Source organism: Ixodes scapularis, unplaced genomic scaffold (assembly GCF_016920785.2).
Source record: "Ixodes scapularis isolate PalLabHiFi unplaced genomic scaffold, ASM1692078v2 ptg001909l_1___fragment_2___debris__unscaffolded, whole genome shotgun sequence".
Lineage (NCBI taxonomy): Eukaryota > Metazoa > Arthropoda > Arachnida > Ixodida > Ixodidae > Ixodes > Ixodes scapularis.
Genome location: NW_024610206.1, coordinates 2,299 through 124,999, shown reverse-complemented (window position 1 = coordinate 124,999; position 122,701 = coordinate 2,299). Strand labels below are relative to the sequence as shown.

General features: G+C 45.8%; 3 protein-coding genes across 3 annotated transcripts; 1 reads left to right on the top strand and 2 right to left on the bottom strand.

Moving 5' to 3' along the window:
- Nucleotides 1-1,740: 1,740 nt before the first annotated feature.
- Nucleotides 1,741-30,230, bottom strand: LOC115320332 (the record flags this gene model as incomplete). The annotated part of the gene is made up of 5 exons (XM_042288335.1): nucleotides 30,075-30,230; nucleotides 25,374-25,546; nucleotides 25,190-25,278; nucleotides 2,699-2,785; nucleotides 1,741-1,812 (listed from the first exon to the last, which is right to left on the bottom strand). Coding segments are annotated over exons 1-5 (577 nt in total), but the record flags the coding sequence as incomplete, so codon positions are not given.
- Nucleotides 30,231-50,069: 19,839 nt separating this feature from the next.
- LOC121834623 lies at nucleotides 50,070-50,576 on the top strand. The gene is made up of 2 exons (XM_042288336.1): nucleotides 50,070-50,231; nucleotides 50,322-50,576. The coding sequence occupies exons 1-2, from the start codon at nucleotides 50,070-50,072 to the stop codon at nucleotides 50,574-50,576; spliced, it is 417 nt and encodes a 138-aa protein (XP_042144270.1).
- Nucleotides 50,577-74,040: 23,464 nt separating this feature from the next.
- Nucleotides 74,041-106,382, bottom strand: LOC120846641. Its single transcript, XM_040218474.1, has 6 exons — nucleotides 106,227-106,382; nucleotides 101,526-101,698; nucleotides 101,342-101,430; nucleotides 78,379-78,465; nucleotides 77,425-77,496; nucleotides 74,041-74,243 (listed from the first exon to the last, which is right to left on the bottom strand). The coding sequence occupies exons 1-6, from the start codon at nucleotides 106,380-106,382 to the stop codon at nucleotides 74,041-74,043; spliced, it is 780 nt and encodes a 259-aa protein (XP_040074408.1).
- Nucleotides 106,383-122,701: the final 16,319 nt, after the last annotated feature.

Sequence of the window (122,701 nt, the reverse complement as noted above, 5' to 3'; positions counted from 1 at the left end):
TGGATATAGGCTATAACAGCAGGTCTCAGCCTCCTCCTGGGATCCTGTGCTTCCTATTCTTTCTTTTTAATCTTGGAAACAAGTGTTTCAGCTACCTCTTGAAGAAAACGATCAGGGTGACCCGACGACTTTAGGCGTTCTACCTGGTTGATAAAACTACATTTCATGGCGTGCTGGCACGACTTGTCAATAACCAGCTTAGAGTTTGCTGAATTAAAGGGCAAGACAGTTTTCTTTGAGTGTTGTCTGTACTCCCAGCACATGTGCTCTTCTTGAAAATCTAAACTTAAATCTAGGAACTGAAGCTTTCCTGAAGCCATTGTTTCACGAGTAAATGTTAGTCCACGCGAATTCAAACTGAAACTCCCCAGCACTCTTTAAATGAGGTTGTCATCCAACACAGTGGGCTGCGGTACCAGCACCAGGATGTCATCCACGTATCTTAGTATCTTAACATCCCCCTTTTCTTTTAGACTGGTGAACACTTCCTGGCCAAATCGCGCCAAAAAAATGTCGCACAGTACGGGGGCGACTCGTGACCTAATACAGATCCGATGCTTTTGAACATACAAGTCAATTTCAAAAGACACAATGGTAGAATCCAGGTAACTTGTGAGCAGTTCTATAAATGAGTCCACACTAAGCCCGCTGGAGTTCCTAAACGCGATCTCGTCGTTACGCTCTATGCACTGCCTTAAACACAGGGAACAATTCGTCGTGCCCTATGCAATAGAACAAGTCCTCTGCAGCGATGGAGAACTCGCCCGAATAGAAAACATCTGCAGACAAGCACTGGATGGCCGCCTCTTAATTACGAATCAAAAACGGATCGTTTTGACTGTCCCTGTCTTGCGGCGCATTTTGTCAAAAGAAGTCATGTACGAACTGGCCCATCTGTCACCATTGCTGAACGACGTGTTTGTAGGTCATTTTCTGTATCTACTGCTTCGTGACGCTTCATATAAGTTTGTGATTTTCAAATGATATTAATATTTCAAGGAACGCATAAACGAATGTATTTTAATTCAAACCCTTTAAAAGAAAGCGACGTGTGCGTGGGTTACCGTCTTTGTTATTGGCATGTAAACCAACACACACACGAAAAAAATACATTGCCTTGTGAACTGTTGTACAATTCAAGGCAGACGAATCACAATAACAAATGTGTTTCTCTTGGCATCGGTTTCATAAGTACAACGGATAGATCTATGTTTGCGTCAATTGACTGTGTTAAAAATGGGCATGCATTTCATTCGTTCATGACAAGCTTCCATGGTGGCCAAATTTAACAAACCATTAGGAAATTTCATTTCAAATCATGCAAATAAAAGAACCCATGTGTAAACATTTTCAAAAAGATTAAAAATGTTTATATATATATATATATATATATATATATATATATATATATATATAAACATTTTTAATTTTTATACATATATATATATATATACACTGGACAAATTTTTCACTACCACAAAATTGAAAACTATTTTGTCTTATATTCTGAGTTCCAGTGTTTTTTACATCCGAAGGACCGATGGCGGATTTTTGTTTTTGGGTCAGTGTCACAGGTCACATCTGAGGAGCTTCACAAGGGTCGGATACCCTCTGCACAACACAAAAACTTTTTTGCTTAAACTGCCTTCAATTCACATGTTTTCTCATAGCGTTTTTGTATTGCACAGTGACGTTGAAGGCAAGTTCCATGAATAGATAAATAAGATATCCCCACTTTACCAGTAGTGGCCGTTATTTTCTCAGTTCCATCCTCCTGATTTGGGGTCTCCTCTTTGCACTGGTTTTTGGCAGCTTAAATAAAAAAGTAGAGCAATTTAGTAAAAAAACATTATACTAGAATTTACAAAATCGCTCGCTTCAAAAACAAAAATAAAATATTTTAGCTTGAATGCTCCGCGTTTCCTTCAGATAAGCAATAAAAATCAACATTTTTCCTAAGAAAATAGGTTCAACGCAAATTTAATGTAACGCAAAGAGGAAATCGAAACACCCTTGTTTAAAGGAGGGACAGAGCTTTCATTTACTTCGTGTCTGCTTTTTGTCCTAGATTGTTTTTTTTTTTTTTAATTTACGTTTAAATACGCTCTTTAGATGGTTAATATCACGAAACAGTCTGTTGTACGGTCTTAGTAAACCAACGCCGGAAATTTTGTATGTTCAACAATAAAAATATTTTCTCTGTCTTTCTCGCTCTCTTTCTTTTTTTTTTTTGTTCTAATGACTCGGAATTAACTGAGAGGACAGATTTTCGCTTTTTATAGTGTTAGAGGCAAAAATAAAATTAGTTAGATGTTTAGGCAGCGTTCTGTAGATGATAAAATTTACCAGCGCTGTACGCCTGGGGTCTTAAACGTGCATCACACAGACGTGATGCACGACCGCACGCCAGTGCAATGAGCAATCTTGGTCGATGAGCCCAAGATTGGTCGAGAGATGGCGTCACCTACCCACTAAGAAAATATTTACTGACTCACTGAAGGGTAGGCATATAAAAGTGTGACCGGTGACGACGGCGAGGTAGCTGTGCTCCTGTTTTCGAACAAGCTGCTATAATGTGGGAGTGTTTCTTAATTTTACAACAACAATAAACAGAAAGATGTAATGAATTAAGTAGACTAGATTGAATGATCATTAATTCTTACGAAATATATGCTCGGTTCGGATATCGAGTGCTTACCATGGTTCCAATGATTCATCAACACAACGGCACACTTTGCATTAGTGTATGCAAAAGGATAGCAAGTTGTATTCGTAAAGATCCCACCTGAAAGGATACAAGGCGGCAGTTCGAAATCAGGGTGGAATCTGTTTACCTGTTTGAGAGGTGAACCAGGCTGAGAGCATTCGATAATAAACGCCAAGCTGCAATATGTTAAGAAGTTGAACTACACTCTCAGAAGTTCCTACACGCATACTAAACTGCGATGCATGTAAAACGCCAATCAATAGCTTTGTCTTTTATTCACTGTCAGTGAGGATCCTGAGTAGGACCACAACCCAATAGCATGCACTCATGTCTTTGTCTCGCACCTGAGTATCCCGTCAAACATTTTGCACTTAGATGGGCCTCGGAAATGTAATTTCGAAAGCAATGAGTAATGCTGTTAAGATGATTGCCTTGAAAGAATTCATTACATTTCTAAATTGCCAGCCAATAAAAGTAATTAATTATATTACTAATTACACAAAAAAGTACTTTCGATTCAAGTAATTTCATTTACAGTAAGGCCATTACCCCCCTCTCTGGATCCGTTTATTTTCTTCAGACGTCGATCTAGCTCACTGCTTTCGGCGTGCCTCAAAGCGGCGTCATTTTCGCGCCAAGTCCTTGCCAATTCTTCCTAAATTGAATTGGTGTATCATGCAGCAGTTCTTCCCTAAATTTAGCGGTTTTTGCACTAAATTTAGACAAAAACTGCCCCTACTAATTTCAGCAGGGCAGTGAGTTAGTGTACAGCTATATACAACAGTTCAGGTTTACTTCCTGAATTTAGCGGGGAAATTAAATTGGAGCATGACCCAACAGAAATGAAAGGTTCCCGTTATATTTAGCAGGCGTGAAACGCTTTCGTCAAATTTAGAAGCTGAGCCGTGACAGACGGGCGCGCAGGGCATCACGCTTTGGTTGTCGTAGGTATACAAGTGAAAGAAAAAAGTGAAAGCCGTTTACAACTCCCTGCAACGCCGAATTAGAGCGCAGCTCTTGAGGAGGAGGAGGAGGGAAGGGTACTGGGGGGGTCAAGTGACCTTGGGTGGGGGTCACGTGACCTAGGGGGGTCACGTGACGATGCCGATGCCGATGACGTCATCAGTAACGATGACGATGCGGTTACCGATGACGTCATCAGTGACGTCACTGATGACGTCATCAGTGATGATGACAATGACGATGCGGTGCCGGTGACGTCATCAATGATGATGACGATGACGATGCGGATGCCGGTGACGTCATCAGTGACGTCACTGATGACGTCATCAGCGATGATGACGATGACGATGCGGATGCCTGTGACATCATCAGTGACGATGACGATGACGATGCGGATGCCGGTGACGTCATCAGTGACGTCACTGATGACGTCATCAATGATGATGACAATGACGATGCGGATGCCGGTGACGTCATCAGTGATGATGACGACTACGATGCGGATGCCGGTGACGCCATCAGTGACGTCACTGATGACGTCATCAGTGATGATGACGCTGACGATGCGGATGCCGGTGACGTCATCAGTGACGTCACTGATGACGTCATCGGGGGTCACGTGACCGCGGGGGTCACGTGACTTGGGGAGCCACGTGACTTTGGGTGTCACGTGACCTTGGGGGTCACGTGACCTTTGGGGAGGGGTCACGTGACCTTGGGGTGACCTTGGGCTCACGTGACCTTGGGATGACCTTGGGGGTCAAGGGACTTTGGGATGACCTTGGTTACGCCGACAGCGACGGCGACGCCGCTCAAGCCGGGAACGGGCCCCTAAGAGCTGCGCTCTAAAAATAGTACGATCTTTTAGAGCGCAGCTCTTAGGGGCCCGTTTCCGGCTTGAGCAGCGTCGGCGTCGCCGTCGGCGTCGGCGTCGGCGTAACCGCGCGGTGCATCATGAGAAATGTCCCATAATGCACCGCGCGAGCCCCCCACCGGGGTCACGTGACCTCGTGGGGGGCACGTGACCCCCCCGAGGTCACGTGACCCCGGTGCATCATGGGAAATGTCCCATAATGCACTGCGCGAGCCCCCCACTGGGGTCACGTGACCTCGTGGGGGGCACGTGACCCCCCCGAGGTCACGTGACCCCCCGAAGTCACGTGACTCCCCTGAGGTCACGTGACCCCCGCCGATGTCGTGCGACCCCCCAATGACGTCATCGTCACTGATGACGTCACCGGCATCCACATCGTCATCGTCATCATCACTGATGACGTCATCATCACTGATGACGTCACCGGCATCCACATCGTCATCGTCATCATCACTGATGACGTCACCGGCATCCACATCGTCATCGTCATCATCACTGATGACGTCACCGGCATCCGCATCGTCATCGTCATCATCACTGATGACGTTACCGACATCCGCGTCGTCATCGTCATCATCACTGATGACGTCATCACTGATGTCGTCACCGGCACCACATCGTCATCGTCACTGATGACGTCACCGGCATCCGCATCGTCATCGTCATCATCACTGATGACGTCACCGGCATCCGCATCGTCATCGTCATCATCACTGATGACGTTACCGACATCCGCATCGTCATCGTAATCATCACTGATGACGTCATCAGCGACGTCACTGATGACGCCACCGACATTCGCATCGTCATCGTCATCATCACTGGTGAAGTCATCAGTGACGTCACTAATGACGTCGTCGGTACCCGCATCGTCATCGTCACTGATGACGTCATCAGTGACGTCAGTGATGACATCATCGGCATTGGGGGTCACGTGACCCCCCTGGTTAGTTTAACCCCCCCCCCCCGTGCCCTTCCCTCCTCCTCCTCAAGAGCTGCGCTCTAATTCGGCGTTACAGGGAGTTGTAAGCAGCTTTCACTTTTTTGGATACCTCATTACCATAATTTGTTTCTCAATGAACTTTCAAAATTCCAGTTACTTAGCGCTTTTAGAAAAAAATTCTTGATCGTGGTGTATGAACTGTGATTTCTGAAATTGATTTACGGGCTGTTTAATGTATGATGTGTTGCTTTCTCTCTGAGTTCCACTGTTTCCTTTGTGTGTGTGTGTGTGTGTGTGTATGCATGCACATGTGAGTACATTTTTTTCAAATGTATAGCTACATAGTATTTCCGGTGGTTGTCAGGAACTGCACAAGGATCTCCATGTTCTTTTTCCGGGCTGCACGTTACTTTGCCTTTCTTTCTTTCTGTGCAATAAAAATTTGATATTATAAAAGTTACAGTTATATTGAATTTGTCAAGGGGCAGGATAGTAGCGGCTGCTTCTCGGATCATGCAATCCCACGTTTGTATTTTGAGCCTGATGGCTGTATTTTTACTTATAAACGGTCCCCTCTGGCAAGCGTTTCGAAAACAGCCATGGGAGAGCACGTGACATTCGGCGCAATCGTGACGTAGATTGTCTCGGGATGAGTGAATGTGCGGTGGCACTGACGTCAACAGGATGTCCTACCAGTTCCAGCCAGCCACCGGAGTGGCCGAAGCACGGCAGCGATAGCGCCACCGCAACTGATCTCAAAGCCTGTTTTGTACGAATTTTGACTGACTGGTTAATCCTCTATAACAGAGGTGGCCAAGCTGCGTTTTGCGAGGCGCATGCCGCTCTTCGAGTGTTTAAGTGCGGCTCGCTGCTCCCCCCCCCCCCACACACACACACACACACGCTCACCCGCCTACCCACCGGTCACACGATCACTTCCCCAAGAAGAGAAATGGAACGCGTTTTAAATTGAGAGACAGGTTGCAGCCTGGTAGTCTTCTGCTACTGCGACCTTATACGTACAGTTTGACAGCTTCTGACTCGGATAGATTGAAAGTGATTCGGGTTTTGTTTATTACTCTAAGCAAAAGTCAACACCCCCCCCCCCCCCCCCCCCCCTTTTTCCGTTGCTCTTGTAACCTTCGTGGTTTTGTTTGTGACTCCTAGGCCGGGTCAGCCTGGCCACTTCAGCTCTATAATCTTGTAGACGGACTATAGGACACACAAGAGAGAGTCCCGGCGAAAAGGGGGTTTTTCCGTCACTTCTCTCATGGTGGCCGGAGGCGAGACAGGCATTGTCACTACTTGTAAAGGTTCCTTGACGGGCATTCCAAACGAAACTTTACCGGCATCCACTAGGTGCTCATTGCTAATCGTTCATTCCGTTTTAAAATTCCTTTTTGTGACTTTTTTAACAAGAAATTGGTGTACGTGATGTGATACTGCTTCGTTGAACAGGAATAGGATAAGAAAGAAGCGACGAAATTTTGTTGTAATATCCCTTCAAGGAGCTCGTGCCGCAGAAAATCCGGTGGCGTCATATTTGGCGGAAAATTGATCACCCTGAAGTTGGCGGAATACTTTTCTACTAAAATTAGCGGAAAATTCTTCCGCCAAATTTAGTTGGTCGATTGGGTGATGACGTCAAAGCCACTTTAACGTCCCACGTGGCTGTGGCGTTATGACCGTATCGACCCGCCAAATTGGCGGGAAATATTTCCGCTAGACTTGGCGCAAGAAGTTTCCTCTAAAGTTAGTGGAAATTTGTCCCGCCAATTTTAGCGAAAACGTTTTCCTCCAGATATAGCGGAAACTTTTTCCCGCCAAGTTTAGCGGAAAAATTTGGTGGGAAAATTTAGCGAGTTGATAGGTTCATGATGTAGCACCCACTCGTGACGTCAAGCGTGTGACGTCAGGCCATGTGGCCTTAAGTGGTATTTCTAACCCACAACGCTCACGTGTAACGTCACATGACGTCACGGTGGCGTCACGTGTCTGTGTGACGTTACGTGACACGTGATTCTTCATAGACAAGTGACGCTACCGACTATGCCACGCACACACGCTTGCAAGGCTTGGGAGCGAGCGTGGGATTATATGAGAAGGCTTTGCGAACGGGGCCCGATAACGCTATCGCGTTCCAGGTTAACTGAAAAGAAAAAAAAAGATGTTTTTTTTCAACGGCCTAATTGGGACAAGCATTTCACAAAACCAATCTTCCGCGAAAGAAAAAAAAAATTTAGCAATTGTTATGTTACAGGACTAATTTAGTCGGTGCCTATTTAACCTCCGCTCTTTCGCTTTGCGCGCCCGGAGAAGTACGCCCCGTTCCTCGCTCTTGGATTGACTTGACTGCGGAGTCTAAGGGTTGAACGATGCACGCAGCGTATCGATTCCCGGTGCGGCTTGTGTGCGTACTGCAACCTTTCGTAGCTTTGAGTGGCTTCCTTTTACATCCCCTACGGTGGGTGTACCCCCCCCCCCCCCCCCCACACGATTTGTTTTAGATGCGGAGCATCTCTTGCTCGGGCTATGTCCCGCGGCGTCGTAGTCCGCACTCACACTACGCATGCGCAACTCTCCTCGCTGCGCGTGCATTCTCTCTCTCTCTAACAGCTGCGCGAAGTGCACGCAGCTACCAGCTGCGTCCCTCTCTGCAACAGCTGCGCGTGCGTTCTCTCTCTCTTCAACAGCTGCGCGAAGTTCACGCAGCTACCAGCTGCGTGCACTTCGGGTGCGTTCGCTTCTACTCACACCGCGCGCGCAGGCGCAACTCTCCTCCTCTAGTTTCCTCTCCTTCAAGTTTGAATATAAGCAGCGGTAGCGCGCTGCGCGCGTTCAAGGGGAGGAAGTGGCCGAGTGGACTAACGCGTCTCAGCTCGGAGCGTGGAGCGTGGAGCGAAAGCTTAAGCTGGGAACCTCCTGGGTTCGAGTCCCCGCCACCCCCGCCCGTTTCGATGTGGATGAGTTTCGTACCGGCACGCGTTCGTGTGATGACTACTGCGTGATGCACGTTAAAAACCCCAGGTTAGCGGTTGTACTGCACTGGATAAATTTCTCATCTACAGCTAAGAGACCGATTACCCGTTGAGGCGCATCTCCATCAAGGCTGTATAAAACATAAAGAGCAAACCAATTTCTGCGCGCGTTCAGTTCATTGCTGTTGACTCCACTTCACTCCGTTTTTCCGATGAAGTGTAATGGAACGATGCTCCGCATCGCCCCATGGTTCCCCTCGGGAAGATGGTGTAATTTTTTTCTGAAGGCACTCCCTTAATTCGGAGCGACTCCTCTATTCTTAATGCCCCCCTTCCATCCCCCCCTAAAAATTAGACCCCCCCCCCCTCCTTCTAATTTCAATTCGTGGGGACTCCCCTGGTAGCTTCTGTGTTCTGTGCGAACTGCGCGCAAAATGGACCCTGAATTGAAGCGTCAGCTTCTTGGCCGCTGCGAGCAACTTTGTCTTCGGTCATACGAAGATACGCCGCGGGGGACGGCTGTCATCAATGAAGACGGTGCACCACCTGAGCCTCACGAGCCTCGCACACAACGTCAGTGCTTGGAGGCATTGAAAAATAATATTAGTGTCTTGAGACACTCAAGAAGAGCAACATAATTGTAAGAGATCGGGGGAAACAAGCATGAGCGATAAGTTCATTGCATGCACAGTGCCAAAGGCGCTCATGTTGGCCGAGGAACGCTTTCACGACGATGGTTCTCCATAACGACCTTGGTGCGACTGGTTGTAACGACCCTTTCGAAGCTTCGAAGCTTTCAAAGTCTCCAAAATGGCGATCACCATGACAAGCGGCGTCGATGAGCCAATCACTTTGTTAGTTTTTGTTGTCTCTCTGCTGGTATTTGTTTGAGTCTGGATAGCAGGTGGGAGGGCAATCGTGCTACTTTCCCAGATCCAGTGACTTTGGGTACACTGGGCCAAGAACGCCATCTTGGCGGATGCTTCCGTTGTGTTTACATCACCCCAGGACGTGTTTCGTGGAGTGGTGAGATGGTCGTGGGTGAAATACACCTGCCTTTCTTCATCACCCAACAAGATATTATATTTTTTATGCTCGCAGTAAGGACGGGAGGAGAGACTGAGGGATATTATTAATTATTATAAGTGAGAGTGGATTATTCCCTTGAAAATTTCTTTGTGTGGGTTTCGGTAATGCGCTTGCAGCCACCGTGTATATGAAAGATAAGTGAGTGCTCGTAACTACGCGAGTTGAAAGGCTTGCGGTTGCATCATCCTGCCATTCTAGATATATTCCCGATCAATTGCGAGTTTATATAGCACGCAGTGCACAGTTGTGGGCGATCCGGTGAGGACGGTCCCACCGATTTGATAGTGCTGCGCTTGCAAGTCCTCTCACTGACAAAGTCGCTATTGTAACTTAGAACTTAAGACGGTAGGGCGAGTGAAAGAAAGACTGGGGAGTAAGAAGCAGACGGAACGCTGGAGAGGAAAGGGGAAACCTGCTTCTCTCTCCAGCGTTCTGTCTGCTTCCTCCTCCCCGGCCTTCCTTTTCGTCGCCCTACCTTCTTTGTAACAGACTATATCCGTTTGCAGACAACACTCGAACCAAGCAGGCTTCATGTCTAGAAGCAGTTTTGGAAAGCACTGTGCCTTTCCGTTCGCTTGAATGGCGCTAGTCTGTCTAGACATCTTATGTAAAAGCAAAATTTGACTATTTTGCAATTCTCCTTGGACTCTTTTACAGTTCTGCCAGAGACTCTAACAGTGGCGCACACATAGATTAAGCACCTACTTTAAAACCTGTTGCACGAAATTAATTTTAGTTTATTGTTTAATTAGTCATATTCATAGCTGAATAATTTTCCGACGCCTTCTGTAACGCAGCTGCTAAAAAACCAATCCTCAGAAACCAATCGTTACACGTATTCATACAAAAATGTAATGATAACGTCTCTTTGAATTGTACTTAGAAGTTTGAGCGCAGTCATTATTCAGCTGTATTAATTTTCCAGACACGCACGCGAGGCCCCAGCTTTACTTATCGCCCGCGTTAACTGGTAAAGCCTTCACACAAATAAAGCTGTGTTAAAAAAAAAAGTCGCACACTTTTCAAAAATGACAACAGAAACTCTTTTTCCGGCTCACTTGCAAATCACCGCGTTAAACGCGGAGAATGGGCAATCACCACCTCGTGGCTAATTTGTAGTCTGTACATAACGGCAAGAGAAGACAAATGCAGTTTCTTCACTAATTCGGGACACCAGACCACTCTGCATCTGACTTTACACAACAAAACGCGAACGTAAATGTGATTAGTATTGCGACATTGAAACGTGCGCTGACTGGCTTGAGCGACGCAGTATCCTTCAAGATGGCGTCGGGGGCTGGTTGCTCTTCCGTGCGACAGATGGCGCTCTTTTATCTAAAGGGCCCATACTTCGTTTCACCTTTACGTCCAGACAGCTGACGGTACGAGCTGATGGGACCAATCAATAAAGCGTCAAAAGCACATCATGGTGATCGTCGCGTTTTTGCACTTGTCTATCATCGCTGAACCAATCATGAACAGAAAAGGCCTAGTGACTTGCACTTTTGACGCTGATTGATTGGTCCCATTAGCTCGTAGCATCAGCTGCGCCTGGACTTGGGCAGAAAGAAAGTATAAAAACTACCGCTTATGTGGCATTTATGCCACGTCCGAATGTACTACGATATTAAAATTATTACATTTATATCATGTATAGAGGGTATTTATTTTTGGATTCTCTTATCGTTGTTAAAAGTTCGTCAATTCTAAAGTAATGCAATATAATCACGTAAGTTATACTGCCAAGGGGACATTATATATGGGTTAGTGTCTACAATAAGTTGACTATTTAACCAAATTTTGCTAAGTAGGTTTGATTAGCGAAAATAAACATAATGTTTGAATTAGAAACTTGCTGAGCGTCATTCAAAACCACAAAATCAGCAAATAGCAGAAAGAACGCGAATTATAATTTTGTCCTGCGCGTCCATCAAGCCAAATCCTCATAAATCAAAGCATACTGAGTAGCGTTGTCTCAAAGTGGGGTACGTTGAGCCGTTTATACGAATTCGTTATTCTCTTGGAATCTGGGCACGCGCGCCTCACCAGGGAACTTTTTGAGCACACCCTATAGTTCCTAACAAGAGGTAGAGTACAAAATGTAGAGCCCTCGAGCCCATCCTGGCATTATGGTAAATGCTCAAACATTTACTTTTTCAGACAACCTTCTATAAATGGGGATGGTTCGGTTGTTTTTCGTCCATCTTTTGAAATTTGAGCAAACGCGCTTCGCCTGTGAACTTTTTTAGAACAACGCAGTTTCCAGCTAATGCTGGACTATAAAATGTAGAGACCTCGAGCCCATCCTGGTATTATGAAAAATATTAAAAAGAAATATTACTTTCTGAGACAACCGGTCTCAACATGGGGATGGTTCAGCTTTTTTATACGCTTTTGTTCATATTTACAAATTTGGGCGCGCGCGCCTCGCCTTTTTGAGCACAACGCAGTTTCCAGCTAAAACAGAATACAAAACTTACAGTACTCGAGCCCATCCTGATATGATGGAAAATTCTTTAAAATTAGTCCTTTTCGAGAAAACGGGTCTCACAGTGTTGGTGGTTAGGCTGCTTTTGCGCATTGTTAATTTTTTCGAAAATTGGGCAACCGTGCCCCGCCAGGGAATTTTTTGAGCACAAAGCAGTTAAGAACAAAAAGCGGAATATAAAATGTAAAGCCCTCAAGCCCATCCTGATACTATGGGAAATATTTAAAAATGAGTCTTTTATGTGAAATCCGGTCTCAAAGTGGGGATGAATCGGCCGTTTTTACGTATTCGCTCATCTTTTGATATTCTGGCACCCGCGCGTCATCCAGGAACTTTTTAAGCTCCAACGAGATCGAGAGAAAGCTTAACTCGTTACTCAATACAAAAAAAAAAAAAAAAAAAAAATTAAGGACTCTCGAGTATATGCTGCTGCTACGGAGAATCTTCCAAAATAAGTCATTTTACAGTAAAGCCGTCTATGGCTAGGGTTCCGTGGATTATTCGTGTGTGTGACCATAAACGTGCGTGCAAAATGCCTTTTGTTTTGGGCTTTTGCTTTAGAACAGTTACTGCTGCAGACGCCGGCACATACGGTGCGTAGAACACCGTTCCCTGCATTCTCTTTGATGCTTGGGTAATTTAGCAATAAGTCTATCCAGTAGGTTATCCTACCGAAAAAAACAATACAGCTTTTCGTTATCGGCAAACTGGAGTTCAGGTTTCCAGCAATAAAACCAGTTACATTTCCTGTTCTATCATCCAGTTAGCGTAAATTTACACTGTTCTTTTTTCGGTAGGGTAGTTATGAATAGGCACCATTTTAATTATCCATAGACTCTCAGGTCGATCATAAAGGCTTCCAAAATATTTGCCACTGTGCAAATAGCGTCGGCCATGTCTACGCTCGCACCGCCCTCTCTTTGTCGTCGTTCCAAGCGCTTGCGTAATAGTTTCATTTCCTTCCGCTCTCCCGGGGTGGCGGTTCCGTCGTGCAAGTTTTGTTTCCTTCGGCTCCTCGAGGACGGTCTGTGTCGTGTACCGAACAACTTCGCTGGTCATAAACCTTCACAAAGTGGAATGGCTCATGATGTTTTGGGCAAACTTGTTTCGAAATGGATATGTAAGACTACCTCCAGGCATTCGTTCATGATTTCACAGTCGGGCACACAAGCCTCATCCAGGAACGTTTTGAGGTCGGCAGAGTTCTACACTGGTGATGAAATACAAACCTTATGGCTCTCGACTACAAGCTACTACCATTGTGAATCCTCGAAAGTGAGCCATTTGTGAAAAATATTGTCTCGAAGTGGACACGGTTAAACTGTTTTCAGTCATTCATTCGTAATTTCAAATTTAGGAACCCTCGCCATGTCCGGGACCGTTCTCAGATCGACCGAGTTCTCAACCGTCGCCGAAATATAAAACTTAATGCCGCCGACTACAAGCTGTACTTCAGAATCTTGGGCTTCTACCCTCTGCGAGAAATGGGATATCAAGTCGAATATTTCAATACGCTGTTCTGCTAAATTTTTCATCCTTTTGCTGCTTGTGTGCAGGAAAATTGGATTAATAAATTTGATGTAAACGTTAAGAACGTGATTCAACATTACTTTTGACCAGTGTTTTAACTGACGCGTTACAAGTAACGACGTTACTGGTAACGCGTTAGTTTTTTACTGACGTACTAAAGTACTTTTTAGAGTCCCAAGTAATTAACGAGCAAAGTAATGCCTTTGTTATTTTACAGTATCTCCTATCAAATTACGTCACCCGTTTCTCGTTAGTTCTGATTAAAAATGACCGCATGATTGTTTGAAAGCAATATATTTTTATTCTGTACATCAAGATGCAAAGAAACCCCAATAGAGCTATGTATAGAGGGCGTCATTTTAAACTCCTTCGGAATACACTTTTAGCGTTTCCACGACCGGGTTTAAAAAGCGCGAGATTATCGCTGCGCGGAACCCCTAAGCGTCCTTAGTGCAGTTTTTGTGGAGAAGCTGCTAAAATCACCATCGCCGTACCCTGAATGAGCAGCAGTCTCGCTGGAATGAGACATCCGTTCAAAAGACAACAGCCTGGCGCCGCTCGAAGGATTTGGCCTCAGCGTCCCTATAGGCCTTTTCATTTTAGTAGTTGCCTCACTGGCGGATAGAGAGCGCTGACGCGCTCGGCGCCATTAGGTTGCTTCAATTTGGTTGGTTCCGGTTTCAACGTGAACGCGCCTATGTTGCTGTTTTACGTTGTTTTTGCTCAATTTTGTAATTAGGTTATTTTCCTTGTATCACACAACGAATGAAACAGTTGTTTTGAGCCACTTTGAGGACTGCGAGGTGTTTTTGAGACTAAATTGCGGGCTTTTTTTACCAACTTTTTAGATGTATCTGACTATGGTTGGTTACGAAACGCCTGACTCATGTACAGGGAAGATTACTATCGTCTACGGCCGTACCCGATGACACCAGTTTCCAGAAAAACAAACTAATGAAAAGACTAGCACGCGAATGGTAAGAAGCACATCGACAGCTTGATTAGCAATGCGCTGGATCGGCCAGAACAGATAAGCTCGCGAGTTTACTACTCACTGTTTGGTTTTCGTGGGCACCCAACCTTTAGTGAAATTCGCAGACTAATGACGCAGATAATTGATATTAATAAGTAATATTGTCTCAGACTCTTTTTCTTTTTTTTTTCCAGGAACTACTTGAGAATGTTTTGACAGGCTGAGTAGGACATTTCTGAAATTAGCAACCCTACTAAAGTAAGTACTGATATGCAGCATTTCGCGATATTGGACCTAGGAAACAAATTATTTTTATATCAACATTTTCTTTTTCAAGATGTGATATTGTCACGGGTGGTGACCAATAAACAATAAATGAAGAGGAAGAAATAAACGTTTAATGTGGCGAACTTGTGCCAAAATAAAAGGGTACAAAAGATAATAACAGAGCGTCGCGGGCGTCGAAGTCGGCGTAGCAGCAGAGTCGAACGCTGGGGCGAAACTGACTCCGGCTTGTCACGCGGAGCCGCTTTTGTACACGCGTTGGCTTCTGGAGCATTCGGCGTAGAAGGTTCGACGCGTAGAACCTCCTAAACTCGAATCAGCTAGATGGTTCTCGAATTCACCAAAACATCACATTACAGTGTCAACAAAATGCGTAGCCGCGGCCAGGAATCAAACCCTGGCCCTTTGCGTGGGTGGCAAGTGCGATAACCGTTAGGCTGCGGCCGCGCTGCCTACTTGGCGCGCGGCAATATAAGTGACATGCCCGCTGAATTATATTTGGCATTTGTCTTTCGTAAAATTGGCCAAATAAAATTAAAGGGCACACGAGGAGAAATACCTCGGAAAGTCTGGCTGAATTCTAGCGCTAGGCACCACTTCACGTATCTATATGAACACATATTTATTTGTTTGAACATATTTGCTTTGTAAATTTTGGCGTCGCCAACCACCAAAAGTAGGCTTCTATTCCCCATCGACAACCCTGGACTCAAATGATTGTTATGCAGACGACTCTTCTTTTTTTCGGCGTCAAATATTGTGGAAACCGGATACTAACAAAAATTAAAACAACGTACGCAGAAAACGAAAAGAATACCGTTACTATTACGCATGCGTCGAATTTAAGCTGCGTTTTGGATGTGCAAATAGAAAGGTCGTTATTTCTTTGTGCACACTATTCTAAAACTTGCTACTGTCAAGTGTCTGTGGCAGTTTCTTACGCAGGAAGTCTCAACCTTTGTGTTAAAATAAATTAAGTAGAGGGCACTGGTTATCTAAATATAATCAATAAATCACTTAAATGACTGTCGAAATGGGAGCGAGCACGGTATGCAATTTCGCAAAGTTCATAAGTAAACCGACCAACTGAATGTTTATGTCGCAAAAAAATATTGGGAACCTCGAACACATGTAGGTGTGATGTTATGAACAAACAAACCTCCTGATGTTGACGTGCTATTACTTCTAGCCTCAGATAAAATACAAGCTAAACGTTCGTTGTCTATTTCCTCCGCGAGTTTCCTCACATAATCTAAAGAAACTGTTTTCGATATATTATGAATATAAATAACGATACTTTCAGGAAATACAGATAGTCTCCTTGCGCTGACTATTTTTACGCCTTCCGATCCTAAATGCGCGATATAAATATACGCGCTTCTTACTGAGAATTTTCCGCCACTATTAGTAAACAAACCTCAGTTGCCATAAGGACCTTTGAACCCTCATAATGTCTTAGTTGTCGAGAAGGCGTGTCGGACTGCAGTTTCCGAAGTAACGCAAGAGAGCGCGGTGAAACGCGACGAAAGAGGCGAATACAACGCATCCGCCAAGGCGCGGAGGGGAGAGCGGAGCAGCAAGTTGAAGTAACCTAATGGCTGACGCGTCACGTGATTCCAAGATGGCAGCGCCCATGCCAAGGAGGACACATCCTTCTGTTCAAAACAAATAAATTCTCGTTCTGTCAGCAACAGAAAGGAGAAACTCTTTTGGAAGCATTGGCGTTCCCACGCTTTGAACCAAAACAAGTGGCAAGGTTATCGCAGCACTGAACGGCGACTGTCACCAGAAAGACGAATCCCTTCCGCCGTGCTTGCTACGTAGGTGCGGCCTCTCGCTGGAGTACGACTCCTGATCAGAAGGTCGCCTCCCTAGCAGCACGATTCCCCGGCTCATACTTGGCCAGTTCGGTGCAAGCTTGGGACAAGCCGGAGCCAAGTTGGCTCTAGCTCGTGCCAGTCTGGTCCAAGCCCGGGCCGAGCAATTCTGATACTTGGGATCCCACCAAATCCTCTGGGCATCCTTTCTCCCACAGCGCGTCAAAGATTAGACGAAAGGATGCGTCACCACCACAGACGGCACCTTCTTTGTATCGCTGTTACCACTCATTCACACTGGAAGCGGATCCGCGTTCGCAAAACGGTTGCAAACGCGGTTATTTAAAGATTCAGTGCAATTTCACGCGCCCTCGATGAGATCAAGTGCGCAATAGGTACATTTAGATTGATGCAAGACACAATAAAAGGAAAGTCATAATACCCGTGCAAGCACTTGAGCAAAAATATGAGATCACATTATCAACATTTCAAGCGCAAATGCACGAGTTTATATCTGAAAGTTATCGTACAATGTTGCGCACAACAAAATAAGATTAACCGAGAACTCTCCTGCTGTCGCACGCTGTTCAAATAAGAAAGTGGAAACAGTTCTGAATACGGTATGATCCGTCATTCGTTTCCGACGAAATGCAAGTGCGATTGCAGTAACTTTTTGCTAGATAGAGTTCGTACCTATGGGTTATGGCATCGGTGACTTCCACTCATGGTTGCCTTTAGCAAACTATGAGTGGATGTCTCGACACAAAAAAGAAAAAAAAAAATGGAAAGAAACAAGTACTGCGTAAATGGTATTTTAATGACACACGAATTCCCACAAAACTTGTCGCCTGCAGCATTGAATATGAAGACCTTAGAGAGCTTATCGCAGATGTTAGTAGTGTTTACTTCCAACCAAAATCAATTTTTTTATGTTACTGAGAGGTGGTACTTGAGAAGCGACTAATTGACTTTAATCCGCCGCCGAAAACCTAAGGACGCTTATGGGCAGTCGCCGTTTTTTGAGCAAAAGTTGTTAATTGTTATTCATAAAAATAGTGTACTATAAACATATTTCCTAAAAATTGATGTACTTGTAACCAAAAAACCTTTTTTATGTTGAAGGTTAGGTAGTGCATGAGAAGCGACTAGTGGTCACGCAATTCACTTCAATGCGCTGCCAATTATTTAACCACGCCTCGGTGCAAGCACCGTATTTTGTGCGAAAGTAGTTTGCTGTCATTCATAAAAACAAGAAAGTGAAGCAGCTAACTTTGACGTGACGGTGATTTGTGAATAAACCACATATCATATATGAGTGGGCGCACGTAAGGAAAACCGCTATGTGACTTGTTTCTAACTTCCAAGTTAAAAAAAAAAAATTGTAACTTGGAGCGGCGTTTCACTAAAAACAAAGATTGTCGCAATAGTTGCAAATGTTGAAGGTAGTATCGGCTGATGCCACTGTCATGGAAGTAACCGACCGATGCTACTCTAGCTGAACATTTACTGAAATGAAATAATAGAGCATGATGAAATGATCCTAGAACAGCCATTAATGTCTTTAAAAACGTAAACCGCTTCTCAGCGGCAGATGCAAGCGAGCGTTACAAGTTCAGCACAGTAAATTTACAGTATTGCACTAACGTTGTTTTTTTTTTCTTTTTAGGACAGTATTTCCCAATCGTTAAAAACTGCAGACAACTGATACGCAGCCCATCGCTGGGCTGCGTATCAGTTGTCTGCAGAAGTATATAAAAAGGCGATTGCAGATGCGAAATCAATTTTTTTTTCAAATACTCTCCCAAATATGTTAATAAATGACCCCAAAAGGTTTTGGAACACTGTCAGCAAGAAAGACACTTTTTCAATTTTACTCAAAACGTCAAGTAGTGATAGTGCCTCTAGTGATGACTGCGCTAATATACTAAATAATGTGTTTATTGAATCATTTTCCAATATTAGTAACATAAGCTACCCTTCAATTGTGTGTGCCGGTTATTTACCAATGGATGCTATTCTTGTTGACCCTATTGGTATAGTTAAGATTATAGATGGGCTGAAATTGTCTTCTTCTTCAGGAGTGGACGGCATTAATTCAAAATTTCTTAAAAGCACCAAGTTATATTCTTCAATTATTCTTGCTAAATTATTCGAACAGTCACTCCAAGAGGGTGACCTACCCTCGGACTGGAAGGTGGGGAAGGTGGTCCCTATTCCAAAAGCTGGTGACAAACATTCTCCTCATAACTATCGTCCCATTTCGTTAACCAGCATCCCATGTAAACTTCTCGAGCACATCATATTTTCCCATCTTGTAAACTTCCTAGAAATGAATAATTTTTTCACCACAGCTCAGCACGGATTTCGTAAATCATTGTCATGTGAAACTCAGCTTCTATCTTTCACTCACGACATTCATTCTCTCATTGACCAAGGCTCCCAGGTGGACTGCATCTTCTTGGATTTTGCAAAAGCTTTTGATAAAGTGTGTCATAAACTATTACTATTGAAACTTGCTAAACTTAACATTGACCCTAACGTTCTTGCATGGATTCATTCTTTTCTTACTAATCGTTCGCAATTTGTAACAGTCAATAATGAAAACTCTCCACTTGCGTCAGTAAACTCTGGTGTTCCCCAGGGGTCTGTTCTAGGTCCCTTACTATTCTTAATTTATATTAACGACCTACCAGTTAATATGTCATCATCCGTCTGTCTCTATGCCGATGATTGCGTAATATACCGTGAAATCCGAAGTAACCAAGACACGCTCACACTTCAGTCTGATATTAACTCTGTGTCTCGTTGGTGTGAGTTGTGGCTAATGAAACTAAACACTAGTAAATGTAAACACATGAGAGTAACCCGTCAGTTTAGTGAGAGTCCTTCTTACTACCTTGATGGCAACTCCTTGGAACAAGTGTCGTCATACAAGTATCTTGGTGTTAACTTAACTTCTAACCTTTCATGGAAACCCCATATAGAATATGTCACTAATCGTACTAACTGCATGCTGGGTTATTTAAAACGGAATTTTTCTTTAGCACCTGTTTCACTTAAATTGGTCCTCTATAAAACATTAATAAGACCTAAGCTTGAGTATGCAGCATCCATCTGGGATCCCGATCATATTACCCTCATCACTGCTTTAGAATCCATTCAAAATAGATCAGCTCGTTTCATTCTATCGAACTATCACCGCACCGCCAGTGTCTCGTCAATGAAGAATAATTTATCTTTACCATCTCTTTCACTTCGCCGTAAAATTTCACGCTTATGCCTTTTTCATAAAATTTATTTTCATAATCCCCTATTACGCGACCATTTCATAACTCCCCCCTATTACATCTCGCCTCGTGTAGATCACCAGCACAAAGTTGGAGTCCCAAGCTCATTAACCAACACATTTCATTCATCTTTTCTACCACGCACAGCTCAAGAATGGAACCACCTTCCCGGTTTAATTGCTGCCATAACAGACTCTAATCTTTTTCGAAGTGCCATAAATAACCATTTTTGCGCTGATTTCTGACCTGTTTGTTCACTTTTTATTTGTTTTAGTATTGCTGAATTGTTATATTTTCCCTGCCTACGCTCTCCCCCTCTGTAATGCCTTCGGGCCCTGAGGGTACAATAAATAAATAAATAAATAAACTGTCAGGTTATCGTTTCCTATCGGGATCGGGTGCGTGCCTCTTTTAAAACCTTGTCGAATCTGTTTAAGTGCCCGGGTGTATCAAGACGGCGCTGCCTTCGAGCAAACTATACACCGTCCTGAGAGCATTTAGCGGAAGGGTCTTATGTTTGGAGATCCGTGCACATAACCCAGCACCCTCGCGCGGCTGGGGGCCATCACATCCATTACGCCATTACATCCATCGAGCAATTACGTTCAAATTCGTGCCATTACATCAGACATGTACAAATTACTCAAAAAAGGCAGTTAAGTTAGTGAGTATCGCCGCCAAAAGTAATTGGAGTAGAGTAGAAATTACGCATTTGAGATAGTAGTTGAGTAAACTACTAACTGCTGTAAAGAAGTAGCGAGTTACTTCGAAGTTACTTTCGAAGTTACTTTTTTCTATTTTTGTGGTAGCAAAATGAACAGCAGTTTCGACCCGTGAAAAACCCTGCGAGCCTAAAATAAATGCAGTCGTTTTATGGCTTGCGTTTTCACCAAACTAGTTTATTTACTCGCAGAAGCAATTCACTTTCAACGTTCTTATCGGAGAGTTTTCTCCTCTTTCTCCTAAAGACGTCCCCAGCCAAACTAGAAAGACGTTCCACCGACGCGCTAGATGGAACGACAGCGTTGAATTTGAGAAACAGGATGTGCATGGTCGGGTAAGCGAGTATCGGCATCTTAGGTGTCCATGACGAAACATGTGTGAGGTTTGCCTCGGCTAGAGAGTGGTTTATAACACTCTTCTGCTTTGTTTATTTTTTTTTCGGCAAGCTGAGAATGTTGTGACTGGTCCCATTTTACTCCCACGATGTTCGGAGAGTACGCGGAGCGAGTGCACCTGACCGTCAAGGGTTCAAGTCTCGCTCCAGGACGATGAGATCATCCAGACGACTGCGCGTCTCGTTGCAGTGCTAGTGCTGAGCTACTAAAAAAAAGTTATGGTTTAACAGAAGATGAAACGAAGTATACTTCGCGGCTGACGCCGGGTCCAAAAAAAGGAGCACTCGAGGGTGACTCGCAATCCCCGCCGCCGACTACGGTATCCTGACGCGCCTGACACGCCTGAAAATTAAAACGTTTTTAACAGAGAGGAGGTCTCCCTGGCGTGGAAGGTCGAAAGGACACGAAGAAGTACGTGAACCGGTATCGGCACTCGTACAGTTTCAGCTGGAAGCGGGAACTTGCTCCCATGAACGGATTATCTGTGCGTGCGTTTGTACGCGGGGGAGTCCGGCTTTGGCAAGGGAGTATGCGCTGACGACGAAGCGACCATGGGAACACGTGCCCAGCTGCGAGGTCATTCCACTGACGCCTCCCGTGGAACCTACCGCTTGAGCCGGAACTAACTAAAGGCAGGCAACATGAAAACAACAACAATCCTGGGAGTGTCCCCGCCTTCCACGGTTGCAGCTGGAGGCGCGGCGCCTGCGTGCATTACCGGCTTAGGTCAATACCCGTCCAAGGCTTGTTAAAGGGCAACTCGGCTCAATTCCGAGAAATTTAGGCTTACATGTTATTCAAATTCACAAAGCCCCCCGCTACTAAACAACTCTACGTCTTCGGATTCGCGGAATGTGGAATATTATTTTTGTAATCATAATTTAAACATCATCTGATACCAAAACCAAAACTTCGGTTGCGTCAGGCACCATTGGTCTCGGGTCGTCAGAGTCATGGTCACGTCACGTCGAACCACGTGGTCTTGTGACGTTCGGGAGGGAGCGAGGGACAGGACACGCGACGCGGGCAGGTCGCTTCGCATGACGTGGACGGTGATGGCCCGGGGGAATGGGAGCGGAGAAACAGACCGATAAACGCCAGGACAGCGCAAACTAGCGCATCCGCGTTATTCCGCGTTACGGTGATCACGTGAACGCCCGGTCAGCCAACACCGGGAGGAGAAACTCATGACATCATCGTTCAATTTCGCTCTGAGAAGTAAAAACAAACAAAACGTGAGAATGACGTAGTCATGCCTCTGACGTAGTGGATCAACGTTTGCCGCTCAAACTCCGTCGCATTGACTGCGCTGACGATTGCGCCTCACGCCGCACGCTCGAGTTGGCATGATTTCGGCAACTTTGATCGTTTGAAGGTTTGCTGGCCAGTTTATTAAATATATAAACGGAATTAGATCGTAATATTTGACATGGCGTCTTCCTACACGATACTGAAGAGGGCTACATAGTTTTCTAAATATCAAAAATGAAGCGGAGTTGCCCTTTAAGCGTCTCTTCCTGCGTTCGTGCGCGCCGGTGTTATGTTTTGGCTGCTCGTCGCTACCTCGGCCCAAGGACGCCTAAGATGCAGTTTCTACGGCTGCCGTGTATAATGATGGGGCACTTTGTACGGGAATGCCACTTCATCTGCCGGCGTCTTATTCATTTCTGCGCTCAATCTTTCGTGATGAGCAATGTTAGCCCTAGATTTTGAAAGTAGTTAGTAATTTGAGTAGAAGTTACCTGAAAAACGTAGTTTAAGTAAACTACTAATTACCCAAATAAAATTGTAATTGGAAGTTACCAAGTTACTCGGAAAAGTAGTTAAGCTACAGTAGTTTGAGTAGAGTAGTTGAACTATACGTCCAAGTCTGCATTACATTTATCGTGCCCGTATATCCATATTGCCAGCACATCCATCGTGCCATTGCATCCATTTTTGCCCAGTTCATCCAGCGTGCCATTACGTCCGTTATGCCGTTACATCCATTGTGACATTACATCCACCGCGCCATCACATCCATTGAGCAACTTCGTCCAAAAGCGTGTCATTACATCCATCGTGCCGTTACATCCATCGTGTCACCACATCCATCGTGTCACCACATCCATAGCGCCATCACATCCGTCGAGCAGCTTTGTCCCAAAAACGTGAGATCATATTCATCAATCATTCAGGTTTTTTTCTTCCATTAACTATGCTGTATAACAGTTCACGTTATTTTAAGGAGTTAAGCGCTAAATTGAATATACAAAAGCGAGTAAAAGGACCCTTTGTGCGTTATGCACTTTCTGCGGCCCTCGGCGTCTCCGAAGTGGGACACGCTACGTCGGCTCTTTGTTTGTTGTTTCCACAGTGATCAAACTTTAGTTACGGTTTTTCATCCTCGAAATTAACTGAATATAAACTTTATTTTAAAATTAGGACGGTAAACAAAATCACACCTTTTATTTCGCTTTGAGAAAATAGTCTGAATGTCCTTTAGAATCTAATTATGATATACTAACGTTCTGGGGCTTACCGTTTGTTCCCTGTGGCTCCCTAACCATTGCGGAGAGCAATTCGTCTGCTTCTTGCGCAGGGGTGGCGGCGACGTCAGAAGCACGCCGAGCTTTGATTGGTTTCAAGTGAAGGACAGTGGGCAGACTTCAAAGCAAGCTGCCTTGAGGTCTACCCACTGTGGTTCATTCAGAATTTGTCGGAGCTCGGCGTTCTGACGTCACCGGAACCCTAGCAAAAGAGGCAGATGAACTTGTTCTTCGCATAAGAATGTAAATAACGCAAAAATCCGATTGGCAGCCATCTTGGCTTCTGTCGATGCGCTAGCACGATGGATGTAATGGCGCGCTAGGCATCGAAACAGGAAGGATGAGCAATTACATCCATTGAGCAACTACGTCCATCGAGCGACTACATACAAAGAGCAACTACATTCATCGAGCAGCTACATCCATACACATCTCAACACATCCAACGAACTGGTATATCCACCGTGTACTAGCTCGATGGATGTGTTATCACGTAATCCTCTCGAGCTTGGTTCCACGCCTCATGAACCCCCTGAGTCAATCGCACCAAGGCCATCTTTTCTTCCCCATCAGATACGTGCAGAGATAAGTAAAGGCTCTCACACCGAACGCGATCTTTGTCGTCTAGGTCAAAAAGCCTGTCCGCTCCGCACAAGCGCGCTCAAGCCCCGTCCTGATTCCCTTTGCCGCCAATCCGCTTCGCTGCGCTCTTGTGAGGCGCGGAAATGCTCTTTATCGTTGACGGCTAAAATCGCCTTCAGTGAGGCGATCGAACAAAGTTGTAGCCAACAAGCGGTCAATGTTTCTTAAGTCCTTTCGTAACTTGAAAGATATCATTGTATTCATTTCCTGTTTGGTCGAACGTGCTTAGTTGGGGCTTTTCCAGCAAATAACGATGCGCGCTAACAACGATTAGGCCATAAAAAACGTGATTTTCACAGGTACAATCAACATTTGATACACCAGGATCATTCTGTTCAAGCAGATTGTGTGTTGGAATGCAATTGCTTTTCGCGATCCCGTCATTCGTGTTGACCTGCCTCTAAATGCTACAAGCGTTGACCTGCCTCTCAATGCTATCATTCGCGTTGATCTGCGAGGCTCGCGCGCAGCAATTTTTGGAATGCATTAAGCACACCTGGAATTGTTTACTTTTTAATCGTGCGTTCTAAAGGCCCGTTCACACTCTTGCGACCTCTTAAACCTGGGTTCCTTAAAACTTCTTAAACCAGAAAACACACTGGCGCCATCTATTGGGAAGCAGTGTAAACTCGGCGGTCCGCCATTTTTTTTTTATTTCTCGCGCATTATCCTTTCTTTCTTGGCTCGAAAAACTTTTTTCAATGTTATAAACGAGCCTTTCTATGGGTATTATGCACATTTGACCTATGAAATCCCGCAAAACCTTCGCTCTTGTGAAATGCAGTTCCAGGGTCACCGCATAGATGGCGCCACAATGCCCAGTGTGTTCCCTCATTCTAAAAACATTTAACAAGTTTTAAGAGATCTCGTCTCTCTCAGTCGTACTCGGTCGCAAGAGTGTGAACGGGCCTTAAGACAGTGTCACGACGAGCTATCAGCATTCTCGTAAAGGGTGTTTGATGCTTACCAACTTTATGTCGTGCAGCCAACACGTTTTTTGTTCTACCTTTACTTCCATCCAACATTACGACTTTGTAGAACGATTGCATCGCGTACCTGAAAACAAGTTTGTTAGTTGTGCGCTAATAAGCTTCATGTTTGTTTTTAACTGAGAGCTTGGTATAGTAGGAATGAAATCTATATTTGCTTACGATACACATGTTGTTTCATTGTACCACTTTGTGTAGTTAGCAAATCTTGTCTCCGCTGTATCGTCATAGGGAACTTTCTGTACCATGACACACTTATTTGTTCCTTTGTTTTGACGGTCACTGTGAAAATTTCTGTACAGCACGTACATGAAGTTTCCGGGTGCAGCGATAAACTATGCAGACAGAGAAAAAACTTTAGATGTGCATATATGTCTCCTAGTGATTATTGCTTATGAAGTGTCAGTGTCTAGGAACAACGTTGCATGTGATTCCCTCTACGACGTTTTGCGTGAGTCGCGAGTCCGCCCTGATAAGAATGTATCTGCAAAGATTTCCAAACGTACCCAACACTAACGTAAAAAAAAGAAAAACATTATTTTTTTTGGTAACGAGTGGTTAGCCACGGTTGTTTCATGCGATAACGCGAACGAATGAAATGGATGACAAGAATATCATCCGTGTTTCGCATCGCCGGCCTTGTGCCTGCTGCACGAGCGGTAACTTTTAGCTCGCCCTCGAGCTTCCTCAGTGCTTCAAGACGTCATAAAATTGAGCTATCCAGGTTTTTTTATTACGCTGAGAATGTTTTTAATTGGAATCATATGTGTATTTTCCTTAATTAAAAAAAGTTAATCAGTGTGTCTTATGTTCATATTTTGCTTAATAATATGTTTTATTGGAATCTCTGCGATCTGCATTTGGTGGTAGTTTGTTCCCGAGAATACTTTTTTATTTTCTCAAGCACCCTATAGGGAGTATTCACTGGCGGCCATAGCTGTGTGCGCGACTGCTGAGCGCGTGCTGACGGCCAGTTTCCACAGTTCTTTTGCAACGTGCATTCAGCACCATCAAGATTGCTGGTCTTAGCAGCCTATTAATGTGAGCTCATTGTGAGCATGCGCCCTAAACATCGCCCTCAAATATGGGGCCCAGTGAATACTTTCTACACTTTCTATAGGCGCAACCGATTGGTTTCAAGCACGAGCACCGGGCTTTTAGCGTCCCTGCCTAACACGAGCGCTCGTATAATAAAAGCACTGTTTAGGGCGAGATGATCGCACTTGTAGCATCGGTTGCCCCTCGACTTAAGCTGAAACAAAGTATACGGTTCGAGGACATTTTTAAAGTCTTCGCAGAACCAACCGGTTTCAAAAATTACTCACGGTACTAACTAGAAATTTCGCATACCTCCAACGGTCAGAATTCGAAAGATTTAAAAAACGTCGAGCTTTCTTACGGTTCAAATCCAAAATTTTGCAATTTACGAAGCCTACTTATGTTCTAAATCGAAAAGGTCGAAAATTTAGAGGTTCCTGAGAATTCGAGTTCGAAAATTTCAGATTTCAGGACGGACGAAGTTCGAAAAGCTTCAAAATTGGTGAATTTATTCATGCAACAGATTCGAAGCTTCCCAATCAATGAAATATTTTTTTTTGCGTAATTCAACTTTAAAGATTTAAAAGTCCTCAAAATATTTAATGTAGTAAGTTCGATAGTACCAAACATTTCTAAACTTTCAATCCCCTTGGTTAGATTTCTGAACTTCAGGTAAAAAAATAAATAAAATACGTTTACAAATCTCTGCAATGGGAAACGAGAACGCAGCTCTTGAGGGGGAGGAGGGGAGGGTTACGGAGGGGAAGGTGCGTCCCTCCTCCTCCTCCTTTTTCCTCCTCCTCCTTTCCTCCTGCCGCTGAATTTGTTCATAGGTGACGTGACACGAATTCCTGACGTCATTTTCTTTCCTAAATTTAGCAGGGAAAGTGAATTGGTGTTGAGGTCACGTGACGTGAATTTCCCCGCAGAATTTACCAGGGAAAATTTCCAACTAATCTTAGCGGGAAAAGCTTTCCACTAAATTTAGCGGGAAACGTTCTGGCTGTATTTAGCGGAAGAATTTCCCCCGCTAAACTTGGCGGGAAAATATTTCCGCTAACTTTAGCGGGGAAACGTCCCATAATGCAACGCGCGTGGTCACGCCGACGACGAGGCCGACTGCGACGCCTTGTCAAGCCGGTTATCCGTCATCCGGTCTAAGCCGTCATCCGGTTAAAATATGACGCACTGGGGCCCTAAGCTCGTCAAACACAAAGTTGGAGAGCAAAGTTCGCGGAGCGCGTCGATTGGACGCTGGCGAAAAAAGCGCGAATTCATCGTCGTGATCGTCCAATCGGCTCGCTCCGTGAACGTCGGCCCCAACTTTGTGTTTGACGAGTTCAGAGCCCCTAGATATTTAGTTACTCTCTCCGCGCCCGCTGGCTTGCCCGAACCTCAGGAGATGTGGAAACCGCAAGAAAAGGTAGACGCTTAAATATTTTTGCAGGGCCTTTTAAAGCGCTCGCCAAAACTCGTAATTAAAAGCGAAAAATATATCAATGTGGCTCACAATACGAGCGTGCAATTATTACTGACACGTATTATTGATCCCATTCGGCGTATGTCCGAACTTTCTGCGTATATTTGTAGTTTCGATCCAGCACCCCTTTAAACCACCCGAGACTGGGCCACACCGCGGACTGGGCGGAGAACGTGAAGAATCCTAAGTGGAAGGGAAAGGAACAGAATGGCAGATATGGCAGCGCTCATTAATTTTGACTCTTTTTCTGTTTTACTTCAGAGTATCCTTCTTCTCCTCGCAGTCTCGTTCGGTGTAAGACGATGGGAAAAAACAAACAAATAACTAAGGTAGATTAAAACAAAAAAGGGGACGCAAGCACACTCGCGTCAAGTATAACCTGTAGAGTCAACGCAGGAGTAGGGGCTCGGACAACACCATACGATGACCCTCCAGGTGGGTCGCAGAAGCGCCCAGTGTATACCTTTTCCGAGAACAATTCTGCGGATGGGTGGGATTACCTGAAGCTTCGGCGAAAGCTCAAAATATGGCCGGTGAACGAGCAGTGTTGGATGTGTTCGCTCAGCATTCTGGGGGGCTAAGGTTTACCCATGAACTACAGGATGGGACACACCTCCAATTTTTAGACCTTAGACTAGATTTTGAAGAAAGTCACGTGTGTTGGCTTTACCAACCACGCTCTAAGAAGGGACTTCTCCCTTATGATTCCGCCCAGTCTAAACTAGTAAAAAGGAGCATTGCGTCCTCTTGCCTCCAGACTGCCTGGGAAAAGTCGTGCTACCATTCAATGTCAGAAAGTTTTAAGATGCAGGTACAGCGGCTGACGGATGTCGGCTTCCCAGAGTCAGTTATACTGGCAGTGGCGCAGACGTTACTAAAAAATATTAAGGGAGGGTCAAGTCAGAAAAAAGAGAGACCCGCAACCAGACCCCAGGTACTCCGCTACATGCACAAACTCTCGCACAATTTGAAAAAGGTAGCCGAGCGCTTTGACGTTCCTAGCTGTTGTTTTTTCGGCGCCACGAAAGTTGGCGCAACTCTGCCCTAGAATTGCGGATAAGGCTAGGGGCAGGAGCCAATGTGCCGTAAGGCACAGGAACAAGTATGTTGATTGTGTGGTGGGGGTGGTTTACAAGATACCACTAAGCTGCGGAAGAGTGTACATCGGCCAAACTGGCCGATGCATTAATGACAGGGCACGTGAGCATGACTGGACACTCCGGTCGACCGCTGGGGGTCACTTGCCTCTGCAATGTGCTGCCTGTAAATGCCAGCCCCAATTCAATAACATCACCATCATCGGGAGGGGCGCAGATAAAACTACCAGGGAATTATTGGAAGCGTATGCAATAACGAAAGAGGGGCAACGTGCATGCGTTAGCCAAACATCGGTTTTTCTTCACAAAAAAGAAATTTCCTATCTTGACACGTGCTGAAGCGATAGTGCGGTTTATTTCGTTGGTGTTTTTTCAATAAATGTTTAGTTGTGAGTTCAGCGCTTGTGTCGTTCACACCTTCCTTTCGTCCTGTGTATTTTTTGCGCGCTGTTTATTTCCGTTACCATGAACCAACTCGCCTACATCACGACACTAATCCACTCTACCTCGCCTGTATTCTCAGCGTCTCACGTATTACCCCCCCCCCCTTTTTTTTTTCCTTCCTCGATTATGTGTTATGCGGTTATGCTCTACGCAGTCTTCTCGTCAAGGAACCCTCGTCTCGCCGTACTCTGTGCGTGATTGTTCAAGCCAGTGATAAAGCAAACTCACACCAAAAAAAAAAAAAAAAGGAAAAAAAAGTGCCATGATTTTGCAATTTTGGTTCCGCTTGATTGGCTCTATCGGGTTCTAATGCTGCCTACGATCGGACTTCAAGTGAAATGGGATGTGCAAAAAAATGTTTAGAAACACCGTTATAATCTGTTAAAGATCCGGTATCAGGGCCGAAAGACTTGTCGACACCCCGTTCTCGCTTGCGACGCTTCGATCTCTAAATTGCCATTCTGCCCAAAAAGATATTGTGAAAAGGCTGAAAAACAAGATCCAATTAAAAAAAAAATAAGGTGCATTTTCTTGCAATTAATTTAGTTTTTTTTTTATCTACATACACAAATTAGGAAGAAAAACAGCGCAATTTGTTTCTCCCAAACATTTCGCATATTTAAAAAGTGAGATGTAATTTATTAACATATGTAATTCAGCGAGATAGAAAACATATCCTTATACTGAATATTGGCAGATCAATAGCGCTCTATAAGATTCTAGAAATCATGCAATCAGTTGAACTCAACTCATGAGATCGCTGATAATTGTAAAGTAATACGATATTTTCGCCATACAACTTACACTCCAGGCGTCCTGCTCTGACGATGGGATGTCTTTGAAACCATCAGGTACTGACTCGTTTTGGCATACGCTTGTCTCGTCGGAGCTTGGGTCGGTTGATGCAGCGTTTACGATTAGCACTAAGCCTGTAAGCAAAGATCCTACGTTTTGCAGCATATTCCGACCAAGGGTCCGATGTTGTCTTGAAATCCGCCCTTTGCGTTGAAGCAATCTAGCTGTTAATCTGTCCACAAGAAGTCAAACGAGAGGTCGCAAAGTCACTTTGAAGAGTGGATAAATTGCAGTAATGGCACTTAACACCTGTTTATATACCTAAATTCAAAAACCTTCAACAAAAAAAAAAAAAGTTATATTTGTCGTGGTTGGAAATTTCGACTAAATGTGGAGTACAGCTGGTTTGAGGAAAACAAGTTAAACTATCCACCGCTGTGGAGTTCGCAACCTTTCCGAAAGATCACTGACGTTCTGATCCGTTCCAAGTTCATTATTGTTCTCTTTACGAAGCAAAGCACGAGAGAAGATTGGCTGCATGCGCAGGGAACGTTGAACCGAACTCAATCTGGCCTATACATTCTTGAAAACCTGGCGAGAAAAACACGGCTCTGCTTCACACTGCGTACGAGTGAGCCCGTGACAAACCGTATGAGTGCGCATGGCATCGTAATAAAATCATTCTAATCTAAAAACAACAACAACAACGATGAAGACCACGGGCTGTGAAGGACGGGGATGACCTACTTAAGTTCGAGTGATTAAAAGGATTCTTCGTACGTCGTTGTAGGCAATTTTTGTTTTATTTTTGTAATGGCAGACCGTGCGTCTTTTCTGCCTCGTTACTTGCGAAGTTTCCTTGAAGTTGATCCTCGTTCCTCTGTAAAGTGTTTCCACGTAAATGTACAGTCTGCCCCAAATAAGGTCTCTGATCTTAAAAGATTTTTTTATCAATGTAATTTGTTTTTACTTCATCGTGCTCACAAAATCACGGTGCACCGACGATAGTAAAGGTTTTTGCCTACCTTCGCACGCTACTTATTTTCTTAACCGTACAGCTAAGCGAGAAGGCGACCTTGCAATTTTAGCAGGTAGAAATACTGTTTGTGAATTACTGAGTGACTTATCAACTATCACTGATGACTATAACATGTCGTCATATTTCATATTCACTAATTAAAGCTAACAAATTTGTAAACTTTCGTTATTAACAAATTTAACTTAATTATCCGACTGATAGTTTCCGGTAGCCCCCTACACTATATTTTTCTGTCCGTATAACTCACCTTCACGAACCTCATAAGTGTGACTCCCACGGCTTTCATTAAACAAATTTGTGTAAGTTAAAAAGAAGAAACATCCTATAAGTGGACTTTAGAAAATTATTTGATTACCTCAATCATAATCTACTTTTCCAGAGGCTAAATATGTATGATAATGGAGGACAGGCTCTATACACCTACTCATGTTTACAAACAAACCGGAGCGCCCCTCGCGGACGCCACCGGCGCCGCGCATGCGCGATGGAGTGTGGGCAAGAAGCTCGCCGTCGCCCAGAAATAAAGCATTTAAATGCGATGTTGTCGGCGTCAGTGTGAGTCTCCCTACCCTGTTTCGCGTTCGAATTGTTGATTCTATGTCTTCCTCGACAAAGCCTGACTACTTGAGCTGCCTCAGCGAAATTACCGAGACTCGTTACACCGCAAAACTTCGCGTGAATAATGTGACATGCGGCGATTTATTCCGCGTGGACACCGCAGAATGAACGCTAAGCCTGATTCGCATGATGAGATTTCGCTCGCAATTTTCAGTCGCGACGTCGCTCGAACTGCAAAAGCGTGATTCGTAGGTGAGATGGTCGACGTCGATACTGAAAATCGCAAGCAGAATCGGACCAAGTGAATCCGGCATGACTAGTCGGTGATGGCCACTGGTAACAATGATCAACGTCTCCTTGTTTCTACTGTTTACATCGAGCCTGCTTACCAACCTTCAATCTTAAGCCTTTTAAGGCCTACACTTACTTCTTATCGGAAGTACCGGGCCAACATTTGGTCCACGGGCTGGTGTGGGCTAAAAGAGTATAGACGACAATCAGAAACGTTTCAAAGACCAGACTACAGTTCGAACGATCAGGCGACCGTTTGAACTTGAAGACTCACTGAACGTAGTCTGCAGGTGGTCCGTACTTCTTGATGGTACTCCGGTGTTCATGTTGCATGAACACAAATAAATTTGACAGCCACAAGTAACCGTGAATTCAACCCAAAGTGCTCCCCGCCCAAGCAATCATGGTCCGACGGCGTTTGGTTTTTCCTTTTCACGGCACATATTCACGTTTTCGGACGAAACGAGCACATGAAACTTGGCTTCGAACCTTTCTCGACTCTTTTTGTACAGTCACAGTTGCAGTTTTTGACGAGAAGGCAGGTTTTTGCCTGGTTCTTTTAAAAACAACGCAGGAATGCACGTCTCACATGTGGACTTCTGCCCACAGCCCAGACCGGAAGTGCGCCCGACGCGCCAGCACCGCGCCGTGACGTAACAGAGATGAGTTCGTGTATTGGGCAGGAGATCGAACTATAGGGGGCGCTCTGACCCGTTTGTTTCCCCACATCTCGGTTGTTTACTCAACACAAGGCCTGTGCACATGCCCAGAGTCCTTATGGGCATGTCCATGTCATCTTCTACAATAGAGCGCGGGGCACGGTGTAATGTAAAAAATTATAACAATTGACGAAGTGACGTTAAGTGCCTGATCTATCTCAAAAGCAGGCTCAGTGAATGCAAGCTTGACCCACTTAGGCTCAGTCTTGGGTAAGTTACTTTTAAAAAGTAATTCGTTACAGTTACAGTTACTTCAGAAAAAAAGTAGTGAAGTTACCGTTACAGTTACCGCAACAAAAAAGTAACTCGTTACAGTTACAGTTACTTTTAAAAAGTAACGACGTTACTTTTCAGTTACTTTTTCTATAACAAAAAAAAATTAGGAAAAACTAGAAAACGCTTTTCACCAAGTTTATTTGCATAAAATTAAAAAGTGTGTTTTTTACTTCGTATTGTAAGTTAGCAGCAGTTGCTTCCCGAAATTAGTTTCTGAAAGTTTCCCTTGTTTGATAACGAACACGTCCCTGCCCTTGTTGAACAGGCGCTCATCTAACGCGCTGGTTGGCATTGCTGTGTTGTTTCGCCGGAAAAGGTTTTTGATTGCCGGGTAGGCGGTGAGGCAATAGAGTGCCGTTTTCTGCAGTCAAGGTGTTAGTAGCCTCCTCCACGTCAGCAAAATACTCTCTGTACGCCGGCCATGGTAGTTTTTCTTTGTTCTTATCAACATTTATATCCTTGGTACCACTAGCAAATTGCTGGCTCGTTGACGGTTGCGCTGGGTTCATAAAGTCCCTGGACATATTTCAGTTTGTACCCGGCAAGCCAGAAATAAACCCCGCGCATACAGCAGTAAATTTTGCCTCGACTGTAGACACTACACCTAACTAATGGCGCAAATCAAAATACGAAACATGCACAGTGCGGAGTGGCGGCGCTAATCAAAATACGAAACATTCGCAGTCCCCTCCGCGTGTATTGTTGTTTCACGTTTGATTCACCCGATTAAAAAGCGTTTGCGCAGAAAAAAAGAAAAACCGCGAAAGAGATAGTTCTTCAAGACACTAAGATGCAAGTGTTCAGTCTCAAAGTACAAGCGCCTGCTAAAGATAACTACTTTTTTTTTACACCAAACCTACACGTGGCTATATTCGGGACGTGACTGGCGAGAAAGAACGTATTCACAAGTCTGTGCAAAAAATAACTTGACACTCGAAATGTCGGAAGAGACAATTTGTAAAGCGCAAAAAATGGCTAAATTGTACCCTTGTTCAGTGATATGTTATTCATAAAAAACTGTAAAGTAACGACAAAAGTAACGTCGTTACTTTCATCGTTACCTCAGAAAAAAGTAATAGAACTACAGTTACAAGTTACATTTTTAAAAAGTAACTCGTTACAGTTACAAGTTACCAAAAAAGTAACGAAATTACAGTAACGCGTTACTAGTAACGCGTTACTACTCAAGACTGCTTAGGCTTTTGTGCTGAGCTGAATACCGTGCATGCTGCATTGCACACGCAGGCCGGTGTGCACTCTAAGAAAAAAGGGAGGAGAAAGGTAGCAAAAGCAACTGTTCCTCCTTGTTGCGGACAAGTTGCCCAGAGAAGGGAGGAACGGCAGTTCAGATGAAAGTTGGCGCAGAGGTAGAACATCGCGCTACTGACCAAGTGGTCAACGGTTCGATCCTGAAAAAAGTGTTTTTTTTTTTTTTTGTTTTTGTTTTTTTTTTTTGTTTACCAAAACACACATAAACAAACCCAGACCGATAAAAGGAAAATTAAAGTCCTTATTATTCTCCGAGACGTTTTCCTCCTCCAGGCAGACCGGAGAAAGCTTTCGCCCTCCCGACCCATCTTCTTTCGGTTTCGTTTCTCGAGCACATCGCGCACGTTGTTTATTTAATAAATTAATGTTGAGTTGATTGAGCTTCAGCGGCAGCGAAGGCCGCCTGTAATTCCGTCTTCTAGTCCAAACGTGCAGAACATTTCGGTTGCATTGACGTCTTTACCACTAATTTTATCAAACGAGCAAACGAAGCCGCTAGAAACAGCGAAGTTCCGGAGCAGTGCCAGCAGCGCTACATACACTGGGTAAGACGGCCGTCGCGGCCGTCTCCAATTTGCGGGACACACGCGGAACTACAGCAGCGAAACCACGAGGAACTGTGTCGACGTTTTTGACGTTATGGAAATCGCGGGAACTGCGTCCAAGGAAGGCAGGTTTTCCTGCCGGCTGCCTGGGTGCCATCCGTGCTGAGTTCGGTTCCGTTGTCCCGTGCCGAGTGCCAACCGGCGTTCAACGTGATTCTTCTGCGTGTCAGCAACATCGTCAACGTGGTTCTGTATTTCTTCGTGTCAGCGACATCGTGATGGCAGTGTTGTGGGTTGTGAACAGAAGGCTGGAATTATCGCCGATGTGACCGTGTGTTCGCGTATCAGTGGTGTATCAACAAGATGAGATGACGTAAACTGTCGGGCATTGATGCCGCTAGTCGGGCCGTTATCGGAGGGGCCGGGATGTCGCAGGATGACATTCCGCTTTACATTAAAGAGTTTAAAACCACTTGAGGGATTAGGTGCAGTCGATCGACGTGTGGATAGTCATGTTGGAACGCTGGTCTGAACGGTAAGCTCCTATCGTACAGTGGCCAATGTGACTGTCGGTCCCCGAGAGCGATTGCGCTCTGGGGAAAAGACAACACTACGAAAGTATGACGGAAAGTACGTATATTTATAATGGAAGTTTAGCGTAAAAAAAAAAAAAAGACAGGCAAAATCGAAAAAAAAACGCTATCCTTTATTTTACTGTTTAAATATATTACGGTTCCTGTAGAAACTGCCCTCTAAGTGGCGCGCTGGGATGAGCGCTAGAAGTTTTCGAGCTCGCAACGGCGCAGCTCCGTACACTTAACAGTTGTCGGAAGTCGCGGCTTTGACTGCATTCAAGTTGATCGAAAAGCGATTTCTGTGCCCGTGAAGCATCACTTCCAGCTGAGTGGATATCCGCTCTACAGAGATTAATTCAAGACGGCAATTGCAGCTTTGCGCGAACAGCACAAATAGAAAAACGAACACTACAATATAAATACTGGCTACGAAGGGCCATGCGGGAAAACAAACTCATGGCTTGGAACCACATTGGAGCGGCTCGATTTATTGGCTTTCAAATAATTATGGCATGATCGAGCGTCTTCTTTTTAATAAGAGATTCATCCCCTGAGCCATTAAAAATAGCCTCAGATGTATGACATTGCTGGAAAAAAATGAACATGTTCGGAATATTTTTTTTTGCTTAGGGAGTCACCGAAAAATTCCGTACGTTCAAAATGACCACTATAAAAGACGGAAACGCAGGGTTCGGTAGTAGTGATCGGGGTAGTGTGCTGTTGTATTGATGTTTGTATGTGCGATGCCTGTGTATGCGTTCAATATATGTTGACCTGATGTTTGTAGTGTGCGCAACGTGTCTACATGTGTTAGAGATTCCGAAGAAAAGGAAACGCAATTGTGGCGTAAGAAAATAAAAATATTTCTTTGTAAAACATGAATTGGGCGGTACCTAGCGCCACCTAGCCTAGCTACGTGCGATTACTCTGCTTGACCCTGCCATCTGGTGGCAAGCGATTTAACATCCTTTTACGCTACGCGGCTACGCCATAATTTCGTGTTACCGTGCTGAGATAAGCCAAGAGGTTGCTTCGGATTTGCTTTTTTTTTGAGAGCGGCTTTTGCTTTTGCGGGCGAATGATTTTCACTCCTCCGTGATGTGCGGTTGACGCTACGGTTGACGAAGGAATTTTGGCTCGAGGAATAGCAAAGGTAGGACATAAAGTGCGCGAACTGAGTGCCGGTTGTCTCCGTTGAACATCGCAGTGCTGACGATGAGAAGACTGAGTGACTGCATGCTTTCGAAACGTAAGTTTCTTTACCTGCAGGGGTAAAGAAGCTTCGGAAATAAATACAGTTCGCGGAGAGCTCGTGTTACGTTTTTATTTCCTGCTCCTCTCGCTTCGTGCAATAGACTTGGTGTTCTCGTTAAGCCTTACCGAGCTCGATTTGCTCGATACGTGGCCGCCATAATGAGATGCAGTCGACGGAGGAACTTTTCCTCCCCTGCTTAAGGGACGAAAGTTTCTCCCTTTCTGAAGGAACATATGTGTCAAGAGCGTTCCTCCCTTTAGGGAGGACTATACTGACCCTTTTTTCTAAGAGTGTGGTAGCAAAATAACCCTCATACCCTTCACCGGAGAACACGAACTCCAGCCGAACGCTGACGCCGCGTTCGGTTATGTCGGCCGAGCGCTGAGTCATTGTATTTGTTGTCCCCATCCGTGCAGTTCTAAAGTTAACCGCTTGGGGCGTCATGGTCAGTCCTCCTCCCCAATACTTCCACCTCAGCAGCCAATCGTCAGATGTTAGAGACTTGACTTCGGGCGTGCCCGTGGCAGCATTATAAGCCCAATTATTTTTTTAATATGTACATAAGGTCATAGTAGAATTTAGCGAGAAAAACAATTGTATATTTCCGTCGACTACCGACATTCTGGACTGCGGACCCTGAGTTGTGGTTCACGGAAGTAGAGCAAAGGTTTCCCGCAGAAACATCAGCCGCTCAAAGGACAAAATTTCGCGAAGTCCTCACGTCTTTATCGTCTGCAAAGGACTTAAGTCGCGCTTTTGGAATCTTACGCCGGTTAGGGAGAAGGAAGTGACGAATGTGTGAATGAACGTATCTTAGCAACACCACGCATCGCGGAAACTCACCTTCTGACGCCATCAAGACATCGCAGAGATTCGTCATCAGTGACTCCACCAATCAACATCCAAAGAGCGTTGTTGACGTCACTTCCGTGTCCCCGGTCGCCCCGGGAGTCCAGAAACCGCAACGTAGGGCCCCTGATGCGCAGGAAGTAAGAGACATCGTCATCTCCCCTCCAGACCAAGAGCCCTATGAACACCTCAAGCAAGAGCTAATCCGGAGAATCACTGCGTCAGAGGAGCGACGCCTGCAGCAATTGCTCACGGCTGAGGAGCTCGGAGACCGCGAGCCATCGCAGGTCCTCCTGCGCGTGGAACAGCTTTTGGGGTATTGAGCCTCTTCGCGGGATTCTTCCATTCTACAAGAACTTTATCTGCAGCGTCTGCCTTCGAATGTCCGCAAGATCCTTGCAACGGCCAGAAATATTTTTCTCGACGACCTCGCCGAACTTGCCGACAGGATTGTAGAAACAGACCCGTCCATGTTTCAGGTTACCACGTACCCCACCTTTGGCCAGCCGCTACATGCGACATTTTCACCTCCTTTTGATTTCTGAAGGGTTCACGACGACGTCGCGTATTTGATGACTGAGGTATCTGCGCTTCGACAAAATTGTCCTAACCTGCCTGAACCAAATTAAATGAGACACTCTTCTTTAAGAGGGCGACAAGGGACACCGCAAGTTTGCTGGTTCCACCGGACCTACGGAGTCGTGCGCGCAGGGAAACCCCAGTTGCACTTACTCAAGATGTCAAGTGCTCGCTCCTTCTCTAGGTGACCTTTTCTTTGTCGTGGAACAGAACACAGAAATAAAATTTTTTGTTGATATTGGAGCCCATGTAGGCGTAGTACCACCATCTGCCACAGCGCTTAAATTCAAAAACGTCCCTTCGAGCCGACAGGTGATAAATGGATCCGGCATAGCTACATAAGCAGGGAAGGCTCTCACTCTTATACTGAGATTTTCGTGAATTTCTTCGCTGGATTAACCTTATTGCAGATGTGCGCCATCCCATCTTGGGAGCAGAATGTTTCTCATGCTTGGGCTTCTGCGTCGATTTACGTCATTCATGTCTTCAGACACCACAGCCCGACAAACCGTTACTGAGGCCCATCAATGGAGCCTCTCTCTCACCCTCACTTGCGCTCGAAAGCACCACTTTTATGTTTGACACCTTATTGAGAGACTTTTCGGAACAGAACACACCACATAGTAACAACCGGCCCTCGGGTTTACGCTCGCGCTCGAAGACTAGCTCTGGAGCGGCTTCAGATCGCCCGTCAAGAATTTGACGACATGCTGGAACTCGGCATCATTCGTCCATCTTCGAGCTTGTGGTCGTCTCCGCTCCACATGGTGCCTAAGATGACTCCAGGTGACATGGCGTCCCTGTAGGGATTATCCCGCTTTAAACAACGTAACACAAGCTGAACAAGACGTCTCAATCAAGCTTCACGGAATGAAAATGTTGTCTAAAAAGAGATTTAATCAAGTTTTACCACCAAATCCTCATAGAGCCAAGCGACATTCCAAAACAGCTTTATCACTCCATTTGAACTATACGAATTTATACGTTTTCCGTTTGGACTTCGAAACGCTGCACCAACTCTTTAGCTATTTATTGACCAGGTGGCAAGAGGAGTAGACTTTTGTTCTGCTTACCTTGCCGACCTCCTATTGCAAGCAAAAATCAAGAAGAACATCTGGAGCACCTCCGCCTTGTCATGAAACACCTAGGAGGAGAATAGCCTGATGATAAACCCCAACAAATGCCAGTTCAGCGTTCAGGAAATGATTTTCCTTGGGCATCGTCTTGAATACCACGGCATTAGACGCCTACCGGATAAAGTAGAAGCAAATATTCGTTTTCCGAAGCCCCACAACCTTACGAATTTGAGAGAATTCCCGGGATTTATAAATCTTGTTTCGGCGTTTTCTTCCTAATTGTGTTACTACTATCCAGCCTCTTACAGAAGCCTTGTCTCCTAGAATAACCAAAAACCTAGACATCATCTGGACGCATTGCGGAGTCTTTGGATTTGAGAAGATTAAGAATGACCTCGCGAATGCCACGATGTTGGTTCATCCAGTGCCTAATGCACCCACGCGTCTTATGACTGATCCGTCCGTACAAGGCGTCGGAGCAGTTTCGCAACCGTACCTTGAGCAACAATGGCAACCTCTCTCCTTCTTTTCTAAGAAACTGTGCCAATCAGGCAAGAAGTATTGTACATTTAGAAGATAACTCTTGGAAATACATGTTGCTCTTAAACGTTTTATATACTTCATTGAAGGACGCTCATTTCACGTAATCGCCGACCACAAACCCTTGCCTTGTGGCTTAACATCCAATGGACATACATACTCTCCACGAGAAATCAGACAAATGGCTTTCAATATGCAATTCAGTACCAAAATCAGGTACGTCAAAGGTTCTCGCAACGCCTCAGCCGATGCTCTCTCCCGCGCAGTAATACAGTCGTTGGAACGAACCTTCTTTAGTACCATGGATTTTCATCACATGCGCGGTCTCAACAGTCCGACCAAGAACTTCAAAATCTACGCTCTGGACACACAGCGCCCAAGTACGAGGATCTTCGTCTTTCATGATGTAGTGCCACTTTAACGTGCGAAATTTCCACAAGCGCACCATGGCCGATGGTTCCTCACGACTTCCGTCGTCAAATCTTCACGGCTCTGCACTGACTGGCCCATCCTGGCATTTGGGCCACCCAACGTCTAGTGGAATCACGATTGGTCTGGTCCAAAATTAATGTCGTTGTTCGCACAGGGACACACACTTATCAGCAGTGCCAATATTCAAAGATTAATCGCCATACCGTTGCACCAGTAGCCAGGTTCAAGCTCCCAGATGCCAGATTTTCCAAAGCTCTCATCGACCTCGTTGGGCCATTACCATCTTCTCGTGGCTTTGCGCAACATGCACAACATGCACGTGCAGTGATCGCTTTACTCGCTGGCTGGGAGGAACACTACTAACCAACATCACAGCTGAAGAGGTCACATAAGCCTTTATGATAACATGTGTCCCACGCTTTCGCGTACCACACAAAATCGCAACATGCAGAGTTGGACAGTTTGAGTCACGCCTTTTTTTCTCAACTCTTACAGATTTTTGCTGCGACGCGAATCCGAACCACGTCTTATCAGCCGGCTTCAAACGGTCTAGTGGAGGGGTTTGCTCGGCACCCGAAGGCAGCCCACCGAAACAAATACGGTATAATCCAGTTTATACTGTTTTTTTGTTTGTTTGTTTTCTGCAAGGATAAACTGAAGGCATGCAAAAATCCAGCAAACTGGCCAGAAGCGCTCTTGCTTCTACTGGGTCTTCGTTTGGTCTACAAACCATATCTCTTCTCCACACCGCCTGAACTTGTTTACCACACGACCCTGACTGCCAGGCGAGTTTTTCCATACTCTTGAAGAGGATGCGGTGCCAGACATGCATCCTTATTTATCGAGACTGAAGCTGACGATCTAAGGTTTCCTCCCACCGCCTACACGGCAACCATTTAACAGGAATGTTTTCATAAGCTAATACTTAGATACGTGTACACACGTTTTTGTTGGCCCAGAAGCAGTGACGAAACCACTGCAGGCCCCTTATGACGAACAGTTTTCAACGCGGTCCCAAGACTTTCCTTTTAGACCTAGGAAACAGACATGGACATGGTGTCCGTTGATCGCCTGAAACCCGATTATATTGAGAGTGTGCAGGTTTCGCCCCAGACACTACCGAAGTCAGCATTGCGACAACCAGCACGATTTCCCACCAAGTCATCAATTTGCAGACATGTGCATTGGCAACCCGTGCCGTGGCCTTCCCGAAGGGGAGAGTGATATAGAGCCAGCCAGGGCAAGCAAGAGAAAAGAACAAGAGTCCTAGAGATCCACTCAAGGCCCGTGACAGAGGATACCATCGCCAACTTTCGACTGTAATCGAATGTGCATACATGTAACTAAATAAAAGGCAGATGACTACCCTTCAAACTCACCGACCTTACAAGCTCACGCCTCTCACCGAACTCACGAACTCACGCCCCTCACCCAACTGATGAACTCTCCCAACTCATTAACTCACTTAACTCACGCCCCTCAAACAACCTCAAACTCGTGAGTTTTCGAGGCATACTAATTCACTCACCCTCAGGCTCACGCCACATCGGTGAGGGTGAGTGAGGTGAGTGAGCTCGCTCGTGAGTTAGTTTTTCCTGTGCAATCAAAATTTGATATTATAAAAGTTATAGTTATATTGAATTTGTCAAGGGGCAGGATAATAGCGGCTGCATCTTGGATCTTGCATTCCCACGTTTGTATTTTGAGCCTGTAGGCTGTCTTTTTAGTTATAAACGGTCCCCTCTGGCAAGCGCTTCGAAAATAGGCATGGTGGTACTGCCACCTTACGTACTATCTTGATCACAGTTAGCGGGAACGCCGGAGCGCGTGGCCGCGGGCACTATCAGAGCGCTCTACCGGACTGGTACGCAACTGCTGCGCATGCGCATCGCGCGTGCGGCGAGATTATATTCTCGTCGCGCGCATCACGTCATCTGAGCGCTCATCTGTCGTCTGCTACGCCCGTCGTCTGCTACGTGTATCGTCTGCTACGCCTGTCGTCTGCTACGCGTGTCGTCTGCTATGCCTGTCGTCTGCTACGCGCCTCGCCTGCTACGTGTGTTGTCTGCTACGGCTGTTGTCTGCTACGTGTGTTGTCTGATACGGCTGTTGTCTAGCGCATGCTACTGGTGATAGAAAGAACTTTGGCATACCCGAAAGGTGGTGAACCCTAAAATGAAAGCTCCTCCAATGTGCTCATCTGCTTTCCTGGTTTAGTTTCAGTATTTGTTAAAGCAAATAAACATTGTGACTTTTTTTCTTCTCGCGTCAGTCTGCGCCAGCTTCGCCGACCCCGCTTCCTGTGAAGTCTATAGAGCTATCTCGGGCGCGGTGATCATAAATTAATTGTCGGCCAGCGCGTCTGCATCATTAATTAACGTGGTCCTGACTTTGATAACTGCATTTATAGCTTGTGGTTTTTGTCTTCCTTATTGTTATTGCCTTTTGGCCTGTGATAGATGTGTGTTGGTGACTGTGGGGTGCAGACGTCTAAGATTTCTGCCCATAAGGTTTGCTGCAGCCAATTGCTGTAACGACGACGTTGTGTCAGTAGTGTCGGGTAAGAAAAGTGCAAACTTCATTGCTGAAGTAAAATTGAATGGCTGCTACCTGCAGTCAAAGAAAAATCAAGTCAACTAAAACAGGCTCAGTAACGGGTCATATCCACGGTTTAGCTTGACTACAGCCGCCATCCTTGGCGGCAGCGAGTCGTAAAGACTTGACACGAAAGACGCGTCTCCTTTCAAACGTTCCCATTCTGCTTGGACTGCGTCCCACAGCTGGTCTTCTGTGGCGGAATAAATAGGAGTCCGCACCATGGCCGCCTTCATTCGGCCCCACACGTTCTCATTGATGTTGAGGTCCGCGCCCTTCGGAACCCGTGGCAACTCCTCTATGCCGCACTGCCGCAAGTGGTCCTTCACGGTGCGCGCAGTGTGGATGGGCGCGAGATCTTGATGAAAAAGGAAGTTCCCGTCGGGGAAGAGACCACTCCGAACGAAGGGTATAAGGACGGTGTCCACCACGTCGCAGTAACTGGTCGATGTCAGCCTCCCGACTATGCGGTGCAGAGGACCGAGGCCTTGTTTTGTGATGGCACCCCAAACGTTCACGGACGTCCTGACGCTGGATGCAACACGCTGCACGTAGGCAGGATCGTTCCTGCAGGAGCGCATCGACCCTAGTTGGGCGGTGTGATTTTTCAGCCAAGCTATCGAACTGTATACACTGAAATTACGCAGGTAAAGAGGAGAAAGGAACAAAGACTGTCACGACTACACATATGAGCCAACGATAATAAAAAAACAAATAAACAATGTAATTAGTTTTAACTAACAATGGATACATTGCGAATAACATAGCAGAAAATTCAACTGTTAAGGGACCCCAGCCTTTTATCAAACGGAATTGCAGTAAATCACGAGTGTGTAGCGAGAACGTAAACGAACGACGAAATATTTTCGCAACGAAAACAATCATCAAGATCTACGTAGAACAGCTAGCATACTAAGCAGGCCTTACCGTGCGCCGCGGGGTCGCCACACACGCACGCATTTGTCTTGCCTGGTAGAGAACGTCGATTCGTCTGAAAAGACGGCCCGGCCCCAGTCATCCGCCGCCACAACGCATGTCCCATCGCAAAGCAAAGCCTCGCTTGTTTTAAGGAGATAGCAGGGGCTTCTGCGCTGCCATGGCGCTGTGCAGGCCGGCGCTTGCCAACTTCCGACGAATTGTCACGTCCAAAACGTCCAATTCCAGCTCCTCTCGGATTTCCCTGGCCGAAAGAAAGGGGTCCTCGACGACAGCGGGAATAATGTAACGGCCCTCATCCTCGGTCGTCGCTCTTGGGGGAGTCCCTCGAGGTGCGTCGTGGATCCGGCCTACATAACGGAAAGCTTGAACGATCCTATTAACCGTCTTTAGAGGCCTTTTTACAAGGGCCCCGATGGCCCGCTGCGAGTGCCCTTTCTGGGAGAGCTCGATGATCAATCTCCTGTCCGCCTCTGGAACTCTGGCCATGACGAGGTGCAGCAATCGTTCTGACAGCAACGCAAAGGCGCCTAAATTTATCAAGCACACCACATGCGGGGGAAGGGGCCTCGAATATTTTTTTTAAATAAAATATAAGAAACAAAAAAGGTATGATACTGTATCATACATCAAAATATTCGCATGCTTGTCGCATGCCCGTGGGCAGATAAGTTCATTTACACGCATTTTAACCCCTGCGCTTCCATGCGACATGCTTCGCGTAGAAGACGACGCCCGTACCAGACGACGCGCGAGCGTTCCGATGACGCGATGCGCGCGATGAGAGCATATTCCCTCAGCAGGCGCGATGCGCATGCGCTGGAACTTGCGCCTGCTCTGATAGTACCCGCTGCCACGCGCTCCGGCGTTCCCGCTAAATGTGATCAAGGTAGTACAGTTGGACAGCTTTTGACTGGCATAGATTGAAAGTAGTTCGAGTTTCCTTTATTGCTCTAAAGGCTCCCCCCCCCCCTCCCCTGCCCCCCCCCCCCCCCCCCTTTTCTGATGCTCTTGTAACTTTCGTGGTTTTGTTTGCGGCTCCTAGGCCGGGTCTGCCTGGCCACTCCTGCTCTATAATCTTGTAGAGGGACAATAGGACACACAAGAAAGAGTCCCTGTGATAGAGGAGTTCCTCCTTCACCTCTTCTCTCCTGGTGACCGGAGGCGAGACAGGCATTGTCACTACTTGTAAAGGTTCCTTGACGGGCATTACAAACGAGGCTTTAGCGACATCCACCAGGTGCTCATTGCTAATCATTTATTACATTTTAAAACTCCTTTTCGTGACTTTTTTAACAAGAGATTGGTGGGCCTGATGTGATACTGCTCCGTTAACACGAATAGGCCAAGAATGAAGCGACGAAATTTTGTTGCGGTATCCCTTCGAGGAGCTCGTACCGTAGAAAATCCGGCGGCGTCATATTTGGCGCAAAACTTTTTCACCAAAGTTGGCGGAATAATTTTCTACTAAAATTACCGGAAAATCCTTTCGCCAAATTTAGTGGGTCGATTGGGTGATGACGTCACAGCCACTTTAACGTCCCACTCTGCAGTGGCGTTATGACCCTATCGACCCGCTGAATTGGCGGAAAAATTTTCCGCTAGACTTGGCGCAAGAAGTTTCCTCTAAATTTAGTGGAAATTTGTCCCGCCAAATTTAGCGAAAATGTTTCCCTCCAAATATAGCGGAAACTTTTTACCGCCAAGTTTAGCGGTAAAATTTTTGGGAAAAGTTGGCAAGTGGATAGGGTCATGATGTAGCACCCTCGCGTGACGTCACGCGTGTGACGTCAGGCCATGTGACCTTGAGTGGTATTACTAACACACAACGCTCATGTGTAACGTCACATGACGTCACGGTGGCGTCACGTGTCATTGTGGCGTCACGTGACACGTGATTCTACACAGACAAGTGACGCTACCGACTATGCCACGCACACGCTTGCAAGGCTTGGGAACGAGCGTGGGATTATATGAGAAGACTTTGCGAACGGGGCCCGATAAAGCTATCGCGTTCCAGAGTAACTAAAAAGAAAAAAGAGGTGTTTTTTCAACAGCCTAATTGGGACAAGCATTTCACAAGACTAATCTTCCGCGAAACAAAAAAAAAAAAAAAAGAATTTAGCAATTATTATGTTACAGGAGGTAATTTAGTCGGGGTAACAACCTCTCCACACTTGAATCTTACGCTCTTTCGCCCCGCGCGCGCAGAGAAGTACGCAACGCCTCTCGTTCTTGGATTGACCTGGCTGCGGAGTCTAAGGGTTGAACGACGTACGCAGCGTCTCGATTCCCGGTGCGTCTTGTGTGCGTACTGCAACCTTTCGTAGCTTCCAGTGGTTTACTTACACCCCCTTTACACACCCTAAAGTGAATGTACCCACCCCCCCCGCCCCTTTGTTGTTCTGAAGGCACTCCCTTAATTCGCAACGGCTCCTCTATTCTTAATGCCCCCTCCCCCCCCCCCCCCTAAAAATTTAGAACCCCCCTCCCCCCCCCCCCTTCTTTCTAATTTCAATTCCTGGGGAAACCCCAGGTAGCTTTTGTGTTCTGTGCGAACTGCGCGTAAAATGGACCCTGAATTGAAGCGTCAGCTTCTTGGCTGCTGCGAGCAACTTTGTCTTCGGTCATACGAAGATACGCCGCGGAGGACGGCTGTCATCAATGAAGACGGTGCACCACCTGAGCCTCACGAGCCTCGCACACAACGTCAGTGCTTGGAGGCATTGAAAAATAATATTTGTGTCTTGAAGCACGCAAGAAAAGCAACATAATTGTAAGAGATCGGGGGAAACAAGCATGAGTGATAAGTTCATTGCATGCACAGTGCCAAAGGCGCTCATGTTAGCCGAGGAACGCTTTCACGACGATGATGCTCCATATCGATCTTGGTTCAACTGATTTTAACGACCCTTTCGTAGCTTCGAAGCTTTGAAAGGTTCAAAATGGCGATCGCCATGACAAGCGGCATCGATGAGCCAAGCACTTTGTTAGGTTTTGTTGTCTCTATGCTGGTATTTGTTTGAGTCCGCCTAGCAGGTGGAAAGGCAATGGTGCTACTTTCCCAGATCCAGTGACTTTGGGTACACTGGGCCAAGAACGTCATCTTGACGGATGCTTCCGTTGTGTTTACATCACCCCAGTACGAGTTTCGTGGAGTGGTAAAGGTCGTGGGTGAAATACACCTGCCTTTCTTCATCACGCAACAAGATTGATTGATTGAGCATGTTTTATTAATAAAGAAAGGAGTAAAGCGCGTACGACTCTCTCTAATCAATTGTCCACTGACATCGGAGAGAGAAGGGGGTGGGGGAATGGGGTGTGGATAGGTAGGAGGGTACCAGAAATGTCTCTATTCAGATGGAGTCCTGGATGTTTGCTGTAGCGACAAAGTCAAGAATCGAGTCTAATATGGCTTTGCGGCGCAGCGGTGCGCCCCTCGGGTGTATTCAGTCCCGAAGGCACCACGGCCGCAGCTTAGGTTGCAGTTTTCGAATGGCTTCTTCCCGCGTCCGGTTGAGCTCCACACAGTCCCATAGGAGATGGGCACCATCTCCTGGGTCCCGGGCCATGCCGGGATCGAGGGGAACGAGAGAGCACACGAAGCCGCGCGAGAGCTCATTCCTTCTCCCTCCCTCCTCCCCCCCCCCCTCCCCCCCCCCCCCCCCGCAACAGGCCAAAGTGCGATTCTCGACAACCCTCCGCCCGCACTTATTCAAGAGGACTCTGATGACGAAGAGGAGCCTGACTGGGACGAGGAGGCGACCCTTGCCGGAGTCGAGCGGCGAAGGGTGAACCTTGCCGGAGTCGAGCGGCGAAGGGTGAAATGAACCTGACATAATTGTCAGGTTCATGTCTAGGTCAAAGCGCAACGTGTTCCTGGCCGCTGCCAAGAAGCTGAAACTGTCTACTTCTAAAATCGGGTTCGAAGGACCAGACCAGCGTGTCTATGTTAATGAGCATCTAACGCCAGAAAACAAACGGCTACTTGGTGCTACGATTTCTAGAAAGAAACAAGTATCTTGGAAGCACGTGTGGACAAGGAATGGCGCTGTTTTCGCACGGAAGACAGACGACTCTAATGTCCTCCGGATCTATTCTCTGATTGACTTGTCCAAAATGACGTAAATGGCGCCATTGTTTCATAGATTTATTACCTGATTCTTTATACCCTCATGAATGACACCCCTCTTTTCACACCTTCTGAGTTTAATGCGTCTATAGCACTAGATGCGAATAAATATATTCAAGTTATACATCTTAACATGCAATCTGCCGTGAATAAAGCTGATGAGCTAACTGTCCTCTTAGACGATCTAACGCGTTCCTCGTGTTCTTTCGATGTCATTTTCTTGTCTGAAACTTGGTATCGGGCTGATAGTGATGTTGTACGTATTCCGGGGTATAATTCTTTTTATATCAATCGCACAGAAAAGCGTGGCGGGGGCGTAGCTATGCTGATAAAAAGTAGCTATGCCTGTGATATGTTATCTGATCACTCTTTTTCCAACTCTGATATTGAAATGCTTACCGTGAAATCTGGACGTAATATATTTTCGGTTGTCTATCGACCACCTCATGGAAACTTTGGCGAATTTTGGGAGATATTTGAACGTGAAACGTTTTTATTTAGTTCTGAAAATTATTTGTCCATCATAGCTGGCGATTTTAATATTGATATGGGTACGAATAGCCCAATGCAACAGCAAATGTTACTCACACTTCATTCAACAGGTTTTCAAAATGTTATAAATAGTCCAACGCGCATTACAGCTTCTTCTGCTTCCACTTTAGACTTAATTATTACTAATAATGACAACGCATTCTTTTCCGGTCGCATCGCTGCCGATATTAGCGATCACTTACCTGTTTTCTTGCGTATAGAAAAAGCAACTCGTTCGAACGATGTCGCTAAATTGAGACGCCAGCTAATATCTCAAGAAAGGCTCGACCTATTTAAGTACCGTATTTCCTTGGTGGATTGGAGCCCTATTTATAATGAGCCAGCTGCAGATGATGCTTTTAACAGGTTTCTAGAGCTCTTCACATCAGTATATAATGAATGTTTTCCCACTGTAGAAATAAAACCATGCAAAAGTGCGCGTAAACCATGGATGACTAGACGTTTAATTAGACTCGTTAAAAAGAAATACAAATTATTTGCAATATTTATTAAAAACAAAAATCCTACCGTGCTCGCAGAATATAAGTCCTTACGCAACCGACTAAACAGGGAAATTAAATTGGCGAGAAACATGTATTATAATAATTTCTTTGGTTGCCAGACTTCTAGCAATCTTAAGGAAAAATGGAGGCGTCTAAATTTGCTCCTGAATAGACATACTAATGCCCAAGTGATCACAAGCTTAACGGTTAATGGAACTGAGCTATCGGGTTCAGATCTCGCTGCATCATTCAATTACTTTTTTTCGACTGTAGGTGACAGTCACTATAATTCCGGCATTTTTGATTTTCTAAGTGATAGGTTAACAGAATCAATATTTTTTGAACCGACTGACGAGCTTGAGGTTTTTTCAATTTTCAAAAGTCTGAAAGATACGAATAGCCTCGACTCTCATAATATACAAAGTCGCCCAGTAAAATATGTTTTACAAATAATTACACCATGTCTAACACATATTTATAATGTAGCGCTTATGACGGGACACTTTCCAACAGCTATGCAGCTAGCCAGAGTAGCCGTAATTTATAAAAAAGGAAATAAGAACGACTTCGGTAACTATAGACCAATATCTATACTTCCGTTTTTTTCTAAAGGGTTAGAACGAATAATTCATCGCCGCCTCAATCATTTCTTCTTAAAGCATTCTGTAATATCCGATTGCCAATATGGGTTTACTAAAAATAGATCAACGGAACACGCCTTGCTTGCCCAAAAAGAATATATTTTGAACAATTTTGAATCACAACGTCTTACTCTTGGCATTTTTATTGACTTTAGTAAGGCATTCGATACTGTAAATCATAAAATACTTATCGCTAAGCTCGAGCATTACGGCGTACGAGGACACGCCCTCAACCTTATAAAATCATATTTAAGCTCACGATTACAATATGTTGTAATAAACCACTCTCGCTCCGATTCCCTTCAAATTTTTAATGGTGTCCCTCAGGGTAGCATCCTTGGACCACTCTTGTTTAATATATATATAAATGACATTTCCAATATTAGTACCCTTGCAAAGTACGTTATTTACGCTGATGATACGAGCCTTTTCTTTTCCTCCTCTGACGTTGAACAACTAACTGGCACTGCTAACCGAGTATTGGCATTATTATCACGGTGGTCATTAGTCAACTCATTGAAAATCAACAAAGAAAAAACTAAAGCTGTAATATTTCGTCCTAAAGGAAAGCTTGTAATGCACCCACCGCCTTTAGTTTTGAGTGACACCATTATCGAGTATGTAGAAACGTTTAGATCCCTCGGTGTAAGTTTTACTGCAACGATGACATGGGACGCCCACATAAACGAGGTTTGTCTTGCCCTTTCTAAGGTTGTAGGAATAACCTCGCGTAATAAGTACGTTCTACCTGAAAAAACTAAACTTACTTTGTATTACGCTTTCTTTTATTCATATTTAAGCTATTGTTTTCTTGTCTGGGGTAATACCACAACATCCAATATTCAGAAGCTTCTGATCTTGCAAAAGAAAATGCTACGTGCTATTACAAAAGCTCCATATAATTCCCCAACCGGGCAGGCTTACTCGCAGTTTAAAATTGTGCCTGTATATAATTTATTTGAATATAGATTCGCGTGTTTTTACAAAAATAGTATAGCTAAAAACGATAATTTTCTTTCACGTATTGTTTCTACTGTGCCCCACAATACGCCTTATGCAACCAGGGAAAAAGACAGCTTTGTTTTACCTAGATGTAGAACGAACTATGGCTTTACAATGTTGCGATATATCTTGCCTAAGTTTTTGAATACTCCTCTATGTGATCACTAGAATGGTATGTCTTCTTCTGTCCTTAGGAACGCTTTTCTATAATTTGTCTGTACTTCTCATTTTTGTCTGTATTGTTCATTTTGTACATATATATTATTTTTTACCGCGTTTACACTGCTGACTTGTAAGGGTGGCGAGGCCCGTCAAGCAGTGGACGACACTGCTTTTTTCTTGCCACCCTCAGTTTGTATTTCAAGCTGAAATAAACGCTGATTGATTGATTGGGTCCTGTGCAATAAGCTACCTGAAGACGATGACCCACTGCCAAACGTGTACGGTCGGTGGGCTACAGTGCGTCTTCGGAGACGCCGAACCGGAACGGCCGTCTCAACAGCAGTTCGGGCTAGGTTCGAGAGACGTGCGCTGGAGACAGATCTAGAAAGAGAACACGCCGACGATGGATCTTGCGGAGGATACGCAACTGGACAACAAGTCACGCAACAAGATATTATATATTTTTATGCTCGGAGTAGGGACGAGAGACTGAGGGATATATTAATTATTATAAGTGAGAGTGGATTATTCCCTTGAAAATTTCTTTGTGTGGGTTTCGGTAATGCGCTTGCAGCCACCGTGTTATGAAAGATAAGTGAGTGTTCGTGGCTACGCGAGTTGAAAGGCTTGCGGTCGCATCATCCTGCCATTCTAGATATATTCCCGATCAATTGCGAGTTATATAACACGCAGTGCACAGTTGTCGGCGATCCGGTGAGGACGGTCCCACCGATTTGATAGTCGCTGCGCTTGCAAGTCCTCTGACTGACAAACTCGCTATACACGAACTCATCTCTGTTACGTCACGGCGCGGTGGTGGCGCGTCGGACGCACTTCCGGTCCGGGGCTGTGGGCGGAAGTGCCCATGTGAGACCTGTATTCCTGCGTTCTTTTGACAAAAACCTGCCTTCTTGTCAAAATGCTGCGGCTGGGGCTGCACCAAAAGGGTCGAGAAAGGTTTGAAGGTCAGTTTTCATGCACTCGGTTCGTCCGAGAACGTGAAAATGTGGCGTAAAAAAGGAAAACCAGACGCCGTCGGACCACGATTGCTTGGGCGGGAAGCATTTTTGGTTGAAATCACGGATACTTCTGACCATCAGATGTATTCGTTTTGTTCCAAAATGAACGCCGGAAAACCGTCAAGTTGTACGGACCACCTGCGGAGTACGTTCAGTTCAAACGGTCGGCTGATCGTTCGAACTGTCGTCTGCTCTTTCAAACGTTTCTGCTTGTCGTCTGCTCTTTTAGAGGACACCGGCCCGTAGGCCAAACGTGGGTCCGGTACTTGCGATAAGAAGTGCAGGCCTCGAAAGACTTAAGTTTGAAGGTTGGTAAGCCGGCTCGACGTAAACAGTAGACACAAGGAGATGTTGATCATTGTTACCAGTGTCCGTCACCGACTTGTTATGCCTGATTCCCTTGGTTAGATCCTGCTTGCGATTTTCAGTATCGACGTCGACCATCTCAGCTACGGTTCACGCTTTTGCAGTTCCAGCGACGTCGCTACAGAAAATTGCGAGCGAAATCTCATCATGTGAATCAGGCTTTAGTGTACATTCTGCGGCGTCCAGGCGGAATGAATCGCCGCCGGTCAGAATGTTCACGCGAAGTTTTGCGGTGTAACGAGCCTCGTTAATTTCGCTGACGCCGCTCAAGTAGTCAGTCATCGTTAGGAGGACGTAGAATCAATAATTTCAACGCGAAAAAGAGCGCGGGGACTCACACCGACGCCGACAACATCGGATTCCAATGGTTTGTTTATGGGCGACGGCGAGCTTCTTGTCCACACCCCCATCGCGCATGCGCGGCGCCGGTGGCCTCCTCTAGGGGCGCTCCGGGCGCTCCGGTTTGTTTGTAAACATGAGTTGGTGTATAGTAACTTACAGCTTAAGAAGGTAGGGCAAGTGAAAGAAAGACTGGGGAGGAAGAAGGAAACGGAACGCTGGAGAGGAAAGGGGGAACCTCCTTCTCTCTCCAGCGTTCCGTGTGCGTCCGCCTCTCCGGCCTTCCTTTTCGTCGCCCTACCTTCTTGAGCTGTAAGAGACTATATCAGGTTGCAGACAACACTAAAAGCAAGCAGGCTTCATGTCTAGAAGCAGTTTTGGAAAGCACTGTGCCTTTCCGCTCGCTTGAATTGGACAGACTAGCTTTACATAAGCTAGTCTGTCCAGACTGCTTATGTAAAAGCAAAATTTGAATATTTTGCAGTTCTCACTGGACTCTTTTGCAGTTCTGCCATAGATTCTAACAGTGGCGCACACATAGATTAAGCACATACCTTAAAGCCTGTTGCACAAAATTAATTTTCATTTATTGTTTATTTAGTCGTGTTCATAGCTGAATAATTTTCCCACGCCTTCTCGATTGCAGCTGCTAAAACAACTAATCCTTAGAAAACAATTGTTACACGTAGTCACACAAAAATGTAATGATAACGTCACTTTGAATTGCACTTAGAAGTTTGAGCGCAGTCGTCATTCAGCTGTATTAGTTTGCCAGACAAGCACGCGAGGCCGTAGTCTTACATATCGCCCGCGTTAACTGGTAAAGCCTTCACACAAATAAAGCTGTGTTAAAAAAAAAAAAAGTCGCACACTTTTCAAGAATGACAACAGAAACTCTATCTGTAGTCTATCTGGCTCACTTGCAAATCACCGCGTTAAACGCGGAGAACGGGCAATCACCACCTCGTGGCTGACTTGTAGTCTGGACATAACGGTAGAACAAGACAAATGCAGTTTCTTCACTAATTCGGGCCACCAGAGCACTCTCCATCTGACTTTACACAACAAAACGAGAACGTATATGTGATTAGTATTGCAACATTGAAACGTGCGCAGACTGGCTTGAGCGACGCAGTATCCTTCAAGATGGCGTTGGGGGCTGGTTGCCTTTCCGTGCGACAGATGGCGCTCTTTTATCTAAAGGGCCCATACTTCGTTTCACCTTTACGTCCTGACAGCTGACGGTACAAGCTGATGGGACCAATCAGCAAACGTCAAAAGCACAACATCATGATGGTCGTCGCGTTTTTGCACTTGTCTATCATCGCTGAACCAATCATGAACAGAAAAGGCCTAATGACTTGCGCTTTTCACGCTGATTGATTGGTCCCATTAGTTCGTAACATCAGCTGCACCTGGACTTGGGGAGAAAGAAGGTATAAAAACTATCGTTTATGTGGCATTTATACCACGTCCGAATGTACTAAAATATTAAAATTATTACATTTTTCCCGGATCTCCCCGGCTCATACTTGGCCAGTTCGTGGCAAGCTTGGGACAAGCCTGAGCCAAGTTGGCTCTAGCTCGCGCCAGTCTGGCCCAAGCCCGGGCCGAGCGATTGTGCTACTTGGAATGCAACAAAATCCTCTGGGCATCCTTTCTCCCATAGCGCCTCAAAGATTACACGAAAGGCTGCGTCACCACCACAGACGGCACCTTCTTTGTATCGCAGTTACCGCTCATTCACACTGGAAGCAGATCCGCGTTCGCAAAGCGGTTGCAAAGGATGTTGTATAAAGATGCAGCACAATTTCACGCGCACTCGATGACATCAAGTGCGCAATAGGCACATTCAGATTGATGCAAGACACAATAAAAGGAAAGTCATAATACCCGTGCAAGCACTCGAGCAAAAATATGAGATCACATGAACCTTTCAAGCGCAAATTCACGAGTTTATATCTGCAAGTTATCGTAGACTGTTGCGCCTAATAAAAAGACTAACCGGGAGCACTCCTGCTGTCGCATGCTGCTCAAATAAGAAAGTGGAAACAATTCTGAATACGGTATATGATCGGTCATTCGTCTCCGATGAAATGCAAGGGCGATTGCAGTAACTTTTTGCTGGATAGAGTTTGTACCTATAGGTCATGGCGGCGGTGACTTCCACTCATGGTTGCCTTTAGCAAACTATGAGTGGATGTCTCGATACAAAAGAAGACAAGAAAAGGGAAAGAAACAAGTACTGCGTAAGTGGTATTTTAATGACACACGAGTTCCCGCAAAACTTGTTGCCTGCAGAATTGAAGATGAAGACCTTAGAGAGCTTATCGCAGATGTTAGTAGTGTTCATTTGCAAGCACAATCAGTTTTTTTTTTATGTTACTGAGAGGTGGTACTTGAGAAGCGACTAATTGACATTAATCCGCCGTCGAAAACCTAACGACGATTATGCGCAGTCGCCGTCTTTTTTTCAAAAGTTGTTAATTGTTATTCATAAAAATATTGTAAATAGTATAAAATATTTCTTAAATTTTATGCATTTCTAACCAAATAACCTTTTTTATGTTGAAGGGTAGGTAGTGCAGGAGAAGCCACTAATGGTCACGCAATTTATTTCAATGCGCTGCCAATAACCTAACCAGGCCTCTGTGCAAGCACCGTAGTTTGTGCGAAAGTGGTTGGTTGTCATCCATAAAAACAAGAAAGTGAAGCAGCTAACTTCGACGTGACGGTGATTTCTGAATGAAACATATATCATATATGAGTGGGCGCACGTAAGGAAAGCCGCTCTGTGACTTGTACCTAACTCCCGAGATAAAAAAAAAAAAAAAAAAAAAAAATTAAGTTGGAGTGGCGTTTCACTAAAAACAAAGATTGTCGCAATAGTTGCAACTGTTGAAGGTAGTATCGGCGGATGCCTTTGTCATGGAAGCAACCGACCGAAGCTACGCTAGCTGATCATTTATTGAAATGAAACAACAGAGCACGATGAAATGATCCTAGAACAGCCATTAATGTCTTTAAAAACGTAAACCGCTTCTCAGCGGCAGAAGCAAGCGAGCGTTACATGTTCAGCACAGTAAATTTATAGTATTGCCTTAACGTTTTTTATAGTACAGTATTGCCTAATCGTTAAAAAACCCTCAGTTTATCGTTTCCTATCGGGGTCGGGTGCGTGCCTCTTTGACCGTGTCGAATATGTTTAAGTGCCCGGACGGCGGTGCCTTCGATCAAACTGTACGCCGTCCTGAGAGCATTTAGCGGAATGGTCTTATGTTTGGAGATCCGTGCACATAACCCAGCACCCTCGCGCGGCTTGGGGCCAACACATCCATTGTGCCATTACATCCATCGAGCAATTACGTCCAATTTCGTGCCATTACATCCAGACATGTACAAATTACTCAAAAAAGGCAGTTAAGTTAAGTTACTGAGTATTGACGCCAAAAGTAATTGGAGTAGAGTAGAAATTACGCATTTGTAATAGTAATTGAGTAAACTACTAACTGCTGTAAAAACGTAGCTAGTTACTTTGACGTTACATTCGAAGTTACATTTTTATATTTTTGTGGTAGCAAAATGAACAGCAGTTTCGATCCGTGAAAAACCCTGCGAGGCTAAAATAAATGCAGTCGTTTTATGGCTTGCGTTTTTACCGAACTAGTTTATTTGCTCGCAGAAGCAATTGACTTTCAACGTTTTATCGGAGAGTTTTCTCTTTTTTCTCCTAAAGACGTCCCCAGCCAAGCTAGAAAGACGTTAAAATTCTCAACTTGCCAAGGTAGAAAGACGTGTCACAAATGTACCGTTTGTGTCAAAAATAAACGAATTTGAATTTGAATTTGAATTAAACCAACGCGCTGGATGGAACGACAGCGTTCAATTTGAGAAACAGGATGTGCAGGGTCGAGAAGCGAGTATCGGCATCTTAGGTGTCCATGACGAAACATGTGAGGTTTGCCTCGGCTAGAGGGTGTTTTATAAAACTCTTCTGCTTTTTTTCCTTTTTCTTCGGCAAGTTGAGAATGTTATGACTGGCCCTTCTTTATTCCCACGACGTTCGGAGAGTTCACGGAGCGCGTGCACCTGACCGTCAAGGGTTCAAATCTCGCGCCACGACGATGAGATCATCCGGACGACTGCGCGTCTCGTTGCGGTGCTAGTGCCGGGCTACTAAAAAAAAATGTTCTGGTTTAACAGAAGATGAAACGAAGTATACTTCGCGGCTTACGCCGGGTCCAAAAAAAGGAGCACTCGAGGGTGACTCGCAATCCCTGCCGGCGACTACGGTATCCTGACGCGCCTGACACGCCTTAAAAGTAAAACGTTTTCAACAAAGAAGAGGTCTCCCCTGCGTGGAAGGTCGAAAGGACACGAAGGATTACGTAAACCAGCATCGGCACTCGTACACTCTCAGCTGGAAGCGGGAACTTGCTCCCATGAACGGATTATCCGTGTGTGCGTTTGTACGCGGAGGAGTCCGGCTTTGGTAGGGAGTATGCGCTGACGACGAAGCGAGCATGGGAACACGTGCCCAGCTGCGAGTTCATTCCACTGACGCCTCCCGTGGAACCTACCGCTTGAGCCGGAACTAACTAAAGGCAGACAACATGAAAACAACAACAATCCTCGGAGTGTCCCCGCCTTCCACGGTTGCAGCTGGAGGCGCGGCGCCTGCGTGCATTACCGGCTTAGGTCAATACCCGTCCAAGGCTTGTTAAAGGGGATATCCGCTCAATTCCGAGAAATTGAGGCTTACATGTGATTCAAATTCACAAAGCACTACTAGAAAACTCTACGTCTTCGGATTCGCGAAATATGGAATATTATTTGTGTAATCCTAATTTAAACATCAGCCGATACCGAAACCGAAACTTCGGTTGCGTCAGGCACCATTGGTCTCGGGTCGTCAGAGTCATGGCCACGTCACGTCGAACCACGTGGTCTTGTGACGTTCGGAAGGGAGCGAGGGACAGGACACGCGACGCGGGCAGGTCGCTTCGCATGACGTGGACGGTGATGGCCCAGGGGAGAGCGGGAGGGGGAGGAGACGAAAGAGGAGAAATGAGGGGAGAAACAGACCGATAAGCGCGCAGGGCAGCGCAAACTATAACACATCCACGTTACGGTGATCACGTGAACGCCCGGTCAGCCAACACCGGGAGGAGAAACTCATGACGTCATCGTTCAATTTCGCTGTGAGAAGTAAAAACAAACAAAACGTGAGAATGAGTCCAGGGTTGGGCAGAAATACTCAAAAATGTATTTGGAAATACAAATACTGGGATACTTTAAAATAGAAGCTAAAATACTGATGCTGAAATATATCAGTTAAATGGTATCGCGATACGTATCGGAAATACATTTTAAATAGTGGCAAAAAGTATTTGGAAATACAAATACAGGAATACATTTTAGGGGGGCCAGAAATACAAATACAGAAATACTGATACTGCAATACATTTTTCAAATTTATTTGAGACCAAATTAGATGAAGTTTTCAGTTGTAAGTGGAAGTTTTTGATCGTGAAATTACTTTCCCGTAGGCTTGGCACTTTGCCTTGAATGTAGTGATTTCGGACGACGTGGAGTCTTCAGTGGGCTCAGAAAAACGTTCCATCAAGGACTGACCGTGGTCCCTTCCCTGACATCCTGTCTGTCTGACGAGGGATGCGAAAAGACTTCGACCTCTAAATAAATTCTCTGTCATACTAAATCCCCTCAAAACGTCATCACGCAACTGTCAAATGAGGACACCCCTGTCAACATTTATCACATGACGTCACGGTGGAATAAACTAGTATTCTTTATCTGTAAGTGTGGCCTTGAACATGGAACACGCTGCTGTATGAAAGGACAATACATACTTTCGTTGTCGTTTACCTCGTTGAAGATCGTGCAGGATTTTTGAGAATGGTGGATCACCTGAAGCATCCTGGAAGACATGTCTTATCTTCTTTTACGGTTTAAAAAACAATACGGTGGCATCCCTGTTGTGAAGATCCTTCCTGCTGACCCTCCGCCACCGACGCATGGATTGTAGTCATCAAGTTTCGCCTTGCATATTCCAAATAGAGACATCGTTGATTGCGACTTCATATTGCCGGCAGAGGTGTGAGCTCTCCGAGAAACAGTGCGCTCGAGACGAGCCGCAGGTGTACGAAGTCTGGGTCGGCACAGCGAGGCCACGTCTGACCTCTTTCCTTGGTTTCGGATCACCAGAGCAGCGGGTCACTTTCACGTCGGCTGATGACGTACCCTTGAGCCGTGCAATATTATGGGCGCAGCCGCAGACGCATTCGAATATCTGTTTAACTTCACTGCGCGAGTTATCCTACTATTTTAAGTCAACCACCGCCAGGCTCGTGCTGCAACGGACTGTGACTTAGCTTTGCCGGATGGGTGTACTGTGTACGCGAAGGCAAGAGAGATGGTTAGCAGCGCGCTTTGGATGCCCGCAAACAATGACTCAAGAAACCCTACCTAAGGACCTGCGGCACAAGATGCTCTGACTCCACTCCTGGCACGCCACCTGGTTCAAGTCCCCGACCGCACAACAGTTCTCAGAAGAGAAAAGAGCACGCATAGAAAAATAGTTTGGAGAATCGGAAGGAACCTTCGTCAGCATGGTACCGATGCCCCAGCATCTCGTTGACCCTGGTGCCCTCAAAAGTAAAAAAAGAAAAAGCGTTCGGATTTTCTTTTTCGGGGGGGGGGGGGGGGGGGGGTGTATTTCTTAAGAAATGTCACGAAATACATTTCATCCTGATTGTATCGCGATGCAAAGAAATATTCAAAATGTATTTGGATACAGAAATACAGATACTGCTGAAAAAAATGTATCGCGATGCAGAAATACAGATACGAAATGCATTCCTGAAATACTATCGCGAAACATTTGTAACGCGATACTGCCCAACCCTGAGAATGACGTAGTCGTGCCTCTGACGTAGCGGCTCAACGTTTGCCGCTCAAACTCCGTCGCATTGACTGCGCTGACGATTGCGCCTCACGCCGTACGCTAGAGTTGTCAGATTTCGGCGACTTGGCTCACTTGAAGTTGCTGGCCAGTTTATTAAATATATAAACAGAATTAGATCGTAATATTTGACATGGCGTCTTCCTACATGATACTGAAGAGGGCTACATAGTTTTCTAAATATCAAAAATGAAGCGGGGTTGCCCTTTAAGCGTCTCTTCCTGCGTTCGTGCGCGCCGGTGTTATGTTTTGGTTGCTCGTCGCCACCTCGGCCCAAGGACGCCTGTGGTGCAGTTTCTACGGCTGCCGAGTATAATGAGGGGGCACTTTGTTCGGGAATGCCACTTCATCTGCCGGCGTCTTATTCATTTCTGCGCTCAATCTTTCTTGATGAGCGATGTTAGCCCTAAATTTTGAAAGTAGTCAGTAATTTGAGTAGAAGTTACCTGAAAAACGTAGTTAAAGTGAACTACTAATTACCCAAATAAAGTTGTAATTGAAAGTTACCAAGTTACTCGGAAAAGTAGTTAAGCTACAGTAGTTTGAGTAGAGTAGTTGAACTATACGTCCAAGTCTGCATTACATTTATCGTGCCCGTATATCCATTATGCCAACACATCCATCGTGCCATTGCATCCATTGATGGCCAGTTCATCCAGCGTGCCATTACGTCCATTATGCAGTTACATCCATCGTGACATAGTCAGGGAAGTCTCTCACTCTTAATCTGGGATTTTCGTGAATTTCTTCGCTGGATTAAACTCATTGCTGATGTGCGCCATCCCATCTTGGGAGCAGAATGTCTCTCATGCTTGGGCGTCTGCGTCGATTTACGTCATTCATGTCTTTAGACACCACAGCCCGACAAACCCTTACTGGGGCCCATCACTGGAGCCTCTCTCTCACCCTCACTTGCACTCCAAAGCACCACTTTTATGTTTGACACCTTATTGAGAGCCTTTTCGGAACATAACACACCACATATAGTAACAACCGGCCCTCGGGTTTACGCTCGCGCTCGAAGACTAGCTCTGGAGCGGCTTCAGATCGCCCGCCAAGAATTTGACATGTTGGAACTCGGCATCATTCGTCCATCTTCGAGCTTGTGGTCGTTTCCGCTCCACATGGTGCCTAAGGTGACTCCAGGTGACTGGCGTCCCTGTGAGGATTATCCCGCTTTAAACAACGTAACACAAGCTGAACAATACGTCTCAATCAAACTTCACGGAATGAAAATGTTATCTCAAAAGAGATTTAATCAAGGTTTACCACCAAATCCCCATACAGCCAAGCGACATTCCAAAAGAGCATTATCACTCCATTTGAACTTCACGAATTTATACGTTTGCCGTTTGGACTTCGAAACGCTGCACCGACTCCTTAGCTATTTATCGACCAGGTGGGAAGAAAAGTAGTCTTTTGTTTTGCCTACCTTGCCGACCTCCTATTGCAAGCAAAAATCAAGAAGAACATCTGGAGCACTTCCGTCTTGTCATGAAACTCCTAGGGGGAGAATAGCCTCGTGATAAACCCCAACAACTGACAGTTCAGCGTTCAGGAAATGATTTTCCTTGGGCATCGTCTTGCATTTCACGGCATTAGACGCCTACCGGATAAAGTAGAAGCAAATATTCTTTTTCCGGAGCCCCAGAACCTTACGAATTCGAGAGAATTCCTGGAACTTATAAATCTTGTTTCGGCGTTTACTTCCTAATTGTGTTACTACTATCCAGCCTTTTACAGAAGCCTTGTCTCCTAGAATAACCAAGAACCTAGACATCATCTGGACGCATCGCGGAGTCTTCGGATTTGAGAAGATTAAGAATGACCTCGCGAATGCCACGATGTTGGTTCATCCAGTGCCTAATGCGCCCACGCGTCTTATGACTGATCCGTTCGAACAAGGCGTCGGAGCAGTTTTGCAACAGTACCTAGAGCAACAATGGCCACCTCTCTCCTTCTTTTCTAAGAAACTGTGCCAATCAGGAAAGAAGTATTGTGCATTTAGAAGATAACTCTTGGAAATACATCTTGCTCTTAAACATTTTAGATACTTCATCGAAGGACGCTCATTTCACGTAGTCGCCGTGTCACAGAAACCGGCTGTTCTAGAAACCGACGGGGGTCGTGCTGACGTCTGCGGAAGAATAATGGCCAGTGAAGTAAACGACCGCCTTCGGCGGATGAGCTCGCAGCCAGGCGCGTGTCAGGTTACGCAGGGAGCGCTTCGTTGAAGCGACCGCATGTTCGGTGTTTCTTCGTATACACAACCTAGAGTGGTTTTGGGGGGTACACAGGTCTCTGCAGCCCCAGATTTACGAGGCGAGCTGGCGGCTGGCTGTTTGAATGTGTTTTTCGTCAGCGCTCGAATTGCCTGGCGGGTCTTAGTGTTTAGAAGAACCCTGCTTTAGGGTCAGGGGTCAGACCGAGGGGGCAACAACCTACCGTGGGAACAAAGAGAGTGCGGGAACCGCGGGGTCGCCAGGACTGACAGTGCGAGAGAGAACTCTAAGGCGGACGATCGCATCGCGACGTCGAGAGATGCGGCGAGACCCTGTCGACGGCCCCACGCCAGGCACCGGACGAAGCTTCCAGTGAGTGTGCGACCGCAAAAAGTGGGCGTGCGGGGCCAGTGAGCCGCGCCCACGGTGTGCCAAGCCACCCGCCGGAATTTCTCCACCTTGGACGGACCGCGCAGGGAGACGCCAGCACCTCAACGCCAGATGAGACTTTTTCTTTGCACTCACCTATCCTCTATTTTAGTTTACCATTAGGACTCTCTTAAACTTAGTATTTTTCTAGTACTGTCTAGGCAACCCCGAGCATGAAATTGTAAACCGTTATACTGTGTGTACCTGTGCTATCTGCCGTTTGATGTCTACGTGATTTTTGCATATTATATAGCGCCTAATTGTCTACTATACCCCTGTCAAATTAAACGTCATTTATATATCCCGCACAGGCCTCCGTCTCTCTTCATACGTAAGACTCTCCACCAGAGCGTGGCCCTATCGCTTGGTCAGCGGTCCCCTTCTTTCACACCGTCACTCGGGAGGCCTACCGCCTTCCTGTGACACGCCGATCACAAACCCTTGCCTTGTGGCTTAACATCCAATGGACATACATACTCTCCACGAGAAATCAGGGAAATAGCTTTTAATATGCAATTCAGCACCAAAATCAAGTACGTCAAAGGTTCTCGCAACGCCTCAGCCGATGCTCTCTCCCGCGCAGATATACAGTCGTTGGAACGAACCTTCTTTAGTACCATGGAATTTAATCACATGCGCGGTCTCAACAGTCCGACCAAGAACTTCAAAATCTACGCTCTGGACACACAGTGCTCAAGTTCGAGGATCTTCGTCTTTCATGATGTAGCGCCACTTTAACGTGCGACATTTCCAGAAGCGCACCACTGCCAATTGTTCCTCACGACTTCCGTCGTCAAATCTTCACGGCTCTGCGCTTACTGGCCCATCCTGGCAATTGGGGCACCCAACGTCTAGTGGAATCACGATTGGTCTGGCCCAAAATTAATGTTGTCGTTCGCACATGGATACACACTTGTCAGCAGTGCCAAAATTCAAAGATTAATCGGCATACCGTTGCACCAGTAGCCAGGTTCAAGATCCCAGATGCCAGATTTTCCAAAGCTCTCATCGACCTCGTTGGGCCATTACCATCTTCTCGTGGCTTTGCGCACAATGCACAACATGCACTTGCATTGATCGCTTTACTCGCTGGCTAGAAGGAACACTACTAACCAACATCACAGCTGACGAGGTCACATAAGCCTTTATGATAACATGTGTCCCACGCTTTCGCGTACCAGACAAAATCGCAACATGCAGAGTTCGACAGTTTGAGTCACGCCTTTTTTTCTCAACTCTTATAGATTTTTGCAGCGACGCGAATCCGAACCACGTCCTATCAGCCGGCTTCAAACGGTCTAGTGGAAAGGTTTCCTCGGCTCCCGAAGGCAGCCCACCGAAAAAAATACAGTATAATCCAGTTTATACTGTTTTTGTTTTATTTTCTGCAAGGATAAACTAAAGGCATGCAAAAATCCAGCAAACTGGCCAGAAGCGCTCTTGCTTCTTCTACTGGGTCTTCGTTTGGTCTACAAACCATATCTCTTCTCCACACCACCTGAACTTGTTTACCACACGACCCTGACTGCCAGGCGAGTTTTTTCATACTCTTGAAGAGGATGCGGTGCCAGACATGCAGACTTATGTATGAAGACTGAAGCTGAAGATCTAAGGTTTGCTCCCACCGCCTACACGACAACCACTTAACAGGAATGTTTTCATAAGCTAAGACTTAGATACGTGTACACACGTTTTTGTTGGCCCAGAAGCAGTGAGGAAACCACTGCAGGCCCCTTATGACGGACAGTTTTCAACGCGGTCCCAAGACTTTCCTTTTAGACCTATGAAACAGACATGACATGGTGTCCGTTGATCGCCTGAAATCCGATTATATTGAGAGTGTGCAGGTTTCGCCCCAGACACTACCGAAGTCAGCATTGCGACTCCCAGCACAATTTCCGACCAAGTCATCAATTTGCCGACATGTGCATTGGCAAACCGTGCCGTGGCCTTCCCGGAGGGGGGTGTGATATAGAGTCAGCCAGGGCAAGCCAGAGAAAATAACAAGAGTCGTAGAGATCCACTCAAGGCTCGTGACAGAGGATACCTGTTTCGTTTTACGTTCTTTTGCGAAGGGCACACATGGACAACCTTTCGTGCCGGAGTCAGGCTGAAGACTGACATCTCGTTTATTAAATATAAAACGAAATAAAAGAAAGGCGCCTCGGGTACGGGGCGCTCAGGTTACGCGCGAAGCGGCGGGACGGGGCTCCGCGCGAACGGTTGCCCTCGCTCGGTCGCTTTGGACTTTGGAGCTCGCTAGCGTCGGCTCGTCGGCGACCTCCATAACATGATGAAAATAATCCCTGGAGAAGGGGAACAATCCCTCTCTCTAAGGGAGCTTCGAAGAAGTGCTGAAACGGTCTGGCTCTTTTAGACATCGGCCGTGCCGAAAATGTTTGTGGGAGGTGTCGGCACACGTTTCCTCGGGCCTCGTGGTTGTTTCGGGGAACTCTTCAATGCATTGTTTATCTTGTTCGTCGGGGAAAGGAATTAGATGCGTGCGATTTCTTCGGATCTCTTGACCCTCGGACGTTATCCAGTAAGATCGTGGTGTATGGGCCTTGTTCTGAACAGCTCCGGTTCGCTTTAGGTCAATGACCCAAACTCGCTCTCCAGAGCCGAGTGGATCGAGTTGACGCACTCCGTGGCGCCGGTCGAAGTATTGCTTTTGTCGGTTCCTATTTTCTTGCTCATAGCGACGCAGTTCTTTTTTTTCGGGTATCTTTGGTTCCGGTAGCTCAGTGGCGATCGGTACGGTTGTACGCATCCTTCTCCCCATGAGAAGTTCTGTCGGACTGTATCCGTTGGGCAGAGGCGTTGAACGGTAGATCATGAGTGTCTCGTACGGATCTTCCGTTTTGCTGAGTGATCTCTTTATGATCTTCACCGCAGCCTCCGCCATCCCATTGCTCTGCGCGTAGCGAGGGCTTGATGTGATGTGCTTAAATCCGTAGGTCTGTCAGAACTTTGTGAGTGCTGAACCTGTGGTTCCCGCAAACTGAGGACCATTATCAGACACCACTACTTCTGGGATGCCATGCCTCGCAAATATCGATTTGCAGTGCATTATTACGCACGCTGCTGTGAGGCTTTCCAGTCGGGCGATTTCGGGGTAGCGAGAGTAGTAGTCGACGACGACCAGCCACCATTTTCCGTGAATGAAGAAGAGGTCCATCGCCACTCTCTCCCACGGCCGACTAGGAAACTCTGACGGGATGAGGGGGAGCTTTCGGTTCTAGCCAGTTTTAATGCATTTTTCGCAGTTCTTGACCAGGCGCTCGATATGATCGTTTATCCTCGGCCACCACACTGATACATTTGCCCGTGCTTTGCATATTCCTATGCCCATGTGTCCTTCATGAAGTTGTTGCAGGATATGTGGACGGCAGGATTCTGGTACCACTATTCTAGAACCATTCATGAGAAGGCTGTTTTGCACGGCAATGTGATGACGGTACTCGTAGTACTCTTTGAAGTCTGTTCCGAGATCTCGACGATTTGGCCAACCTTTGTGGCTGTAGCTGGCGAGTCTTTGGCAAACAGGGTCTTGGTTTTGTTCTGCCGTTATCCATTGGAGACTCGTTTGCGTTGCTGGTAGGGACGTCTCTATGTGTCGAATGAAGCAATCGATTTCTTCTTGCATTTCTCTGTCTTGCCGCTGTGGCAGAGGGCTTCTTGACAACGAGTCAGCTCCTTGGAGTTCCTTGCCCGGAACGTGGACAACTTCGAATGAGTAGCGCATTAAACGCATGCGCAGTCTCTGAAGCCGAGGGGTTAGGTCGTCCAATGACTTTGATCCGAACAGAGAAATGAGTGGTTTGTGGTCGGTTTCCAGTACAAAATGCGTTCCCACGATGTAATCTTGGAATTTTTCGCATGCCCACGTGAGTGCTAAACCTTCTTTTTCGATTTGGGCGTACCTCTTCTCTGTTTCGGTGAGTGTTCTGGACGCATAGGCGATGACGCGATATGATCCATCCTCCTGCTCTTGACGCAGCACTGCTCCCAGGCCGTAGGATGACGCATCTGCCGATACAATCGATCGTTTGTTGGCGTCGTAAATTCCGAGAACGGGGCAGGTTGAGAGGATTTCCTTCCATTTTGTGAAGGCTTTCTGCTGAGGATGATCCCACACGAAGTCCACTTTGGAACTGAGCAGTGACGATAATGGATGCAGTAGGTCAGACAGGTGTGGCACGAATCGTCCTAGGTATGTCGCCATACCCATGATGCGCTTGACTTCTTGCTTTGAAGTCGGTATGGGCATCTGTTTCACTGCGTTGACGATTGTCTCGTCTGGACGGACACCATCGCTGTCTACTTGATGACCTAGGAACTTGATACTTCCCACTCGAAAGACGCATTTTTCCTCGTTGAGCGTGAGTCCTGCTGATGAGAGTCGTCTGAGGACCTCTCGCATCCGTTGTTCGTGCTGCTCGGACGATGAAGCCCATATCAAGATATCGTCCATGTGGCAAAGTACTCCTTCCATTCCTTGGAGAAGTTGTGTGATACGTCTCTGGAAGTGTTCCGGAGCCGACGTGATTCCGAATGGTAGGCGATTAAAACAAAATCTTCCAAACGGAATGATGAATGTCGTCAGGAGTCGTGACTTCTCGTCTAAAGGGATCTGCCAGAACCCAGAGTTCGCGTCCAGCTTTGAGAAGATCTTGGCTCCCGCTAGCCTTCCAAGCGTGTGCTCCACTGATGGGATGGGGTGATATTCGCACTGAATGTGTTTGTTCAGTTGTGTAAGATCAACACAAATGCGAATTTCGCCACACGGTTTGGCGACGATGACCATCGGCGCGCACCATTCAGTAGGTTCTTCTACTGGAGAGATGACACCTTGCGACTGCATGTTTTCTAGCTCTTTCTGCGTTTCTCGATACAGCGAAAGCGGTACTCTTCTCGGTGATGCGATAGCAAACGGCGTCGCGTTAGGTTTCAGCTTGAGAACGTGAGCACCTTCGAGAGATCCCAGTCCTTGAAACAGGTGAGAGAACTCTTTCTTCGGTTCGCAAGCTTTGTTCGCAGTCATGCAGATTTGAGGGCAAAGCCGAAAATTTTCGATAGCTGGCTTACCCAAGAGAGGTTTGCGAAGTCCTTTCACGATGTAAACGTCTTCGAGTGCTTGTTGCCCACGGCAGTTGAGCTTCATCCAAGCTGATCCCATGACTTTAAGGGGTCGTCCGTCTGGACCATGAAGTCGGCGTTGGGGCTCGGAGAGCTTGTGGCACTTTGCGAAGACCTTTTGAAAGATGGCAGCTGGTAACACCGTTTCATCTGCTCCAGTGTCTGTTCGCAAAACAACAGGAGTTTCGTCGACGAATATCTCGATGTACCATTTTGCTGTTTGAGGAGAAGCTGCAACTCCTACGAATCCTTGTTCGTGTACAAGGGAGTTCACGGTAGTTGAAGATTTCCAGACTGTTGCAAAACGTCCCTTTTTTTTACACCTGTTGCAGCCTGCGTTCTTCGCCGGACACACGCTCCTCGGGTGAGCTTCTCGACCACACGAACGGCACGGTTTGCCTTTTGGTTTGGGTGTCGCGGTCTTCTTAGTAGGAGTTCGAACATTTGAACGTTCAATTCCTCACTGAGCAGGTGCTGCTGCTGTCCCATTTTTGGCTGCTAAACGGTCAACTTTGGCATCTTTTTCTTTTGTAAGTCGGAGTTCCACTTGTTGCTTCTTAATCACTTCCGATTGTCGCGCAGCAGCGATGGCCTTCTGGAGGTCCAGATCAGGATCCAGTTGTAGTTTTTCTGAAGTCCTGCTGTCCCGAAGACCAACAATCAGCCTGTCGCGGATCAATTCTTCCTTCAGTGGTCCATAGTTGCACGTAGTGGCTAATCCACGGAGAGCAGTGACGTACTCCCCGGCGGTTTCCGTCTCCAGTTGCAATCTTGTGTTGAACATGGCTCTCTCATACACCACGTTTCGACGAGGAATGAAGTAACGTTCGAAGTTCTTACCATCGCCAACTTTCGACTGTAATCGAATGTGCATACATGTAACTAATTAAAAGGCAGATGACTACCCTTCAAACTCACCGACCTTACAAGCTCACGCCTCTCACCGAACTCACGAACTCACGCCCCTCCAACCAACTGATGAACTCTCCTAACTCATTAACTCACTGAACTCACGCCCCTCACACAACCTCAAACTGGTGAGTTTTCGAGGCATACTAATTCACTCACCCTCAGGCTCACGCCACATCGGTGAGGGTGAGTGAGGTGAGTGAGCGCGCTCGTGAGTTAGTTTTTTCGGGTTACGCAGGTGACGATAGTTTACGCCTTATTATGTGTAAATGCTTTTGGGCATCGCCTGCTACGGGCTGTGTATGCTTTATGTTACGTTGGTGCGTGTGTATATCTCTTTTTCATACCACTTGAGCGTGATGCTCTTCGCATGAAATCCGTCCCGTAAACACAATCTGGGTTAAAATTCGTAGTGGGCGCTACGAGGCTAGAAATGTAATTCTTATGCGCGGCTTAAAATCGTAAATAACCCGGCGAAGTGCGTCACTGACGGATTCTCCGCTATACCCCTCCGTTGCACTCATTAGGTCAACTGCGATATGGACACGTGAGATGCACAGCCAGCTCAACGCGGAGAGATCGAGCGGATTGAGCTGAGCGGAGGAATGGATGATTCAACGCGGAAACGCGAAGCTGGAGCTCCAAGCTAGGCTTGCTATCGCTTCACTCCAGTAGGGAAAAAATGGCTTATAATTCCCGACTTCAGCTTGTGCCAAGCCACTTCGGAACTGCCTAGGTTTCGGTGGGCGACAGCTTCGCGCTCTCAGAGTAGACCGCCGTACTGATGCCCGGTTTTGTAATATGGGCAGGAGATGGGGAACTATAGGGGCCGCTTTTTTTAGCTTGTTTCTTCCACAGCCCGGTGTTTACTAACAGAGCATAATAAAGAAATTGAACCACACGTTCTGGGCGCGAGCGCTTCGCTCTGAGCAGTGCTTTAGTCCCACGAGGAGCGGCCTTCGAAACGTGATCTTCGCTTTCTCGGATCAAAAACAACAACATAAAAAGCGGTTTGTTGCCCCCGCAGTTGAAGCGCACCGCTAGTGGCGTGACTGTCCGATCTCCTGCCCATTACACAGTTCACGCTTAAAGGGACACTCAAGCGGTTTTTGGAGAAGCTACTTTTTGCTGCGATGGTTCTTCAGTATCTTCAGTTTTAGAAGGCAGAAACGCCTATTAATCACGCAGGAATAAAACACGTGCGGACTCTTTTCTGTACTTGCGAGGACCAATGAAATTATCGTATGTTTGAAAATTTTGGCGGTCTTTTTAAAGTTTCGTTAAAAAAACAATTTTCAGTTCATTTAAATATGTTGTGCATGATCATTTCACAAGACGTAAAATATTTCTAGTTTAGAATACGCGATAGCGCAATTATCGTTTCACAAACAAGGGACTACGTTTTCTCCTTGCCCTCCTCCGCGGGGGTGAATTTCCCGTTCCCCAGGGATGCGCGGAAGCGCACGCACTCTGCGCGTTGCAGGCCGGCCGTGCCGGTCGCGGGCCGGCCGGCTCCTTCTATCCGCAAACGTGGCGTCGGTGGTGATCGTCGGAATGGACGGCCTGGTGAAAGCTCATCGTTCCGCGTAAAAGCGCTATCCTTGAGTCTTGACTGTGAATTTTCGTCGTGTTTCGCTATGATAACCCAGCACGTACTAGAAGGGAAGACCCACCTACTCGTGCGGCGATGTCGTGGCGGCACTCTCAAGATAGCAGAAACACCCGTGCCGTCATGTTTGTTTACTTCGACTACAGTGGTGCTTTCTAAGCATTTGTGTCCTCGAACATCGTCCGGATTTCTTATTTGGCGCATTTCATGAGTGTGCTCAAGTTCAAGGTATTACTGGCGCGTACCGTATAAAGGATACGAATTTTCACGCGTTTTCATCACCGGAGAAAAGTGATTAGTGTTAGCAATCCTGAACGCTCGCAACGTCTATCTGATCACGAAATCATATTTCTACGTTGCTATATCGCTGCTAAAATTACATTGTCTTTTATAATCGTAGAAAAGGCGTGTGGCGATATTTGTACTATTGCAATGTCGTGTATTAGAGTCGTGATCGTCCAAGACGGCGCTGCATTTTTTATTTTATTTTTTTCATTCGCTGTACCGTGCAAGCCTATCAAGAAAAAATAATAAAGCTTTAGACTAGAAAACTGTCTGTCTATATTCTGTTACGGCATTGAGTAGCAGTGCGTCTCCTTTTTTAGAGGGGCCGCTGACACTGCTGACGGCGGCGTACAGAAGCGGTCGCCGTGCTGACGACCCGCTGCGCTTGTTGTAGCGGTTACAGGTGTGTGTACGCGCGGCGCAGTGCGGTCGTTCCGGTCGCTCCGGTTGCAACGGACGCAGTCGTAGGTACGCGCTCGTTGCACATGTCTGAACCAGCCTTCCCCCCGTTCTCCCGAGGCGAAAGTCAACGTGGCGACATCGTTTGACATCACATACCAGAGCTAACGCTGCGATGTCAAACGTTGGTTTGGTTACGACTTGCCCCAACCGCAAATCGAAGAACGCCCGAAAAGGTCTGCGTTTCGTCGTCCTCGGAACCCGAACATGACTCTGAAGCGCTGCTATCGTCCACATCGCACGTCGGAGTGGCGTCATAGGAAATCATCCCCGGGTCGGCTGTCCGCCGAAGAACTTCAACCTCTAACGGCGTCAGGTCCTCGAGCGTAGAGAACTCCGCCATGATCGAAGCTCGAATGACAAAGAGGTTCGGCCGATGCGGCTACCTCGGGATCACTGCGCGACGGAACGTCGTCCAACGCCATTGGCCCGAGATCCTTTTGATAAGCGTGCGAGAGTGGTTTCGTTTTCGGATGGATCCGAGGTTTGGCGGCCTTCAATTATATTTTTATTAAAGAAATAATCACCGTACGACTATACTTTTTGGTTTTTAGGGTTACTTAGGGCGTCTAAATTCAGCTGTCATCATCAAAACACGAACTCAAAAACCACTTGAGTGCCCCTTTAAGCAATAGACCATTCCAATTAGCGCTGTCTGGGCGGCACCATTTTCTTCGACAGCAGCGCCCTCTCCACACATCCGGGAAATTCAGCGAGTTCGGCGGAGTAAAACGAGAGAGAGGGCACGCGCCCGACTCCGCTAGCGGACGACAAACTGGGAGGTTGCCATCTTTGGGCTGTACCGGCGGGCAGTACGGAACATTGAACTCTCGCTCGAGGCTGCCGTTGTGAATTGGTTCGCGTTCTTAGAATAGTTACGGCTACTCCAAAATCAGCCTAGAGCTCTATGTTGTTCTATTTCAGTAAATGATCAACTAGCATATCTTTTTTCGGTTACTTAAACAGCCGGCAGTACTACCCTCAACTACTGCGTGTATTGCGGCAGGAGAGCGCGTTTTTATTTATTATTTCAGACTTCCACTCATGGTCGCTAAAGGCCTACACCAGTACGAACTTTGTATTGTAAAAAAGGTACGAAAACCGGATTTATTTTTTGCCGGAGAAACCGGCCAATCTGACAAGGTTTTCCTTTTTCTTTTTTTTTTTTATTTGCACGCAGGTTACAGCGCGATTGGACCCTGTAAGTCTGTTTATCTAGCATAGTAGTATGCGGTAACTGGCATAACCAAATCTGCGCATCTTCCCTTGAAATTTCCAAAATGACGCGATTTGAAACAGAGTTTGTACGCCAGCCGGATGCTATAGGTACAGCCCACTCGGCGGAGCGGACGACATCCGGGTGAGAGGGAAAGGGCATTTTTTTCACTTTTTACCCTCTCTGCTATGACCCTAATGGAACGGTCTATACTGTACTTAAAGGTGCACTGACACATCAAAATCATATTTTTTTTTATTATCCGAAACGATTGAAAACGATGCCGGGACATTATCCTCAAAATTTGAAATTTGGGAGTTCAGTATTTGTGAAGTAAAAAAACAATTTCCAAATGCCGAATTCGAAGTTCCCGCGCGATCGGCGCCGGTGCCTTGACGTCAAAAATCGCGGAGACCTGAGAGTCGACTTTCTTTCACCACTCCCTGCTGTTGCCATGGCGACCCAAAGCGAGGAGGAAAGGAGTGAGCGGCGGCGTTACGGCGGACCGGTTTTGAGCGGTGTCGCCTGTTTTCCGTTGGAGGATACAAATCCAGGAGACGGCACCACAACGAACTCCCGATTTTTGGTATTTCAAAAAGAAGGGCCGTAGTGCGTTCGCAATTGCGTTAAAAAACATTTTTTACGATTGCCGTAATTAAATGTTATAGAGATGTCGCCTACAAAGCTTCTAAATTTCCTGATTTTTGACGTCACCGATCAAAAGAAGCGAGGAGGCGAGAGGCGGGAAAATCAAACGCCAAAAATAAAAAGGCGCGCGCGCGCGCGGGAAAATTATTTTTCGCGATGCGTTTTTTTTTGCGTGTCTATGACTGCAACTTGCATCGTTTTAGACAATAAAAATAAATACGACCTTTGGGGTGTCAGTGCCCCTTTAAGCTGAGACTGCATGCAGCCAATACCATAGTCACGAGAGCTCGAGGCTGCTGCTTTGAAGCGTTCTTCCGCAGAACGACCGCTCACGCTAGAAATGCATGTCTCAAAGCCAGGAGCGCCAGTTAGCTCGCACTTGTAGCTTTGACTGCAGTCTCAGTTTAAGGATGAAGGGAATGTAGTTACCAACACGACGGTACTTTAGAAATGGCGTCCGTTGTTGCTGGCTTCAAGCTCTTCGTTCGCGTGTGCGTGTTTTCAGGTGAGGCTTCGTTGCCATGGTTAACGTTGCCAACAGCATTTAAGGACCTATACTGTGCCGAATGAGACGGCTGTGTGTGGAGTTGAGGTGGATGCTTCAGTTTTTGGGGGCGAAGCTCCTTAGGGGCTAGCCATGTCCGTATGTCCGTCCGATGTCCGGCGTCGGGGGCTCGTGCTCCTGCTCGTGAGCTCATGCGCTCACGTGCTCACGAGCACGTGACCACGTGCTCCCGTGCTCATGTAGGGCAAAAGAAACATAAACAACCGCATATCCATGTGGTGAATTATTTTTAGTGGGGCGAAGCTCTGGTGGTGCTTGTCTGCGTAGACGGTGAGCCGCAGCATGCCGAGCCTTTCGTTCGTTTTAATCCATGTCAGAAAGAGAATGTGTGGTATTGAATGTGGTTATATACGCATTTGAGCATTTGATCGCAGTGTGATATGGATGAAAACGAACGAAAGACTCGGCATGCTGCGGCTCAGCGTCTACGCAGGCAAACACCACCAGAGCTTCGCCCCAATCAACATCACTCAACACGTGGAGATGCGTTTTTTTTTGCCGTGCTTTTTAATCGGTGGAAAGTGAACAATAGGGAATATTCACTGGACGCCATATTTGTGGGTGCTGTTTAGGGCGTATGCTCAGAACGAACTCACATCAATAGGCTGCTAAGCCCGGCACTTTTCATGGTACGGAATGCACGTTGCAAAAGAACTGTGGAAGCTCGCAGTCAGCACTCGCTCAACATTCGCGCACACAGCTATGGCCGACATTGAATACTCCCTATAGTTCTTAGAAAAGAGGACTTCACGCAGATGGCCTTAGTTTCTCCAGCGCCTAAACTCCTACCAGCTTTACACGAAAGACATGTTTTTAGTTCAGGAACCCGACCTTTCTCTTTGCATACCACATAGAGATAAATCGCCGATGTACTACCGCCCCTTTAACTTTAGCACTTCGTTAAGCGCTGTTTTCGTGATACTATTTTCTTAAAAATGACTATGTGTCTACTTTCCTACAAAACACTCGAAGAGCCAATCTTTCTAATCTATGAAGTCAGCTCAGCAAATGATGAGGCGGATTATTTGTTTGGACCTCAAAATTAAGTCTGCGCTTTTGCATTGCGCTTTGCATTGCGTAATGCAACAACGCAGACTTCATTTTTGGATCTAAACGGATGTTCCCCATCATCATTCGCTGAGCTGATTTTGTACATCGCAGAGATTGGCTCATTGAGTGTTTAGCGGATAAGTAGACGCGTAGTCATTTTTTAGAGTGTTTTGGGACACTTCTTGTAACACTGATTCAAAACAAAATGAAATGCAGCATTTGAAGGTCAGTTTTTATTCATCTTTTGAATAAGAGTTAGTTATGTTAATGGGTAATTTTTCGACTTGATCACAAATTGGCTTGTCGTAGAGAAATATTTTGGTTTCACCGCAAAACTGTTTGTAGTATTTGGTGCAGTTCTCGCTTAGAGAAGTTTCGTTTAGAGTTTCATGCCTGACCCACATTTCGCAGGCTGTTTCGCAGGGTCCTTGTTTACCTGAAAAATCATTGAGAAAGAGTATATTTGTAATAAATACTAAAATATAGCCAAGGGTTAAAAAAATAAGAGACCTTCCTAATCATTTCTTACCCATGTCTATTATGAATGAGACCTAACACACGCATGAATTCCCGTCATTTCTGGACGGTTATTTTATATCCTGTGGAATGCACATACAAATAAAACACTAACCAATCAATTTTGAAGTGTTCAGGATTGTTTGCAGTTAACTTTCTTCGCTAATGGCACACTCACATTACAGATTTTGTTTCAAAGCCATCGAAATAAAATTATGTTAAATTACCCTGTTATCAAATTTTAGTGTTTTCTAACAATAATGAGCGAGAGACAAACAAAAGAGAAGAGGCTATTGTATTAGATTATAAATAAATTGATTAGCATTTTAAGACTCAGAATGGTGGCATCCTTTGATGGAAACTACAAGAAAATGTAGACAGAGCGATAAAACAGCCGGGATTACCTGAGGTACGCAACATAGTGTCAAGGATATTGGCTTTGTTTTAAGCATTTGCAACTGAAAGGAGGCACGAGGAACGACTTCGATTTTCTCATATTCTAAGTTTACTACAATTTTCTTAGTTCTATCATGCAATGCATGGCTGTGTATGGGCGACATCTACGGCCGCTGCAGTCTGTTTTCAAGGAACCATGCCAAGAGTCTAAACCGCTGTCTACTATCGTTATGTATACACTCACGCCTTCCTTCTTGATAAGTCCAGTGGTTTAATGTTTGCAAGGTGCGTACATTTTTATAGCATTCCAAATAGTTTATTTTAAATGTATCTTTTTTAAACAAGTTATTTCACACTAGTTAATTTGTATTTTCTTGTAGCTGAGTTTCTGTGAGCCTTCTTCGAAGTGAACGACGTATTTTGACAAAATGCGCCGCGAAGCAAGGACAGAGTAAGTAAGACAACACGAAGCGCTACTTTCAACTGAATGTTTGTTGAAACAACACACTATTTATACACCCAATCGAACTTCTGAAGCAAGAATTCAGATTCCTTGTCTGTGCATCTCATCCCCCTGCAGTATAATGTTAAATGACTCGAACATCTCTCTCGAGATTTCACTTCTGAGCTTTCCCAAACATTTTCTTTTTTCCATATCCGGGGCGCAGGGGTATCTATCGCAATGAATAGTTAAATTGCCCGAGGAGGAATTTCTTGCTGATAGTGCGTGCTCTCTTCCGCTTCCATTAACGCATCTGCCCGTTTGGCCCACGAACCCTTTCCCGCACGTCATTGGAATTTCGTACACGACCGAAGATGCGGATTCCACGAATTTTCTAGAGTGTTTCTGCAAACGCAACCTCCGTCTTGTTTGTGTTTAATTTTATGGCACTGGCTGGACAGCTTTTTCGGGGAAGAAAACACAACCGGAAAATCAAAGTGTGCCGCCACTTTTTTTAGGTTGTGTGAGACCTTGTGGATATAGGCTATAACAGCAGGTCTCAGCCTCCTCCTGGGATCCTGTGCTTCCTATTCTTTCTTTTTAATCTTGGAAACAAGTGTTTCAGCTACCTCTTGAAGAAAACGATCAGGGTGACCCGACGACTTTAGGCGTTCTACCTGGTTGATAAAACTACATTTCATGGCGTGCTGGCACGACTTGTCAATAACCAGCTTAGAGTTTGCTGAATTAAAGGGCAAGACAGTTTTCTTTGAGTGTTGTCTGTACTCCCAGCACATGTGCTCTTCTTGAAAATCTAAACTTAAATCTAGGAACTGAAGCTTTCCTGAAGCCATTGTTTCACGAGTAAATGTTAGTCCACGCGAATTCAAACTGAAACTCCCCAGCACTCTTTAAATGAGGTTGTCATCCAACACAGTGGGCTGCGGTACCAGCACCAGGAAGTCATCCACGTATCTTAGTATCTTAACATCCCCCTTTTCTTTTAGACTGGTGAACACTTCCTGGCCAAATCGCGCCAAAAAAATGTCGCACAGTGCGGGGGCGACTCGTGACCTAATACAGATCCGATGCTTTTGAACATACAAGTCAATTTCAAAAGACACAATGGTAGAATCCAGGTAACTTGTGAGCAGTTCTATAAATGAGTCCACACTAAGCCCGCTGGAGTTCCTAAACGCGATCTCGTCGTTACGCTCTATGCACTGCCTTGAACACAGGGAACAATTCGTCGTGCCCTATGCAATAGAACAAGTCCTCTGCAGCGATGGAGAACCCGCCCGAATCGAAAACATCTGCAGACAAGCACTGGATGGCCGCCTCTTAATTACGAATCAAAAACGGATCGTTTTGACTGTCCCTGTCTTGCGGCGCATTTTGTCAAAAGAAGTCATGTACGAACTGGCCCATCTGTCACCATTGCTGAACGACGTGTTTGTAGGTCATTTTCTGTATCTACTGCTTCGTGACGCTTCATATAAGTTTGTGATTTTCAAATGATATTAATATTTCAAGGAACGCATAAACGAATGTATTTTAATTCAAACCCTTTAAAAGAAAGCGACGTGTGCGTGGGTTACCGTCTTTGTTATTGGCATGTAAACCAGCACACACACGAAAAAAATACATTGCCTTGTGAATTGTTGTACAATTCAAGGCAGACGAATTACAAGAACAAATGTGTTTCTCTTGGCATCGGTTTCATGAGTACAACGGATAGATCTATGTTTGCGTCAATTGACTGTGTTAAAACTGGGCATGCATTTCATTCGTTCATGACAAGCTTCCATGGTGGCCAAATTTAACAAACCAGTAGGAAATTTCATTTCAAATCATGCAAATAAAAGAACCCATGTGTAAACATTTTCAAAAAGATTAAAAATGTTTATATATATAGATATATATATAAACATTTTTAATTTTTATACATATATATATATATATATATATATATATATACTGGACAAATTTTTCACTAGCACAAAATTGAAAACTATTTTGTCTTATATTCTGAGTTCCAGTGTTTTTTACATCCGAAGGACCGATGGCGGATTTTTGTTTTTGGGTCAGTGTCACAGGTCACATACTTAGGAGCTTCACAAGGGTCGGATACCCTCTGCACAACACAAAAACTTTTTTGCTTAAACTGCCTTCAATTCACATGTTCTCTCATAGCGTTTTTGTATTGCACAGTGACGTTGAAGGCAAGTTCCATGAATAGATAAATAAGATATCCCCACTTTACCAGTAGTGGCCGTTATTTTCTCAGTTCCATCCTCCTGATTTGGGGTCTCCTCTTTGCACTGGTTTTTGGCAGCTTAAATAAAAAAGTAGAGCAATTTAGTAAAAAAACATTATACTAGAATTTACAAAATCGCTCGCTTCAAAAACAAAAATAAAATATTTTAGCTTGAATGCTCCGCGTTTCCTTCAGATAAGCAATAAAAATCAACATTTTTCCTAAGAAAATAGGTTCAAAGCAAATTTAATGTAACGCAAAGAGGAAATCGAAACACCCTTGTTTAAAGGAGGGACAGAGCTTTCGTTTACTTCGTGTCTGCTTTTTGTCCTAGATTGTTTTTTTTTTAATTTACGTTTAAATACGCTCTTTAGATGGTTAATATCACGAAACAGTCTGTTGTACGGTCTTAGTAAACCAACGCCGGAAATTTTGTATGTTCAACAATAAAAGTATTTTCTCTCTGTCTTTCTCGCTCTCTTTCTTTTTTTTTCGTTCTAATGACTCGGAATTAACTGAGAGGACAGATTTTCGCTTTTTATAGTGTTAGAGGCAAAAATAAAATTAGTTAGATGTTTAGGCAGCGTTCTGTAGATGATAAACTTTACCAGCGCTGTACGCCTGGGGTCTTAAACGTGCATCACACAGACGTGATGCACGACCGCACGCCCGTGCAATGAGCAATCTTGGTCGATGAGCCCAAGATTGGTCGAGAGATGGCGTCACCTACCCACTAAGAAAATATTTACTGACTCACTGAAGGGTAGGCATATAAAAGTGTGACCGGTGACGACGGCGAGGTAGCTGTGCTCCTGTTTTCGAACAAGCTGCTATAATGTGGGAGTGTTTCTTAATTTTACAACAACAACAAACAGAAAGATGTAATGAATTAAGTAGACTAGATTGAATGATCATTAATTCTTACGAAATATATGCTCGGTTCGGATATCGAGTGCTTACCATGGTTCCAATGATTCATCAACACAACGGCACACTTTGCATTAGTGTATGCAAAAGGATAGCAAGTTGTATTCGTAAAGATCCCACCTGAAAGGATACAAGGCGGCAGTTCGAAATCAGGGTGGAATCTGTTTACCTGTTTGAGAGGTGAACCAGGCTGAGAGCATTCGATAATAAACGCCAAGCTGCAATATGTTAAGAAGTTGAACTACACTCTCAGAAGTTCCTACACGCATACTAAACTGCGATGCATGTAAAACACTAATCAATAGCTTTGTCTTTTATTCACTGTCAGTGAGGATCCTGAGTAGGACCACAACCCAATAGCATGCACTCATGTCTTTGTCTCGCACCTGAGTATCCCGTCAAACATTTTGCACTTAGATGGGCCTCGGAAATGTAATTTCGAAAGCAATGAGTAATGCTGTTAAGATGATTGCCTTGAAAGAATTCATTACATTTCTAAATTGCCAGTCAATAAAAGTAATTAATTATATTACTAATTACACAAAAAAGCACTTTCGATTCAAGTAATTTCATTTACAGTAAGGCCATTACCCCCCTCTCTGGATCCGTTTATTTTCTTCAGACGTCGATCTAGCTCACTGCTTTCGGCGTGCCTCAAAGCGGCGTCATTTTCGCGCCAAGTCCTTGCCAATTCTTCCTAAATTGAATTGGTGTATCATGCAGCAGTTCTTCCCTAAATTTAGCGGTTTTTGCACTAAATTTAGACAAAAACTGCCCCTACTAATTTCAGCAGGGCAGTGAGTTAGTGTACAGCTATATACAACAGTTCAGGTTTACTTCCTGAATTTAGCGGGGAAATTAAATTGGAGCATGACCCAACAGAAATGAAAGGTTCCCGTTATATTTAGCAGGCGTGAAACGCTTTCGTCAAATTTAGAAGCTGAGCCGTGACAGACGGGCGCGCAGGGCATCACGCTTTGGTTGTCGTAGGTATACAAGTGAAAGAAAAAAGTGAAAGCCGTTTACAACTCCCTGCAACGCCGAATTAGAGCGCAGCTCTTGAGGAGGAGGAGGAGGAGGGAAGGGTACTGGGGGGGTCAAGTGACCTTGGGTGGGGGTCACGTGACCTAGGGGGGTCACGTGACCCCCACCCATGTCTAGGGGCGCTCTAAAAATAGTACGATCTTTTAGAGCGCAGCTCTTAGGGGCCCGTTTCCGGCTTGAGCAGCGTCGGCGTCGCCGTGGGCGTCGGCGTAACCGCGCGGTGCATCATGAGAAATGTCCCATAATGCACCGCGCGAGCCCCCCACCGCGGTCACGTGACCTCGTGGGGGGCACGTGACCCCCGAGGTCACGTGACCCCGGTGCATCATGGGAAATGTCCCATAATGCACTGCGCGAGCCCCCCACTGGGGTCACGTGACCTCGTGGGGGGCACGTGACCCCCCTCGAGGTCACGTGACCCTCGAAGTCACGTGACTCCCCTGAGGTCACGTGACCCCCGCCGATGTCGCGCGACCCCCCAATGACGTCATCGTCACTGATGACGTCACCGGCATCCACATCGTCATCGTCATCATCACTGATGACGTCACCGGCATCCACATCGTCACGTGACCTAGGGGGGTCACGTGACGATGCCGATGCCGATGACGTCATCAGTAACGATGACGATGCGGTTACCGATGACGTCATCAGTGACGTCACTGATGACGTCATCAGTGATGATGACAATGATGATGCGGTGCCGGTGACGTCATCAATGATGATGACGATGACGATGCGGATGCCGGTGACGTCATCAGTGACGTCACTGATGACGTCATCAGCGATGATGACGATGACGATGCGGATGCCTGTGACATCATCAGTGACGATGACGATGACGATGCGGATGCCGGTGACGTCATCAGTGACGTCACTGATGACGTCATCAATGATGATGACAATGACGATGCGGATGCCGGTGACGTCATCAGTGATGATGACGACTACGATGCGGATGCCGGTGACGCCATCAGTGACGTCACTGATGACGTCATCAGTGATGATGACGCTGACGATGCGGATGCCGGTGACGTCATCAGTGACGTCACTGATGACGTCATCGGGGGTCACGTGACCGCGGGGGTCACGTGACTTGGGGAGCCACGTGACTTTGGGTGTCACGTGACCTTGGGGGACCTTGGGGGTCACGTGACCCTTGGGGAGGGGTCACGTGACCTTGGGGTGACCTTGGGCTCACGTGACCTTGGGATGACCTTGGGGGTCAAGGGACCTTGGGATGACCTTGGTTACGCCGACAGCGACGGCGACGCCGCTCAAGCCGGGAACGGGCCCCTAAGAGCTGCGCTCTAAAAATAGTACGATCTTTTAGAGCGCAGCTCTTAGGGGCCCGTTTCCGGCTTGAGCAGCGTCGGCGTCGCCGTCGGCGTCGGCGTAACCGCGCGGTGCATCATGAGAAATGTCCCATAATGCACCGCGCGAGCCCCCCACCGGGGTCACGTGACCTCGTGGGGGGCACGTGACCCCCGAGGTCACGTGACCCCGGTGCATCATGGGAAATGACCCATAATGCACTGCGCGAGCCCCCCACTGGGGTCACGTGACCTCGTGGGGGGCACGTGACCCCCCTCGAGGTCACGTGACCCTCGAAGTCACGTGACTCCCCTGAGGTCACGTGACCCCCGCCGATGTCGCGCGACCCCCAATGACGTCATCGTCACTGATGACGTCACCGGCATCCACATCGTCATCGTCATCATCACTGATGACGTCACCGGCATCCACATCGTCATCGTCATCATCACTGATGACGTCACCGGCATCCACATCGTCATCGTCATCATCACTGATGACGTCACCGGCATCCGCATCGTCATCGTCATCATCACTGATGACGTTACCGACATCCGCGTCGTCATCGTCATCATCACTGATGACGTCATCAGTGACGTCACTGATGTCGTCACCGGCATCCACATCGTCATCGTCACTGATGACGTCACCGGCATCCGCATCGTCATCGTCATCATCACTGATGACGTCACCGGCATCCGCATCGTCATCGTCATCATCACTGATGACGTTACCGACATCCGCATCGTCATCGTAATCATCACTGATGACGTCATCAGCGACGTCACTGATGACGCCACCGACATTCGCATCGTCATCGTCATCATCACTGGTGAAGTCATCAGTGACGTCACTAATGACGTCGTCGGTACCCGCATCGTCATCGTCACTGATGACGTCATCAGTGACGTCAGTGATGACATCATCGGCATTGGGGGTCACGTGACCCCCCCTGGTTAGTTTAACCCCCCCCCGTGCCCTTCCCTCCTCCTCCTCAAGAGCTGCGCTCTAATTCGGCGTTACAGGGAGTTGTAAGCAGCTTTCACTTTTTTGGATACCTCATTACCATAATTTGTTTCTCAATGAACTTTCAAAACTCCAGTTACTTAGCGCTTTTAGAAAAAAATTCTTGATCGTGGTGTATGAACTGTGATTTCTGAAATTGATTTACGGGCTGTTTAATGTATGATGTGTTGCTTTCTCTCTGAGTTCCACTGTTTCCTTTGTGTGTGTGTGTGTGTGTGTGTGTGTATGCATGCACATGTGAGTACATTTTTTTCAAATGTATAGCTACATAGTATTTCCGGTGGTTGTCAGGAACTGCACAAGGATCTCCATGTTCTTTTTCCGGGCTGCACGTTACTTTGCCTTTCTTTCTTTCTGTGCAATAAAAATTTGATATTATAAAAGTTACAGTTATATTGAATTTGTCAAGGGGCAGGATAGTAGCGGCTGCTTCTCGGATCATGCAATCCCACGTTTGTATTTTGAGCCTGATGGCTGTATTTTTACTTATAAACGGTCCCCTCTGGCAAGCGTTTCGAAAACAGCCATGGGAGAGCACGTGACATTCGGCGCAATCGTGACGTAGATTGTCTCGGGATAAGTGAATGTGCGGTGGCACTGACGTCAACAGGATGTCCTACCAGTTCCAGCCAGCCACCGGAGTGGCCGAAGCACGGCAGCGATAGCGCCACCGCAACTGATCTCAAAGCCTCTTTTGTACGAATTTTGACTGACTGGTTAATCCTCTATAACAGAGGTGGCCAAGCTGCGTTTTGCGAGGCGCATGCCGCTCTTCGAGTGTTTAAGTGCGGCTCGCTGCTCCCCCCCCCCCCCCCACACACACACACACGCTCACCCGCCTACCCACCGGTCACACGATCACTTCCCCAAGAAGAGAAATGGAACGCGTTTTAAATTGAGAGACAGGTTGCAGCCTGGTAGTCTTCTGCTACTGCGACCTTATACGTACAGTTGGACAGCTTCTGACTCGGATAGATTGAAAGTGATTCGGGTTTTGTTTATTACTCTAAGCAAAAGTCAACACCCCCCCCCCCCCCCCCCTTTTTCCGTTGCTCTTGTAACCTTCGTGGTTTTGTTTGTGACTCCTAGGCCGGGTCAGCCTGGCCACTTCAGCTCTATAATCTTGTAGACGGACTATAGGACACACAAGAGAGAGTCCCGGTGAAAAGGGGAGTTCCTCCTTCACCTCTTCTCACATGGTGGCCGTAGGCGAGACAGGCATTGTCACTACTTGTAAAGGTTCCTTGACGGGCATTACAAACGAGACTTTAAAGGCGTCCACTAGGTGCTCATTGCTAATCGTTCATTCCGTTTTAAATCTCCGTTTCGTGACTTTTTTTAAAAAGAGTTTGGTGTACGTGATGTGATACTGCTCCGTTGAACAGGAATAGGCCAAGAAAGAAGCGACGAAATTTCGTTGTGGTATCCAGCTCGTGCCGCAGAAAATTCGGCGCTGTCATATTTGGCGGAAAATTTATCACCCTAAAGTTGGCGGAATAATATTCTACTAAAATTAGCGGAAAATCCTTTCGCCAAATTTAGTGGGTCGATTGGGTGATGACGTCACAGCCACTTTAACGTCCCACGCGGCTGTGGCGTTATGACCCTATCGACCCGCTGAATTAGCGGGAAAATTTTCCGCTAGACTTGGCGCAAGACGTTTCCTCTAAATTTAGTGGAAATTTGTCCCGCCAAATTTAGGGGAAACTATTCCCTTCAAATATAGCGGAAACTTTTTCCCGCCAAGTTTAGCGGAAAATTTTGTGGGAAAATTTAGCCAGTAGATATGGTCATGATGTAGCACCCACGTGTGACGTCATTCGTGTGACGTCAGGCCATGGGACCTTAAGTGGTATTTCTAACCCCCCAACGCTCACGTGTAACGTCACATGACGTCACGGTGGTGTCACGTGTTTGTGTGACGTCACGTGACACGTGATTCTACACAGACAAGTGACGCTACCGACTATGCCACGCACACACGCTTGCAAGGCTTGGGAGCGAGCGTGGGATTATATGAGAAGGCTTTGCGAACGGGGCCCGATAACGCTATCGCGTTCCAGGTTAACTGAAAAGAAAAAAAAAGATGTTTTTTTTCAACGGCCTAATTGGGACAAGCATTTCACAAGACCAATCTTCCGCGAAAGAAAAAAAAAATAATTTAGCAATTATTATGTTACAGGACTAATTTAGGCGGTGCCTATTTAACCTCCGCTCTTTCGCTTTGCGCGCCCGGAGAAGTACGCCCCGTTCCTCGCTCTTGGATTGACTTGACTGCGGAGTCTAAGGGTTGAACGATGCACGCAGCGTATCGATTCCCGGTGCGGCTTGTGTGCGTACTGCAACCTTTCGTAGCTTACAGTGGCTTCCTTTTACATCCCCTACGGTGGGTGTACCCCCCCCCCCCCCCACGCGATTTGTTTTAGATGCGGAGCATCTCTTGCTCGGGCTATGTCCCGCGGCGTCGTAGTCCGCACTCACACTACGCATGCGCAACTCTCCTCGCTGCGCGTGCATTCTCTCTCTCTCCAACAGCTGCGCAAAGTGCACGCAGCTACCAGCTGCGTCCCTCTCTGCAACAGCTGCGCGTGCGTTCTCTCTCTCTTCAACAGCTGCGCGAAGTGCACGCAGCTACCAGCTGCGTGCACTTCGCGTGCGTTCGCTTCTACTCACACCGCGCGCGCAGGCGCAACTCTCCTCCTCTAGTTTCCTCTCCTTCAAGTTTGAATATAAGCAGCGGTAGCGCGCTGCGCGCGTTCAAGGGGAGGAAGTGGCCGAGTGGACTAACGCGTCTCAGCTCGGAGCGTGGAGCTTGGAGCGAAAGCTTAAGCTGGGAACCTCCTGGGTTCGAGTCCCCGCCACCCCCGCCCGTTTCGATGTGGATGAGTTTCGTACCGGCACGCGTTCGTGTGATGACTACTGCGTGATGCACGTTAAAAACCCCAGGTTAGCGGTTGTACTGCACTGGATAAATTTCTCATCTACAGCTAAGAGACCGATTACCCGTTGAGGCGCATCTCCATCAAGGCTGTATAAAACATAAAGAGCAAACCAATTTCTGCGCGCGTTCAGTTCATTGCTGTTGACTCCACTTCACTCCGTTCTTCCGATGAAGTGTAATGGAACGATGCTCCGCATCGCCCCATGGTTCCCCTCGGGAAGATGGTGTAATTTTTTTCTGAAGGCACTCCCTTAATTCGGAGCGACTCCTCTATTCTTAATGCCCCCCTTCCACCCCCCTAAAAATTAGACCCCCCCCTCCTTCTAATTTCAATTCGTGGGGACTCCCCTGGTAGCTTCTGTGTTCTGTGCGAACTGCGCGCAAAATGGACCCTGAATTGAAGCGTCAGCTTCTTGGCCGCTGCGAGCAACTTTGTCTTCGGTCATACGAAGATACGCCGCGGGGGACGGCTGTCATCAATGAAGACGGTGCACCACCTGAGCCTCACGAGCCTCGCACACAACGTCAGTGGTTGGAGGCATTGAAAAATAATTTTAGTGTCTTGAGACACTCAAGAAGAGCAACATAATTGTAAGAGATCGGGGGAAACAAGCATGAGCGATAAGTTCATTGCATGCACAGTGCCAAAGGCGCTCATGTTGGCCGAGGAACGCTTTCACGACGATGGTTCTCCATAACGACCTTGGTGCGACTGGTTGTAACGACCCTTTCGAAGCTTCGAAGCTTTCAAAGTCTCCAAAATGGCGATCACCATGACAAGCGGCGTCGATGAGCCAATCACTTTGTTAGTTTTTGTTGTCTCTCTGCTGGTATTTGTTTGAGTCTGGATAGCAGGTGGGAGGGCAATCGTGCTACTTTCCCAGATCCAGTGACTTTGGGTACACTGGGCCAAGAACGCCATCTTGGCGGATGCTTCCGTTGTGTTTACATCACCCCAGGACGTGTTTCGTGGAGTGGTGAGATGGTCGTGGGTGAAATACACCTGCCTTTCTTCATCACCCAACAAGATATTATATTTTTTATGCTCGCAGTAAGGACGAGAGGAGAGACTGAGGGATATTATTAATTATTATAAGTGAGAGTGGATTATTCCCTTGAAAATTTCTTTGTGTGGGTTTCGGTAATGCGCTTGCAGCCACCGTGTATATGAAAGATAAGTGAGTGTTCGTAACTACGCGAGTTGAAAGGCTTGCGGTTGCATCATCCTGCCATTCTAGATATATTCCCGATCAATTGCGAGTTTATATAGCACGCAGTGCACAGTTGTGGGCGATCCGGTGAGGACGGTCCCACCGATTTGATAGTGCTGCGCTTGCAAGTCCTCTCACTGACAAAGTCGCTATTGTAACTTAGAACTTAAGACGGTAGGGCGAGTGAAAGAAAGACTGGGGAGTAAGAAGCAGACGGAACGCTGGAGAGGAAAGGGGAAACCTGCTTCTCTCTCCAGCGTTCTGTCTGCTTCCTCCTCCCCGGCCTTCCTTTTCGTCGCCCTACCTTCTTTGTAACAGACTATATCCGTTTGCAGACAACACTCGAACCAAGCAGGCTTCATGTCTAGAAGCAGTTTTGGAAAGCACAGTGTTTTTCCGTTCGCTTGAATGGCGCTAGTCTGTCTAGACATCTTATGTAAAAGCAAAATTTGACTATTTTGCAATTCTCCTTGGACTCTTTTACAGTTCTGCCAGAGACTCTAACAGTGGCGCACACATAGATTAAGCACCTACTTTAAAACCTGTTGCACGAAATTAATTTTAGTTTATTGTTTAATTAGTCATATTCATAGCTGAATAATTTTCCGACCCCTTCTGTAACGCAGCTGCTAAAAAACCAATCCTCAGAAACCAATCGTTACACGTATTCATACAAAAATGTAATGATAACGTCTCTTTGAATTGTACTTAGAAGTTTGAGCGCAGTCATTATTCAGCTGTATTAATTTGCCAGACACGCACGCGAGGCCCCAGCTTTACTTATCGCCCGCGTTAACTGGTAAAGCCTTCACACAAATAAAGCTGTGTTAAAAAAAAAAAAAAGTCGCACACTTTTCAAAAATGACAACAGAAACTCTTTTTCCGGCTCACTTGCAAATCACCGCGTTAAACGCGGAGAATGGGGAATCACCACCTCGTGGCTAATTTGTAGTCTGTACATAACGGCAAGAGAAGACAAATGCAGTTTCTTCACTAATTCGGGACACCAGACCACTCTGCATCTGACTTTACACAACAAAACGCGAACGTAAATGTGATTAGTATTGCGACATTGAAACGTGCGCTGACTGGCTTGAGCGACGTAGTATCCTTCAAGATGGCGTCGGGGGCTGGTTGCTCTTCCGTGCGACAGATGGCGCTCTTTTATCTAAAGGGCCCATACTTCGTTTCACCTTTACGTCCAGACAGCTGACGGTACGAGCTGATGGGACCAATCAATAAAGCGTCAAAAGCACATCATGGTGATCGTCGCGTTTTTGCACTTGTCTATCATCGCTGAACCAATCATGAACAGAAAAGGCCTAGTGACTTGCACTTTTGACGCTGATTGATTGGTCCCATTAGCTCGTAGCATCAGCTGCGCCTGGACTTGGGCAGAAAGAAAGTATAAAAACTACCGCTTATGTGGCATTTATGCCACGTCCGAATGTACTACGATATTAAAATTATTACATTTATATCATGTATAGAGGGTATTTATTTTTGGATTCTCTTATCGTTGTTAAAAGTTCGTCAATTCTAAAGTAATGCAATATAATCACGTAAGTTATACTGCCAAGGGGACATTATATATGGGTTAGTGTCTACAATAAGTTGACTATTTAACCAAATTTTGCTAAGTAGGTTTGATTAGCGAAAATAAACATAATGTTTGAATTAGAAACTTGCTGAGCGTCATTCAAAACCACAAAATCAGCAAATAGCAGAAAGAACGCGAATTATAATTTTGTCCTGCGCGTCCATCAAGCCAAATCCTCATAAATCAAAGCATACTGAGTAGCGTTGTCTCAAAGTGGGGTACGTTGAGCCGTTTATACGAATTCGTTATTCTCTTGGAATCTGGGCACGCGCGCCTCACCAGGGAACTTTTTGAGCACACCCTATAGTTCCTAACAAGAGGTAGAGTACAAAATGTAGAGCCCTCGAGCCCATCCTGGCATTATGGTAAATGCTCAAACATTTACTTTTTCAGACAACCTTCTATAAATGGGGATGGTTCGGTTGTTTTTCGTCCATCTTTTGAAATTTGAGCAAACGCGCTTCGCCTGTGAACTTTTTTAGAACAACGCAGTTTCCAGCTAATGCTGGACTATAAAATGTAGAGACCTCGAGCCCATCCTGGTATTATGAAAAATATTAAAAAGAAATATTACTTTCTGAGACAACCGGTCTCAACATGGGGATGGTTCAGCTTTTTTATACGCTTTTGTTCATATTTACAAATTTGGGCGCGCGCGCCTCGCCTTTTTGAGCACAACGCAGTTTCCAGCTAAAACAGAATACAAAACTTACAGTACTCGAGCCCATCCTGATATGATGGAAAATTCTTTAAAATTAGTCCTTTTCGAGAAAACGGGTCTCACAGTGTTGGTGGTTAGGCTGCTTTTGCGCATTGTTAATTTTTTCGAAAATTGGGCAACCGTGCCCCGCCAGGGAATTTTTTGAGCACAAAGCAGTTAAGAACAAAAAGCGGAATATAAAATGTAAAGCCCTCAAGCCCATCCTGATACTATGGGAAATATTTAAAAATGAGTCTTTTATGTGAAATCCGGTCTCAAAGTGGGGATGAATCGGCCGTTTTTACGTATTCGCTCATCTTTTGATATTCTGGCACCCGCGCGTCATCCAGGAACTTTTTAAGCTCCAACGAGATCGAGAGAAAGCTTAACTCGTTACTCAATACAAAAAAAAAAAAAAATTAAGGACTCTCGAGTATATGCTGCTGCTACGGAGAATCTTCCAAAATAAGTCATTTTACAGTAAAGCCGTCTATGGCTAGGGTTCCGTGGATTATTCGTGTGTGTGACCATAAACGTGCGTGCAAAATGCCTTTTGTTTTGGGCTTTTGCTTTAGAACAGTTACTGCTGCAGACGCCGGCACATACGGTGCGTAGAACACCGTTCCCTGCATTCTCTTTGATGCTTGGGTAATTTAGCAATAAGTCTATCCAGTAGGTTATCCTACCGAAAAAAACAATACAGCTTTTCGTTATCGGCAAACTGGAGTTCAGGTTTCCAGCAATAAAACCAGTTACATTTCCTGTTCTATCATCCAGTTAGCGTAAATTTACACTGTTCTTTTTTCGGTAGGGTAGTTATGAATAGGCACCATTTTAATTATCCATAGACTCTCAGGTCGATCATAAAGGCTTCCAAAATATTTGCCACTGTGCAAATAGCGTCGGCCATGTCTACGCTCGCACCGCCCTCTCTTTGTCGTCGTTCCAAGCGCTTGCGTAATAGTTTCATTTCCTTCCGCTCTCCCGGGGTGGCGGTTCCGTCGTGCAAGTTTTGTTTCCTTCGGCTCCTCGAGGACGGTCTGTGTCGTGTACCGAACAACTTCGCTGGTCATAAACCTTCACAAAGTGGAATGGCTCATGATGTTTTGGGCAAACTTGTTTCGAAATGGATATGTAAGACTACCTCCAGGCATTCGTTCATGATTTCACAGTCGGGCACACGAGCCTCATCCAGGAACGTTTTGAGGTCGGCAGAGTTCTACACTGGTGATGAAATACAAACCTTATGGCTCTCGACTACAAGCTACTACCATTGTGAATCCTCGAAAGTGAGCCATTTGTGAAAAATATTGTCTCGAAGTGGACACGGTTAAACTGTTTTCAGTCATTCATTCGTAATTTCAAATTTAGGAACCCTCGCCATGTCCGGGACCGTTCTCAGATCGACCGAGTTCTCAACCGTCGCCGAAATATAAAACTTAATGCCGCCGACTACAAGCTGTACTTCAGAATCTTGGGCTTCTACCCTCTGCGAGAAATGGGATATCAAGTCGAATATTTCAATACGCTGTTCTGCTAAATTTTTCATCCTTTTGCTGCTTGTGTGCAGGAAAATTGGATTAATAAATTTGATGTAAACGTTAAGAACGTGATTCAACATTACTTTTGACCAGTGTTTTAACTGACGCGTTACAAGTAACGACGTTACTGGTAACGCGTTAGTTTTTTACTGACGTACTAAAGTACTTTTTAGAGTCCCAAGTAATTAACGAGCAAAGTAATGCCTTTGTTATTTTACAGTATCTCCTATCAAATTACGTCACCCGTTTCTCGTTAGTTCTGATTAAAAATGACCGCATGATTGTTTGAAAGCAATATATTTTTATTCTGTACATCAAGATGCAAAGAAACCCCAATAGAGCTATGTATAGAGGGCGTCATTTTAAACTCCTTCGGAATACACTTTTAGCGTTTCCACGACCGGGTTTAAAAAGCGCGAGATTATCGCTGCGCGGAACCCCTAAGCGTCCTTAGTGCAGTTTTTGTGGAGAAGCTGCTAAAATCACCATCGCCGTACCCTGAATGAGCAGCAGTCTCGCTGGAATGAGACATCCGTTCAAAAGACAACAGCCTGGCGCCGCTCGAAGGATTTGGCCTCAGCGTCCCTATAGGCCTTTTCATTTTAGTAGTTGCCTCACTGGCGGATAGAGAGCGCTGACGCGCTCGGCGCCATTAGGTTGCTTCAATTTGGTTGGTTCCGGTTTCAACGTGAACGCGCCTATGTTGCTGTTTTACGTTGTTTTTGCTCAATTTTGTAATTAGGTTATTTTCCTTGTATCACACAACGAATGAAACAGTTGTTTTGAGCCACTTTGAGGACTGCGAGGTGTTTTTGAGACTAAATTGCGGGCTTTTTTTACCAACTTTTTAGATGTATCTGACTATGGTTGGTTACGAAACGCCTGACTCATGTACAGGGAAGATTACTATCGTCTACGGCCGTACCCGATGACACCAGTTTCCAGAAAAACAAACTAATGAAAAGACTAGCACGCGAATGGTAAGAAGCACATCGACAGCTTGATTAGCAATGCGCTGGATCGGCCAGAACAGATAAGCTCGCGAGTTTACTACTCACTGTTTGGTTTTCGTGGGCACCCAACCTTTAGTGAAATTCGCAGACTAATGACGCAGATAATTGATATTAATAAGTAATATTGTCTCAGACTCTTTTTCTTTTTTTTTTCCAGGAACTACTTGAGAATGTTTTGACAGGCTGAGTAGGACATTTCTGAAATTAGCAACCCTACTAAAGTAAGTACTGATATGCAGCATTTCGCGATATTGGACCTAGGAAACAAATTATTTTTATATCAACATTTTCTTTTTCAAGATGTGATATTGTCACGGGTGGTGACCAATAAACAATAAATGAAGAGGAAGAAATAAACGTTTAATGTGGCGAACTTGTGCCAAAATAAAAGGGTACAAAAGATAATAACAGAGCGTCGCGGGCGTCGAAGTCGGCGTAGCAGCAGAGTCGAACGCTGGGGCGAAACTGACTCCGGCTTGTCACGCGGAGCCGCTTTTGTACACGCGTTGGCTTCTGGAGCATTCGGCGTAGAAGGTTCGACGCGTAGAACCTCCTAAACTCGAATCAGCTAGATGGTTCTCGAATTCACCAAAACATCACATTACAGTGTCAACAAAATGCGTAGCCGCGGCCAGGAATCAAACCCTGGCCCTTTGCGTGGGTGGCAAGTGCGATAACCGTTAGGCTGCGGCCGCGCTGCCTACTTGGCGCGCGGCAATATAAGTGACATGCCCGCTGAATTATATTTGGCATTTGTCTTTCGTAAAATTGGCCAAATAAAATTAAAGGGCACACGAGGAGAAATACCTCGGAAAGTCTGGCTGAATTCTAGCGCTAGGCACCACTTCACGTATCTATATGAACACATATTTATTTGTTTGAACATATTTGCTTTGTAAATTTTGGCGTCGCCAACCACCAAAAGTAGGCTTCTATTCCCCATCGACAACCCTGGACTCAAATGATTGTTATGCAGACGACTCTTCTTTTTTTCGGCGTCAAATATTGTGGAAACCGGATACTAACAAAAATTAAAACAACGTACGCAGAAAACGAAAAGAATACCGTTACTATTACGCATGCGTCGAATTTAAGCTGCGTTTTGGATGTGCAAATAGAAAGGTCGTTATTTCTTTGTGCACACTATTCTAAAACTTGCTACTGTCAAGTGTCTGTGGCAGTTTCTTACGCAAGAAGTCTCAACCTTTGTGTTAAAATAAATTAAGTAGAGGGCACTGGTTATCTAAATATAATCAATAAATCACTTAAATGACTGTCGAAATGGGAGCGAGCACGGTATGCAATTTCGCAAAGTTCATAAGTAAACCGACCAACTGAATGTTTATGTCGCAAAAAAATATTGGGAACCTCGAACACATGTAGGTGTGATGTTATGAACAAACAAACCTCCTGATGTTGACGTGCTATTACTTCTAGCCTCAGATAAAATACAAGCTAAACGTTCGTTGTCTATTTCCTCCGCGAGTTTCCTCACATAATCTAAAGAAACTGTTTTCGATATATTATGAATACAAATAACGATACTTTCAGGAAATACAGATAGTCTCCTTGCGCTGACTATTTTTACGCCTTCCGATCCTAAATGCGCGATATAAATATACGCGCTTCTTACTGAGAATTTTCCGCCACTATTAGTAAACAAACCTCAGTTGCCATAAGGACCTTTGAACCCTCATAATGTCTTAGTTGTCGAGAAGGCGTGTCGGACTGCAGTTTCCGAAGTAACGCAAGAGAGCGCGGTGAAACGCGACGAAAGAGGCGAATACAACGCATCCGCCAAGGCGCGGAGGGGAGAGCGGAGCAGCAAGTTGAAGTAACCTAATGGCTGACGCGTCACGTGATTCCAAGATGGCAGCGCCCATGCCAAGGAGGACACATCCTTCTGTTCAAAACAAATAAATTCTCGTTCTGTCAGCAACAGAAAGGAGAAACTCTTTTGGAAGCATTGGCGTTCCCACGCTTTGAACCAAAACAAGTGGCAAGGTTATCGCAGCACTGAACGGCGACTGTCACCAGAAAGACGAATCCCTTCCGCCGTGCTTGCTACGTAGGTGCGGCCTCTCGCTGGAGTACGACTCCTGATCAGAAGGTCGCCTCCCTAGCAGCACGATTCCCCGGCTCATACTTGGCCAGTTCGGTGCAAGCTTGGGACAAGCCGGAGCCAAGTTGGCTCTAGCTCGTGCCAGTCTGGTCCAAGCCCGGGCCGAGCAATTCTGATACTTGGGATCCCACCAAATCCTCTGGGCATCCTTTCTCCCACAGCGCGTCAAAGATTAGACGAAAGGATGCGTCACCACCACAGACGGCACCTTCTTTGTATCGCTGTTACCACTCATTCACACTGGAAGCGGATCCGCGTTCGCAAAACGGTTGCAAACGCGGTTATTTAAAGATTCAGTGCAATTTCACGCGCCCTCGATGAGATCAAGTGCGCAATAGGTACATTTAGATTGATGCAAGACACAATAAAAGGAAAGTCATAATACCCGTGCAAGCACTTGAGCAAAAATATGAGATCACATTATCAACATTTCAAGCGCAAATGCACGAGTTTATATCTGAAAGTTATCGTACAATGTTGCGCACAACAAAATAAGATTAACCGAGAACTCTCCTGCTGTCGCACGCTGTTCAAATAAGAAAGTGGAAACAGTTCTGAATACGGTATGATCCGTCATTCGTTTCCGACGAAATGCAAGTGCGATTGCAGTAACTTTTTGCTAGATAGAGTTCGTACCTATGGGTTATGGCATCGGTGACTTCCACTCATGGTTGCCTTTAGCAAACTATGAGTGGATGTCTCGACACAAAAAAGAAAAAAAAAATGGAAAGAAACAAGTACTGCGTAAATGGTATTTTAATGACACACGAATTCCCACAAAACTTGTCGCCTGCAGCATTGAATATGAAGACCTTAGAGAGCTTATCGCAGATGTTAGTAGTGTTTACTTCCAACCAAAATCAATTTTTTTATGTTACTGAGAGGTGGTACTTGAGAAGCGACTAATTGACTTTAATCCGCCGCCGAAAACCTAAGGACGCTTATGGGCAGTCGCCGTTTTTTGAGCAAAAGTTGTTAATTGTTATTCATAAAAATAGTGTACTATAAACATATTTCCTAAAAATTGATGTACTTGTAACCAAAAAACCTTTTTTATGTTGAAGGTTAGGTAGTGCATGAGAAGCGACTAGTGGTCACGCAATTCACTTCAATGCGCTGCCAATTATTTAACCACGCCTCGGTGCAAGCACCGTATTTTGTGCGAAAGTAGTTTGCTGTCATTCATAAAAACAAGAAAGTGAAGCAGCTAACTTTGACGTGACGGTGATTTGTGAATAAACCACATATCATATATGAGTGGGCGCACGTAAGGAAAACCGCTATGTGACTTGTTTCTAACTTCCAAGTTAAAAAAAAAAAATTGTAACTTGGAGCGGCGTTTCACTAAAAACAAAGATTGTCGCAATAGTTGCAAATGTTGAAGGTAGTATCGGCTGATGCCACTGTCATGGAAGTAACCGACCGATGCTACTCTAGCTGAACATTTACTGAAATGAAATAATAGAGCATGATGAAATGATCCTAGAACAGCCATTAATGTCTTTAAAAACGTAAACCGCTTCTCAGCGGCAGATGCAAGCGAGCGTTACAAGTTCAGCACAGTAAATTTACAGTATTGCACTAACGTTGTTTTTTTTTTCTTTTTAGGACAGTATTTCCCAATCGTTAAAAACTGCAGACAACTGATACGCAGCCCATCGCTGGGCTGCGTATCAGTTGTCTGCAGAAGTATATAAAAAGGCGATTGCAGATGCGAAATCAATTTTTTTTTCAAATACTCTCCCAAATATGTTAATAAATGACCCCAAAAGGTTTTGGAACACTGTCAGCAAGAAAGACACTTTTTCAATTTTACTCAAAACGTCAAGTAGTGATAGTGCCTCTAGTGATGACTGCGCTAATATACTAAATAATGTGTTTATTGAATCATTTTCCAATATTAGTAACATAAGCTACCCTTCAATTGTGTGTGCCGGTTATTTACCAATGGATGCTATTCTTGTTGACCCTATTGGTATAGTTAAGATTATAGATGGGCTGAAATTGTCTTCTTCTTCAGGAGTGGACGGCATTAATTCAAAATTTCTTAAAAGCACCAAGTTATATTCTTCAATTATTCTTGCTAAATTATTCGAACAGTCACTCCAAGAGGGTGACCTACCCTCGGACTGGAAGGTGGGGAAGGTGGTCCCTATTCCAAAAGCTGGTGACAAACATTCTCCTCATAACTATCGTCCCATTTCGTTAACCAGCATCCCATGTAAACTTCTCGAGCACATCATATTTTCCCATCTTGTAAACTTCCTAGAAATGAATAATTTTTTCACCACAGCTCAGCACGGATTTCGTAAATCATTGTCATGTGAAACTCAGCTTCTATCTTTCACTCACGACATTCATTCTCTCATTGACCAAGGCTCCCAGGTGGACTGCATCTTCTTGGATTTTGCAAAAGCTTTTGATAAAGTGTGTCATAAACTATTACTATTGAAACTTGCTAAACTTAACATTGACCCTAACGTTCTTGCATGGATTCATTCTTTTCTTACTAATCGTTCGCAATTTGTAACAGTCAATAATGAAAACTCTCCACTTGCGTCAGTAAACTCTGGTGTTCCCCAGGGGTCTGTTCTAGGTCCCTTACTATTCTTAATTTATATTAACGACCTACCAGTTAATATGTCATCATCCGTCTGTCTCTATGCCGATGATTGCGTAATATACCGTGAAATCCGAAGTAACCAAGACACGCTCACACTTCAGTCTGATATTAACTCTGTGTCTCGTTGGTGTGAGTTGTGGCTAATGAAACTAAACACTAGTAAATGTAAACACATGAGAGTAACCCGTCAGTTTAGTGAGAGTCCTTCTTACTACCTTGATGGCAACTCCTTGGAACAAGTGTCGTCATACAAGTATCTTGGTGTTAACTTAACTTCTAACCTTTCATGGAAACCCCATATAGAATATGTCACTAATCGTACTAACTGCATGCTGGGTTGTTTAAAACGGAATTTTTCTTTAGCACCTGTTTCACTTAAATTGGTCCTCTATAAAACATTAATAAGACCTAAGCTTGAGTATGCAGCATCCATCTGGGATCCCGATCATATTACCCTCATCACTGCTTTAGAATCCATTCAAAATAGATCAGCTCGTTTCATTCTATCGAACTATCACCGCACCGCCAGTGTCTCGTCAATGAAGAATAATTTATCTTTACCATCTCTTTCACTTCGCCGTAAAATTTCACGCTTATGCCTTTTTCATAAAATTTATTTTCATAATCCCCTATTACGCGACCATTTCATAACTCCCCCCTATTACATCTCGCCTCGTGTAGATCACCAGCACAAAGTTGGAGTCCCAAGCTCATTAACCAACACATTTCATTCATCTTTTCTACCACGCACAGCTCAAGAATGGAACCACCTTCCCGGTTTAATTGCTGCCATAACAGACTCTAATCTTTTTCGAAGTGCCATAAATAACCATTTTTGCGCTGATTTCTGACCTGTTTGTTCACTTTTTATTTGTTTTAGTATTGCTGAATTGTTATATTTTCCCTGCCTACGCTCTCCCCCTCTGTAATGCCTTCGGGCCCTGAGGGTACAATAAATAAATAAATAAATAAACTGTCAGGTTATCGTTTCCTATCGGGATCGGGTGCGTGCCTCTTTTAAAACCTTGTCGAATCTGTTTAAGTGCCCGGGTGTATCAAGACGGCGCTGCCTTCGAGCAAACTATACACCGTCCTGAGAGCATTTAGCGGAAGGGTCTTATGTTTGGAGATCCGTGCACATAACCCAGCACCCTCGCGCGGCTGGGGGCCATCACATCCATTACGCCATTACATCCATCGAGCAATTACGTTCAAATTCGTGCCATTACATCAGACATGTACAAATTACTCAAAAAAGGCAGTTAAGTTAGTGAGTATCGCCGCCAAAAGTAATTGGAGTAGAGTAGAAATTACGCATTTGAGATAGTAGTTGAGTAAACTACTAACTGCTGTAAAGAAGTAGCGAGTTACTTCGAAGTTACTTTCGAAGTTACTTTTTTCTATTTTTGTGGTAGCAAAATGAACAGCAGTTTCGACCCGTGAAAAACCCTGCGAGCCTAAAATAAATGCAGTCGTTTTATGGCTTGCGTTTTCACCAAACTAGTTTATTTACTCGCAGAAGCAATTCACTTTCAACGTTCTTATCGGAGAGTTTTCTCCTCTTTCTCCTAAAGACGTCCCCAGCCAAACTAGAAAGACGTTCCACCGACGCGCTAGATGGAACGACAGCGTTGAATTTGAGAAACAGGATGTGCATGGTCGGGTAAGCGAGTATCGGCATCTTAGGTGTCCATGACGAAACATGTGTGAGGTTTGCCTCGGCTAGAGAGTGGTTTATAACACTCTTCTGCTTTGTTTATTTTTTTTTCGGCAAGCTGAGAATGTTGTGACTGGTCCCATTTTACTCCCACGATGTTCGGAGAGTACGCGGAGCGAGTGCACCTGACCGTCAAGGGTTCAAGTCTCGCTCCAGGACGATGAGATCATCCAGACGACTGCGCGTCTCGTTGCAGTGCTAGTGCTGAGCTACTAAAAAAAAGTTATGGTTTAACAGAAGATGAAACGAAGTATACTTCGCGGCTGACGCCGGGTCCAAAAAAAGGAGCACTCGAGGGTGACTCGCAATCCCCGCCGCCGACTACGGTATCCTGACGCGCCTGACACGCCTGAAAATTAAAACGTTTTTAACAGAGAGGAGGTCTCCCTGGCGTGGAAGGTCGAAAGGACACGAAGAAGTACGTGAACCGGTATCGGCACTCGTACAGTTTCAGCTGGAAGCGGGAACTTGCTCCCATGAACGGATTATCTGTGCGTGCGTTTGTACGCGGGGGAGTCCGGCTTTGGCAAGGGAGTATGCGCTGACGACGAAGCGACCATGGGAACACGTGCCCAGCTGCGAGGTCATTCCACTGACGCCTCCCGTGGAACCTACCGCTTGAGCCGGAACTAACTAAAGGCAGGCAACATGAAAACAACAACAATCCTGGGAGTGTCCCCGCCTTCCACGGTTGCAGCTGGAGGCGCGGCGCCTGCGTGCATTACCGGCTTAGGTCAATACCCGTCCAAGGCTTGTTAAAGGGCAACTCGGCTCAATTCCGAGAAATTTAGGCTTACATGTTATTCAAATTCACAAAGCCCCCCGCTACTAAACAACTCTACGTCTTCGGATTCGCGGAATGTGGAATATTATTTTTGTAATCATAATTTAAACATCATCTGATACCAAAACCAAAACTTCGGTTGCGTCAGGCACCATTGGTCTCGGGTCGTCAGAGTCATGGTCACGTCACGTCGAACCACGTGGTCTTGTGACGTTCGGGAGGGAGCGAGGGACAGGACACGCGACGCGGGCAGGTCGCTTCGCATGACGTGGACGGTGATGGCCCGGGGGAATGGGAGCGGAGAAACAGACCGATAAACGCCAGGACAGCGCAAACTAGCGCATCCGCGTTATTCCGCGTTACGGTGATCACGTGAACGCCCGGTCAGCCAACACCGGGAGGAGAAACTCATGACATCATCGTTCAATTTCGCTCTGAGAAGTAAAAACAAACAAAACGTGAGAATGACGTAGTCATGCCTCTGACGTAGTGGATCAACGTTTGCCGCTCAAACTCCGTCGCATTGACTGCGCTGACGATTGCGCCTCACGCCGCACGCTCGAGTTGGCATGATTTCGGCAACTTTGATCGTTTGAAGGTTTGCTGGCCAGTTTATTAAATATATAAACGGAATTAGATCGTAATATTTGACATGGCGTCTTCCTACACGATACTGAAGAGGGCTACATAGTTTTCTAAATATCAAAAATGAAGCGGAGTTGCCCTTTAAGCGTCTCTTCCTGCGTTCGTGCGCGCCGGTGTTATGTTTTGGCTGCTCGTCGCTACCTCGGCCCAAGGACGCCTAAGATGCAGTTTCTACGGCTGCCGTGTATAATGATGGGGCACTTTGTACGGGAATGCCACTTCATCTGCCGGCGTCTTATTCATTTCTGCGCTCAATCTTTCGTGATGAGCAATGTTAGCCCTAGATTTTGAAAGTAGTTAGTAATTTGAGTAGAAGTTACCTGAAAAACGTAGTTTAAGTAAACTACTAATTACCCAAATAAAATTGTAATTGGAAGTTACCAAGTTACTCGGAAAAGTAGTTAAGCTACAGTAGTTTGAGTAGAGTAGTTGAACTATACGTCCAAGTCTGCATTACATTTATCGTGCCCGTATATCCATATTGCCAGCACATCCATCGTGCCATTGCATCCATTTTTGCCCAGTTCATCCAGCGTGCCATTACGTCCGTTATGCCGTTACATCCATTGTGACATTACATCCACCGCGCCATCACATCCATTGAGCAACTTCGTCCAAAAGCGTGTCATTACATCCATCGTGCCGTTACATCCATCGTGTCACCACATCCATCGTGTCACCACATCCATAGCGCCATCACATCCGTCGAGCAGCTTTGTCCCAAAAACGTGAGATCATATTCATCAATCATTCAGGTTTTTTTCTTCCATTAACTATGCTGTATAACAGTTCACGTTATTTTAAGGAGTTAAGCGCTAAATTGAATATACAAAAGCGAGTAAAAGGACCCTTTGTGCGTTATGCACTTTCTGCGGCCCTCGGCGTCTCCGAAGTGGGACACGCTACGTCGGCTCTTTGTTTGTTGTTTCCACAGTGATCAAACTTTAGTTACGGTTTTTCATCCTCGAAATTAACTGAATATAAACTTTATTTTAAAATTAGGACGGTAAACAAAATCACACCTTTTATTTCGCTTTGAGAAAATAGTCTGAATGTCCTTTAGAATCTAATTATGATATACTAACGTTCTGGGGCTTACCGTTTGTTCCCTGTGGCTCCCTAACCATTGCGGAGAGCAATTCGTCTGCTTCTTGCGCAGGGGTGGCGGCGACGTCAGAAGCACGCCGAGCTTTGATTGGTTTCAAGTGAAGGACAGTGGGCAGACTTCAAAGCAAGCTGCCTTGAGGTCTACCCACTGTGGTTCATTCAGAATTTGTCGGAGCTCGGCGTTCTGACGTCACCGGAACCCTAGCAAAAGAGGCAGATGAACTTGTTCTTCGCATAAGAATGTAAATAACGCAAAAATCCGATTGGCAGCCATCTTGGCTTCTGTCGATGCGCTAGCACGATGGATGTAATGGCGCGCTAGGCATCGAAACAGGAAGGATGAGCAATTACATCCATTGAGCAACTACGTCCATCGAGCGACTACATACAAAGAGCAACTACATTCATCGAGCAGCTACATCCATACACATCTCAACACATCCAACGAACTGGTATATCCACCGTGTACTAGCTCGATGGATGTGTTATCACGTAATCCTCTCGAGCTTGGTTCCACGCCTCATGAACCCCCTGAGTCAATCGCACCAAGGCCATCTTTTCTTCCCCATCAGATACGTGCAGAGATAAGTAAAGGCTCTCACACCGAACGCGATCTTTGTCGTCTAGGTCAAAAAGCCTGTCCGCTCCGCACAAGCGCGCTCAAGCCCCGTCCTGATTCCCTTTGCCGCCAATCCGCTTCGCTGCGCTCTTGTGAGGCGCGGAAATGCTCTTTATCGTTGACGGCTAAAATCGCCTTCAGTGAGGCGATCGAACAAAGTTGTAGCCAACAAGCGGTCAATGTTTCTTAAGTCCTTTCGTAACTTGAAAGATATCATTGTATTCATTTCCTGTTTGGTCGAACGTGCTTAGTTGGGGCTTTTCCAGCAAATAACGATGCGCGCTAACAACGATTAGGCCATAAAAAACGTGATTTTCACAGGTACAATCAACATTTGATACACCAGGATCATTCTGTTCAAGCAGATTGTGTGTTGGAATGCAATTGCTTTTCGCGATCCCGTCATTCGTGTTGACCTGCCTCTAAATGCTACAAGCGTTGACCTGCCTCTCAATGCTATCATTCGCGTTGATCTGCGAGGCTCGCGCGCAGCAATTTTTGGAATGCATTAAGCACACCTGGAATTGTTTACTTTTTAATCGTGCGTTCTAAAGGCCCGTTCACACTCTTGCGACCTCTTAAACCTGGGTTCCTTAAAACTTCTTAAACCAGAAAACACACTGGCGCCATCTATTGGGAAGCAGTGTAAACTCGGCGGTCCGCCATTTTTTTTTTATTTCTCGCGCATTATCCTTTCTTTCTTGGCTCGAAAAACTTTTGTCAATGTTATAAACGAGCCTTTCTATGGGTATTATGCACATTTGACCTATGAAATCCCGCAAAACCTTCGCTCTTGTGAAATGCAGTTCCAGGGTCACCGCATAGATGGCGCCACAATGCCCAGTGTGTTCCCTCATTCTAAAAACATTTAACAAGTTTTAAGAGATCTCGTCTCTCTCAGTCGTACTCGGTCGCAAGAGTGTGAACGGGCCTTAAGACAGTGTCACGACGAGCTATCAGCATTCTCGTAAAGGGTGTTTGATGCTTACCAACTTTATGTCGTGCAGCCAACACGTTTTTTGTTCTACCTTTACTTCCATCCAACATTACGACTTTGTAGAACGATTGCATCGCGTACCTGAAAACAAGTTTGTTAGTTGTGCGCTAATAAGCTTCATGTTTGTTTTTAACTGAGAGCTTGGTATAGTAGGAATGAAATCTATATTTGCTTACGATACACATGTTGTTTCATTGTACCACTTTGTGTAGTTAGCAAATCTTGTCTCCGCTGTATCGTCATAGGGAACTTTCTGTACCATGACACACTTATTTGTTCCTTTGTTTTGACGGTCACTGTGAAAATTTCTGTACAGCACGTACATGAAGTTTCCGGGTGCAGCGATAAACTATGCAGACAGAGAAAAAACTTTAGATGTGCATATATGTCTCCTAGTGATTATTGCTTATGAAGTGTCAGTGTCTAGGAACAACGTTGCATGTGATTCCCTCTACGACGTTTTGCGTGAGTCGCGAGTCCGCCCTGATAAGAATGTATCTGCAAAGATTTCCAAACGTACCCAACACTAACGTAAAAAAAAGAAAAACATTATTTTTTTTGGTAACGAGTGGTTAGCCACGGTTGTTTCATGCGATAACGCGAACGAATGAAATGGATGACAAGAATATCATCCGTGTTTCGCATCGCCGGCCTTGTGCCTGCTGCACGAGCGGTAACTTTTAGCTCGCCCTCGAGCTTCCTCAGTGCTTCAAGACGTCATAAAATTGAGCTATCCAGGTTTTTTTATTACGCTGAGAATGTTTTTAATTGGAATCATATGTGTATTTTCCTTAATTAAAAAAAGTTAATCAGTGTGTCTTATGTTCATATTTTGCTTAATAATATGTTTTATTGGAATCTCTGCGATCTGCATTTGGTGGTAGTTTGTTCCCGAGAATACTTTTTTATTTTCTCAAGCACCCTATAGGGAGTATTCACTGGCGGCCATAGCTGTGTGCGCGACTGCTGAGCGCGTGCTGACGGCCAGTTTCCACAGTTCTTTTGCAACGTGCATTCAGCACCATCAAGATTGCTGGTCTTAGCAGCCTATTAATGTGAGCTCATTGTGAGCATGCGCCCTAAACATCGCCCTCAAATATGGGGCCCAGTGAATACTTTCTACACTTTCTATAGGCGCAACCGATTGGTTTCAAGCACGAGCACCGGGCTTTTAGCGTCCCTGCCTAACACGAGCGCTCGTATAATAAAAGCACTGTTTAGGGCGAGATGATCGCACTTGTAGCATCGGTTGCCCCTCGACTTAAGCTGAAACAAAGTATACGGTTCGAGGACATTTTTAAAGTCTTCGCAGAACCAACCGGTTTCAAAAATTACTCACGGTACTAACTAGAAATTTCGCATACCTCCAACGGTCAGAATTCGAAAGATTTAAAAAACGTCGAGCTTTCTTACGGTTCAAATCCAAAATTTTGCAATTTACGAAGCCTACTTATGTTCTAAATCGAAAAGGTCGAAAATTTAGAGGTTCCTGAGAATTCGAGTTCGAAAATTTCAGATTTCAGGACGGACGAAGTTCGAAAAGCTTCAAAATTGGTGAATTTATTCATGCAACAGATTCGAAGCTTCCCAATCAATGAAATATTTTTTTTTGCGTAATTCAACTTTAAAGATTTAAAAGTCCTCAAAATATTTAATGTAGTAAGTTCGATAGTACCAAACATTTCTAAACTTTCAATCCCCTTGGTTAGATTTCTGAACTTCAGGTAAAAAAATAAATAAAATACGTTTACAAATCTCTGCAATGGGAAACGAGAACGCAGCTCTTGAGGGGGAGGAGGGGAGGGTTACGGAGGGGAAGGTGCGTCCCTCCTCCTCCTCCTTTTTCCTCCTCCTCCTTTCCTCCTGCCGCTGAATTTGTTCATAGGTGACGTGACACGAATTCCTGACGTCATTTTCTTTCCTAAATTTAGCAGGGAAAGTGAATTGGTGTTGAGGTCACGTGACGTGAATTTCCCCGCAGAATTTACCAGGGAAAATTTCCAACTAATCTTAGCGGGAAAAGCTTTCCACTAAATTTAGCGGGAAACGTTCTGGCTGTATTTAGCGGAAGAATTTCCCCCGCTAAACTTGGCGGGAAAATATTTCCGCTAACTTTAGCGGGGAAACGTCCCATAATGCAACGCGCGTGGTCACGCCGACGACGAGGCCGACTGCGACGCCTTGTCAAGCCGGTTATCCGTCATCCGGTCTAAGCCGTCATCCGGTTAAAATATGACGCACTGGGGCCCTAAGCTCGTCAAACACAAAGTTGGAGAGCAAAGTTCGCGGAGCGCGTCGATTGGACGCTGGCGAAAAAAGCGCGAATTCATCGTCGTGATCGTCCAATCGGCTCGCTCCGTGAACGTCGGCCCCAACTTTGTGTTTGACGAGTTCAGAGCCCCTAGATATTTAGTTACTCTCTCCGCGCCCGCTGGCTTGCCCGAACCTCAGGAGATGTGGAAACCGCAAGAAAAGGTAGACGCTTAAATATTTTTGCAGGGCCTTTTAAAGCGCTCGCCAAAACTCGTAATTAAAAGCGAAAAATATATCAATGTGGCTCACAATACGAGCGTGCAATTATTACTGACACGTATTATTGATCCCATTCGGCGTATGTCCGAACTTTCTGCGTATATTTGTAGTTTCGATCCAGCACCCCTTTAAACCACCCGAGACTGGGCCACACCGCGGACTGGGCGGAGAACGTGAAGAATCCTAAGTGGAAGGGAAAGGAACAGAATGGCAGATATGGCAGCGCTCATTAATTTTGACTCTTTTTCTGTTTTACTTCAGAGTATCCTTCTTCTCCTCGCAGTCTCGTTCGGTGTAAGACGATGGGAAAAAACAAACAAATAACTAAGGTAGATTAAAACAAAAAAGGGGACGCAAGCACACTCGCGTCAAGTATAACCTGTAGAGTCAACGCAGGAGTAGGGGCTCGGACAACACCATACGATGACCCTCCAGGTGGGTCGCAGAAGCGCCCAGTGTATACCTTTTCCGAGAACAATTCTGCGGATGGGTGGGATTACCTGAAGCTTCGGCGAAAGCTCAAAATATGGCCGGTGAACGAGCAGTGTTGGATGTGTTCGCTCAGCATTCTGGGGGGCTAAGGTTTACCCATGAACTACAGGATGGGACACACCTCCAATTTTTAGACCTTAGACTAGATTTTGAAGAAAGTCACGTGTGTTGGCTTTACCAACCACGCTCTAAGAAGGGACTTCTCCCTTATGATTCCGCCCAGTCTAAACTAGTAAAAAGGAGCATTGCGTCCTCTTGCCTCCAGACTGCCTGGGAAAAGTCGTGCTACCATTCAATGTCAGAAAGTTTTAAGATGCAGGTACAGCGGCTGACGGATGTCGGCTTCCCAGAGTCAGTTATACTGGCAGTGGCGCAGACGTTACTAAAAAATATTAAGGGAGGGTCAAGTCAGAAAAAAGAGAGACCCGCAACCAGACCCCAGGTACTCCGCTACATGCACAAACTCTCGCACAATTTGAAAAAGGTAGCCGAGCGCTTTGACGTTCCTAGCTGTTGTTTTTTCGGCGCCACGAAAGTTGGCGCAACTCTGCCCTAGAATTGCGGATAAGGCTAGGGGCAGGAGCCAATGTGCCGTAAGGCACAGGAACAAGTATGTTGATTGTGTGGTGGGGGTGGTTTACAAGATACCACTAAGCTGCGGAAGAGTGTACATCGGCCAAACTGGCCGATGCATTAATGACAGGGCACGTGAGCATGACTGGACACTCCGGTCGACCGCTGGGGGTCACTTGCCTCTGCAATGTGCTGCCTGTAAATGCCAGCCCCAATTCAATAACATCACCATCATCGGGAGGGGCGCAGATAAAACTACCAGGGAATTATTGGAAGCGTATGCAATAACGAAAGAGGGGCAACGTGCATGCGTTAGCCAAACATCGGTTTTTCTTCACAAAAAAGAAATTTCCTATCTTGACACGTGCTGAAGCGATAGTGCGGTTTATTTCGTTGGTGTTTTTTCAATAAATGTTTAGTTGTGAGTTCAGCGCTTGTGTCGTTCACACCTTCCTTTCGTCCTGTGTATTTTTTGCGCGCTGTTTATTTCCGTTACCATGAACCAACTCGCCTACATCACGACACTAATCCACTCTACCTCGCCTGTATTCTCAGCGTCTCACGTATTACCCCCCCCCCTTTTTTTTTTCCTTCCTCGATTATGTGTTATGCGGTTATGCTCTACGCAGTCTTCTCGTCAAGGAACCCTCGTCTCGCCGTACTCTGTGCGTGATTGTTCAAGCCAGTGATAAAGCAAACTCACACCAAAAAAAAAAAAAAAAGGAAAAAAAAGTGCCATGATTTTGCAATTTTGGTTCCGCTTGATTGGCTCTATCGGGTTCTAATGCTGCCTACGATCGGACTTCAAGTGAAATGGGATGTGCAAAAAAATGTTTAGAAACACCGTTATAATCTGTTAAAGATCCGGTATCAGGGCCGAAAGACTTGTCGACACCCCGTTCTCGCTTGCGACGCTTCGATCTCTAAATTGCCATTCTGCCCAAAAAGATATTGTGAAAAGGCTGAAAAACAAGATCCAATTAAAAAAAAAAATAAGGTGCATTTTCTTGCAATTAATTTAGTTTTTTTTTTATCTACATACACAAATTAGGAAGAAAAACAGCGCAATTTGTTTCTCCCAAACATTTCGCATATTTAAAAAGTGAGATGTAATTTATTAACATATGTAATTCAGCGAGATAGAAAACATATCCTTATACTGAATATTGGCAGATCAATAGCGCTCTATAAGATTCTAGAAATCATGCAATCAGTTGAACTCAACTCATGAGATCGCTGATAATTGTAAAGTAATACGATATTTTCGCCATACAACTTACACTCCAGGCGTCCTGCTCTGACGATGGGATGTCTTTGAAACCATCAGGTACTGACTCGTTTTGGCATACGCTTGTCTCGTCGGAGCTTGGGTCGGTTGATGCAGCGTTTACGATTAGCACTAAGCCTGTAAGCAAAGATCCTACGTTTTGCAGCATATTCCGACCAAGGGTCCGATGTTGTCTTGAAATCCGCCCTTTGCGTTGAAGCAATCTAGCTGTTAATCTGTCCACAAGAAGTCAAACGAGAGGTCGCAAAGTCACTTTGAAGAGTGGATAAATTGCAGTAATGGCACTTAACACCTGTTTATATACCTAAATTCAAAAACCTTCAACAAAAAAAAAAAAAGTTATATTTGTCGTGGTTGGAAATTTCGACTAAATGTGGAGTACAGCTGGTTTGAGGAAAACAAGTTAAACTATCCACCGCTGTGGAGTTCGCAACCTTTCCGAAAGATCACTGACGTTCTGATCCGTTCCAAGTTCATTATTGTTCTCTTTACGAAGCAAAGCACGAGAGAAGATTGGCTGCATGCGCAGGGAACGTTGAACCGAACTCAATCTGGCCTATACATTCTTGAAAACCTGGCGAGAAAAACACGGCTCTGCTTCACACTGCGTACGAGTGAGCCCGTGACAAACCGTATGAGTGCGCATGGCATCGTAATAAAATCATTCTAATCTAAAAACAACAACAACAACGATGAAGACCACGGGCTGTGAAGGACGGGGATGACCTACTTAAGTTCGAGTGATTAAAAGGATTCTTCGTACGTCGTTGTAGGCAATTTTTGTTTTATTTTTGTAATGGCAGACCGTGCGTCTTTTCTGCCTCGTTACTTGCGAAGTTTCCTTGAAGTTGATCCTCGTTCCTCTGTAAAGTGTTTCCACGTAAATGTACAGTCTGCCCCAAATAAGGTCTCTGATCTTAAAAGATTTTTTTATCAATGTAATTTGTTTTTACTTCATCGTGCTCACAAAATCACGGTGCACCGACGATAGTAAAGGTTTTTGCCTACCTTCGCACGCTACTTATTTTCTTAACCGTACAGCTAAGCGAGAAGGCGACCTTGCAATTTTAGCAGGTAGAAATACTGTTTGTGAATTACTGAGTGACTTATCAACTATCACTGATGACTATAACATGTCGTCATATTTCATATTCACTAATTAAAGCTAACAAATTTGTAAACTTTCGTTATTAACAAATTTAACTTAATTATCCGACTGATAGTTTCCGGTAGCCCCCTACACTATATTTTTCTGTCCGTATAACTCACCTTCACGAACCTCATAAGTGTGACTCCCACGGCTTTCATTAAACAAATTTGTGTAAGTTAAAAAGAAGAAACATCCTATAAGTGGACTTTAGAAAATTATTTGATTACCTCAATCATAATCTACTTTTCCAGAGGCTAAATATGTATGATAATGGAGGACAGGCTCTATACACCTACTCATGTTTACAAACAAACCGGAGCGCCCCTCGCGGACGCCACCGGCGCCGCGCATGCGCGATGGAGTGTGGGCAAGAAGCTCGCCGTCGCCCAGAAATAAAGCATTTAAATGCGATGTTGTCGGCGTCAGTGTGAGTCTCCCTACCCTGTTTCGCGTTCGAATTGTTGATTCTATGTCTTCCTCGACAAAGCCTGACTACTTGAGCTGCCTCAGCGAAATTACCGAGACTCGTTACACCGCAAAACTTCGCGTGAATAATGTGACATGCGGCGATTTATTCCGCGTGGACACCGCAGAATGAACGCTAAGCCTGATTCGCATGATGAGATTTCGCTCGCAATTTTCAGTCGCGACGTCGCTCGAACTGCAAAAGCGTGATTCGTAGGTGAGATGGTCGACGTCGATACTGAAAATCGCAAGCAGAATCGGACCAAGTGAATCCGGCATGACTAGTCGGTGATGGCCACTGGTAACAATGATCAACGTCTCCTTGTTTCTACTGTTTACATCGAGCCTGCTTACCAACCTTCAATCTTAAGCCTTTTAAGGCCTACACTTACTTCTTATCGGAAGTACCGGGCCAACATTTGGTCCACGGGCTGGTGTGGGCTAAAAGAGTATAGACGACAATCAGAAACGTTTCAAAGACCAGACTACAGTTCGAACGATCAGGCGACCGTTTGAACTTGAAGACTCACTGAACGTAGTCTGCAGGTGGTCCGTACTTCTTGATGGTACTCCGGTGTTCATGTTGCATGAACACAAATAAATTTGACAGCCACAAGTAACCGTGAATTCAACCCAAAGTGCTCCCCGCCCAAGCAATCATGGTCCGACGGCGTTTGGTTTTTCCTTTTCACGGCACATATTCACGTTTTCGGACGAAACGAGCACATGAAACTTGGCTTCGAACCTTTCTCGACTCTTTTTGTACAGTCACAGTTGCAGTTTTTGACGAGAAGGCAGGTTTTTGCCTGGTTCTTTTAAAAACAACGCAGGAATGCACGTCTCACATGTGGACTTCTGCCCACAGCCCAGACCGGAAGTGCGCCCGACGCGCCAGCACCGCGCCGTGACGTAACAGAGATGAGTTCGTGTATTGGGCAGGAGATCGAACTATAGGGGGCGCTCTGACCCGTTTGTTTCCCCACATCTCGGTTGTTTACTCAACACAAGGCCTGTGCACATGCCCAGAGTCCTTATGGGCATGTCCATGTCATCTTCTACAATAGAGCGCGGGGCACGGTGTAATGTAAAAAATTATAACAATTGACGAAGTGACGTTAAGTGCCTGATCTATCTCAAAAGCAGGCTCAGTGAATGCAAGCTTGACCCACTTAGGCTCAGTCTTGGGTAAGTTACTTTTAAAAAGTAATTCGTTACAGTTACAGTTACTTCAGAAAAAAAGTAGTGAAGTTACCGTTACAGTTACCGCAACAAAAAAGTAACTCGTTACAGTTACAGTTACTTTTAAAAAGTAACGACGTTACTTTTCAGTTACTTTTTCTATAACAAAAAAAAATTAGGAAAAACTAGAAAACGCTTTTCACCAAGTTTATTTGCATAAAATTAAAAAGTGTGTTTTTTACTTCGTATTGTAAGTTAGCAGCAGTTGCTTCCCGAAATTAGTTTCTGAAAGTTTCCCTTGTTTGATAACGAACACGTCCCTGCCCTTGTTGAACAGGCGCTCATCTAACGCGCTGGTTGGCATTGCTGTGTTGTTTCGCCGGAAAAGGTTTTTGATTGCCGGGTAGGCGGTGAGGCAATAGAGTGCCGTTTTCTGCAGTCAAGGTGTTAGTAGCCTCCTCCACGTCAGCAAAATACTCTCTGTACGCCGGCCATGGTAGTTTTTCTTTGTTCTTATCAACATTTATATCCTTGGTACCACTAGCAAATTGCTGGCTCGTTGACGGTTGCGCTGGGTTCATAAAGTCCCTGGACATATTTCAGTTTGTACCCGGCAAGCCAGAAATAAACCCCGCGCATACAGCAGTAAATTTTGCCTCGACTGTAGACACTACACCTAACTAATGGCGCAAATCAAAATACGAAACATGCACAGTGCGGAGTGGCGGCGCTAATCAAAATACGAAACATTCGCAGTCCCCTCCGCGTGTATTGTTGTTTCACGTTTGATTCACCCGATTAAAAAGCGTTTGCGCAGAAAAAAAGAAAAACCGCGAAAGAGATAGTTCTTCAAGACACTAAGATGCAAGTGTTCAGTCTCAAAGTACAAGCGCCTGCTAAAGATAACTACTTTTTTTTTACACCAAACCTACACGTGGCTATATTCGGGACGTGACTGGCGAGAAAGAACGTATTCACAAGTCTGTGCAAAAAATAACTTGACACTCGAAATGTCGGAAGAGACAATTTGTAAAGCGCAAAAAATGGCTAAATTGTACCCTTGTTCAGTGATATGTTATTCATAAAAAACTGTAAAGTAACGACAAAAGTAACGTCGTTACTTTCATCGTTACCTCAGAAAAAAGTAATAGAACTACAGTTACAAGTTACATTTTTAAAAAGTAACTCGTTACAGTTACAAGTTACCAAAAAAGTAACGAAATTACAGTAACGCGTTACTAGTAACGCGTTACTACTCAAGACTGCTTAGGCTTTTGTGCTGAGCTGAATACCGTGCATGCTGCATTGCACACGCAGGCCGGTGTGCACTCTAAGAAAAAAGGGAGGAGAAAGGTAGCAAAAGCAACTGTTCCTCCTTGTTGCGGACAAGTTGCCCAGAGAAGGGAGGAACGGCAGTTCAGATGAAAGTTGGCGCAGAGGTAGAACATCGCGCTACTGACCAAGTGGTCAACGGTTCGATCCTGAGGAAAGTGTTTTTTTTTTTTTTTTTTTTTTTTTTTTTTTTTTTGTTTACCAAAACACACATAAACAAACCCAGACCGATAAAAGGAAAATTAAAGTCCTTATTATTCTCCGAGACGTTTTCCTCCTCCAGGCAGACCGGAGAAAGCTTTCGCCCTCCCGACCCATCTTCTTTCGGTTTCGTTTCTCGAGCACATCGCGCACGTTGTTTATTTAATAAATTAATGTTGAGTTGATTGAGCTTCAGCGGCAGCGAAGGCCGCCTGTAATTCCGTCTTCTAGTCCAAACGTGCAGAACATTTCGGTTGCATTGACGTCTTTACCACTAATTTTATCAAACGAGCAAACGAAGCCGCTAGAAACAGCGAAGTTCCGGAGCAGTGCCAGCAGCGCTACATACACTGGGTAAGACGGCCGTCGCGGCCGTCTCCAATTTGCGGGACACACGCGGAACTACAGCAGCGAAACCACGAGGAACTGTGTCGACGTTTTTGACGTTATGGAAATCGCGGGAACTGCGTCCAAGGAAGGCAGGTTTTCCTGCCGGCTGCCTGGGTGCCATCCGTGCTGAGTTCGGTTCCGTTGTCCCGTGCCGAGTGCCAACCGGCGTTCAACGTGATTCTTCTGCGTGTCAGCAACATCGTCAACGTGGTTCTGTATTTCTTCGTGTCAGCGACATCGTGATGGCAGTGTTGTGGGTTGTGAACAGAAGGCTGGAATTATCGCCGATGTGACCGTGTGTTCGCGTATCAGTGGTGTATCAACAAGATGAGATGACGTAAACTGTCGGGCATTGATGCCGCTAGTCGGGCCGTTATCGGAGGGGCCGGGATGTCGCAGGATGACATTCCGCTTTACATTAAAGAGTTTAAAACCACTTGAGGGATTAGGTGCAGTCGATCGACGTGTGGATAGTCATGTTGGAACGCTGGTCTGAACGGTAAGCTCCTATCGTACAGTGGCCAATGTGACTGTCGGTCCCCGAGAGCGATTGCGCTCTGGGGAAAAGACAACACTACGAAAGTATGACGGAAAGTACGTATATTTATAATGGAAGTTTAGCGTAAAAAAAAAAAAAAAGACAGGCAAAATCGAAAAAAAAACGCTATCCTTTATTTTACTGTTTAAATATATTACGGTTCCTGTAGAAACTGCCCTCTAAGTGGCGCGCTGGGATGAGCGCTAGAAGTTTTCGAGCTCGCAACGGCGCAGCTCCGTACACTTAACAGTTGTCGGAAGTCGCGGCTTTGACTGCATTCAAGTTGATCGAAAAGCGATTTCTGTGCCCGTGAAGCATCACTTCCAGCTGAGTGGATATCCGCTCTACAGAGATTAATTCAAGACGGCAATTGCAGCTTTGCGCGAACAGCACAAATAGAAAAACGAACACTACAATATAAATACTGGCTACGAAGGGCCATGCGGGAAAACAAACTCATGGCTTGGAACCACATTGGAGCGGCTCGATTTATTGGCTTTCAAATAATTATGGCATGATCGAGCGTCTTCTTTTTAATAAGAGATTCATCCCCTGAGCCATTAAAAATAGCCTCAGATGTATGACATTGCTGGAAAAAAATGAACATGTTCGGAATATTTTTTTTTGCTTAGGGAGTCACCGAAAAATTCCGTACGTTCAAAATGACCACTATAAAAGACGGAAACGCAGGGTTCGGTAGTAGTGATCGGGGTAGTGTGCTGTTGTATTGATGTTTGTATGTGCGATGCCTGTGTATGCGTTCAATATATGTTGACCTGATGTTTGTAGTGTGCGCAACGTGTCTACATGTGTTAGAGATTCCGAAGAAAAGGAAACGCAATTGTGGCGTAAGAAAATAAAAATATTTCTTTGTAAAACATGAATTGGGCGGTACCTAGCGCCACCTAGCCTAGCTACGTGCGATTACTCTGCTTGACCCTGCCATCTGGTGGCAAGCGATTTAACATCCTTTTACGCTACGCGGCTACGCCATAATTTCGTGTTACCGTGCTGAGATAAGCCAAGAGGTTGCTTCGGATTTGCTTTTTTTTTGAGAGCGGCTTTTGCTTTTGCGGGCGAATGATTTTCACTCCTCCGTGATGTGCGGTTGACGCTACGGTTGACGAAGGAATTTTGGCTCGAGGAATAGCAAAGGTAGGACATAAAGTGCGCGAACTGAGTGCCGGTTGTCTCCGTTGAACATCGCAGTGCTGACGATGAGAAGACTGAGTGACTGCATGCTTTCGAAACGTAAGTTTCTTTACCTGCAGGGGTAAAGAAGCTTCGGAAATAAATACAGTTCGCGGAGAGCTCGTGTTACGTTTTTATTTCCTGCTCCTCTCGCTTCGTGCAATAGACTTGGTGTTCTCGTTAAGCCTTACCGAGCTCGATTTGCTCGATACGTGGCCGCCATAATGAGATGCAGTCGACGGAGGAACTTTTCCTCCCCTGCTTAAGGGACGAAAGTTTCTCCCTTTCTGAAGGAACATATGTGTCAAGAGCGTTCCTCCCTTTAGGGAGGACTATACTGACCCTTTTTTCTAAGAGTGTGGTAGCAAAATAACCCTCATACCCTTCACCGGAGAACACGAACTCCAGCCGAACGCTGACGCCGCGTTCGGTTATGTCGGCCGAGCGCTGAGTCATTGTATTTGTTGTCCCCATCCGTGCAGTTCTAAAGTTAACCGCTTGGGGCGTCATGGTCAGTCCTCCTCCCCAATACTTCCACCTCAGCAGCCAATCGTCAGATGTTAGAGACTTGACTTCGGGCGTGCCCGTGGCAGCATTATAAGCCCAATTATTTTTTTAATATGTACATAAGGTCATAGTAGAATTTAGCGAGAAAAACAATTGTATATTTCCGTCGACTACCGACATTCTGGACTGCGGACCCTGAGTTGTGGTTCACGGAAGTAGAGCAAAGGTTTCCCGCAGAAACATCAGCCGCTCAAAGGACAAAATTTCGCGAAGTCCTCACGTCTTTATCGTCTGCAAAGGACTTAAGTCGCGCTTTTGGAATCTTACGCCGGTTAGGGAGAAGGAAGTGACGAATGTGTGAATGAACGTATCTTAGCAACACCACGCATCGCGGAAACTCACCTTCTGACGCCATCAAGACATCGCAGAGATTCGTCATCAGTGACTCCACCAATCAACATCCAAAGAGCGTTGTTGACGTCACTTCCGTGTCCCCGGTCGCCCCGGGAGTCCAGAAACCGCAACGTAGGGCCCCTGATGCGCAGGAAGTAAGAGACATCGTCATCTCCCCTCCAGACCAAGAGCCCTATGAACACCTCAAGCAAGAGCTAATCCGGAGAATCACTGCGTCAGAGGAGCGACGCCTGCAGCAATTGCTCACGGCTGAGGAGCTCGGAGACCGCGAGCCATCGCAGGTCCTCCTGCGCGTGGAACAGCTTTTGGGGTATTGAGCCTCTTCGCGGGATTCTTCCATTCTACAAGAACTTTATCTGCAGCGTCTGCCTTCGAATGTCCGCAAGATCCTTGCAACGGCCAGAAATATTTTTCTCGACGACCTCGCCGAACTTGCCGACAGGATTGTAGAAACAGACCCGTCCATGTTTCAGGTTACCACGTACCCCACCTTTGGCCAGCCGCTACATGCGACATTTTCACCTCCTTTTGATTTCTGAAGGGTTCACGACGACGTCGCGTATTTGATGACTGAGGTATCTGCGCTTCGACAAAATTGTCCTAACCTGCCTGAACCAAATTAAATGAGACACTCTTCTTTAAGAGGGCGACAAGGGACACCGCAAGTTTGCTGGTTCCACCGGACCTACGGAGTCGTGCGCGCAGGGAAACCCCAGTTGCACTTACTCAAGATGTCAAGTGCTCGCTCCTTCTCTAGGTGACCTTTTCTTTGTCGTGGAACAGAACACAGAAATAAAATTTTTTGTTGATATTGGAGCCCATGTAGGCGTAGTACCACCATCTGCCACAGCGCTTAAATTCAAAAACGTCCCTTCGAGCCGACAGGTGATAAATGGATCCGGCATAGCTACATAAGCAGGGAAGGCTCTCACTCTTATACTGAGATTTTCGTGAATTTCTTCGCTGGATTAACCTTATTGCAGATGTGCGCCATCCCATCTTGGGAGCAGAATGTTTCTCATGCTTGGGCTTCTGCGTCGATTTACGTCATTCATGTCTTCAGACACCACAGCCCGACAAACCGTTACTGAGGCCCATCAATGGAGCCTCTCTCTCACCCTCACTTGCGCTCGAAAGCACCACTTTTATGTTTGACACCTTATTGAGAGACTTTTCGGAACAGAACACACCACATAGTAACAACCGGCCCTCGGGTTTACGCTCGCGCTCGAAGACTAGCTCTGGAGCGGCTTCAGATCGCCCGTCAAGAATTTGACGACATGCTGGAACTCGGCATCATTCGTCCATCTTCGAGCTTGTGGTCGTCTCCGCTCCACATGGTGCCTAAGATGACTCCAGGTGACATGGCGTCCCTGTAGGGATTATCCCGCTTTAAACAACGTAACACAAGCTGAACAAGACGTCTCAATCAAGCTTCACGGAATGAAAATGTTGTCTAAAAAGAGATTTAATCAAGTTTTACCACCAAATCCTCATAGAGCCAAGCGACATTCCAAAACAGCTTTATCACTCCATTTGAACTATACGAATTTATACGTTTTCCGTTTGGACTTCGAAACGCTGCACCAACTCTTTAGCTATTTATTGACCAGGTGGCAAGAGGAGTAGACTTTTGTTCTGCTTACCTTGCCGACCTCCTATTGCAAGCAAAAATCAAGAAGAACATCTGGAGCACCTCCGCCTTGTCATGAAACACCTAGGAGGAGAATAGCCTGATGATAAACCCCAACAAATGCCAGTTCAGCGTTCAGGAAATGATTTTCCTTGGGCATCGTCTTGAATACCACGGCATTAGACGCCTACCGGATAAAGTAGAAGCAAATATTCGTTTTCCGAAGCCCCACAACCTTACGAATTTGAGAGAATTCCCGGGATTTATAAATCTTGTTTCGGCGTTTTCTTCCTAATTGTGTTACTACTATCCAGCCTCTTACAGAAGCCTTGTCTCCTAGAATAACCAAAAACCTAGACATCATCTGGACGCATTGCGGAGTCTTTGGATTTGAGAAGATTAAGAATGACCTCGCGAATGCCACGATGTTGGTTCATCCAGTGCCTAATGCACCCACGCGTCTTATGACTGATCCGTCCGTACAAGGCGTCGGAGCAGTTTCGCAACCGTACCTTGAGCAACAATGGCAACCTCTCTCCTTCTTTTCTAAGAAACTGTGCCAATCAGGCAAGAAGTATTGTACATTTAGAAGATAACTCTTGGAAATACATGTTGCTCTTAAACGTTTTATATACTTCATTGAAGGACGCTCATTTCACGTAATCGCCGACCACAAACCCTTGCCTTGTGGCTTAACATCCAATGGACATACATACTCTCCACGAGAAATCAGACAAATGGCTTTCAATATGCAATTCAGTACCAAAATCAGGTACGTCAAAGGTTCTCGCAACGCCTCAGCCGATGCTCTCTCCCGCGCAGTAATACAGTCGTTGGAACGAACCTTCTTTAGTACCATGGATTTTCATCACATGCGCGGTCTCAACAGTCCGACCAAGAACTTCAAAATCTACGCTCTGGACACACAGCGCCCAAGTTCGAGGATCTTCGTCTTTCATGATGTAGTGCCACTTTAACGTGCGAAATTTCCACAAGCGCACCATGGCCGATGGTTCCTCACGACTTCCGTCGTCAAATCTTCACGGCTCTGCACTGACTGGCCCATCCTGGCATTTGGGCCACCCAACGTCTAGTGGAATCACGATTGGTCTGGTCCAAAATTAATGTCGTTGTTCGCACAGGGACACACACTTATCAGCAGTGCCAATATTCAAAGATTAATCGCCATACCGTTGCACCAGTAGCCAGGTTCAAGCTCCCAGATGCCAGATTTTCCAAAGCTCTCATCGACCTCGTTGGGCCATTACCATCTTCTCGTGGCTTTGCGCAACATGCACAACATGCACGTGCAGTGATCGCTTTACTCGCTGGCTGGGAGGAACACTACTAACCAACATCACAGCTGAAGAGGTCACATAAGCCTTTATGATAACATGTGTCCCACGCTTTCGCGTACCACACAAAATCGCAACATGCAGAGTTGGACAGTTTGAGTCACGCCTTTTTTTCTCAACTCTTACAGATTTTTGCTGCGACGCGAATCCGAACCACGTCTTATCAGCCGGCTTCAAACGGTCTAGTGGAGGGGTTTGCTCGGCACCCGAAGGCAGCCCACCGAAACAAATACGGTATAATCCAGTTTATACTGTTTTTTTGTTTGTTTGTTTTCTGCAAGGATAAACTGAAGGCATGCAAAAATCCAGCAAACTGGCCAGAAGCGCTCTTGCTTCTACTGGGTCTTCGTTTGGTCTACAAACCATATCTCTTCTCCACACCGCCTGAACTTGTTTACCACACGACCCTGACTGCCAGGCGAGTTTTTCCATACTCTTGAAGAGGATGCGGTGCCAGACATGCATCCTTATTTATCGAGACTGAAGCTGACGATCTAAGGTTTCCTCCCACCGCCTACACGGCAACCATTTAACAGGAATGTTTTCATAAGCTAATACTTAGATACGTGTACACACGTTTTTGTTGGCCCAGAAGCAGTGACGAAACCACTGCAGGCCCCTTATGACGAACAGTTTTCAACGCGGTCCCAAGACTTTCCTTTTAGACCTAGGAAACAGACATGGACATGGTGTCCGTTGATCGCCTGAAACCCGATTATATTGAGAGTGTGCAGGTTTCGCCCCAGACACTACCGAAGTCAGCATTGCGACAACCAGCACGATTTCCCACCAAGTCATCAATTTGCAGACATGTGCATTGGCAACCCGTGCCGTGGCCTTCCCGAAGGGGAGAGTGATATAGAGCCAGCCAGGGCAAGCAAGAGAAAAGAACAAGAGTCCTAGAGATCCACTCAAGGCCCGTGACAGAGGATACCATCGCCAACTTTCGACTGTAATCGAATGTGCATACATGTAACTAAATAAAAGGCAGATGACTACCCTTCAAACTCACCGACCTTACAAGCTCACGCCTCTCACCGAACTCACGAACTCACGCCCCTCACCCAACTGATGAACTCTCCCAACTCATTAACTCACTTAACTCACGCCCCTCAAACAACCTCAAACTCGTGAGTTTTCGAGGCATACTAATTCACTCACCCTCAGGCTCACGCCACATCGGTGAGGGTGAGTGAGGTGAGTGAGCTCGCTCGTGAGTTAGTTTTTCCTGTGCAATCAAAATTTGATATTATAAAAGTTATAGTTATATTGAATTTGTCAAGGGGCAGGATAATAGCGGCTGCATCTTGGATCTTGCATTCCCACGTTTGTATTTTGAGCCTGTAGGCTGTCTTTTTAGTTATAAACGGTCCCCTCTGGCAAGCGCTTCGAAAATAGGCATGGTGGTACTGCCACCTTACGTACTATCTTGATCACAGTTAGCGGGAACGCCGGAGCGCGTGGCCGCGGGCACTATCAGAGCGCTCTACCGGACTGGTACGCAACTGCTGCGCATGCGCATCGCGCGTGCGGCGAGATTATATTCTCGTCGCGCGCATCACGTCATCTGAGCGCTCATCTGTCGTCTGCTACGCCCGTCGTCTGCTACGTGTATCGTCTGCTACGCCTGTCGTCTGCTACGCGTGTCGTCTGCTATGCCTGTCGTCTGCTACGCGCCTCGCCTGCTACGTGTGTTGTCTGCTACGGCTGTTGTCTGCTACGTGTGTTGTCTGATACGGCTGTTGTCTAGCGCATGCTACTGGTGATAGAAAGAACTTTGGCATACCCGAAAGGTGGTGAACCCTAAAATGAAAGCTCCTCCAATGTGCTCATCTGCTTTCCTGGTTTAGTTTCAGTATTTGTTAAAGCAAATAAACATTGTGACTTTTTTTCTTCTCGCGTCAGTCTGCGCCAGCTTCGCCGACCCCGCTTCCTGTGAAGTCTATAGAGCTATCTCGGGCGCGGTGATCATAAATTAATTGTCGGCCAGCGCGTCTGCATCATTAATTAACGTGGTCCTGACTTTGATAACTGCATTTATAGCTTGTGGTTTTTGTCTTCCTTATTGTTATTGCCTTTTGGCCTGTGATAGATGTGTGTTGGTGACTGTGGGGTGCAGACGTCTAAGATTTCTGCCCATAAGGTTTGCTGCAGCCAATTGCTGTAACGACGACGTTGTGTCAGTAGTGTCGGGTAAGAAAAGTGCAAACTTCATTGCTGAAGTAAAATTGAATGGCTGCTACCTGCAGTCAAAGAAAAATCAAGTCAACTAAAACAGGCTCAGTAACGGGTCATATCCACGGTTTAGCTTGACTACAGCCGCCATCCTTGGCGGCAGCGAGTCGTAAAGACTTGACACGAAAGACGCGTCTCCTTTCAAACGTTCCCATTCTGCTTGGACTGCGTCCCACAGCTGGTCTTCTGTGGCGGAATAAATAGGAGTCCGCACCATGGCCGCCTTCATTCGGCCCCACACGTTCTCATTGATGTTGAGGTCCGCGCCCTTCGGAACCCGTGGCAACTCCTCTATGCCGCACTGCCGCAAGTGGTCCTTCACGGTGCGCGCAGTGTGGATGGGCGCGAGATCTTGATGAAAAAGGAAGTTCCCGTCGGGGAAGAGACCACTCCGAACGAAGGGTATAAGGACGGTGTCCACCACGTCGCAGTAACTGGTCGATGTCAGCCTCCCGACTATGCGGTGCAGAGGACCGAGGCCTTGTTTTGTGATGGCACCCCAAACGTTCACGGACGTCCTGACGCTGGATGCAACACGCTGCACGTAGGCAGGATCGTTCCTGCAGGAGCGCATCGACCCTAGTTGGGCGGTGTGATTTTTCAGCCAAGCTATCGAACTGTATACACTGAAATTACGCAGGTAAAGAGGAGAAAGGAACAAAGACTGTCACGACTACACATATGAGCCAACGATAATAAAAAAACAAATAAACAATGTAATTAGTTTTAACTAACAATGGATACATTGCGAATAACATAGCAGAAAATTCAACTGTTAAGGGACCCCAGCCTTTTATCAAACGGAATTGCAGTAAATCACGAGTGTGTAGCGAGAACGTAAACGAACGACGAAATATTTTCGCAACGAAAACAATCATCAAGATCTACGTAGAACAGCTAGCATACTAAGCAGGCCTTACCGTGCGCCGCGGGGTCGCCACACACGCACGCATTTGTCTTGCCTGGTAGAGAACGTCGATTCGTCTGAAAAGACGGCCCGGCCCCAGTCATCCGCCGCCACAACGCATGTCCCATCGCAAAGCAAAGCCTCGCTTGTTTTAAGGAGATAGCAGGGGCTTCTGCGCTGCCATGGCGCTGTGCAGGCCGGCGCTTGCCAACTTCCGACGAATTGTCACGTCCAAAACGTCCAATTCCAGCTCCTCTCGGATTTCCCTGGCCGAAAGAAAGGGGTCCTCGACGACAGCGGGAATAATGTAACGGCCCTCATCCTCGGTCGTCGCTCTTGGGGGAGTCCCTCGAGGTGCGTCGTGGATCCGGCCTACATAACGGAAAGCTTGAACGATCCTATTAACCGTCTTTAGAGGCCTTTTTACAAGGGCCCCGATGGCCCGCTGCGAGTGCCCTTTCTGGGAGAGCTCGATGATCAATCTCCTGTCCGCCTCTGGAACTCTGGCCATGACGAGGTGCAGCAATCGTTCTGACAGCAACGCAAAGGCGCCTAAATTTATCAAGCACACCACATGCGGGGGAAGGGGCCTCGAATATTTTTTTTAAATAAAATATAAGAAACAAAAAAGGTATGATACTGTATCATACATCAAAATATTCGCATGCTTGTCGCATGCCCGTGGGCAGATAAGTTCATTTACACGCATTTTAACCCCTGCGCTTCCATGCGACATGCTTCGCGTAGAAGACGACGCCCGTACCAGACGACGCGCGAGCGTTCCGATGACGCGATGCGCGCGATGAGAGCATATTCCCTCAGCAGGCGCGATGCGCATGCGCTGGAACTTGCGCCTGCTCTGATAGTACCCGCTGCCACGCGCTCCGGCGTTCCCGCTAAATGTGATCAAGGTAGTACAGTTGGACAGCTTTTGACTGGCATAGATTGAAAGTAGTTCGAGTTTCCTTTATTGCTCTAAAGGCTCCCCCCCCCCCCTCCCCTGCCCCCCCCCCCCCCCCCCCCCTTTTCTGATGCTCTTGTAACTTTCGTGGTTTTGTTTGCGGCTCCTAGGCCGGGTCTGCCTGGCCACTCCTGCTCTATAATCTTGTAGAGGGACAATAGGACACACAAGAAAGAGTCCCTGTGATAGAGGAGTTCCTCCTTCACCTCTTCTCTCCTGGTGACCGGAGGCGAGACAGGCATTGTCACTACTTGTAAAGGTTCCTTGACGGGCATTACAAACGAGGCTTTAGCGACATCCACCAGGTGCTCATTGCTAATCATTTATTACATTTTAAAACTCCTTTTCGTGACTTTTTTAACAAGAGATTGGTGGGCCTGATGTGATACTGCTCCGTTAACACGAATAGGCCAAGAATGAAGCGACGAAATTTTGTTGCGGTATCCCTTCGAGGAGCTCGTACCGTAGAAAATCCGGCGGCGTCATATTTGGCGCAAAACTTTTTCACCAAAGTTGGCGGAATAATTTTCTACTAAAATTACCGGAAAATCCTTTCGCCAAATTTAGTGGGTCGATTGGGTGATGACGTCACAGCCACTTTAACGTCCCACTCTGCAGTGGCGTTATGACCCTATCGACCCGCTGAATTGGCGGAAAAATTTTCCGCTAGACTTGGCGCAAGAAGTTTCCTCTAAATTTAGTGGAAATTTGTCCCGCCAAATTTAGCGAAAATGTTTCCCTCCAAATATAGCGGAAACTTTTTACCGCCAAGTTTAGCGGTAAAATTTTTGGGAAAAGTTGGCAAGTGGATAGGGTCATGATGTAGCACCCTCGCGTGACGTCACGCGTGTGACGTCAGGCCATGTGACCTTGAGTGGTATTACTAACACACAACGCTCATGTGTAACGTCACATGACGTCACGGTGGCGTCACGTGTCATTGTGGCGTCACGTGACACGTGATTCTACACAGACAAGTGACGCTACCGACTATGCCACGCACACGCTTGCAAGGCTTGGGAACGAGCGTGGGATTATATGAGAAGACTTTGCGAACGGGGCCCGATAAAGCTATCGCGTTCCAGAGTAACTAAAAAGAAAAAAGAGGTGTTTTTTCAACAGCCTAATTGGGACAAGCATTTCACAAGACTAATCTTCCGCGAAACAAAAAAAAAAAAAAAAAGAATTTAGCAATTATTATGTTACAGGAGGTAATTTAGTCGGGGTAACAACCTCTCCACACTTGAATCTTACGCTCTTTCGCCCCGCGCGCGCAGAGAAGTACGCAACGCCTCTCGTTCTTGGATTGACCTGGCTGCGGAGTCTAAGGGTTGAACGACGTACGCAGCGTCTCGATTCCCGGTGCGTCTTGTGTGCGTACTGCAACCTTTCGTAGCTTCCAGTGGTTTACTTACACCCCCTTTACACACCCTAAAGTGAATGTACCCACCCCCCCCGCCCCTTTGTTGTTCTGAAGGCACTCCCTTAATTCGCAACGGCTCCTCTATTCTTAATGCCCCCTCCCCCCCCCCCCCCTAAAAATTTAGAACCCCCCTCCCCCCCCCCCCTTCTTTCTAATTTCAATTCCTGGGGAAACCCCAGGTAGCTTTTGTGTTCTGTGCGAACTGCGCGTAAAATGGACCCTGAATTGAAGCGTCAGCTTCTTGGCTGCTGCGAGCAACTTTGTCTTCGGTCATACGAAGATACGCCGCGGAGGACGGCTGTCATCAATGAAGACGGTGCACCACCTGAGCCTCACGAGCCTCGCACACAACGTCAGTGCTTGGAGGCATTGAAAAATAATATTTGTGTCTTGAAGCACGCAAGAAAAGCAACATAATTGTAAGAGATCGGGGGAAACAAGCATGAGTGATAAGTTCATTGCATGCACAGTGCCAAAGGCGCTCATGTTAGCCGAGGAACGCTTTCACGACGATGATGCTCCATATCGATCTTGGTTCAACTGATTTTAACGACCCTTTCGTAGCTTCGAAGCTTTGAAAGGTTCA

Bases quoted from the DNA above. Each gene is read 5' to 3' on its own strand.
- LOC121834623 (XM_042288336.1), top strand. From the start codon at position 50,070: ATGACATGGGACGCCCACATAAACGAGGTTTGTCTTGCCCTTTCTAAG. The intron at 50,232-50,321 runs ACCACAACATCC...TCCCCAACCGGG, and splicing joins GTTTTCTTGTCTGGGGTAAT to CAGGCTTACTCGCAGTTTAA.
- LOC120846641 (XM_040218474.1), bottom strand. From the start codon at position 106,382: ATGCTGCAAAACGTAGGATCTTTGCTTACAGGCTTAGTGCTAATCGTA. The intron at 78,466-101,341 runs GTAAGCATCAAA...GTATCCTTTCAG, and splicing joins GGCTGCACGACATAAAGTTG to GTGGGATCTTTACGAATACA. The intron at 74,244-77,424 runs GTAAAGTGGGGA...ATGATTTTTCAG, and splicing joins GAAAATAACGGCCACTACTG to GTAAACAAGGACCCTGCGAA.